General features: G+C 40.4%; 5 protein-coding genes and 1 long non-coding RNA gene across 10 annotated transcripts; 2 read left to right on the top strand and 4 right to left on the bottom strand.

Moving 5' to 3' along the window:
• The first annotated feature begins 25,574 nt into the window (after window positions 1–25,574).
• LOC100561431 (F-box only protein 36) lies at window positions 25,575–59,442 on the top strand. 2 transcript variants are annotated; one of them, XM_008107042.2, is made up of 6 exons: window positions 25,575–25,633; window positions 33,069–33,203; window positions 45,043–45,171; window positions 45,481–45,589; window positions 58,784–58,956; window positions 59,041–59,442. In XM_008107042.2, the coding sequence occupies exons 3-6, from the start codon at window positions 45,076–45,078 to the stop codon at window positions 59,197–59,199; spliced, it is 537 nt and encodes a 178-aa protein (XP_008105249.2). In that variant the 5' UTR covers window positions 25,575–25,633; window positions 33,069–33,203; window positions 45,043–45,075; the 3' UTR covers window positions 59,200–59,442. The 2 variants fall into 2 exon arrangements, with proteins under 2 accessions (XP_008105249.2, XP_008105245.2); XM_008107038.3 differs by lacking the exons at window positions 25,575–25,633; window positions 33,069–33,203 and adding an exon at window positions 43,069–43,226.
• champ1 (chromosome alignment maintaining phosphoprotein 1) lies at window positions 28,772–37,012 on the bottom strand. Its single transcript, XM_003218759.4, has 2 exons — window positions 36,895–37,012; window positions 28,772–32,760 (listed from the first exon to the last, which is right to left on the bottom strand). Exon 2 carries the CDS (start codon window positions 32,731–32,733, stop codon window positions 29,557–29,559), a length of 3,177 nt encoding a protein of 1,058 aa, XP_003218807.2. The 5' UTR covers window positions 32,734–32,760; window positions 36,895–37,012; the 3' UTR covers window positions 28,772–29,556.
• An 878-nt stretch (window positions 59,443–60,320) lies between the features above and the next one.
• On the bottom strand, window positions 60,321–83,971 carry upf3a (UPF3A regulator of nonsense mediated mRNA decay). 2 transcript variants are annotated; one of them, XM_062975439.1, is made up of 10 exons: window positions 83,557–83,971; window positions 78,612–78,718; window positions 77,484–77,590; window positions 75,653–75,751; window positions 75,427–75,537; window positions 73,025–73,080; window positions 72,773–72,931; window positions 69,963–70,120; window positions 63,248–63,542; window positions 60,321–62,358 (listed from the first exon to the last, which is right to left on the bottom strand). In XM_062975439.1, the coding sequence occupies exons 1-10, from the start codon at window positions 83,749–83,751 to the stop codon at window positions 62,185–62,187; spliced, it is 1,461 nt and encodes a 486-aa protein (XP_062831509.1). In that variant the 5' UTR covers window positions 83,752–83,971; the 3' UTR covers window positions 60,321–62,184. The 2 variants fall into 2 exon arrangements, with proteins under 2 accessions (XP_062831509.1, XP_062831508.1); XM_062975438.1 differs by having other exon boundaries at window positions 63,304–63,542; window positions 83,557–83,804.
• On the top strand, window positions 83,884–88,298 carry LOC134297558 (uncharacterized). 2 transcript variants are annotated; one of them, XR_010004348.1, is made up of 2 exons: window positions 83,884–85,619; window positions 85,744–88,298. It is a non-coding gene; the product is annotated as an uncharacterized LOC134297558 (long non-coding RNA). The 2 variants fall into 2 exon arrangements; XR_010004349.1 differs by having other exon boundaries at window positions 83,884–85,061.
• cdc16 (cell division cycle 16) lies at window positions 86,826–104,435 on the bottom strand. 2 transcript variants are annotated; one of them, XM_062975437.1, is made up of 18 exons: window positions 104,262–104,435; window positions 102,264–102,318; window positions 100,928–101,022; window positions 99,933–99,971; window positions 99,284–99,424; window positions 98,771–98,930; window positions 98,431–98,525; window positions 96,597–96,730; window positions 95,486–95,565; window positions 94,703–94,752; window positions 93,280–93,353; window positions 92,770–92,895; window positions 92,277–92,429; window positions 91,697–91,760; window positions 90,675–90,736; window positions 90,006–90,141; window positions 89,280–89,370; window positions 86,826–87,336 (listed from the first exon to the last, which is right to left on the bottom strand). In XM_062975437.1, exons 1-18 carry the CDS (start codon window positions 104,418–104,420, stop codon window positions 87,071–87,073), a joined length of 1,980 nt encoding a protein of 659 aa, XP_062831507.1. In that variant the 5' UTR covers window positions 104,421–104,435; the 3' UTR covers window positions 86,826–87,070. The 2 variants fall into 2 exon arrangements, with proteins under 2 accessions (XP_062831507.1, XP_062831506.1); XM_062975436.1 differs by having other exon boundaries at window positions 100,928–101,025; window positions 104,262–104,434.
• A 2,858-nt stretch (window positions 104,436–107,293) lies between these two features.
• Window positions 107,294–120,684, bottom strand: cfap97d2 (CFAP97 domain containing 2). Its single transcript, XM_003218755.3, has 5 exons — window positions 120,479–120,684; window positions 119,331–119,411; window positions 114,947–115,065; window positions 112,834–113,026; window positions 107,294–108,346 (listed from the first exon to the last, which is right to left on the bottom strand). Exons 1-5 carry the CDS (start codon window positions 120,569–120,571, stop codon window positions 108,200–108,202), a joined length of 633 nt encoding a protein of 210 aa, XP_003218803.2. The 5' UTR covers window positions 120,572–120,684; the 3' UTR covers window positions 107,294–108,199.
• Window positions 120,685–121,896: the final 1,212 nt, after the last annotated feature.

Consider the following 121,896-nt stretch of genomic DNA (forward strand, 5'->3'; position numbering starts at 1 on the left):
CTATATTGAAGTCAATAAGTAATCAGTTAGAATTTTACAGTTTAAGAAATCAGTGATTTATATTTTTCACAGTAGGCACAACTCACGTAAGCATGAATGTCAGCTCACCACAGCCGCTCCTGAATGAACACACAAGACTCTCTGTGATATCACCAGAAACTTTTACTGTAGGAAACATGAACATCAGAAAAGCCAAGAATGGGAGGCTCCGGCCAACCCTCCTTTATATACCCTCCCCCTCATTTGAACAGTCTCTTCCCGCTCAGTAAAACCCCGCGCAAATTCCCCGCCAAGTCCATCAGCCGTTTCTCCTCCGAGTCCTGGGACGCAGGTGTCTTATCAATGTCAGTGACCCTGAAACTCAGAGCCACATCCAGGCTCTAGTAGCAGGGTTCTGACATGGCGTCCTCCTCCCCTTCGTCCTGGAAGGAAAAGATTAAACACAACTATTGTTCTCCGCTGTCCAGAGTTCCTTTATACTTTTTTAACAGGCTGCAATGGAATACCGGGTGTACCTTTCCTAGGTCCTTTGGTAGCCTCAGCTCATAGGTCACTTCGTTTATTCTTTTTGCTACCCTGAATGGCCCTATATAGCGTGGAGCCAATTTCTTGGATGGGAACCCCAATTTCAGGTTTTTTGTGCTCAGCCAAACCAGATCTCCTTCGCCCAATTTGTCCCCCTCTCGGCGCCTACGATCCGCAAAGAGCTTGTACTTCTTTTGTGTTTCCCGCAATGCCTCTACCACGGTTTGCCACCCTTGCTTGATTTTGGCCGGCCATTCCTCGTCGGTCTGGCCCTCCCCTTCCTTCCACTCGGGTAGCCTGGGGAAAGGTGCCACCTCCTGTCCGTATACTATTTCGAATGGGGCACGACCTGTGGCCGAATGTACGGCCCCGTTAAAAGCCATCTCAGCAAACGGAAGAAGGTCCGCCCAATCATCCTGTCTATAATTGGTGTACATCCTTAAGAATTGGCACAGTGTCTGTTGGGTACGTTCGACCCCCCCGTTGGTCGCGGGATGAAAGGCCGAGCTCAGGTTCCTTTCTGCTCCTAACAGCTGTAAGAATTTTCCCCAAAATTTTGCAGTAAATTGGACTCCCCGGTCACTAATTATCTTGTCGGGACACCCATGTAGGCGATATACGTGCTTCACATACAAATCAGCAAGTTTTTCAGCTGAAGGGAGTTTTGGCAGAGCCACAAAGTGTGCCTGTTTTGAGAATAAGTCCAATATTGTCCAAATGTATCTGTGGCCTCTGCTGGGGGGTAGTTCGCCTACAAAATCCATGGCTACGCATTCCCATGGCCTCATGGGCTCCACCACCTTCTGCAATAGCCCCTGGGGCTTCCCCGGTGGTGTTTTTCCCTCTGCGCATAATTCACACTGCGTGACGTACCCCCTGGCGTCTTTCCTCATTCCGGGCCACCAGCATTGTTTGGCCAACAGTTTAATAGTCCTGGTGGGGCCTAGATGACCCGCACCCTTGTTATCATGGTACTTCCTTAACATTTCTCGTCTTAAACATTCAGGAATATACAATTTCTTATTTACAAACACCAAATCCCCACACAATTCTCCCTTTTCTTTGTTTGTTTGTAACCATTTGTCCATTCCATACGCTCGCTTCAACTCTTCCTCCCATATTTCTCCTCCCCCCGTGGAAATGGCAGTACGTTTGTTTTCTTTGGCCGCTTGTGCTCGAGTTAGTACTGCCAGGCCCCATTGCTTATCAAGAAAAATACTCCCTTCAGATTCCTGAATTCCTCCCCCGTGCTGAGGCATCCGAGAGAGAGCGTCAGCGAGTATATTATGTTTCCCCTGGAAGAATCTGAGTCTGAAATCAAAACGGCTGAAATATTGGGCCCATCTAATTTGCTTCGCTGATAGTTTACGAGGGGATCTTAGATACTGTAAATTTCTATGGTCAGTCCACACCTCAAACGGTGTTCCACTTCCTTCCAGGAAGTGTCTCCAGCACTCTAGTGCTTTTAGAATCGCTAAGGCTTCTCTCTCCCAAATCGGCCAGTTTTTTTCTGTATCGCTAAACTTTTTTGACAGATAGCCACATGGCTTCAGGTTCCCCCCCTCGTCTTTCTGTAGCAGAACTGCCCCATATGCCCGGTCTGACGCATCGCAATGTAATACAAAGGCTTTAGACATATCAGGGTGCTGTAGGACAGGCTCCTCCGTAAAACGCTTTTTAAGGGCTTCGAAAGCTTCCTGGCATTCTATTGTCCAGGTCAGTTTGGCCCCTGGGGCCTTCACTTTGGCTGTTTCTCCCCTACCTTTAGTCTTTAACAAATCCGTTAATGGCAAAGTGAGGCGCGCAAAGTCCTTGATAAATGTTCTATAGAAGTTTGCGAACCCTAGGAAGGATTGCAGCTGCTTCCGTGTTTTGGGGGCTTCCCACCCCCTCACGTCTTCTACCTTCGCAGGGTCCATCGCCACTCCCTGGGAGGAAATCCTATACCCCAGAAAGTCTATCTGGTCTTTATTGAACTCGCACTTGGCAAGCTTCGCATACAGTTTTGCTTCTCTCAACTTTTGCAGGACTTCCCTGACTAGTTCTATGTGTTGCTCCTTAGTCCGAGATACTAACAATATGTCATCTAAAAAAACAAAGACTCCCTTGTACAACAATGGATGCAACACTTCGTTGATTAATTGCATGAACGCGGCGCCTCCGCCGCACAAACCGAAAGGGAGCACACGATAATTGAATAATCCGAATGCACAGGAGAAGGCCGTCTTCCACCTGTCCTCTGGTTTAATCTGCAATTTATGGTATGCTTCAATTAAGTCCAATTTAGTGAATATCTGTCCCTCCGATAACTGGGCGATCAAGTCCTTCACTAAAGGTAGGGGGTATTTATTTCCAGAACTGATTGCATTCAGGCCCCTGTAGTCAATGCAGAGCCTCAGCGTTTGGTCCTTTTTGCGCCTGAACAACACAGGCGCCCCTAGAGGGGAATTTGAAGGCTCTATGAAACCCCTCGCTAGGTTTTTATCAATGTATTTTCTCAGTTCCTCCTTTTCCCTAGCCGACATTGGGTATATTTTTGCCTTAGGAAGCTCTGCTCCTGGGACTAGCTCTATCTTCACTTCAACTCTCCGCTTCGGTGGGAAACTGTCTGCTTCCTTCTCATCAAATACGTCCACAAAATCCCGATACTCTGGGGGTAATTTATCTGCCAGTTCTGCTATCCTGATAGAGTCTTCCTCCCCCCTTTTCCCCGGCTCCCTTTCCACTTCCTGGCTCCCTCCTTCCAACTTCATCCTGAAGATCATGCTCTTATCCTCCCAGTTGATTTGCGGGTTGGCCTGCCCCAGCCATGGCATGCCTAGTATAACATTATAGCTGGCTATTTGTGATATCACAAATGACACCTTTCCTTCCCAACTCCCTATCTTACACTTTACATCTTCGGCACTGTACTTAGCTAATGATCCCGATGCTGTGGATCCGTCCAACTGCGAAAAAGCTATTGGGGATTCTAGGTTCGTTCTTTCGCATCCCAATCCCTCGGCTAATTCAGGGGAGATGATGTTCCTGGAACATCCACAATCCACAAATGCTTTGCAGGTTGCTTGTTTGCTGCCACTTTCCAGCTGAATGGGGACCACTATCATGGCTTTGTCCTGACTTACCAACCCCCCCGAGTGGTGCCTCATCGGTGGTTCTTCCTCGGCGCGTTTCCCTGCCACGGCTCTTGGTTTGGGCGGGCCTCCGCCTTCCCCTTTTCTCTGCCAGCACTCGGCAGCCCTGTGGCCCAAACGGCCGCACACGAAGCAGCCCCTCCTGCTGGTGCTCACGTTCCCTGTCGGCTCCATTCTCCTCCCGGCTGGGGTTGATCCCTCCTTCCGGCTCCCCTCTTTCATCTGCGGCCGCTGCTGTAGCCCTCCTCGGTGCCTCCTCGCCTGGGCCAGCGATGTCTCGATGCGCCCCGCCAGCTGAATCCATCCGCGCAGTGTGTCAGGCTCATCACGATGCACCGCCCAGGAGAGGATCTCCCGCCTGAGACCCTCTTTGAAGAGTTCTATCTTTGTTACTGCAGACCATTCCGGCACCTTTTCAGCGAGGCATTGGAACTCCTCCGCATACTCAGATACCGACCTCTGCCCCTGGGAGACGGTCTTCAACTCCTCCCTCGCCCGGATCTGCTCCAGTGGATCTCGGAAACGGGTCTCCAGGGCCCCCATAAAGCGTCGGAGTGACCCCAGACATGGGTCGCGCCGCGCGTGTAGTTGAACGTACCAGCTGGCCGCTCCCCTCTTCAACACTGCACCAATGGCCCGTACCCGGCTGGATTCCGTTCTAAAAGTGTGGGCATTGTCCTCCATATAGCCCCTCACCGTGGTCAGGAAAAAATCCAGTTCAGAGGACTCTCCCCCAAACTCGATCCTTAGTTCCTCTCGTCTCGGTAGGGGTCCCTGTGGTGGCAATCCCCAATCCTCCGCCCGTCGCAAGCCCCCTCGCGGGCCAGTGGGCCCCGCTGCTGCTTCCCTTTGTCCTGTGCCACGCCCGGCATTCGCCAGGGGCACCAGGGTCTCAGTTGGGAGCGTAGCCGGGATTCTCGGAGGCTTTTCCCCTTCGTCGTCACTCTCCTCCACCCGCGTCAGGCTCGTTTGGATCTTGGGCCGGGCACCGGGCTCCTTTCGCATTTCCCTTCCCTTCGGTGCTGGGAGGTCTGCAAAGCCCTGGCTGCTTCCCATGCTCACGTCCCACATTGAGCTAGCCCGGAGTTCCCTTCCTCGCTCCGGCTCCGCCAAAACCGCCAGGCGCTCCATCGCCCTCGACATCACTGCCAGGGTGGTCTCCATCGCGGACATCCTCTCCTCCAGAAACACCATCTTTTGCGGGCCTGGGGAAGGTGAACCTTCCTCTCCTCCGGTGCTATCTCCCCGCACCACTCCGCGCCTCTGGGTTACCCCATTTGGCTGGGCATAAGCGGTGGATGACGCCAGGGCCGCCAGCTGGTGGAACTCAGCGTCCGTCTCGGGAGTGGCCCTTTCCGACCTTCCTCCTCCGGCGCCCAAGAGCTCTTCATCCTCCACTTGCATGTTACACCTCACCGCTACAGCGGGATGGTGTCCGTATTCTTGGCTTAGTGTCAGCTCACCACAGCCGCTCCTGAATGAACACACAAGACTCTCTGTGATATCACCAGAAACTTTTACTGTAGGAAACATGAACATCAGAAAAGCCAAGAATGGGAGGCTCCGGCCAACCCTCCTTTATATACCCTCCCCCTCATTTGAACAGTCTCTTCCCGCTCAGTAAAACCCCGCGCAAATTCCCCGCCAAGTCCATCAGCCGTTTCTCCTCCGAGTCCTGGGACGCAGGTGTCTTATCAATGTCAGTGACCCTGAAACTCAGAGCCACATCCAGGCTCTAGTAGCAGGGTTCTGACACATGAATACTTCTAAGTCCTACTCATTTCTACAGAGGAAATTTGAACACATGATTAATAAGTATTAACTTGGGCTGAATCATGCCCATGCTTGTCAGTTTAATAGGAAAAGTGTAGGTGAAGCCACCTTTTTAATACTTTGAAAGGGTGGTTTTAGTTCTCAGTTGAAAAGAAGAACTATGTTATCATATTTTTCAAAAATCATGTTGTATTTTCAGAGCACTCAGGGCCCTTCCACACAACCCTATAACCAAGAATATCAAGGCAGAAAATCCTACAATATCTGCTTTAAACTGGGTTATCTAAGTTCACACTGCCATATATTCCAGTTCAAAGCAGAAAATGTGGGATTTTATTTAACTGTGTGCAAGGGGCCTTACTGTGTATTAGATTATCCCAGAAAGGGTTTTTGTTCCAGTACGTCTATTTTGGATCTTCCATAGGAGATGGTAAACCATACCTCAGACATGATTTATATTTCTCTTTCAGGTGAATATGCAATCTGCATGGCATGTCAAGCTGTTTTTTACATTTGCAAATTATTCTTAAATTATGTACTGTTAAAAAAAATTATAAAGAAAAAAAACTAGTCAGCACAACACACCTACAGTTTCCCGTTATTGCATGTGTTTACTTTAGGTTAAGTGCCTGATTAAAATGATTACCTGGAATCATATAATTTTATATCTCTCAAAACTGAAGCAGATGAAAGGTGATTTTCCTGTCCTATTTTCTTTATGAATTGTTATCATCCTTTCCATTTGGCCTTTCTATCAAAGAGCTCAGAGAGCAGGCAGGAAATTTTCTTGTGTCAAGAGTGTCAGGACATCTATTCAGCATTCATGATGGCATGGTCCAGTAGGGTCAAGCATGGCTTCATCTTGTAATTTAAAGATGTAAGAGGAGAGAGCAGGGAAGAGCTTTGATAGATATGGCCCCAAATCTTTTGACCATAATTCTGGACTTTTCATCCAATGACTTCATTCAAATGTTTAACAAAAGCAGAAGTAAAAAATGAATGCTATGTTAAACTGCCAGATGACAGCAAATGAATAGAAGGGGATTATTATCTGAATAGGAATTGGCAGTCTTGCCAGTATAAATACATATGGCTCTCGCCTTCCTCCAGCTTGTCACTGTTGGGGATTAAGGGCTGAAATTTAACTTGAAATGCCTGTCTTAAGGCCGAGCTACTGGCACTAAGACCGTGAAGCTACAATACAGTGAGAATTGGGTGGGTTCCCCATGCTTGTTGTCTTTGGCCCTGCCCACTACTACAATGTGGCCCCAGAGAACTTATCTGAAGTTTAAACCTGACCCCTCATGCTACAAGAAGTCTCTCCACCCCATTTTACACAGCTAAACAGATCCGCACATCTCTCTCTTGGCTGTCTGAAGCTGAGCAGCAAATGCTACACCAGGCTATTATTGAAGTCAAGTTGTACAGTACTTAATGCAAGTCAAGTTATTGTAACACATGAGGCAAAAAATCCCACTCTGGTGTTGCGTACAAGCAGTCACCAAGTTATGAACAAGGTAAGTTCTGTAGGTTTGTTCTTAAGTTGAATTTTATGTAAGTTGAAACAGATACTTTTTATAGTGTAACTCCAGCCAAAAATATATTGTTTTTAGCTTTGGATAGCATTTATTTATTTATTATTTACAGTATTTATATTCTGTCCTTCTCACCCCAAAGGGGACTCAGGGTGGATCACAATGCACATATACATGGCAAACATTCAATGCCATTAGACATACAACATATATAGACAGACACAGAGGCAATTTAACATTCCAGCTTCTGGCTTCATGAGGGTATGCTTGATTCCAGCCACAGGGGGAGTTGCCACTTCATGTCCACTTGTGACACTGAGTCCTTGATGGAGTACTTCTTCATTCTTCTGTCATAAATTAGTTAAATTAGCCTCCCCATATAAAGTGGTACTTAAATTTCCTACTCAACAGATGCAACTATCTTTCGGGCTACATAGGTCAACAGCAAGCTAGATTATTAATGGTCGGGAGCTCACTCTGACCCAGTCTGGCTTCAAACTCATGACCTCTCAGTCAGTAGTGATTTGTTGCAGCTGACTTTATCAAAGCAATTTCCTCGCTTGAATCAAGAACCAAGTCTGCTCTCCTGTATTATCTTGTAGCCTGGATGTATTCTCATTTCTGGGACTTTGGCTTCTTTTGAAAGGACCTTGTTTCATGCCTAATGTTTCCATGGATTTGTTCTTACAGCCTTGTTTTTGTAACTATCTTTTGGAACTGAACTTTTGCCTTTTATGAACTATCTTTTCCCTATTTCCTAATAAACTACAAAAGACTACATTCTGTGTGCAGCCTGGTGTCTTTAGCAAGGTGAAGCTAACCTGAGGTGTGACACAGCCTAGTCCTTGGGAAACATCTTTGTGGTGTTTGTTTTGCTGTTTGTGCCCCTGTTCAGAAGATTTCACCTGAGTTTCTGTCCCTGTGATAATTGGATTTAGAAAAATTGGGCTGGTTATTCAAACTGTTGCACCCCTAGGCTGCGTAGGCACCTTAAACTCACACTGAAGCCTCAGAATACAGCAAGCAAGCTGTTTATTGAGGATTATATGCAAGCAATTGCAAAAGACATGTCCAGTCATAACCAACTACAGGTTAAGCATTTCTCATCCAGATTTTTGAAATCTGAAATATTCCAAAATTGTCCACATGAGTGGCTAAGATAGAGAAAAATTTCTTTCTGGTTGATGCATGTATACAAACTTGTTTTGTTTATTGCACAAAATTATTTAAACTATTATTATGTCTATAAAATTACTTTCAGGCTATGTGTATAAGAGGTACATAAAACATAAATGAAATCTGTGCTTAGATGTAGGTCCCATCTCTAAGATAACTCATTATGTATATGTAGGTATTCCAAAATTTCAGATAAGGAATCTTTAACTTGTAATCACATGTTGCTGTTTTTGATTGTTGCCTAAGGCTTTGAACTACTGGGTGTTGTTTTGGCCCATGGTTCTTTCAGTCTTAGATTGGTGGAGATCTGAATTTCCCCTATGGCTCAGTCTTAGCAGAGATGTAAGAGCTGGTGGCATAAATCTCCCTTGCAGTTTTAATTCCTTATGAGAGATATACAGTGACCTCATGAATTTCATACGGTTTTCTTAGACCAGAAATACTCAAAGGTGGTTTTACCTGTTCATTCCTCTGAAACGTAGTCTACAGTACATGACATTAATTGGCAATCTCCCACCCATCTCCCTGCTTAGATTCAAAGGCACTATCTACACTGCCATATAAAGGCAGTCCCGAGTTACAAATGTAACTTGACGACTGCCTGTAAATACAGTTTCATAATGCAGTTTAACTGCATTGAACTACATTATATGGCAGTGTAGACCCATGTAATGCAGTCAAACTGCATTATGAAACTGCATTTTATAGCAGTGTAGATGGGGCCTAAGATCAGATGGGATCTGGTGGAAATCCCATATTGGTTGGATGGAAATCGAGAACGTTGACCTGCTCTACCAGTCTCAAACAATACAGAAACCAACAAGAAGAAATTAAGGTTGCAATCATATATGGCCTTATCCCAAGGCAGAGCCCATTGATTAACTTCTGTGCAACTTGCCTAAGATTGGATTAGAAGTGGTGTGGTGTACATGCCTAAATCATCATGACGATAAGTGTTGATTAACTTCAGCTCTTGTGCATGTCAGGCTGTCAGAACTAACAAATGATAATCCAATTAAAGATGTCTGCTATTTTTACTGTCCTTGCAAAATTCCAATGGAAAAATTGGCAATTTGTATTTGTTTTTTTTAAAAAAAAATCTTTAACTCGGATTTTTACAATTTTACTATTTTTTATTATCACTCATTTGTCAGCCTGGAAAGCATCTGCCTTAATCCTGAGTCAGGGCCCCACCTAAGAAAGCAAGGCTGTGCTTGTTTTGCATAGCAGATGGAAGCTGTCATGCTAGAAATTCCATTATGGCAGGATTTATTGAAAACGAAACTCACAACAACTGGCTGCTATGCCAGCAAATAAATACAATGACACATCCATGTTCTGTATTAGCTATAAATAAAATAACAAATAAAGAAGGTACTTACATAAAGCACGTCCAATGTTTGACATCAAATCTTTTAAAATGAACATTTTATTCCCTTGGGATAGTTCCACTTAATTTTGCATCTCTGCCCCACAGTTTCCCTAGACTGCAGCAACTCATCTGCTCTGGGCAAAGCTTTTTGTTTAAATATCCTTCCTCCCTTAAATATCCTCTCATTTTTAGCATCTTGGGCTGAGTCAACACAAAGGCTATATCCCAGCTCCAGCGCATAGTGTCCCCATTTGTCACCATGAATATCACACTCACTTGTTTTAATTACAAATCAAAATGGTCTTGAAATCCACATAGTTATCTTACTTTGAAGTCACCTTGGTACAAAAGGGCATTCCTTCCTACTACATTCACGTATCCACTGTATCAGATTATTTTAGGCCACACAACTGCAGCAGCTGTGAGTTTTTTCCTTCTGGCATGCATGTGAATGTATATCTGCATATCCATATTAATTAACAGCCTCTTGTTTTTCTTTCATTTTTACTGTCCTCCTGCATTCCAATTAGCTCACTTGTATATAGCTCGCTCACCAGGGTTCATTGCTCTGCTCTCCTCTTTTCCCTCTGCAATTCCATTAAATAGAATCTCATCACAAAGATCAATGGCTTTGTATTCTGGCAAATTCACTAGGTCCTGGTCAGTGCATGGTGAATCTGTGAATCTGTCGAACCCATGTCGAGCGACTTACCAGGGACTCCATTAAATGGGTGAAGTATTGCTGCCCAGCTTACCCGCATTGTCCTGAACGCAACATGGGAAGGTTCCCATGTTGCTGCGGTGGCGGCTTGCTCTCCCCTTTTCTGATGGAGCCCGGCCAGAAGTACACATGCTTTGTCTAATAGGCTCCGTCGGGAAAGAGGAGAACAAGTGGCATACAACGAGGAATGGAGTCTGTCTGAGGAGGTAGTATGTCGCTATGTCCAAGTGTATATGTTTGTGTCTGTTGAGAGAATTAAAAACTCCTAATTCAGTTTAGGCCACCATATTAAGATGATCTTCCCTCAATATTAACAGGATTTTCAAAAAAAATCCAACATAATTGAGTATTTAATTTGTCATCCTTTTGGTCCCAATCTGGCAAAAACTACAGCCCAGTTCAAAACTATTTTAAACCGTGCATATGTGCTGATTTTTACAAAATAATGAGGCTTCAAAGACTTTAATAAAACCTGTTTTTAAAAAAGTAGCACAGGAATGACACCAACATTAGAGCCAGTTGGGCTTCTAAGGAGAGGATATTCCATAACCAAGGTGCCACAGCAGAGAAAGTGCTCTCCAATGTCCTCCCATACTATATTGCACAGACTAATGGGATACAAGGGAAAGTCCCTCCAGCAGCCCTCAGACTTCGGGAAGCCTTCAAGTATTCCCATACCATTTAGTGCTTTGGATGTCATTGCAGTACCTTAAATTTACACCAGAACTGTATTGGCAACCAGTGCAACTGGTTTTAAACTGGTGCCTTGCAGTTTCTATGCAATATTCTGGTCAACAGTCTATGGTCTGTGTTTTGCACTCCTTTCAGCTTCCAAGTTGCAAGTCATCTTCCATGTACTGAGCAAAGGAGTCTACAAGTTTTGGAAATCATAATACATAGGAAGACCCTTGCTGATTTGTTATTCATGCCCTTCTGCATCCCCTGTCTATACCAGCACTGTGTTTCTCATAGTGACCAAACAGATAATTTATGGAAAATATTGCAGCCACTTGTTTTTGTCCATCCCAAAGAAATGCATAATTTTAAAAAGAGGATAAATAAAGGGCCCATATTTACACTCAGTCTGCATTTACTAATTTATATATAGAGAATTAACTTTGGAAATAACCACTGGAAATTCAACAGAAATAACAGTTCACTGAAATGAATAAATTGAATATTCAGACTTTGATCTGAAGCCAGTTACGTTTATTCTGAATTTTCCATAGTGCTATTCCACTAAATTAAACTAGAGCTGTTCTGACTAATTATTCTTAGCTCAGTTGCTATGGAACAAAGTCTGGCTAAATCCTTGTGTTGAATTAAATGCAAGCTCTCTTTCTAATCCTGTTGCCATATTCTTTTATCAAACTGCTGAACCAGCACTTACACATACTATGGTAGGCACAAGATTCCCAGAGAACTGTCATTTCAGTATTGTTGTTCTTATTTCCTATATCTGAATGAGTATATCACAGTGTGATAATAATTTTGAACAAAGCATTGTAACATGTTACCCAGTCAACCACTACTGTTTTTTCTTTAAAAAAAATCTAAACCTTGAAAAATATGTCACTCTCTAAGGCCTCATATAAACTGACCACTGTGTGATTAAATCAGTCACATGACAGCTGAACACCGCACAAGGCTGATTCACGTGAACCCAGGACAAAGCCATTGAACACTGCTTTACCCCAGGTTAAACTAAATTGAGGTGGGTTGGGCTGCTGAATTCTGAAGCAAGATTCAGGTTCTTGCCTGAGTTAGGGAAGGTCCTAAGAATAACTGGCTGCACCTATCTCAACAGCCATCCTATACTTCCCATGCACAGGCGGCCCAGGCATTTGGGATGTCTGCCCCACTCATTCCCTCTCTTTATCTCTTGGCGGTTCAGCAGTTTTCTAATTCCACAACCCTGTCTCCTTTGCAAGTCACAGGACCAGCCAGAAGGCTTGTGGACCCCTGAGAGTAAGGTTAGTGTCCATATCACTACTATAGCTAGCAACAGCACAGGGGAAGCGGGGGTGGGCAGGTAGAGCACCTGCCAAGTAGGGCAGGTGAACCAGCACTTACACATACTTGGATACTGGTCAAGCCCGCTTTTAGTGTGTATGTAGAACTGCCCTAAGTTTTCTGGTGTCTTGTAGGATAGAAACAAGTACAGTACAACCCATTATCTGCATGGTTTCACATACCCAGGCTCCAAAAAACTATTCCTTCCCAGAAGTGTCTTTGGGCCTCTCTAGATCCTCCAGGACAATTGTATGGGAAGCACCTAGCCCATGTTCAGTCGAAATACAGGATTCATTATTATCCATGGTTTCACATATACACAAGGGATCTTGTAATGCATCCCTAGCAGAAGTTAAAACTACAGTTAAACATCATTTATTGTTATCCGCCTTCAAGCTTACTTCAATATAGGAATTTTTTTTGCAAGAATTGGTCATATGAAGTTGCCTTCCTTTGATGCTGATAGAGTGTGCCTTGCCCAAGGTCACTCAGGGCCCATCTACATGAATGGACCCAGGGATTAATAGACTCCTTGGCACCCACACAATGCATAGGGTCCATTTGCTTTAATGTGGCCTTCTCCCACTTAAAAAAATGTCATGAGATACTTTGGAGCTTTCCTAATGCTCTGCAGCTTGTCTGTGTTTTGACCAGTATAAATTGTGTTTTGGCCACTTCCAATTCAAAAGCAATTGCAACTGTTCACGCAGTCATCCTGCTTTTCCCAGGCTTGGGCAATTGCAGAATCACTTAATCACTCTAGCTATTGTCACTATTGGTGCCGAGTTGTGATAGTTGCCATTTTCATACCTAGTGGTTGCCACTAGGGCCAGAATGATGTAGTATGTGGCAGTCCAACATCAGCAAACTGATCCCATTGCCTGCTGGGCTATTTTCATGCCACTGGGATGACTTGGGGGTGTGCAGTGCAGACACTTGTCAACCCCCGAGCCAGCTCGGCATCAAGCCATGTGGACCATAGCAACAGAAATCTGGAGTTCCCCACTCTGGATCAGTCACCATTTGTGGCACATGTGGATGTCCCCCAAGTGGACTTCCATTACTTAATGGACTGAAGCCCTGTTCTCCAGCAGTTGATTCACCCCTGGGGCACTCCTGGGTCCATCTACATCCAGGGCCGGCCCCACTCATGCGGCAGCTGACGCCGCCGCCTCGGGCGCAGGCCCGGGGGGGCGCCGTCAGGCTGGGCGGGAGGCGGGGCACCGCCCTGACGGTGCCCCGCCTCCCGCCCAGTGCGCCCTGGCCCGTCTGGCCTGCTAGAAAAGGCCAGACGGGCGAGCGGGAGTAGCGTGGGAGGCGGGGCCAGCTCTGACGCCGCTCCCCCCCCCCGCCCAGCGTGCCTTGGCCCTGCCTCCCACGCAGCGTGGGAGGCGGGGCCAAGGCACGCTGGGCGGGGGGGGGAGCGGCGTCAGAGCTGGCCCCGCCTCCCACGTTACCCCCGCTCGCCCGTCTGGCCTTTTGTAGCAGGCCAGACTCAGCGGAGGTTCCTCCAGGCCGCAATCGCGGCCTGGAGAAACCTCCGCTGAGTCTGGCCTGCTACAAAAGGCCAGACGGGCGAGCGGGGGTAGCGTGGGAGGCGGGGCCAACTCTGGCCCCGCCCCCCCGCCCAGCGTGCCCTGGCCCCGCCTCCCACGCTGCGTGGGAGGCGGGGCCAGGGCACGGGGGGCGGGGCCAACTCTGGCCCCGCCCCTTCACTATCCGCCCTGGCCCCGCCTCCCACGCAGCGTGGGAGGCGGGGCCAGGGCACGCTGGGCGGGGCCAGGGCGCCGGTGGCGGGGGCGCTTTTCAGCACCCCCGCTTTACATCAAAAAATATCTCCGGCCGGCCCTGTCTACATCACCTGTGTAGATGGATCCTAGAGCTTAATAGTCAAACCAACAAGCCACACTAGCTCAGTTAAAAACTAAACTAAGATATAAATTGGATCCAAATTTATTTTTCAGGAACAAAAGGTTCCTACCATCTACACAAATGATTCCACTGTTGGAGGGAAGTGGATACAGCCCTTCTGTCTAGTTGCAGATCCCTATTCACCCTACTAAATAGACTCCCAACCTCATGAAACGTGTATTTGGAAGGTGGAAAGGGGAAATTGACAGGATATTGCTCAGTGTCTGAATTCAAGCCAATAAAATTCAGATAAGATCAAAACAAATCAGAACAAACATCTAATTATATGAGGATTTTGGACTAAAGCAATAATTATAATAACTAGGCCAATTTAAGACTGTGAATCAAAGGAAACTATGCTCATTTTTCCTCCCAGCCTACTTTGGTTCTATTTTGCTGGTATGTATTCCAGGTATTATAACTTTCATTTAGTCTTCATTTGGATTTTCAAACTACATTTCCTATCAAGATTTTGGCAACAAAAATGTAAATGTATTTTTAAAAAGCATTATTTTGTCAGTAAAACTTGTTTTTCTTATATAGAAAATGTTTAATTATGTCCAGTACAATAAAAACAGAGAAAATATACAAAAAAAAACAGTGAAGGAAGAAAAAAAGAACAGGAAAGGGCAGAAAGAAAGGAATTTACATTTAATGTCAAACTTTCCTAATGATGTAAAATGATTTCTCCAACTAGAATTTATATCCATATACTTCTTCAGCTTAATCAAACCTTTTAATTATCAAAACTTATTGTTGGCACATTATTATCTCCCCCCCCCCCCACACAAAAAGACAATCAAAGGTGCCCAGTCTTTTTAAAATGACCTTTCTCTAATCAAAGTTAATATTTGTCCATTTAAGCTAGGTCAATCCGTTTCAACAGCCAGCCCTCATTCATCTTTTTTTCATTTTGGGGCATACAGTAATCTTTCTGCTGTAGTCAGAGTAATTTCCCATGATTTTTCTCCATTTGATCATTCATCAAATCCTAGTAAAACCAATTCTGGTTTCAAATGAATAGTAACATTCAAAATCTTCTGTATCAAATTATGCATTTGACTCCAAAATTTCTTAACCCTCTACATATAACAAAATGTCCAAATTGCTACTTACGTTTCTAATATATACAGTATTAGAAACCCCTTTATGCATGTTGGCCATTTTCTTTGGAGTCAAATACCAAGGATATTAAACATAAACATAATAATAATAAGGATATATCATTTTGTAGAAATTCTTCTTAAGATCATAATGTAATGTATATTTCAATCCTTTTGACCACATTTCCCCATTTTTAAAATCGTGTCAGAAGCAAATTGAGAATATACTGCAAGTTGCTTCTGGCGTGAGAGAATCGGCTGTCTACAGAGACGTTACCCAGGTGACGCCCGAATGTGTTACCATCCGATGGGAAGCTTCTCTCATGTCCCTGTATGGAAGCTGGAGCTGACAAATGGGAACTCTATACAATACATTCAGATTTCTGAGCCCACTTTTTTGTATGTAGTATTTGACTTGTTTCTGTATCAACTCCATATTAACAAAAAATTATTCATTTTGCTAGTGAAAGTTCAAATTCAGATTTTCTCTTTTCTAAACCATGCTTTTAAAACACTTTTAAATTTTGCAAATATTTGTCTATAAAAGTGACATTGAAAACTACTATCTTCTAACAATAATTCTTCTCTTGACTTAATTGTATAATGCTCATGGTCAAATTACAAAATATTGTGGTAATTGGGTTGTTGTGTTTTTTGGGCTGTATAGCCATGTTCCAGAAGCATTCTCTCCTGATGTTTCGCCCACATCTATGGCAGGCATCCTCAGATGTTGGGAGGTATATTGTGGTAATTAATGCTCTTCTCTTTTGCTGCTATTTCCTTCCTATACAAGGCACCTTGTGTTGGATCCATAAGGACATCTTGGAGCATAACATCAATTTTCTTAATTGCTTCAATTATCTGTCTTATAGGAACATTCAGCATGTTTCCAAGGGTCTGAAATCACAGGTGAATTTCAGTAAAATAGCCACAAATCTATCCAACCAGCTGAAAAAAAGTCAGAGTTCACAGTGTAGTGAAAAATGAGTGGAACAGATAGAAGAGTCTTCAGAAATCACTAAAAGTTGCACATATCCATACTTTTGCCATACTGTCAAGACCTACTCCTAGAAACAAAGCAATTCATTTAGGCAAAAAACCTATTATGAAGAATCAGAATTGGATGTGCACATGGATGATGCATCTACTGTGGTGTATGCCTTCAGTGTCCAGTGTCATTTCCAAAAGGATATCTTCCCCAGTGAAGAGGACCTGTTCCTTTGCTTGTTCCTAATAAATAGAAAGGAAGCTGTGATTTGTGGGTGCTTCTGTCACGCTTCAATTCAAAGGTCTCTTTTAGACCAAAATGACCACATAAACAAAAGAAACAGACTGTTAGTTACTATAAGACTAGGAGATGGTAAAAGTTGGGACCAGTGACAATGGTGAATATACTCATAATATTCTCAACAATGAGGTGAATAGAAGAAGATATTGAAATGGGAAATCTTCAAGACTGTATGTTGAGAAATGTTATCAATTTCACATAAAATCAGAGCTATGGGAATTTCAATGTCTGGATGAAAATATGGCAGATCAAAAGGAAGGGGTCTGATTTGTTAAGCACTAGGAAACATCTGGGGAGAAGCAAAGCCTGAACAAAGTGATGGGCTTGGACTACAAATGCTGGTGCATGATTACATAAAGGTAAAGGTTTCCCCTGACATTAAGTCCAGTCATGTCTGACTCTGGGGGTTGGTGCTCACCTGCATTTCTAAGCCAAAGAGCCGGCGTTGTCCGTAGACACCTCCAAGGTCATGTGGCCGGCATGACTGCATGGAGCGCCGTTACCTTCCCGCCGAAGCGGCACCTATTGATCTACTCACATTGGCATGTTTTCGAATTGTTAGGTTGGCAGGAGCTGGAGTTAACAGTGGCCGCTCACGCTGCTCCCGGGGTTTGAACCTGGGACCTTTTGGTCTCCAGTTCAGTGCTTTAACGCACTTCGCCACCGGGGCTCCTCATGATAACATACATTTCAACATTTCACAAATATAAAGCAAGAGGCATGTGGCCAGCCAATTTCAGAGTGTGGTCAAGATGGCAGCATTTATCAGCAAGAAAGTTCAATTCAGCCAGGAAAGGCTGCAGCAGCTGGCTTTTGCCTGAGCCTAATGGAAAGGGCAAAATCCCTTACCTTCTCTCCTCTCCTTCTCCTACCTTCTGAACAAATTGTGTGTGAATTACATTTGCACTTTGAACTTTCATCTGCAGCCGGGCGGAGTGCATCAACTCCTGCCGTCCCTCCTGAAGATCTTCATTCTGTTCTAACTTACTTCCCCCCTCAGAGACCGGCTCCTGCAAAGCAGTATCCTTATTAGACAGGTTCAACTGTTCCTCCCTCATAGTCTCTTCTTCACCTCCTCCTGACCCATGGCCCTAACCATATCAGAAATGTGAATGAATGGAGAAAATTTGAGAGGTTTGATTATACCTCAGGGAAAAAACTAGGGGAAGGATGAAGGACAGAATGTTTGGCTTGGTGTTGCTGTACAATGTTCAAGAAGAAATGAAGACCAAGCATGATAAATTACTATAATATTGAATAGATAATAACAAAGCCAACTCAAATGAGGTTGATCTCACCCTGACTAGTATATAGAAAAAGATGTAAGACATTTAGGACTTCATCCCATGAGCAGTGGGAAAGTGGAGGGAGCCGTCTCACTCTGTCCCCTCCCACTGAGGAGCATCTTCGGCGATGGCCAATCCATCCAATGTCCTTTCCCCTTTGAGGTCTGTCTTTCCCCCGCTTTCTCTCCTCGAAAGGCATTTTGGGCTCTGTTTCTCTATGCTGCAGAAACTGAGTCCCATAGAGTCCTACTGGAAGTGGCATTGTGTCATGTGATGACCTTCATGGGATTCTGTTTCGAAAGCGCAGAGAAACAGATTGAAGAAAATATTGCATCTGATTAGGTTTTTAGGCAATGTACACTCACAACCTCTGAGGATGCTTGCCATAGATGTGGGTGAAATGTCAGGAGAGAATGCTTCTGGAACATGGCCATACAGCAAACTCACAGCAACCCAATGTAACACTCCTTCTTGGAGAATATACAGAACAGAGAGTCAAAGAACTGCAGCCCTGTTAACTTAAGTACCATCCCAAGAAAATACGTGCCAAGCTTTATTGAAGCAACAATGATTAAACATACAAAAAACTAAGCTTGCTGAAGGGAGATCACAGAATCTACATATCTGAAATACATCTACATCAAATAATAATTAAGGCAGGTTTTTCATTTACAGAGGAAAATTCTATTTTGCCCAGCTTTTTGAATTGTTTGACTGTTTCAGCAAAACTGTGAAAACTGCAACCTCATTTGTCAACCTACAGTTGTGTTTCTTAAGAAGGCTTTATCACCAAGGGTTTCAGAGTAAAAATAGTGGTCACATGCTGAGAGAATAGATCATCTTATGCATTCATAATAGATTCAAAGGGAGCCAGTGTATGTGTGTGCATGTGCCCGTGTGTAGAATGAGCTAGAAAGCAGAAAAATAGGATGGTTCCAGCAGAGAGAAAAAAGCTGTAAAAAACCCTCACCCCACCCAGAGGTGTCCCACATTGTATTTACAGAAACTTACTAAACTGCTGCAATGATTCTTATTCAACTACGAGTGAAAACTCACAAGCATCATTTGAGCAATACAGTAGGAGCAGATTTCACTTCCATATCCACATATATGATATACAAACCCATTGCTTGTCTTTGTCATTGCCATACAAATAATATATCTCATTCAATTAATGAATTAATTTGGAGGAAAATGAAAGGATATAGACAAGTACAGTGGAATCTCTACTTAAGAGCATACCAACCTAAGAGCATTTTGAGTTAAGAGCTGTTGCTTGGCCCAGGTGTCACTTTGACATAAGAACACCATTTTGAGATAAGAGTTAGCGCCAGAGAGAGTGCTAACATACAGGGCTTTAGGGCTTCAAGGGAGCAGCTCCGTGCCTTGTGTCTCTGTGCCTCATAATCTTGTTTGTTTTGGCAGATTACTGTCTGCTTTGCTCTTGTCCACTTTGGGAGACTGCTTGTCCGCTTTGCTCTTGTTCGCTTTATGGAACCTTGGTTAGTTGATTTTGTATGGTTTTTGTTTTGCTTCATGAAAGGGGGGGGGAGAGTAAGAGAGGGAGGGAGGCTGGAATGAGTACAGTATGAAGAAAATTATGATGATGATGATGATAACAACTACTTTATTTGTAGACCGCTGTAACGGATTTGTCTTGCCTAAGGAAAAGTTAGTTTGTGGCCTACCTTGAGGGGTTGGTTTGCGAGCAGCCATTCTGCAAAAAAAAAAAAGAACTAGGCAGACATTTTGTGTGACTCCTTTCTAACAGAAGCCAGGGGGAGGAGCTAGATTGCAGCTATTTGCATGAAGTGGTCTGATTGGCCAGATGCAAATAAGCAGGTGCTAAGGCCCAAGAGAAGGGCGGAGCTGAAACGTCAGTTAGAGCAGTTATTCCTGGACATTCTAGTCAGTTGAGAGGCGGGAGTTGAGTTGGGAACAGTGAAAAAGTCAGCTGGTTCCCTGGAGTTCAAATATTGTGATAACTGATAAAATTTATTGGTGGTAGCTGTTTAGCTAAGAGCTCAGGAAGGACAGAGTGTCCTAGTTTAAGTTTAAAAGTCAGTCAGAGAGTTAGCTGAGATAGCTAACAGATAGTCCTAGTTTAGGTTTGAAAAAGCAGTTTAGTCAGGACTTAGTTGAGTTCAAGTTTTAAAAGTCAGTTTTGAAAGTATTTGTATTAAAGCCTTTTAGGAAGGAAAGGTCAAGGAATTTCATAGAAGGAAAGTCACACAGAAACAGTTGAAGTGATAACCTCTTTGGAAAGCATCCAAAAGCCATTTGTAATACAAGCATTTTGTGCCCTATTCATGTTCCTGAAACTGTCAAGCATATGTGCCTCAAAAGAGTCAACTAAATAGTTCTTGTTTTATCATATAACAAATCTCATTCTCTTCTCTAAACCTCAAAGTAATAAAGCGAAGTTCCTCAAAAAGGGTTACAGCAGAAAAAAAAATCTCCCTTCAGTGTATCTTCACATCGCCTGCGCGTGCACTCGCATAAGTGTCCATGGAATACATGGGATACAGATCGCCCCCTGCCTTATGGATAAGTTCACAGGTGCCTAGTGTGCTACATATATAATGGTGGCAGAGGAAGGGTATTGAAATTCCCTCCCTGTCAGAAAGGTTTTGTGCCTCTTGCCTGATCATGAAGTGCATGCGTGTTCCAACTACTCTATCTCCCCTGAGGGACAATGATGCTTTTGCCTCTTCAATTTGTGCTTCCTTGCCACAACTTTGTGCCTCTACCATTTTAAAGTTGATCTTTCTTTTTATTGTTCCCTGTGAATGTGCATATATACATTATTTGTTATTAATAAAGTACACTTTCTTATTTAAAAACACATAACAAAGAAATGGGGGGGGGGGGGGCGGGAATGCTGCGGGCCGAAATGGATTAATAGCATTTCAATGAGAAATTTGCTTTAAGACAATAATGTTTTGAGTTAAGAGCTCAGTCATGGAACAAATTAAACAAACTCATAAGTCAAGGTATCATTGTATATTGTTGGTTTTGGGAACAAACTAGCGTCTTGCTCCTGGTGATCTAAATCTATGTAAAGTTTCATCCACATCTCCTGATCACAAACAGAACATGACGGAATGCTAGGGAGTGGATTTGTTGTCTTTAGATCATTCAGAGAAAAGTTGTATTTTCTCCATTAACACTCTTAAATCTTTCATTACAAACTATATCTGTGCTGAAAATGTAAGCTGTTGCATTAACATTTTAGGTCCTGCTTGGTAACAAGAAACCAAAATATTCCAACAGGCTCATTGTTTTAAAAATGTTTATTGGACCACAAAAATGAAATGAGCTTGTTTGGAAAAGACTAAAAAAACTGTGACTCCTTTAGATAAGAGCTCTAGAAATACAGAAGAGCTCCTAGTGACCGGAGCAGCAGCCAAGCATTTTTAAGTGCTCTGGCCCTGTCTGCGCAGAAATTCCTTTGCAGCAAATCCCCACATTCTGGCAGAAAGCTCACTTATTTTGGACTTTAGTATGCAGGGGTGGAAATGCTAATGTTTAAATGGCAACAAAAGAGGAATTTTTTGTGTTTATAATGAATAGTTCTGAGACTGTTATCTTATTAAATCAACTAGATAGTGCCTGAGAATTCAAAGACTTCCCATTGTAATCTGTGATAAAACCTTTGCAGTCTTTTAACACAGGGAGATTATTACACACTTAAATATTTGGTTGCAAATCCTAGGTTGTTAAGATCCATTACTTGTAGTTGTAAAAGGATGCCTGCCTGCCGTTATCACAGCTCTGTTCCCTAAACTGTGCTAATACATGGATGCATTTTGAAAAGAAAACAGATATGATACTACAGTAATCCCAAAATTCACAGGATTTGACATTTATGAAACGAACATTGAAAATTAAACCTATTTTTAGATACACATGTGCCTCATGAGATCATATACGAGCTGAGATGAGACTCAAGTCCAAACATGAAATAGAATGATGGATGTTTTGTGTGCATTTTTCCACTTAACCTAAAGATAATTTTAAATACAGTATTTTAATACTTTTGTGCATGAAACAATTATTATGTCACTATTTCAGACAACCATGTGGACAATTGCGGATTTTGGAGTATTTCAGATTTGGGAATTCTGGATGCTCACCATGTATTTGTTTGGGTGTTTAAAGTAGCTGGAAAGTCATAGTTCTACTTCCCTAAAACAAACCTGCAAAAATAAAGCAGCAATAAAGAGGCATGAGCAAGATGTATTGACAGATGCATGCCAAGCAAGATTGCATGCTTTTAAATCAAATATTGAAACGCCACCATTAGCAGAACTATGAAAAATGTCTGAGGTCTAATGTGGTATTAGCAGAACTATGATTTTTGTCATATCTAAGGTCTAATATGGCAAAGTATAAGCTAAATGGCCCAAAGACTAGCTTATATGTTGAATGGTAGAGAATATCACCATTAGATGTGATTGTTTTGTCTGTGTCAAAGAAATCTCACAGATAACTTTGATACATTTTCTATCACTTTAAATATCTGATTGGAGCCTGGCTAGCAGATAAGCACGGCCAGACATAGAAATATAATATTTTGTCTTTTTCTAGTAACAATGTATAAATGTTCCTATTAATTATATGGAAAATATGAGGATGCAGCTCAGTGCAGATCAACTGCTAAATAACACTGCCATCTAGCAGAGTGAAGTAACTATCATGCTGGAATCCAGCATGCTTTTTCACTGTGACTCGGACCAAAATGAATGGATTCTAATTACAGGAAGAGGTGCTGACTAAACATAAAGGAATAATTTGCTGGGGTTGATGGAGATTTGAGAGTTGAACAAAATATCTTGGAAGCTGATAGACTCTTGCTGGAGGGTTTGAAACAGGAATTTCAATGACAATCCATTTGAAATGCTGTGGATTTCCTGCACTGGAAGAGAGGTGGACAACACAGTTTGAGATAAATTCCAGTTCTATGGTTCCATAAGTCATTCCTAGCATATCAGTAGTTTAAGGAAAAAGCTATGTAAATCATATCTAGGAGGGGATATTATCAGTAAGAGAGAAGACCTAAAAACCTATATACAAGGGAATTCTATATCTATTTACTGAGCATTGCCACTGAATTAATGAAACGTTAATACTTTTATATATGGTTTTCCAGATGTTGTTGTACTCTACTTCCTACTAGATAGACCCTGCCAGCTGGCAGATGCGGAAAGATGGTGGAAGCAACATTATGCTTAAAATGCAAACACTAACCTAATACCCCCAAACTTATGTAATCTGATCTACCATATTTACTCAAATATAATGCACATCTTTTTTGGCTGCACTGCTTAGCCAAAATGGAGATGCTAATTACATTTGATGGTGCATTACAATCACATGCCTAAACCTTGCCTATGCTCTCTATCAGGTTGAGTCGTGAACTCACCAGCCTGGGGGAGTAGTGGCTTCCCAACTGGCCTCATTCAGGCCATGAAGGAGGCCAGTTGGGAAGGTGCGCCCTTCCACCAAGATGAGGCTGGTGACTTCCTCCCAGCCAGCTTTCCCTTCCATGCTAGTTTCTCCTTCACCTCTCAGCTGGCCAACGGCCTCCCTTCCCAGTTGGTTTCTCCCTCCTTTCTCAGCTAAGAGGCAACCCCCCCCGCCCCCGCACACACAAAGCGAGGCTTCAAGTGGAAGGACATAGCTTCTGCTTGCACCCAGCTGAAGGGTGCAAAATGGATGGCAAATTCATTTTTGGTAATGTGCACACTAGACTCGAGTAAATACTGTAGTTACATGTTCATTGTTGGCTTTTGGTTTTTAAGAATGGACCCACTACAAAATGCATAAAAATATAGGTAAACTACATCTGTCATTGTTCCAACCCCACCCGTATTCAAAGTTGGCCATGTTGGGTCTGTGTGCCAGCATTAATTGGATGGGAGTGAACTATAACTTCCTAAATTCAAGGTAAGTTCCCCCTAAACCCACCAGAATTTAAAGCTGGCCATAATGTATATGAGTGCCAAGTGTGAGCCAAATCCGTCATTAGTGGTGTTCAGAATGCTCTCTTGATGCCAGATGAACTACAACTCCCACCATTGTGGGTCAGTCCTCTCAAACCCCTCCAGTGGTTTCTGTTGGCCCAGGTCCATCGTCAGTGGGGGTCACAGTGGTCTCTGGAAGTGGGAGCCAGTAGGAAATCAGATACATACATACATACTTACATACATATGTTCACTTTTATTATCTGGACTAGATAGATATAGATGGGTGGTCCTTTTATGTTCATGTTATTTGAAACACATGACAATCTGATCATAGGGATTTCTTCACAAGATCTGTTCAGAGAGGAATTGCCATTGCTGTCAACTCAGGTTAAAAGAATGTGACTTGCCCAAGGGCACCTTCTGTGTTTTTGTGGCTAAGTGGGTATTTGAACTCCAGGTCCAAGTCCAGTATTCAAACCATTATACAACATTAAGTAATTAAAGATAAAGGTAAAGGTTTTCCCCTGACATTAAGTCTAGTCGTGTCTGACTGTGGGAGTCAGTGCTCATCTCCATTTCTAAGCTGAAGAGCTGGTGTTGTCCGTGGATACCTCCAAGGTCATGTGGCCAGCATGACTGCATGGAGTGCTGTTACTTTCCCGCCAAAGTGGTACCTATTGATCTACTCAGATTGTATGTTTTCCAATTGCTAGGTTGGCAGAAGTTGGGGCTAACAGCAGAAGTTCATCCCCTCCCCAGATTTGAACCGCTGACCTTTCAGTCAGCAGGTTGTGCAGCTCAGCAATTTAACCTGCTATGCCACTGTGAGCTCCATATTAAGTAATTATGAATGCTTAAAAGAAAAACACAATACTGATAGGGCATAAATGCCAAAATGAATGCTTATGTGCACACCATTTCGTGTTCTCTGTCTACACAATCTCCTTCTGCCTCACAGTACTGTAAATATACTTTTAATTTACTAACACCTCCCCAAGGACAAATGTCTGTAATCTAACTAATCTACAAAGAAAACAAAACAGAGATCAGCTGCTATTCTTATACATATAAGAGATCACTGTGTCCCCTCTAAGAAATTTTTGTCCCCAAACAGTAGCTCCTTTCTTTTGCTTAAGTAAATTTTGGGTCCAGTTTAATTCTTCTGTCTCTTGACTAGAGTGTAAGCTGATATGACTTTCTCCGTGCAAAGGGATATTGTAGTACCTTAGAGAGACTGAGAGAAAGCAGTTGGTGACACATGCTTTTATCTGGTGATTTTGAATTTAAAACACATACAAGCTTTATGCAAGTAACATTTTAGCAATGTTCCAAGAGCAGCTAAAACTTTCTTTTCAGATGCAAGTGAAACATTCACCTCTGATTGTATAGTCCTGGCGAAAATGCAATTACTGAAGCTGTAATTTAAGCAGATAGCTTGTCATCTCTTCAGCAGTGCTAAGTAGCTATAATGATTGCTTTTCGTATTAAACCAGTCTCCCACTATGCACACACAGTATGGGCTCTCAACATATTCGGGATTGGGTAAGAGTGACCCACAACTCACAGGGCTTGAACTCAAGCCACCAATGATTCACTCCACGAAATACACACACACACACACACACACACACACACACACACACACAGTTTTGTAACCCCTGAAAAAAAATCTATGGCATTACAATTGGATGGAACCAAAAATTACAATTTCAATGAACTTTGGACCTTTGCTCTTCTGCAAACATGTACAAGTTTACCCAGTACAATAAAAGGTAGCTTCTGTAACAGTTGTCTTGCCCTCCTTGTCCAAGGGATTGTGCCAGCAGGGTAAGTACCTTTGGATTGTTACTTTTCACACACTGCTGCAATGTGAAGGGTCTGCCTGTGCTCTGGGCGCCATTTTGGCTGAGGGAGTTGCTAGGATCCGAAGGGGGCAGGGCCTAAAGGCAGCCGGGGGGGGGGGGGGGAGAGGGAGGCAGCAGAGCCTACCTTTCTAACTGAATTCAAGTCCCCAGGGCCAGATCATCTACATCCAAGAGTATTGAAGGAACTAGCAAAAGTTATTTCGGAACCACTGGCAAACATCTTTGAGAGTTCTTGGAGAACGGGGCAAGTCCCAGCAGACTGGAGGAGGGCAAATGCGGTCCCTATCTTCGAGTGTATGGGGATACCAAGTCACCTTGTCTGTCTCCGGAGAAATCATGCGACATGCGGGTCTTGAGGAATCCAAGGCCGGAGTTAAAATTACTGGAAGAAACATTAACAACCTTAGGTATGCAGGTGATACCACTCTGATGGCCGAAAGTGAGGAAGAGCTGAGGAGCCTTATCACCAAGGTGAAAGAAGAAAGTGCAAAAGCTGGGTTGCAGTTAAACGTCAAGAAAACCGAGATCATGGCAACTACACCTATTGATAACTGGGAAATAGAAGGAGAAAACGTGGAGGCAGTGACAGACTTTATATTTCTAGGTGCGAAGATCACTGCAGATGCAGACTGCAGCCAGGAAATCAGAAGACGTTTACTTCTTGGGAGGAGAGCAATGGCCAACCTTGACAAAATAGTGAAGAGCAGAGACATCACACTGGCAACGAAGGTCCGCATAGTCAAAGCAATGGTATTCCCCATAGTAACCTATGGATGTGAAAGCTGGACCATAAGGGAGGCTGAGCGAAGGAAGATAGACGCTTTTGAACTCTGGTGCTGGAGGAAAATCTTGAGAGTGCCTTGGACTGCAAGAAGATCCAACCAGTCCATCCTCCAGGAAATAATGCCCGGCTGCTCACTGGAGGGAAGGATATCAGAGGCAAAGCTGAAGTATTTTGGCCACATCATGAGGAGATAGGAAAGCTTGGAAAAGATCACGATTCTGGGGAAAATGGAAGGAAAAAGGAAGAGAGGCCGACCAAGGGCAAGATGGATGGACGGTATCCTTGAAGTGATTGGCTTGACCTTGAAGGAACTGAGGGTGGTGACGGTCAACAGGGAGCTCTGGCGTGGACTGGTCCATGAGGTTACGAAGAGTCGGCGATGACTAAACGACTGAGCAGCAGCATCTTCAAGAAGGGAAAAAAGGACGACTCATACAATTACCATCCGGTCAGCCTCATGTCCAGGCAAAATTCTGGAAAAAAAATCAAGCAAGTAGCCTGCAAACACTTATAAAGGAATGCGGTCATTGCTAATAGTCAACACAGATTTATCAAAAACAAGTCATGCCAACTAGTCAAATGTGGGCTAGGCAAAATGAAGGTTAGATGGATCTGTAACTGGCTAAATGAACAAACCCAAAGGAGCTCACCAATGCTTCCGCTTCATCCTGGAAAGAAGTGAAAAGTGGAGTGCCACAGGGTTCCGTCCTGGGCCCGTTTCTGTTCAACATTTTTAATAACTTAGATGAAGGGTTAGAAGGCATGGTCAAGTTTACAGACGACACCAAATTGGGAGGGATAGCTAATACTCCAGAAGACAGGAGCGGAATTCAAAACAATCTTAACAGTTTAGAGATGGTCCAAAACTAACAAAATGAACTTCAACAGGGATAAATGCAAAATACTCCACTTAGGCTGAAGAAATGAAAAGAAAAAAATACAGAATGGGGGACTGGCTTGACAGCAGTACGTGTGAAAATATTGGAGTCCTCGTGGACAACAAGTTAAACATGAGCCTACAATGCGATGCGGTGGCAAAAAAAGACAATGGCATTTTGGCCCACATAAATTGGAGTATAATGTCTAGAAATCCAGGGAAGTCATGCTGCCTCTCTATTCTGTCTTGGTCAGAAACCTGGAATACTGTATCCAATTCTGGGCAACACAATTTAAGGGAGATGTTGACAAGCTGGAATGTGTCCAGAAGAGGGCGACTAAAATGATCAAGGATCTGGAGAACAAGCCCTATGAGGAGCAGCTGAAAGAGCTGGGCATGTTTAGCTGCAGAAGAGAAGGCTGAGAGGAGACATGATGGCCATGTATAAATATGTGAGGGGAAGTAATAGGGAGGAAGGAGCAAACTTGTTTTCTGTTGCCCTGGAGACTAGGACACGAAACAACTACTTCAAACTACAGGAGATTCTACCTGAACATTAGGAAGAACTTCCTCACTGTGTGAAAGAGCTGTTCAGCAGTGGAATTCTCTGCCCCGGACTGGGGTGGAGCCTCCTTCTTTGGACACTTTTAAGCAGAAGCTGGATGGCCATCTGTCAGGGGTGCTTTGAATGCAATTTTCCTGCTTCTTGGCAGAAGGTTGGACTGGATGGCCCATGAGGTCTCTTCCAACTCTATGATTCTATGAAGTGATCATGGAAACAACTTATCTGCACCTGGTTCTTTGTCCTTGTTTCTCTAAAATAATTTGAAACACCCTACTCTGTCCAAAAAAGTACGTGTGGGTTCTGGCCAAGAAACTGATTTTGGATCTAATTCAAATATTGGTGGGGGTCAGAGATCCCACGTATCCCAAGATCAGCCTCACTCCTACTGTGCTAGTTTTCCTGGTCTATTGCAGATTATGTCCTGTTGATATAATCACTTGTTCAGGAAAGAAAGCTTTTTTGATGGTTTGGCTGAGAATTGGCATACTGTGTACCCTTTTGCTCCATTTCAGAATGGATTTCTTCATTTCGAAAACCTGTCAGAAAAAGTTTCTTTTCCACCCAAGAGCAATAGGCAATTTCTCAGGATGGCTTGAAAACGTAAAATATGCTGTTCCACTCAAACACGGACAGCCAGGAAACACAAAATGAAATGACAATGAAATAAACTTAGATAAAAGACTACTTCTATGGGGGACTTTCTCTTTCAAATTCATTTCAATATTCTCTCAAGGGTAAAAGAAAATGTTCCCCTAAATGGAATTCTTCTACTGTATGATGCTTGTTTCACTACATCACACTTATGACATTTTGTCCCAATCTATTAGACTAAAAGGCATAAATGTATATGGAAATGACACATACAATTTAAGAATTTCCAAATACATTATTTTTATTGTGAGAAGAATATAAAAGAATAATTAAAATCAATTTTTAAATATAAAGAACAATTATACAAGGCAGGACAATGCATTTCCAATACATTTGTCATTGTACTGGCTGTTTCTCACACATGCTTCATATATGGTACAAAAGAAGTACATTTACATGAATAACGTAAGCAAGAAATTCACTTATGTGGGAACTGTAGCCTAAATTCAATGGCTATTGTTAGCTAGAGCAGACCCACTAAAATAATGAGATTTACACATTTCGTATTTCATTCAATGATTTTACACCAGATGAGATTAGCAACTGGATTTAAGATGTTAATTTCTTTTCCCAATACATATAAAAAGGATCACAACTTACAGTTACAAACAGTTATACCACTACATGCATGGTTTAACACAATTTGTATTTACTGATAGTCCTACCATTAGACACATCTTCAAATATGAAATTGGACGTCTTCAGTTAAACTGTTGTTAGAATTCTGATGTTTTAAATTCTGCTAAAACAATCTTGTGTTTAAAAATGACACCTTTAACATCTTCATTACTTTGGCAGTTATGTATTACTACTTCTTCAAACTAATCAGAATGACCACAAAATAACAATGTTAAGCATACTGATAGATCAACAACTTGAGTGTACGTAATTCTGCATTGGATTTATGGTCAAAATTTACTGTGACATGCTAATACAAAGATATAGATATAGAACTTTACTTCACTGACCACAGCACTATTAAATTTTATAGAGAACTTCCAAAAAAAATCACTGAACTTGTGGTTCAGCAAGTGATTCATTTGGTGGTTCAGTGCCTTCCACTGAAGGCACTGAACCTTCCACCTTAACAGCCTCTTCACTTGGTTGGCTCTCACTCTGTGGCTCAGTACTGGTGTCCAATTGTTTCTTGTTGGTTTCATCATTACGACGGTTCTGACAATGAGTTAAATGTTTCTTAAAGCCTCTAGGAAAGTTTGTCTCAAAACTGCAATGTGGACATCTAAGAATAGTTTGACCATGAGCAACAACATGGTTTTTAAGGTGAGATTCCAAAAGGAAAGCCTTTCCACACACGTCACATTTGTATGGACTATGGACATTATGCTTGTTAACCAAATGATGCAATACAGCACCTTTTTTCATAGCCCGGCAGCAACAAATTTTGCAGTAGTATTTGCCTTTGCCACGCTTCATATATTTTGCAATCTCTTCCTCTGGTATGAAAGCCTCTTTCTCTTCTGTAAACTGTAATGCACATTTAGTCTTAGTAGGAGTAGCTGCTTCGGTTTTGGTATCTTTATTGTGATCTGGAGATTCTGTGTCAAACTGCTCTTGATCACTACTGGAATCCTGTTCCTTTACCTCTGATGTCTCCATTTCAGTATTTCCACTTTCACTGATATTTGGATCTGTACAAGAAATCTCCTGCTTTTTCTTCCTAGGCTTCTTCTTTGGGCAAGGATATACTTCTTCTGAAGTTTCTTTGACTTGTGTAGGCTGTTCCTTTGGAGCTAGTAGACTCCCAAACGGATTCTCAATTTCTGGATGTTCAGTAAAGTAATCTTTATTGCCAGATTCAGTACATGTCTGCAAGTCTGACAAAACAGATGCAGCCGGCTGGTTGAAGTCAGAAAAAGTAGTTTTGTGGTCTTCCATGCCCACTGTTTCTATTGGTTTATGGGCATCAGAACCAAAGATCTGCTTCTGTTCAGAAAATGGTTTTTGAAGTTCAGGCAAAAGAGAATGCTTTGAAGGCTCAGAAAAGAAACTCTGCCTTTGTTTCTCAGGAGAACCAGGAGATGACTTCTGAAATTCTGCAAAGGATGCTGGTTTCTGTATTTCAGGAGAAACTGGAGGAGACTTCATCACTTCATGAGAAACAACAGGTGACCTCTGAGGCTCTGAAAACGGAACATGGTCCTGAACTTCAGAAGAAACAAGAACATGCTTCTGGGGCTCTTGAAAGAAAGAATGCTTTGGAGTTTCAGAAGAGACAGGCAGAGGTCTGTGAGAGTCAGAGAACAAGGCATGTTTTGGGATTTCAGGAAAAGTCATGGGGGCTTCATGGAAGAATGAACGTTTCTGCAACTCAGCAGGAATAGATTTTTTAGATTCAGGAAACAGAGCCCGTTTTCGGCTTTCAGAAAATAATGCACGCTTTTGGAGTTCAGATGAAACAAAAGGAGTAGGCTTCTGTGTCTCAGAAAAGAAAGGAGACTTTCGGGAATCAGAAGGAAATTTCCAAGGATCAGGAGATACAGGAGGAGTGGGCTTGCGCTGCTCAGGAAAGAAGGAAGGTTTCCAAAGATCTGGAGACATTGGAGAGCAAGGCTTTCGAAGTTCTGCCTGCATAGGTGGAACAGGTGGTGGAACTGATGGTGATGGCCTCCACGTATCAGGAGACAACACTGGTTTCCAGCCTTCAGGATAAACAGAAGAAATGGGCTTCCAGGGCTCCGAGGAAGCAAAACTAGACTTATGTGATTCAGGCAATGGAGTAGATTTCCAGGGCTCTGACACAAACCTCTGAGATTCTGGGGACATCAAATGGCCTGGCCTTCTTGGTTCTGAGGCAGGTCTTCTGGGTTCTATAGGCATAGATTGCGGAGGTTTAGGGGACCAAGGTGAAACAGTGATAGATTTTTGTTGCTCATGAGAAATACTAGGAGCAGACCTCCAAGACTCTGGAGCAATATTGGGACAGGTCCTCCAAGGATCCGGGGAGAGTGGTGGCTCAGGTTTGCGTGGCTCAGGGGAAAGTGCTGATGTAGGCCGCCGCATCTGAGGAATATGCCTACGAGGTTCTGAAGACAGAGCACCAGGAGGAAATTTCTTTAATTCGGGAGATACAGCCGGTGAATGCCTGCGGGGCTCGGGAGACACTGCGGGAGAGTGCCTGCGGGGCTCAGGAGATATTGCTGGAGAGTGCCTGCGAAGTTCAGGAGACACTGCTGGAGAGTGCCTGCGGGGCTCAGGAGATACTGCAGGAGAGTGCCTACGGGGCTCAGGAGACACTCTTGGAGTAAATTTCTGTGGTTCAGATGTAGATGCAGGTGGTGACACAGGCCGAATAATCTTTTGAGGCTCTGGGGATGCAGGTGGCATGAGTTTCTGTGGCTCCAGAGGCACAAGTGGAGCAGGTTTTTCTGGTTCTGGGACTGACACAAACAGTTCTGGATGTACAATAGGGAGAGGTTTCTGTGGCTCGATATATGTGGCTGCAGTAGGTTTCTGTGATTCAGGCAAAAGTGCCAAGATAGGCTTTGGTAGTTCTGGGGACTCTACTGAGACAGGCTTCATTGGTTCTGGAGTCACAGAAGGGATTGGTTTCAGTGGCTCTGACAATACTGTTGTAATAGGCTTTGGAAGTTCTGGTGTGACACAGAGAGGTTTCTGTGGCTCTGGACAAGCAAGTGGAGCAATCTTGGGTTGTTCCGCCAGTGTAACTGTGGTGGACTTTTGTGTCTTGGAGAACAGACCGACATCAGATTTCAGGGGTTCTGAAGCAACAGGTTTCTGACACTCCAAAGATATAGAAGTTTTCTGAGATTCAGGAGACAGAGGTTTTTGAGTTTCTACCAAATAAGGTTTCTCTATGGGTTGTGTCTCTGTGTCTAATAAATCTTTCTGTTCTTCATTCCATTTGTCAGACACTGCATGGTGAGCAGTAATGTGGTAATAAACATTACAAAATATCTTGCTGGTAAAAAAACATTTGTGGCAGTGGAACAACTTTGCACTTTTCTGGTAAAATATAAGTTTCCCCAATCCCGCAGTGTCCATTTCATCACAAAATTCAGGGTGGATTGTACCCATGTGAATCTGTATGTTTTCATAGTCAGAGCCCCTAAAATTACAGTGATCACACTCTAATCGCTCTGTTGTTTTATGCAGGATGTTCAAACTGCCAATTCTTCTGCTGTCAGGTGGTAAAACACTACACATGTTTGCAAACTGTATGTTCCAGTATTCCTGAAATAAAGATTTAAAAATTAGGACTAAAATACATAAAATGTTGTTAAAATAAAATCCTAAAATCAAGTTAGCAAATAAATGATAGCTCGGTCAATTAAGTATGAGATATATGCATTAAGAAAAATGGAATAATTTTATTATTTTAGAACACTCTACAGATATTAAGCTGCATGTATCATCTGCTGCTTTGAGAGACTATGTTACAAATTCACTGCACAAAGGATTCTTGAATATAGATTATTTCATTGTATACAAAACCATCAGCTGAGTCTGCAAAGGCAATTTATGCTGTTTACCTGTTACAGATGCTTTTATTGTTGCTGAAAACCCAACAAAATAAACAATCTGCAGAGAGTATCCAACCACTGCCTATACTGGCCAACAGGATTATAACCAAGACATTATGAGGAGCCTGAACTACTAACTCCACAGAAGTGAAAGTGGGTTTAATGGGTGAATTATGATATAGGTTTAAAATGGACACTTCTCTATTTTGTACTGAAAGTATGTTTTTTTCTATCCTTGTTCAAAAGTGGAATGCCATTACATCATAACTTATAATGTGTCTTGCACTCTAAAGTTTGTTTAAATAAGTTTTGAAGCTGAGCAATACTGAAAGACTCAAAACAAAAGCCTAGCTGGCTAATGCATAACAAACTTGAGTTTGCACTCTTTGTATTATTCAGAATAACTCAGCATGCTTTGTTATGATACAGCTACAGTTTTGGCAACTTTGATCTTACTTTTGGCAACTTTAATCTTACTTAAAGTGCAAAACGTTCTCTGTCTAGTAATTAAGGATCTATAAATCAAATTGATTCTCTCTGTAACTCCCTAACCCAAATCTCTTCTGGAACTGGCGAATTCTCTAGAAAACTGATGAAGGGACACTGATGACTGCTGGCCAGGAGAGATGGGGGAAGAGGTAGGAAGGGAAAGGTCCACAGCATGAACTGAAATTCAGCTACAAAATATCACATATGATGGGGTTTATCAGTTCAAAAAAGGGCTACATCAAATGTTAATCACAATTAATGTAAATTAATGAAATTAATGGAAAGCCAAAATTGCTTTATGGATTATTTAAATAATTCCGGGGAAATGACATTACACACAATGTAATGTGTGTAATTAGGATTAATTATAGGCAGTCCTTGACATCCAACTTAATGTACATGCAACTCCTAGTTACAAATGGGGGTGAGACAACAGAAAGTGAGAGAAATGTACCCTAGGAAGGGAAATTCACTTCTGTGAGAGTTATCATGAAGAAAAGGTGTCTCCGCTGAAGCTTTATCACCAATCCTAATTTCTACAACAATGTTTTCAAAAATCCAATTGTCATAAGAAAAGAAAGTGAGGTGAAAACTTCTGAACAGGGGCACAGACAACAAAAGAAAGGCAGAACTTTTCCCTGTGCTCTTCAATTTTTTAATTACTGGATTTACACTTTACAAATGTACCTATTCTAACTTACATACAAATTCAACTTAAGAACATAATTCAACATAACCCATCTTGTTTGTAACCCAAGAAATATTTGTATTTTAAAATATAAAATACTCTTTCTTTGACACCAAAAATGAGTCTATTCTTCCATATTAGGTTATAATACTGCCCCTGATGTAATTTTCTGTATGAGAACTGCTGTGTGCTAGTTCTGTGGCTAAGATGCCATCATTTCATAATACATAAAATCCAGCGACATGGCAGCAGACAGTTCCTCCACCTGCATACCCACACTAAAGGAAGGAGATAAGGACTGTGCATAACCCTAAGGAGCTTATGATAACTCTATGAATGAGAGCTAGCCAAGTCATCCTATCATCAACAGCCCTGCTCAAATCTTGCAGACCCAGGACTTTTATTCCTTGATTGTCTTTTAAATCATGTCATGTCATAGTATCTCCAAAGTACAACAGTCTCAGTTTAATCAACTTGGCTTCAGAGAATACTTGAGCTTTACTTCGCTCTCAGGTCCATTTATTTGTCTTAGGACTCCAGCGTATCTGTAGAACTCTTCTACAGCACATCACAGATTAATGTCTTCTTTCTTCAATCTTTCACAACCATACACAGAAATGAAAAATACAATGGCATGAACATTGGACAATCCTAACTTTTGTATTCAAGGATACATTTTGACACTTCATGATCTGTCTTCTTCTGGTTTCTTGACTACAGTCTCCATTCTGATTAAAAACCGAGTCAAATTATGGAAATTTTTGGACTATTTAAATGTTTGTGTTATCTATTTTAAATTATGCATTATTTTTGTTTTCTGCCTTTGAACTTTCTTCCTTGACATTCTTCACTAATAGCTCAACCTTTGTTGTATTCTGCTAGCAGTATGCTGTCATCTGTATATTGCTAATAGCTGATGTTCCTTCCTTCAGTTTTCACAATGCCTTCCATGACCAGTCTTGCTTTATGTATAATACATTAAACAAGCAAGTTAAAACAGATAGGTTGATAAAATGCAGCCTTGCATGACCCTGTTGCCAACTGGAAACCATTCTGCATTTCTGTATTCTGTATAATAACCTATTTTCCCAAGTACAGGTTATGCCCCAGGAAAATAAAAATTATAAAAGACTGTTGCTATATATGGAGAGAGAAATGCTTGCTCCCCAAGCTGTTTTCAGGAAAGCTAGGCAGTAGGGACCATACTGCAAACTTAAATAATGGAACACACAAAATTCAGAAGAAAATAAGCCTATGCATTATAGATCATACTGAAGCTTTCATTATGTATGTGATGAAAATCTATGGATCACTGTTAAAGAATGACTCAGTGACAGTTTAGAATGTTTCGTTTTAAAAGAAATGACAGGAGTCAGTTGAGCCTTGAGTCAGCTTGAGTGCAGAAGTCTGTTAGAGTGCAGAAGGCAGTGTTAGAAGCTAGTGAACTGTTGAGACATGTGTTTTCTTTGAAAGTAAACTATTATTAAAGATAGCTGCATAAAACAATATAGTTTATGAAGAAGTGATTAAATTTTAAGATACAAACTCTCAAAACGTTTTAAAGTGCTTACCCTTGAAAAGAAATGTGCCTGTATAATTAAATACATGAAGTTATAAGTAAACAAACATTGTTACTCTTTAAAAAAGTTCTGCTTGAATCTTTACCTGCTAAAAGCATCAAGTACCAAACAAAATATCTACGTGTCCAGTGATCATGCAGCCACACAGCCTGACACTAGTCATGCCAAACCAGTTTCACTGAATTAACTGTCACTTGCAAACCAGAGTGCATCTGAAGACTGAGGGAATGCAGCCCACTCTATACAGTTATGACTGTAATTAAAAACCAAATTAATAATGGGTATATGCCTTGAAGATCATATGGAAAAGTTACACTAGAAATTCAGAAAGGAGGGTTGCATCCTATGTATCTAGTCGGGCGCAAACCCCAATAATGGACAAAACTACAAATCTTCAGTTTGCCTGGTTGCGCTAACAACAGAAAACCAGAATCTGCCACACACACTCTCAAAATAGCAGATGTTAACGTTTATTAATGTTTAGATCACTAGCTATTCACGTATTTTAAAAAATGAAACATAATATTAAAGTAGTATAATAAAAAGTACTACTGTACATAATACAAATGACACAAACTCTTGGATATTAAAAAATTCAGGACAATGTTCTTAATATATTAACTATCAAGTCATTATGGGCAATCAATGAGACTGAGGCTGTATCCACACAGCACCATTACAGCAGTTTGATCCCATTTTAAGAGCCATGGCTGCATCCTACGAAATCTTGAGATGTGAAGTTTGGTAAAAGATTTGCCATTCCCGTGTCACACTATAGTTTGCAATGAATTTTGAGTGTTTAATCTTCAAGGCCTCTCTTTCAGAGTATCTTTTAAATCGCGCACTAAATTAGCAAATCTCAAAAGATTCCATAGAAGGAACCTGAAGGAATGCGCATCACGCATGCGCAGAAAGGCCCCTCGGAGGGAGAGGGAACAACATAAGCAGAAAATGGAGGCGGGGGCCGAGTGGGGGAGGGACTTCACGCAGAAAGGGGAAAAAAGAACCGCCTCCTCCTCCTGTCTCCTTTGTTTATTAATGAAGTACGCGGCACGATTAGGGAGAAGTAGTAAAAAAAAATACGTACCGGGAGAAAAACAACGACCACAGCGCCGCCCTTTTGAGCGCTTCCCTGTGATGGCGGCGGACTCCACAAAAGAGGGTCGAGCGGAACGGCGAGCGGGGAGGGGGGACAAGAGAGGGGGCTCGCGCGCCCAGCAAGGCGCCTTTCTATTGGCTGGCGGGCGCCCAAGGGCTGCTCACGACCTGCCCCGCCTCCCTGGTAGGCTTTGGCGCAAGCGCCGTGGAGCTTGCTGGACGGCGCTTTCTACAGGAGGCGGGGACGGCTGTTGGAAGAGCCTTGACACCCCTCCCTCCTCTGCGTGTTGGTCTGTATAAAAGGAGGGCGAGAAGACGTTGACTGTTAGTTGGAAGGAGAGGTGGTTTGTGGTGGTGTTGTTATGGCTGGGCCTTACTTCTCAACTATTAAAGAGAAGTTTAGCCCTGTAGTAGTTGTCAAATAATGATGGTTATTATATTATTTATGTCCTACTCTTTCTTCTGAAAGCTCAAGGCAGATTGGTATGGCTCTACACCAGGCATGGCGAATTTGGGGCCTCCAGGTGTTTTGGACTTTGACTCCCAGCCTTCCTAACAGCCTCAGGCCCTTTCTTTTCCCCCTCAGCCACTTAAGGCTGTTAGGAATGGTGGGAGTCAAAGTCCAAAACACTTGGAGGCCCCTAGTTTGTCCATGCCTGCTCTACTCTGGAATAAATGCAGCTAAAAGCTTTGAAGTGGGGTCAAACAGTGTTAATTCTACAGTGTAGATGCATCCTTGGATGGCAGCTAGCAGAATCCTCTTTGATGATGAGACTCGCAATGGCCCATGGGTCAATACAGATGGCACAATTTTTGGTAATTGGTCTCAAGTGGCCTTTTTGGGATTTGGGCTTACACATTGGGAAAACCACCGCAAACAACTTGGGAAGCCCTGCACTGAAAGAGTCAGGAAGCTAACCAAAAAGAAAATTGCATAGGGAAGCTGATAAACACAACCTACAAACTTATCTACAGACCTATTAAAAATCCAACAAATGCTACATTCAGCAAAGGACAAGAGGGATCCTCTCACCTCTGCAGGAGTCTACCGTATACCGCGGAGACATAGGGACCAACTAATGTAACATTGCCCAAACACAAATCATGGAATAGGAAAGGCACTGCAGACTAATTCAACCAGAGAAGTCAGCCATAGCAGAGCAACTGATGAACCAACCTGGACACAGCATATTATTGGAGAATACAAAAATACAGGACCACTTTCACAACCACCATGTAAGACTACACAGAGAAGCCATTGAAATCTACAAGCATGTGGACCATTTCAACATAAATGAGAAACCATGAAAATGAACAAAATACCAGTATTAAAAACCTCTAAAATCAGGACAGTAAATAAAGAACTACATTCAGAAGACAGGGGAGATCCAGACAAGAAACAATCAGGGCTAGCTAATCACCTCCCAACAAAAGGATTTCCCCAGGCAGGAAACTGCCAGGCTTTGAAGTTGCAGGGCTATTTAAGGTGATCAGTTGCAAAATTCACACTTGCCTCAAACAGACAGGCGTTCATTCTCCTACCCAGCAGATTGCACAGATATATAAACCCCACTTGCCTAGTTTCCAAGGATCCTCACAACCTCTGAGGGTGCCTGGCATAGATGTAGGTGAAATGTTAGGAGAGAATGCTTCTGTAACATGGCCATACAGCCTAGAAAACTCACAGCAACCAAAAAGAACTAATTTCAACTTATTTAGTTTTATTGTATGCCACCTCTTTCCCACAACAGAACCCAAGGGGCCTTCCAACCATCACAAATTCAAAACATTCACAGGAACAATTACAATCAATTCACAAACATTTTAAAATCTGTTCAACACATACATGGTTTTAGTTAGTTTGCTTTCAGAGTTCTACAATATCTTTTCAAATTAATTAATCAAAGCTTATTTTATTTTATTGCAATCCCCGATGACAATCTCCATGAAAACGATCTTATTTTTTTATTGTGTCAGAAGTGACTATACTGCAAGTCGCTTCTGGTGTGAGAGAATTGGCCGTCTACAGAGATGTTGCCAGGGGACGCTCGGATGTCTTACCATCCTACTGGGAGGCTTCTCTCATATCCCTGCAAGTTAGAGCGGACAGACGGGAGCTGACCTCATCTCTCACATTCGAACTGGCAACCTTCAGGTCAGCAGTTCAGACGGTAGGTAAAGGTTTCCCCTGACGTTAAGTCCAGTCATGTCTGACTCTGGGGGTTGGTGCTCATCTCCATTTCTAAGCCGAAGAGCCAGTGTTGTCTGTAGACACCTCCAAGGTCATGTGGCCGGCATGACTGCATGGAGCGCCGTTACCTTCCCACCGGAGCGGTACCTATTGATCTACTCACACTGGCATGTTTTCAAACTGCTAGGTTGGCAGAAGCTGGAGCAACAGCGGACACTCACTCAGCTCCCAGGATTTGAACCTGGGACCTTTTGGTCTGCAAGTTCAGCAGCTCAGTGCTTTAACACATTTCGCCACCGGGGCTCCTTTTTAGTTCAGACGGTACAAGAGTTTAATTGTGCCACCGCAGCTGCACATAGTAAATTTGCTGATTACTACAAATTTACTGTATTTTAAATATACTATATTACTGCACATAATAAATTTGCAGATTGAGATGATAAAAATGGTTGAATACTTCTTCAAATATGTATGTTTTGAAAAATAATTTTGGATTTATTTTTTAAAGTTATCTTTTATCTTCCCTCTGAAGATATTTTTGGAGATGCCTAATTGTTTTGAAGTGAAGACAAATAATGCCATGATCTTTGAGAGCAAGCAAAGCAGTTTTCTAATTCAAAGATGAATATGCTTGTGTGCTCTTTGACCAATGATATAAATATACCAAACACAGAAATTTGCAGATATTGGAATGCTGTCCTGAATGGCCTCTTCGCATTTGGACTTGTGTGAGATAGCTTGAATTTCAAAATTTCCCTGGCCCCATAAATTGCTTTTCTTTCATGCATCTCATAAACTTAATGCGTGAACTCCTGTATCACAATAAACCTCTCAATCTTTAAGATACCTCAAGTCTTGTTCGTTAACTAAAAGTTCTTAAATTGGCTCTCTGAAGTCTTATGTTTGCAGACCTCTAGTGGTTGATGATTTTAAAACACTAGCAGCACAAGTCACGTGGCACCTTTAAGGCTTTAGTGCATCAGCACTCATTCAGTAGTCAGATTGTTATTATTTAAGGCATTTTTAAAGAGTTATTTAAAGTAAGTCTTTAACTTAATTTTGCTGCACTAGACTCTCACGGCTCCCACTTTGGAAATGGTATGATGATAGAAGGTTTGTGTAGTTCAGTATTTCATTAAACAATCAAAGTCTGTAGATTATGCTTCTTTGGGGGGGGGGGATATACCTGAAATTCTGTTCTTAGGTGAAACATATTTATTTATTTATTTATTTATTAGACTTGTATACTGCTACTCCCAGTTTGGCTCGGAGCGGTTTACAGAAATAGATTAAAACAATACACTTAGCTTTAAAATAACAATAAAAACAATAAAAACAACAATAAAAACAGACATAGCCCCGAGTTTTGGAAATTCTTTTTATATCTTGCTAAGGAGAGGGATAAGAGACCCATACCCCAAAGTCTTTGATCCAATACATTCAGTGTTCTCAAAGAAAGCATTTACATTGTAGAATTAATGGCGAGAGATATTGAGAAGCTGGAATGTTTCCAGAGGTGGGCATCTAAAATGGTCAAAAGTCTGGAGACCATGAATCTCTTTGAGGAATGTCTTAAAGAGCTGGGGATGTTTAGCCTGCAGAAGGGAAGGTTGAGAGGAGACATGGTAGCCATTTAAATATCTGAAAGGATGTCATAAGGAAGAATAATAGAGTTGGAAGAGAACACTTGGGCCATCTAGTCCAACCCCCTGCCATGCAGGAAAGAGAGAGCAGGCTTGCTTTCTGTGGCCCTAGAGACTAGGACTCGGAGCAATGGGTTCAGATGACAGGAAAGGAGGTTCCACCTGAACATGAGGAAGAACTTTCTGACCATAGGAGCTGTTCAACAGTGGAACTCTCTCCCTACATGGTAGGTTGGAATGAATGGCCTTTTTGGTATATTCTATTCCAACTCTGTGATTCTACAGTGTATAGATGCCCTCCATGGAGGCCTGGGTAGCTTGTTGTCTTCCAGATTTTATTCAGAGTATAACTGCCATAAGTTGTCACTATTGGTTCTCATGGCTATTTCTGATGAGGAGTTGTATCCCAACAACATCCATAGCGTTTAGGTTAAAAAAGCAGTTACATTAAAAGTATGTCTGTGTTACAAAAGGTGTGTGTGTTCATAAACTAGCATGCAGTTGCTTAAACACAAGAAGGATTATCTTGTTCTACTGCTGTTACTTGTTTCTTCACATACTTTGATGTATTTTTCAAAATCTCAAGTGACTATTCTGTATACAATGCCTTGCAGAATTATTCATCTCCCTTTAACTTTTCCACATTTTTGCATGGCAGCCTGCAATTAAAATTGATTCAGTTGGTGTTGATCTCTCCATTTCTCAGCAGTGATACCATATTTTAAAATGATGTGTTTATTCTGCCAGAAAAGGGGGAAACAATCCCACTGGAGGAATGTATTCTGTTGAGATTGTTTGGTACTAACTATCTTACTTTATAGATCCTAACCACATGCGTATACTAGAAATCTTGCTAAATATAAGGATGTTGCATGTCATTCTCACTTTTAAAACACTTGTACAGTTGTCAGTTTATGGAAAAATAATAATTGGTGAATATGGAAGATCTGAAGTGATTATGATTGATAATATCAATGTTTTTCTTGAAAGGCCTAATTGAAGACAAAGAGAGGGAGGGAGATGGAGGGAGAGACTGAAGTAAGGTTTTATCAAGTTGCATATAATATACATATTGCTAAGTCATAATTGACACTGTCAGAAAAGGCTAACCAGAACTAGTTCTTTATCTTTAGACCAATTTTGTTCAAATGTGTACATCAGCAAGAAAAGCTTTTAAACATATGGAAGGAAATGTCAGCTTCTATTATGTTTGCAGATCAAAATCTATTTTTAAAAAGTTGGGAGACATACTAATTTCCAGAACTTACAAAATGAAATATTTGATGAGCATAACTCCCAACCTACATAGTTGGAGCTAGAGCAAGGCCAAAGGAATGTTTGAAAACAGTTTGATTCTAAATTATTTTGACATTTTTTATTAATCCTTTCTTAAAATACTCCAATGTCAAGAGAAACACCCAGTGCAGAGAGAACAAAGCATTGCCTTTCTTCAAGTTTAGTTGAATGTGCTTCCCGCACTAAAAATACTAGTGAGAGTAATCATAATGCTAAAACATTTCCAGTGGCAATGCAACATCTGGGGAACTGGTGTGCTCAGAAATTAGGTGTTAAACAGTGTTTCCTCAGTAACTTGAATTGTACCATATTCATTTTATTTCTAATAAATTTCTAAGGCCCCTTCCACACAGCTGAATAAAATCTCACACTATCTGCGTTGAACTGGAATATATGGCAGTGTAAACTCAGAAAACCCAGTTCAAAGTACAGTAGAGTCTCACTTATCCAAGCTAAACGGGCCGGCAGAAGCTTGGATAAGCAAATATCTTGGATAATAAGAAGGGATTAAAGAAAAGCCTATTAAACATCAAATTAGGTTATGATTTTACAAATTAAGCACCAAAACATCATGTTATACAACAAATTTGACAGAAAATGTAGTTCAATACACAGTAATGTTATGTTGTAATTACTGTATTTATGAATTTAGCACCAAAATATCACGATATATTGAAAACATTGACTACAAAAATGGCTTGGATTATCCAGAGGCTTGGATAAGCGAGACTTGGATTAGTGAGACTCTACTGTAGATATTGTGGGATTTTCTGCCTTGATATTCTGGGTTATATGGCTGTGTGGAAGGTTCCTGAGCTATAACTGCTATATTTTAGCCTAATATTGAACAAGAGCTGTTTCTTAGTATCAGAATTGAACAATCAGATCTGTTTATTTTTAGTCACTGTAAAAATATAGAATATTGCTAAGTGCAGTGTGGTGGAGTCGGATCAATATTCTGAAATAAGTTCCACAAACAATCATAAATACTGTCAATTACTCATTTCCATTCTCAGTCTCACTCAGCTTGCAACTTGTATGTGTCTTCGTGAAGCCAAGATTACTCAACTGAGACTTTAATTTTGGAGGTGTGAGAATATATGACTTACTGGAAAAGACAATAATGTTTAATAAGGTAGAAGACAGCAAGAAAAGAGGAAGACCACATCATGGATGGATAGACTCAGACAAGTAAGCCATGTTCCTGAATTTGCGAGACCTGATCAGGGCTGTCTATAACAGGGTAACTTGGAGATCACCCACTTGTAGGGCCACCATAAATCAAAGTCAACATGATGTTAGTTAACAACATAGTGCTATCATTATTCAGTGTGAAGGGCCTCAGAGATTGTGTTGCGTGTTTTAAAACTTGAACAATGGGGAAGCCAATAATCTGCATTGAATGGGTCTGCATGGTGTCTTATCCTGATACAACAGGGTAACACCCAGGCCCCTTCTACAATACCATATAAAATCCAGGTTGTCTGCTTTGGATTAAATTATATAGCAACGTAGACTCGTATAATCCAGTTCAAAGCAGATAATGTAGATTATCTGATTTGATAATCTGGATTACCGTATATACTCGAGTATAAGACAGCCCGAACATAAGACAAGGCACCTAATTTTACCACAAAAAACTGGGAAAACTTACTGACTCGAGTATAAGCCGAGGGTGGGAAATGCAGCAGCTATTGGTAAATTTCAAAAATAAAATCAGAAACCAATAAAATTACATTAATTGAGGCATTAGTGGGTTAAATGTTTTGAATATTTGCTGTATTTCAAAGAAAAATAGTAAACTAACTCTTTAAGTGGAAAAGCAACAATAACTTTATAATAATAATCATCATCAACAGCTTCATTTGTACCCTGCTCTATCTATCTCCCCCTGGGGACTCAGGCCAGCTTCCAACATAGTAACAGGCAAACATATAATGCCTACATAAACAATGCAGAGCTAGATATAGATCTATCATTATATATACTAATTTCACATGTGTATTTCCCCCTGAAACCTTTGCAAATCCTCTCTCTATGTGCATTTTCCTCCTGCAATATTCCCCTAAAAACAACTTTGTCCTCTTTTCTCCTGCCCTTTCCCACCTCTTTTCTTTCTCTCTTTTTCAAACTCTAAAAGTAGCCAGAAAAGGCTTTTTAAAACTTCTCTCCCCTCTAAAAAAAAACCCACCTCATTTTTGTTTCCTTAGGAATAAAAAGAAATACACACCTTCTGTTGCTCTTTTTCCCTCCTTCCCTCCCTTTGGACTCAAATGTTCTTGCAATAGTAGTAGTAGTAGTAGTAGTAGTAGTAGTAGTAGTAATTGTAATGAATCGTGCAAATTTGCAAGAATATCTTTTTTTCTTCCCCTTCTGCCCATGCAGTCTGGCTTGCAAGGATTTCTCTCACACGCTCCTTTCACTTTTGAAAACATTCGCTTCTTGTCTCTGTCTCTCTTTCTCTCTCAAAAAAATAAGATAACCAGCCTGGGAGGAGAAGCGGAGAAGGGAGGTTTTGGAAAAGAAAACATACTATGGCCTCCAGGCTCCGCTGCTGGCTTGACCTTGACCCAATATAAGCCAGGGGAGGCTTTTTTCAGCTCATAAGTAAGGGCTGAAAAACTCGGCTTATCTTCGAGTATATATGGTATATGGCAGTGTAGAAGGGGCCCCAGTTTGGGATTACAAGATAATGGTGTTCACTTTAAGGCACAGTATATTGTTTGGTGAAATGGGCTATGTGAAACAGGCTACTTAAAATTCAGCAACACCAAAACAAAACCATTCAAAGATGTTTGTGTTCTGTTTAATGATTTTGTTATTGCGTTTACCAACCAATGATTGTAAACACTGTATACCTGAACTCTCCCTGGGTAAAGAAGAAGCTGACCTCAGGAATGCAAACATTCACCTGCTATGTATTTATAGAGCACCTGGATTGGGCCAAGCTAAAGTTTTCCTTACAGTGCCCATGGAAACAGGCTTAGTTCCTTGATTCTAATTCCAGACTTCAAACAAGTGACCAGACATCTCCATCAAAATGACCTCTCTCCTGCAAGAGACACTGTGTGAAGTTCACACCCAGGCACCTCCTCCCAGCAAGGACTTCCACCACTTGACTGTCACAAAAAGTGAGGTAAAAAGAAAAAGGTATAGATCTGTATTATCAATGAGCTGGAGGATTTTATTGAATGCTTGCTGAAGAGAGGGCACACCTGTTGACTATCTAAGAGCCACCAAAGGTTGTTCTAGCTCTCAGTGGGAGATTTCCCTACCTCTTGCTCCATCTAAAAAACCTGCAGGAAAATAGTCTGCTTATGTCTTTGTAAGCAAATCAATTGATTCCTGCACATATCATGGTTGTGAGTGAAGTCTTGGTTTTTCAATGTTGCTGAAAGAAACAGAAATTAGTGTCCTGACATTCTTTTAAACTCTGATGCTGTAGGTTCTCTGGAAAATATGGAGAATTACATTTCGACCTAATCAAGAAAAAATCCTCCCATGGGCAGTGAAGAAACTCCATAAAGATTTTCTCCTGGATGAACAATTACAAAGCAAGTATTGAGTGGGCAAAGAAATAATTCAGTGTTGACCTCCAAGAATCATAATTTTGCCAAGCTGTTCTGTTTTAATTATCATTGCTACATTTTGATCTTGATTCTTTGCATATTTACTCTATGTTCATTGAGACTTATGCCACCTAATGTTGAAGAGTTCTTACTCTAAGTCAGTAGTTCCCAACCTTTTTTTTGGCCATGCATCACCTGAGCATCTCTAAAATCCTGATGCCCCTCTCCCCGCAGTGATATATAATTCTTATTATTCAAAAAGTGAATTCCTGTTGACGTGGAGGAAGTATAAAAGGTCATTTACTTAGACTAAACAAGCTTCCGAAAGACATGGTAGCTATGAAAGAAAAATAAAATAATGAATTGATTTGAGTAATCTGCATCAAATATAGAATAACTTAAGTGTCCAACTTCATTATGTGCATTTGGTGAGAATTTGCAAAAATATCCTGTCAACTGACTAATTGTCTTGTAATTGATAATCTTTTTAAAAAAAATTATGCAAAAATATTGACTTATCTGTGAAAGTAATAATTGTGCTTTGGATTTTTTTCACAGATGTCTTGCTACATTCATACACAGAACAAAAAGATATGTTTATATATTTTGTATAGCTTGCAATGTTTAAAGAATGAGGAGTGGGTGTGTTTGGAATGAAAGTTGCCTCCCTTTTCTGTGCTCATGCACTCTCTAGTTCACTCTGTGCTCTCATCACTCCTCTCTATAAGCGAGCTTTCCCGCTCTCAATTGTCACCAGCTGACCGCAGTTTACATTCTGATTTTAATTTTTAAAATGTGTATGTCACAATATATATTTATATACTGTATATGAAACCCCTAGAACCATAAGAAATAAAAAATCACTTTTAATAACTCATTCTCAAATTGTTCTCCTTTAAAATCTAATTGCCCTCCTGTGGGACATATGACCCATGTTGAGAAACAGGACTTTAAATGTTAATTTCATTGCAGCATTGAAATAATATTTGGGCTAAAGTTTTTGTGTGCTTCCTGTTGATATTGCATAAGAATCAAAATGTTCAGGAATAGGCTTCCTTCCTTTCCTTCAAATCTGCAACTTCAGATTAGACTTGCTGTAAATAGTTCGGAGGAGGGCTGAGATGGATAAAGTATATTTCATCAGCTTCTTTCTGCACATATTTCTGTGGATCCAGTGTGGAACAGGGCATAAATAGATTCCAAGACCTACAGTGTATTATAGAAGAATAGAAAACCCAAGAGTTTTTACATATACTGTATATTTTTATGTGGAGGGGGGGATTAGTGACATTTGGGACTCTTAAAGATATAGGAAAATTATAAGAGAAACTGTGTTAATTATAATACAGAATAATAGAATTGCCTAATAAGCTGGTTTTGTAGTGATTTGAGCACTTGTCTCCAGGAAACCAAGGTTTGAATCCCTGCTCAGCCATGGAAAACCGTTGGGTGGCCTTGGGCAGGTAGACTCTCTCAGCCTCAGAGGAAGTTTTTGTCAAACACTCTTTGAACAAGTCTTGCCAAGAAAACCACATCATAGGGTTAGCTTAGAGCCCTTTCACACAGGCCCAAATCTCACGACACCTCAGATAATGACACCCCAGGTAATGACACCTCAGGTAAACACAGGGTGCATCCAGACAGCCCCTTTGGAGGTCAAAATCCACCAAACAGTTTTGTGGATTAAGCTCACAGAGGGGAAATATGATTTTGTTTGGCCTGGAATGCAGACACAAATAAACTGCAGCTCACATAATCTTTATTGCAGTCAACGGACCATTAGGCCACACATTAAATATTAAAATGTAATTATAAAAAATCATCTTAAATATAAATACTATTAGAACAATTTAAAAGAACATAAAAAGCTGTATCTTATTTCTGATACCACCCTTTGTTATGGAGTCACAGACCACTAACATGCCAATTCAATATAATTTAAAAGTATTATTTATAATATATAAAAACAGCATGCAAGATTGGTTGCATTTTAAGCCATAGGGCAAATACAAATATTATTGTGATGTGTCTAGAATAATCCTATGAGTTTTAGCAGCAGAAAAAAGCACATTATACTTTTTTCAATGTCTTTTAGCAAGTATGCAAGGTACCAATTACACCTTATTTAAGAGAGGTTCTATTAATTTAAATCTCTAAACTTTGTAAAAGACACAAGAAAAGAGGACTCTGCCCAAACTCTCCTGCAAGTGCAAACACAATTGTTATAGGTGATTTCCTGAAATTGGCCCTCTAAAGCACAGTGGGTTACATTAACTGGCTTTGGTGATTTTGTCTGGTTTGAAATGCAGAAACAAATAAACAAAAATGACTGCTGCAAACAATATTTGGTAGAGGAAAGCAATAGCAAAATCATTTCTGTTGGACAGTATAATTCCCATCATCCCAAGCCAGGATGGTTAGTGCTGAAGTTTATGGAGCTGTAGCCATACTGACTGGAGGTGATGGGAATTATCTTGATAAACATCAGGTTTGAGAAAGCTACTGTTCTACAAAGAGATAAGCAGAGGAATGGTAGCAGCTCAATGTCTCTTTTGAAGTCTACTTTGGCTCCAAATAGTGAGGTGGTCCTGGGAACCTCTTAGTGAATAAGGACTATGACATCATCTGCCACATCTTGAATTTCCTTCTGACTTGAGCAGCAGCTCTATTGTTACAAGATAGCCCTGTCATTATCTATGTATTGTTATGAGCAATCCCTTTTGCATTCCAAAGTATTTGGGAGTGTCTTGAATGTAAGGGCGCTCCATGCAGTCATCACTTCTCACAATAAAAAGGGGGCTGTCTAGATGACATCCGTGAAAAATACAAATTAATTCTCCACAAATCAAGAAAACCCTGGAAAACCCTGGTTTGTGGCGAATTAATTTGATAGTGGGTTTATTCCGCGCATTCTTGGAAGGCGCAGAATAAACACACTACTTCCACTGTTTGGACTGCAGTCCAGACAGCAGTTCCATGATTTTTTGGGCTAAATTAGCCCAGAAAACTGTGAGGACAACAACCCCCTCCCCAAAAGCCCCCCAAATCCCTTTGAAAAGTAAAATAACTTACCGAGCCTCCATTAGAGTGGTCCTGCAGCTCTCCTGGCAAGTAGGAGTGACATGCCAGGAGAGCGGGGGGGGGGGGGGGGGGGACGGACTGCAGCACCACTGTAATGGAGGCCCGGTAATTTATTTTACTTTTTAAAGGGGTTTGGGGAGCTTTGGGGGAGGGGGTTACAGTGTCCGGGTGTTTACCCGGAAAGTTCCGGGAGAACATCTGGACATCTACCCCAGAAAGCACAGTGTGTGGATAGGCACTTGGGAACATTAAAACGTGAATATTTCTGGGATAAATGCCTGTCTGGAAGCACCCACAGATTAATTCGAAGTAAACTGGGTTTTTTGCTGAGTGGCCTGAGCATGCAGCCAGGCCCCTCAGGTAAGTTCTGAGGGAAAATGGGGGGCTGGATGTTGTCTGGATGCCCTCCCAGGCACCCATTTTGATAATCTATGGTATCACACTGCACAAAGTAGGGTTAAGATGTGTACTGGGACCCTTAGCTATCTCCAGTATATGAGGTCTCATAGTGTTATCCTAAACATATACACAGTATTTTGAGATTTCTCATAAAGGACACAAACTGTAAGATACTTGGCATGTGCATAAATCAAGCACTGGCCTATGACCCTAGATTGTATGGGTAAGGTGTGAACTACCCATTAAAAATGGATATAATACCAGCTTTCTCAATACACATTTGCTAGTGGAATTTACCGACATTACCATAAGCATCTTGGTCCCTATGAGTTGTTAGAAAGAACTTCAGCACCATCTTTATATTCTGTTTATATCCTGTCACTTATCTATCAAGTGCCCATTATGGTCCTTTTATGTAACCTGAGCCATAACTTTTACCTTTGCTAGCTACCCATGGAGAAACAAAGAGCAAACACATTCTGTATATATGCAAGTCTAATTTCCACGACGAAAGTACTATTGTAATGCCAAACAAACAGTAAATTCACCACACATGGTTGGTTTGATTTCTTTCTGTCCAGCTTGTCTTTAAAGCATTCATTCATTTCATCCTTCTTTAGAATTAGCTGTTTGTTCAGGCTGTGTACTTATGAATAATGCTAGACCATGTGATCCAGTCACTATGGAGAAAGCTATTCAGTATTTCAAATACTTGAACTAAACACAGCAAGTCCTTGTGTCTTTTTGGTAGGTATTATAATTATTAAAACACCAGTGTCATTTATATTTGAAAACTAAAAAGCTCTCAGACTGAAAGGCTGCCGTGCATATTTGAAGAAGAGAAACCTTTTAAGATAAGTGGCCAATCAAAATAGTGTACCTTTCATATGACATGTCTGGGCAATGCTGTATGAGTATAAATAATTTTGATGAGGACTTGCTTTTTACTTTAAACTGAAATCATCTTCTCTATAATTCATTGCTGCAGTTTAAATGTTTTGAATATATGGATATTCAAAGGAGGAGGAACAGCAGCAACAACAGACAATAGCAAGCTTTTATACAAAGAATTCACATTAATCTTTTTGCAGCGATTAATTTGATGGTTTTATAACTAAACTTTACAATGAGCCATCTGGTGGCAGTCACTGAATTCTGCATTGATGTCCATTGCAAAAGCAGCGTTGGACTCGTATTTTACTCCTAGCGTATGTTGTTAGGTCTATGCAGTTTTACTGGTGGGCAGAATGTGCCTTAGAAGTACCCTCAAGCAATGATACTGTTCTTCCAACTTCAGGGATCCAGAGGATAAGCAAGATAGAAATGATGTGTCTGTGATTAATGCTGTTAATAGGACGGCTAGATAAAGTTGATCTACTACCCAGAAAAGCAGCAATGATGGGCATCATAAGGTGAAATGGGAAGAAATTAAGAGACCAGACAAGGAATATGAGCAGGAGAAGTGCCTAAGAAGTAAATATACATAAGGCAGTTATAAAAGTCAGGAGTGATCATAAACCACATGCTGTCCTAGCAACATTGCTATATTTTTGCTTTCCTCCATTTTGCCATCCCCTTTCCACTGCCACCCTCCCCTGCAATCCGTAGCTATTTTTTTTTTAATCGTTGGAGGCAACAACACTGAAATTACCACTGGAATTAAGAAGGCAGACTGAGGATGTGAAGAATCCAGGATAAGTGGGAGACCCCCATAATTATGTCACTAGACAGGAGAGTATACATTCCCACTGAGAACATGAGAGAGATTATACTGCTGGGGGGAAAAACAAATAAGAATGACAGAAACAAAACATCCCCACATGTTTGTTGTTGGAAGAGTGAGGTTTGGGATCAGTAAGCACTGAATAAAATGCTTTGGACCAAGAAAGAAGTATGGATCCCTAAAAGCATCTCAGGGTCCTGCATATAACTTAACCCCACAGACCACAGCAAAACATTCAACCTGGTATTTCCTAGATAGCTTTCTTTTCCCTTAGAAATGGTAGCTTTGGACAGGTGAATGGAACTAAAGATTCAGAGGCTAGTAAAGAGAAGGAATGGGAACATGCATAATTCATTGTGTGAAGATGGTTATAGGAAACAGCAGAAAGTGCCTAGTATCTAAAAATATGTCTTTGATGTTTTTTCTTCGTGTACTCTGTGAATGCACACTAATGGAGAAGGCTGCGCCTGCACAGGCTCCAACGGATACTCTTCCAAGCTAAAGTTTGAAATTTGGCGGTAACCCCGCCCCTCTTCCCGGAGGGTATAAAGGGCGCCCTCCGCGCCCGCTCTCCAGTTCCTTTTTTTCCGCCGCAAAGCTCACTTCGGACTCTTCGTTCTTATGTCAACCACGCGTTTTAAACGGTGCACTCAGTGTGCCGCTAAGATTCCAGATTCCGACGGCCACGCTAAGTGCCTTTTCTGCCTTGGCGAAAGCCACGTCGTCGGTACCTGCCGTTTTTGCCTGGCCTTTACAGCTCAGGCCAGAAGAAATAGAGCTGCGAGACTCCGTGCAGCTCTTTACGAAAAAACTCTTGCTCCTGAGGCTTCCACTTCCACCTCAGCCTCGATGGCGTCCAGGCCTGCTCCGTCGGTATCATCTAAAACCTCGAAAACCTCGAGACCGCGACCGACCAAACCGCCCTGCACGGTGACCACCGCTACGGTATCCACCCGGTCGGGCAAGATGGGCCCTTCATCAACTTCGAGTTCGGTGGCTTCGGCCATTTCCACTCGATCCCGCCTTCTTCTGCCATGAAGATTGCCTTCAAGAGGGCTCAGGAGGAATCCAGACGGGCTCAATCTGACTCGGCAGCTGTGTGCCCGATTCCCCCGACGCCGGGAAAATCGCTGAGGGTCGCGTCGAAACAACCCCCAGCAAAGAAACGAATGATCCAGAGGTCGTCCTCCTCAGCGTCTTCGAAGAAGGATGTCCCCTCCTCTGGGCCTTCCTCTAGGAGATCCTCTCCTATCCAACCAGCACAACGCCTCCGCTCCTCTTCCTCTCCTCATGGTCAGTCCTCGGATGTGGACGCTCAAGCCTCCCCCGACCGGTCGGTCAGGACAGTTATTAAGGCTCCCCAGCCGGCACCATCTCGTCTTCCGGCTCGACAAGAGCTCTTTCCCCCGGCTCAAACACCTGAGAGGGGTAGACAGATGACGCGCTTAGCCCACGCCGCCCAGGCCTCCGCGTCCAAGGGCGTTCTTCCACAGCCGACTCTCCCTGCTCCTGAGGTTATACCTCATCAGGACTCTGTGCTTGTTTCTCCTCCCCGGTCCCCTCAAGGGCCCGAGGAGGATGACCCCGATATCGAACGCCCCGAGTCGATACTCTCCGCCTCCGTTGTTTCTCTCGGTCTCGACCTCTCCCCGCCTCACGACGCCTACGAGGTCGACCCACCTTCCCCGACGGATAATATTCAGGCTTTCTCCGACCAGATGGTCAGAATGGCAGACGCTCTGGGGATGGAAATTAAACAAACTTCAAAGGCTGTTACCGACCCCGTTTTCAAGAGGGTTCAAGCCCAAGCCCCGCCAGCCACCTTGCTGCCTTTTCTTCCATACCTCCTGGACGTCATCCAGGCATCTTGGAAGACTCCATCTTCGATACCTCCAACCTCTAAGAAAATAGAGGCCTGGTACCGAACCAATGACGAAGCCTTGGAATGGCTCAAGCATCACCCTGACCCAAACTCCATGGTGGTAAAGGCCTCCCAATCGTCGGGTCGACACTCCAACTCCCCTGCCGACAGAGAGGGCAAACGCTTCGATGCGGTAGGCCGCAAGCTGTACTCCGGTGCTCTCCTCCTTTGCCGTATGGCAAACTACGGGGCCTGCATGGGCGCTTATCAACAGATCCTCTGGGAGAAAGCCCAACCTTTCTTCGCCAAGCTTTCTGACGAAGACCGGTCAGTCCTTTCGACCCTCCAACAGGAGGCGGACTCTCTCGCACACCACCAAATTCAAATGGCTAACCGCTGGAAAAATGATTGCCCACGCGGTCGCGATCAGACGGCATGCATGGCTTCGGTCCTTAGGACTCTCTTCTTCCTCTCGACAAGTGATCGAAGACCTTCCTTTCGACACCCAAGGCCTTTTCAATTCTGGCACTGATGACAAACTTAAGTCCAATCACGACTTCAAGATTCTCGCAACAAAGTGCGGGACCGATCAACCTCAGGCTCAGCGGACCCGATGGTTCCCGCAACGGTACCGTCGCTACCCTCAGCCTTTTCGTCACCAGCCGTTTCGACGCTCGTCGAGCTCGAGTCACCACAGTCATCAGCAACAACCGCGCCGCCAGCACCAGGTCCCGAAAGGTCGGGGCAAAGGTCCTGCAGCTATGCCACAACCCCAACGTTGGGCCTGACGCCCACTCTCTCGGGGATCTTTCTATCTCCACTACTACTGCCACTACCATGCCGTTCCTAGGCCCCGACCAGATCCTTCCTCTCTGTTCTTTTCTCGACCGCCTAGCTCCTTTCTACCGCGAATGGGAGTCTATCACCTCAGATGCCTGGGTTCTTCGCATTGTCAGAGACGGCTATGCCTTGGAATTCGAAACCTTGCCACCCACGGGTCACATCCTCCACACCGACCCTTCACCGGAAATATGCGCCGAGGTCGACTCCCTTCTGGCGAAGGGCGCAATCCAGCCTTCTCCTTCCGAGCAGGACACTCGAGGTTTCTTCTCGAGATACTTTACGGTTCCCAAGCGGGGCGGAGGTCTTCGGCCTATCCTCGACCTACGGGCTCTAAACCTCTTCATTCTGCCTTCAAAATTTCGAATGGTTTCAGTAGCCTCCATCCTCCCGATGCTCCGACATGGAGACTACTTCGCCTCTATAGACTTACGCGACGCGTATTTCCACGTCTCGGTGCGTCGATCCCACAGACGCTTCCTTTCCTTCAAGCTCCTGGGACACTCTTACCAGTTCACAGTTCTCCCTTTCGGCCTTGTCACGGCCCCAAGGGTCTTTACAAAGGTGGTCGCCGTGGTGGCAGAGCACCTCAGGAAACAGGGCATTATGGTCTTTCCTTATCTGGACGATTGGATGATTGTCGCGTCCGACCCCTCATCCCTTCAAAATCATGTCTCACAGACTCTTTCTCTCCTGCAACGGCTGGGCCTTCAGTTGAATGTCTCAAAGTCTCAACTCCTCCCAACCACAGAGATCCGTTTCATTGGAGCTCTCTTCAACTCCATCACGGAAACCGCCTCCCTACCGAAGGACAGGTTCCTAGCCCTTCAACAGCACCTTTCTCTCCTCCTCCGCAACCGCAGGATCCGAGCCCACGCGGTCCAAGTTCTTCTGGGTCACATGGCATCCACGGTCATGGTTACCCCTTTCGCCAGATTACGTCTCAGACCTCTCCAAAGATGGTTTATAGACTCTTTCAAACCCCATCGGCATCCGAGCTCGATGTTTCTCACGATACCGAACCACGTTCGCCTCTCCCTTCGTTGGTGGCAGGACCCAGCGAACGTTTGTGTGGGACTTCCCTTCCATCCCTCCCTACCGTCAGTCACCATCACGACCGACGCCTCCAATTTTGCGTGGGGAGCCCACATGTCGTACCTCACCATCAGGGACCTGTGGTCCACCCAAGAAAGGTCTCACCACATAAACTTTCTAGAACTATTATCAATCTTCAAAGCCCTCCGGGCGTTTGCTCGCTTTCTTCCCCACAAGTCTGTTCTAATCCAAACGGACAACGTAGTAGCCATGTACTACATCAACAAACAAGGGGGTACGGGCTCGAGAAAACTCATGGCTCTCTCGATGGACATTTGGCTATGGTGCATAGCGAGACACATAACTCTGTCGGCAGTTCACCTTCCGGGGGCTCAAAACACTCTAGCAGGCTCTCTAAGCAGAATAACGACCTCCCCCCACGAGTGGCGTCTCGATCCCGAGATCCTGAAATCCGTCTTCGACGATTGGGGCTGGCCAGCTCTGGACCTTTTTGCCTCCCCCTCGAACGCTCAACTTCCTCGCTTCGGAGCGAGACTACCTCCAGACTCGACTCCGGGCTGTCTCGGAGACGCGTTTCTCCTCGACTGGACTCTCGAACCCGTCTATCTTTTTCCTCCCTTCCCTCTCATCTCGAGAGTGATAGAGAGACTCTATCTAACACCGACATCGGCCATCCTGATCGCCCCTGCATGGCCACGCCAGCCGTGGTATCCCACGCTACTCCGGATGTGTGCGGATCCTCCCCGCACTCTCCCAACTCTCCCTCATCTACTATCTTCACAGAAGGGACAGGTCCTCCACCCCGACGTCCCGTCCCTACACCTGACTGCCTGGAGGATACTTCCTTAAATTCTCTCCACCCAGACCTGCAGGCGATCCTTCGCGCCGCTCACAAACCGGCCACATCGAAGGCCTATGCTTACAAGCTGGCAAAATTCCAAACTTTCCTTCGGGACCGACGCGTCGATCCCGCCTCTACTTCGATCCCGCTGGTCATGGACTTTCTACTTTCCCTTGCGGATCGTCAACTTTCTCTGGCCTCGATAAAATCCTATCTCGCTGCTCTCTCCTGGCATTTCCAACGTCAGGGACAACCCTCTCTCTTTTCTAACAACCTCATTAAGACCTTCCTTCGAGGTTACAACAACTTGCATCCTCCAGTTCAACCTCCGACTCCCGGATGGAGCCTCGAACTCGTCCTTTCTCAACTAGCTTCAGCTCCCTTCGAACCTATGGCCTCTGCAGACCTTCACCTTCTCTCTTGGAAGACTGCCTTCCTCATCGCTATCACCTCTGCGCGCAGGCCTTCGGAACTGGCTGCTCTCCGGGTGGACGAACCCTATCTCCGTTTCCACCACAACAGGGCTGTCCTTCGCCCGGACATCACCTTCCTACCTAAGGTGGTCTCTGCTTTTCACCTGAACCAGGACATAATACTTCCTGCTTTCTTCCCTAATCCTTCTTCTTCTCTAGAACGGAAACTCCATCTCCTCGATGTCAGGAGAGCCCTCCTTTTCTACAAGGACAGGACTAAGGACATACGTAAGTCACCTAGACTGTTTGTGGCTTACGCTACCCATAAACTGGGCGAACCACTTTCTTCCCAAAGACTCTCACACTGGATTGCTCAGACCATCGAGCTCGCTTATCAGCTGGCCAAACGCCAACCCCCCTCTTCGATCCGCCCTAGATCTACGAGGGGCCTTTCCACCTCTACGGCCTTCCTGAGGGGCGTCCCTCTCGACTCCATCTGTCGAGCGGCTATCTGGTCCACCCCATCCACCTTTGTTTCACACTACAGGATGGACTCAAAGAACCTCAAGGACTCGGCTTTTGCCAGGTCCGTCCTTTCCTCCTGCCTTACCTAATGTTGTTGCCTTACTCAAACCCAGTTTTCGGGTTTATCCTTCTTACAGGCTGACCGTTGTCATCCACCCCGTTTGTAATCGATGTGCTCAGGGTTTATTTAACATAGTGCTTGTGTACTATACTTACCCACTGCACTGAAATGTATTTTTTTTTTGAATACTTCTCCCTCTGTTTTCAGAGAATGAGTTTATGCCTACCTCTGTATTTTCTTACAGACTATTGCCCACTTACAATGTTATGATTGTGTTCTGGATCCTAACAACAAGGATCGATTTTTTTTTTTGCACTATATGCTATTGCATCGCTTCTTTGACCGTTGCATTTGCCTGTTTTTGCACCTTGTGCTCAATAAATGTGTTGTTTGGACACTAGACTGGTTATCGGGTTTGCTATCCCACCTACCTACACCTCAGCTTGCTAGTCTCCATTAGTGTGCATTCACAGAGTACACGAAGAAAAAGGACAGGTTGCTTACCTGTAACCGTGTTTCTTCGAGTGTACTCTGTGAATTCACACAATCCCGCCCTTCCTTCCCCACATGCAAACCTCTCCCTTTCTCGCTGCCTTTGCGGCGTAGGAACTGGAGAGCGGGCGCGGAGGGCGCCCTTTATACCCTCCGGGAAGAGGGGCGGGGTTACCGCCAAATTTCAAACTTTAGCTTGGAAGAGTATCCGTTGGAGCCTGCGCAGGCGCAGCCTTCTCCATTAGTGTGAATTCACAGAGTACACTCGAAGAAACACGGTTACAGGTAAGCAACCTGTCCTGCTATGTGCTTTCATGTCAACTCTTGATGTAGGTTACCCTATGCTAGGTTTTCTTGGTAAAATTTATTCAGAGGAGGCTTGTTATTGCTTTTCTTTTGAGGCTGAGAGAACATGACAATATCGCCTAGTTCATTTCATGGCTGAACAGAAATTCTGACCCTAGTCTCCCAAAGTCCTGGTCCAACACTCAGTCCTTTACTGACTTTCCATTTTAAAGAGTCAATAACAGTGGGAAATCATTCGGTACATCTAATCCATGAACCCGTTAATTTTGTTAATGCATCGAAATGTTTCTTCCATGAATACAGGCAGTCTCCAAGTTACGAACAAGATAAGCTCTGTAGGTTTGTTATTAAAGTCAATTTGTTGTAAGTCGGAACAGGTACATTTTTAAGTGTAACTCCAGCCAAATATATTGGGTAGCAGCATAGAGAAGGGTTAAGACCCCTGTGGTGTTTCTTTTGCTGTCTTTGCCCCTGTTCAGAAGTTTTCATCTCACTTTGTGTTCCTGTGAGAATTGGATTTTGAAAAAATTGGCTTGTTATGGAAACAAGAATTGATGAGAGAGCTTCAGGGGAGACACATTTTCCCCATGATAATTCTTTCTTTTCCTTCCAAGGGATAGATTTTTCTCACTTCCCGTTGTCTCCTGTTGCATGCTGGCAGTGGGCCTAGCCAGAATCAGCCCTGGGAGAGGCTGACGGTCTCCTGATAAAGAAAAACATGTCTAGTTACTCCAACTCTCTCTTACTGTCCCTGCTCAGAGAAGAATGTAAATTTTGTGCTCTCTGTGAGAGCCCAAAGAGATAGAGCATGTTCCCCCCCCTGTAAGAAGCCATAGGCGTCTGTTCTATACAGTGCTACTGGCCATTGCTATCTATTTAGCCAAAATTGTGAGATTATCCATCAGCATGCAACTGTCCAGTGGGTGGCATCTTGGCAGTAGGTCTAGCAAGAGCCAGTTGGGTGCAAAACTCCTTCCTCTCTCTAGGAGAAAAAGGTTTTCGTTGTTCAGGTAGGATAAAGGGTCTTAAGAGAAGAGGCCCAGAGGGGTGCATCTTCCATATCTCATAGCCCTCTATTGTATTGCACTGCTACTGGCCACTGCTATATGTGGAGTCAATATCTTTGTTCTAGTAGTGCAAGAACAGATCCCTTTTGTATTCCATTTTTGTTAAGAGTGGGTTCAGTGGTTAGACATCTTGATTTAAGGACAAAACATGCCATTGGCTTGTAGAAAGAAATTAAGCTTTACTGTAGGAACTCCATTCTAAGATGGGAACACTATTTAGGTTTCTAATGTAACCTGGATACATCTTGGAAGATTCCAAATGCCTTCTAACTAATATGGATTTACACACAGAGACAAGACGTTATCCCTGGAGTTTGTGAACAAGCTAGTACCTCCCAGTTGAACTCAAGGAGTTGTTATGATTGATGCCATCATTTAGCAATTGTGACAAACATGTTGTAAATTAGAAATAATAGGCTTTCAGATTACTTATAATTCATATTCATCATACATTTTTTCCTTTTTGCAGCATTGTGTTCATAATATTTTCTGTGTATTTACTGTTTTAACTCAGAGGAAATGCAAAGTATTTTTGGAAAGCCGATGCTGGACTATGTTATCAACTTGTGCCAAGAACACTATGATTTCCTCATCCGAATGCCCGACAGCTTGATTGTACACATCCTGTCATTTCTTAATACAGAGGATATTAGGCAATTGTCCAAAACATGTAAAAGGTTCTGGAAGGTAATAATTCTTACAATTATTTTAAAGCAGGTACTAATATCCTAAGGAACTTTGGAAATTCTAAAGCACTGGTTTATCTTTCAGTTGTGTAACACTGAAGAATTTTGGGAAAGAATACAAAAGCTGCAAGACAAATATACATTAGATGCACAGACAAACAGGTTGCCAGCTTACAAGAAGCCACTTAAAGTCAACCAAAGATCTGGTAATCTGATGCAGAGAAGGCAGACCACATTCTTCTGAATTTGATGACAAATGGGTGATCGTCAGTACACATTCCTGTATTCCAAACTAGTCAAGTGTGTACAAAATCTGTGTATTTGTGCAAGGACAGTCTTGTTATTGTAAAAATGCACCAAGCTGGAACACAGGAGCGGAAAGCCTATATCTAGTGCTGGGTGTTAGAGAAGTAGCCAAACTACAGATACTAAGTAGCTCTTGGTCATGCTGTTGTATATGTGTGTCTGCAATAAATATATCACACTATCCATGAGTTTGGACTCTTGAATATTCATGAATATTGCAGAGGCATTTGACACTTAGAGGCAGGATAGTGTTCAGGTTTGAAATTAGACTGTCTCGGGAAAGCAATGGATCAATCCCCATTCGACCATGAAAACCCATTGGGTGATCCTGGGCAAGTTGAACTTTCTCATATCTATCTTCATCTGTATTTGGCTGCACACATAGAAGCCTAACTCTGTACATGAGTGGGATTAAAGCCAAGTTCTGCATCTGCCAGGAAGCAAAGAACAAGCTGGAATGTGTTCAGAGGATGGCAACTAAAATGATAAAGGGTCTGGAGAACAAGTCCTATGGGGAGCAGCTTAAACAGCTGGGCATGCAGAAGAGAAGGCTGAGAGGAGACATGATAGCCATGTATAAATATGTGAGGGGAAATTATAGAGGAGAGGGCAGGCTTGTTTTCTGCTGCCCTGGAGACTAGGGCACGGAACAATGGCTTCAAACTACAGGAAAGGAGATTCCACCTGAATATCAGGATGAACTCCCTCACTGCAAGAGCTGTTCGGCAGTGGAACTCTCTGCCCCAGACTGTGGTGGAGGCTCCTTCTTTGGAGGCTTTTAAGCAGAAGCTGGATGGCCATCTGTCAGGGATGCTTTGAATGTGATTTTCCTGCTTCTTGGCAGGGGGTTGGCCTGGATGGCCCACGAATTCTCAACTCTATGATTCTACGAATAACAAAGGAAACTGAAGATGTCATCTGGAAATGTGAGACTGTGTAGGAAGTTGAATACATGTATACAAATACACACACACGTCAAATCAGCACTGCACTTTTGAAGCAGTTATTTTGAATTGTTAGTCATTATATTTTACAACCATTTAGGTATAGCACATCAAGCATTTTTCAGATGATCATGTTTTATTTTATTCTTCCACTGGCTGAAATTCCAGAAGATCACCTTTATTTACATTAGAACAATTGGATGCTGACAATATGATTAAGTAATAAAAGGTCAAGACAAGATGTAAAAAAGTAGTAAAATAAGTTATGTGTTTAGACAAACAATATGTCAGCATTATCAAAGTTATGCTCTTCCGTTGCCTATTAAAGACACTAGAAAAACACAAATGTGTATAAAAGAAGTACTTTCAGCTATGAGCTGCCACTGTTTGTTCTCCCTCAGACATACTTTGTTTCATTGCTCACTTACATATCAGTATTTCCATATCCACTGGTGACATGTGAGAACATATTTTATAAGATATTAGCATATAAAACATTGCTAAAATTACATATTAAAAAGTGACAAAAACATTTTAAAATGCTATTTCATGAAAGGCAGATGTAGCAATTTTAGACTTTTTCTAGTTTAAACATGGGGCATCCTGTATAGGCAGAGTCAGTTCAGAAACCAAAATAAAATGAAATGAACAAAATAAATGTATTGCGATTTACCTGATGGATTAGCAAACTGAAAAATAAATTATAGTGACAGGTCCATGGTAGGCTAGGCATAGGTGACATTTGAATTCCTAATAAAGTAATGGTGACCATTGCCCACACTTCTCCCCCCCCCCCTGAAAATATCTATCTACTACAAGTAACTGGAGTAGGACTGATCAATCTGACTAGGAGAAAAACTTGCTACAAATAGAAAGGGTCAGGAACACCTCTTCTATGTGCACATGCTGTGTTTATATGAGGAGTGGGGAAAGACTGGCCCATGGGCTGCATACCTCCCACAAAAGTGCAGTCCTCCAAGGAATTACAGGGTAATTATTGAAAAGATAAATTACAGTACTGAAATGTGTGACAGTGGATACAGATGTGCAAATTATAAACCTCATTCTACAAAGTATCATTTAACCACCCATGATGCTGCCATAAGTTGAGTAGGGCTCTTCCATAATAATTGAAGTATATGTACCTAACCAAAAGTATGTGAATCAGTTCAATAAAAAGGTGGGCTCAGTTGCTATAGCTTGTTATATAGCATTGCATTTATTAACTTACTTGAACCTAAACTATGAACTTCTTATTCTATCAAGGAAAATATTCCTGGTGTACAGTATGTGTCCCCTTTCCTCCCTCTTCAAAGATATAAAAACAGTTATACATTTTATAAGGCTTCATTTCTTCTTTACTTACCAGGATGGGGCCTCTGTAGTTAATGCAGTTTATTGAACACGATCAAATGCCTCAAATCTGATGGACACAGACTTTAAAATGTTCTGCCAATTTAACTGAATGGAAGTGCTGTAACATTTTCTGGAACCTTTTTATACAAAATGCAAACTTTAAAACACGCTAAGAGCTATCAGAAATCAAATTGTACATTCTGTTCACTTGGTTGTATTATTCATACCCTTTCGGCATCTCAAACCTATGAATATGATCATAAAACCACAATTTCAGCTATTTGATTGTGTAGTATATCAATGATAATGCTGATAAAACTCACCCTGGTTGATAATAGTTTAGTGATTGTTATCATAATATACAATCAAATATGCACCCCTTTGCAGTATGGAAATGTAAATTCTTTCCATGTGCACAGAGAATACCTGCAGCTGAAAAGAGAACAAATGTACTCATTTTGCATAACACCTAACAAATCCTTTCCCTAACACATACACTACATTTGGGCATGGAGCCCAAATTACTGCTAGAAACTATAATAATAACACTAGTCCAGTTCTAAACACATAGAATTTGGAGACAGATACTAAATCTTAATATTGAAGTTTCTGTCCATGTTGTTTTATTCTACATCTTCACTCTTCTCGGAGCCACCTCCTGGTGAATTGTCTGCCTCATACTTTCTGTCGTAAGCCTCTTCAGGATATTTCTCAGCACAGTCATAGGACCTATTTGAACACCCCGTAGGTGTTCGAATGCGAACTCCTGGCTGATACAGCTGCATTGCTGGTCGATCCTGTGCGATGGGGGAAAACAAAGAAACGATCAAGACTTTCAGGAAAATAAACATTTATCCACATAACAAGATCTCAAAAGTCTTCACTGAGTGGTATAGAAACTTTTGACAAGCAGCTTTTACAAAGAAATAGGAAAAAAATCTAGATTATGATCTGACATTTAGTTCACTTTTGGCTCCCGAAAGCCAAGTACTTGAAGCAAATTGAGGGGGTTCTGCCTAAATGAATAAAAAACAGCAGAACAATGTATTTTGCCAGTGAGGTAAGGTCTATTACTTTATGGCATGGACAATATCCATATATAGGCAAGAGGCAACACTTAGATGCAGTTCTAATAAACTATGCTAGCCAAAGGGTATAGTTGCAAATATGGAAAACACCAATCAGCTGGTCTATATTTATATTGCTAACAGCAAAATTCTTAACAAATTGTCTTTTGGAAGTCTTCAAAATCACTTTAAAAATACAACTTGCTTTAGTACTGAGGTGTTAGCCTGTGTTTTTGGTCTATTATCTGGCCAACATCAATGCTACTCTTTTGGCTAGTGTTTCATACTGTATTAATGTACTAGGACATAAAATCTGAATTGTTTTGGGCAGATTGGATAAAGGTAAGATGCTTATGGACAGTTCAGATATACTCTTATGTATTTATTAAACTTGTTAAGCATTTAAAAAACAGAATTAAAGGTGCTTCACAAAAGCAAAGTGCTTTAAATATGCAAACAGGTTCAAGTCATTGTTAACTGCTTCAACTGTGTAAGGTATGGAGATTTTCATACCACTGAAAATCAAACTCTCTTTAAAAAATCATGCTGTTAAAGCAAAGCCTATGTGATGCTGAAGTAATTTTACTAATGAAAGATTATCCTAAATGAATAAAAGAACCTTATTTCTTATGCGCTCCTTTTTGGATGCCATGTCATCACACTTGTCCTCTTTACCCAGTTTGTCTACTGTGTCCACAGTGAAGCTGTAGTTGTAGTTCACTTTCTTCCCTCGATCTTGGTTGTATCCTTTCCCCCACTTCACCTCATCATCATTCCTTCTCACAAACTTGTCAAATTCATAGTGAGTTCTGTGCTTTCGGCCGTCTTCCAACCGATACCTTTGTCTCTCAGGTTCTTTGTCGCGAAATCTTCTATCTGAATCTCGTTGCTCTTTATCACTATCATTTTGTGACCTGTGTTTATAACATTAACAGTTCAAATTCAGGAAAAAAATCATTCAGTGACAAAGAACATAAAGGGGTATTGGAGTATATTTACAACTATGTACACAGGACAATCCCATTCAAGTGCAACCCCAGACGCCTTATTCCTTGGTAAGAGGAGCAAGCTTTCATACTTATAACTAGTAGTTATAGTGTTGTGTTGTAATTTTTCTTGATTTTACAGTTAACAACATGAAAAGAAACACTTTTTATTAATGTAAAGACCTATTGCACATTCAGGTAAGGGGGGGGGGGGGGGAGAATGAGATTTACAGAGTAAAATTTCACATCCAGAATCTTATCATCTGGCTATAGAAGATTTTATTTCCAAACCTTGATTAATACATTCCCAAATATTTAATTTTATGAATAAAAACGTAAGTAGGCAAAAAGCAAAACAAAATTCCCAGCTAAAAACAGGGGAATTCCAGACATGAAACAATCAGGGCCAGCTAACACCTTCCAACAAAGGATTCCCTCAGGCAGGAAGCAGCCAGTCTTTGAATCTACGAGGCCATTAAATGCCAATCAAGATGATCAATTGCTACATTCACACTCTCCTCAAATGGGCAAGAGCTCTTTCTCCCAACCTGGACATTCCACCGATATATAACCCCACTTGCCTAGTTTCCAACAGACCTCACAGCTCTGAGGATGCCTGCCATAGATGTGGGCAAAACGTCAGGAGAGAATGCTTCTGGAGCATGGCCATACAGCCCGGAAAACTCACAGCAACCCAAAAATAAAATATGTTGATCTATAAAGATGATTCCAATGGTCAGGCAATATATTTATTATGACCAACCAGAACATTATAAGAGTAGTAAGCATGCCTTCACTTCAACCAGCCTGATAAATATAGTAAGTAAGTAAGTAAGTAAGTAAGTAAAAGTTTATTTGTCCCGAAAGGGACTCAGGGCGGTTTCCAATATAAAATCAGCATAAAACATTGTACAATAAAACACTGAAAACACTATAAAACGCTATAAGAATTAGAAACAAAAACAAAACATAACAATTGACTAAAACAATCACATAAGCAGAAGGAATATAATCACTCAAATAACATGAATCTGCAAAGAAAGAGGGGAAAAAAGACCACTGGGATGGAGGAGAGGATGGCCTGGAGGGACCACTAGAACTAAAATACAATGTTATATTCTAAGATGATTTCGGGCAGAGGAATATAGTGCAATGTTTCAAGTCAAAGAGATGGCCTGTGCAACTGCTATAGCTACGGGCTCGGTTATCCAAAGGCGCAGCGGAAGAGCCATGTTTTAAGCAGCCTTTTTAAGGAAGCCAGGGTGGGTGCTTGCCGGATCTCCTCCGGAAGGGAATTCCAGATCCGGGGAGCAACAATAGAAAAGGCCTGCTCCCTCGTCCCCGCCAACCGAGCCTGGGATGGTGGTGGGAGCGAAAGAAGTGCCCTACCGGATGAACGAAGAGGACGAGTGGGTTCATAGCAGGAGATGCAGTCACAAAGGTAGGCGGGTCCCAAATAAATAAATATAGAGAACCTAAAGGGCTCTTCACTATTTTGCCTCATCCATCCTTTATGATATGAGTGGAAACTGAAGCTTCACTGCCTTATTGATGGGAACAAGTCTGATGGATACATCCCAAAACATTTCTCATAGGTCTGGCATAAAGTGAAGGTTCTCCAAAGAGAGTCTGTATAGTTTGGCTCAGGCACAGGGGAAAACATGGCAAGAAGACGAAGTCCTGAGACAGTGAAACTATAGCTCAGCCAGCACTAATCAAGTTTCATACATCTGGAGAACACTGTATGTTAGTTTAAGAACCTTGCATGTTCTAGAGCTGAGGAGGGCAACATTTTTCGGTTACTGGGTGAGGTTGCCTCTTGGGAGTAGTCCTCACTAGAATCATCAGTGAGCAAGTTGTTTGACAGGAGCACCCACAGAATATCATATAATGACAAATAACATATAAAGGTACTGGAGTAAGGGCAACTATATTCATAGTACAATCTTATTCAAATGCAACTTTGTTTACTCCAGGGACCTTATTCCTTTGTAAGAGGTACAAGCTTTCATACTTTCAACTGGGAATTACAATTGCAGTACAGCTTCTATTTTACATCTACATTGGAAGCTAGAGAAGTTTTAAAAATAGCAGTGATGGTGGATGGCTATGGCACCTTTTGCTTGAAGAGAAATACACACGCGATATGTGGATTGAGGCTGGAAAGTTACTTTTAAGGAATATCCAATAATCATGTACTTCTGCTCAGTTATTGATGGCTCCAGTCTGTCATTACGTTCAGTTTTCTCATGAGTAACTTTTCAGTTCTGGCCGTGAGGTGTAAATTGTGATAAAACAATCAAACAAACTAGCATTGTTTAACATAGATTCATCTATATATATAAAAATATAATGTGCATTTTTCCCATGGAGTAAACAACAAAACCACTGGATCAAATCACACCAAATTTGGCCACAAATACATAGTCAGCCAATCTATGTCTTTCAATTAAATAAACCTAGAAAAATAAAGACCAAATAACAAAATCACCAACCCCCCAATTGCTACCACACATGTGCAGAGCCCCCCCCCCAAGAACTGAAACAACGACATTACCCAGAAGACCTTGCAGCTGCTTGCAGATGCTAACCCCACTTTCTCAAAACATTGCAGTGGTGGGCAGAGCTTGCAACTGGCAACCCTTGACAGCCACTCCTTCCCTTTCCTCACTCCCTTTCCCCCTCAGAAGAGAGAGCATGCGGGGTGAGAGAAAAGCAGCTGTACTATTGCTGTGAGGGACTGTTCTCAGGAGGGAGAGCAGCGGACAGTATTTATACATGGCCCTCACATCTCCTTTCAACCTTCTCTTCTGCAGGTAAAGAGACCCAGGGATTATTCATCCTTTTAGTTGTGCTCTTTCTCTGGACACCTTCCACCTCAGAGTCATTATTATTACTATTCTTCTTCTCATTATTATCCAGAGAGAAATCAGCCAGGCTTTGAAACTACAAGGCCATTCAATGCTAATTGCCCTCTTTCTCTGCACACACCCCACCTCAGAGTTATCATTCTTCTTCCTCCTCCTCCTCTTCTTCTTCTTCTTGAGCCGCCCCGAGTCCCCTCGGGGAGATGGGGCGGGATATAAGAATAAATTTATTATTATTATTATTATTATTATTATTATTATTATTATTATTATTCAGTTGCTGTGAACCATGAAAATGAATAAAACCAGGTGCCCAGTATTACATAGCTCTACCACCAGAACAGAAAATAAAGAACAACACTCCAAAAACAGGAGAATTCCAGACAGGAAACAATCAGGGCCAGCTAACACCTCCCAACAAAGGATTCCCCCAGGGAGGAATCAGCCAGGCTTTGAAACTACAAGGCTATTCAATGCTCATTGCCCTCTTTCTCTGCATACCCTCCACCTCGGAGTCATCATTATCACTCTTCTTCTTCTTCTTCTTCTTCTACTTCTTCTTCTTCTTCTTCTTCTACTTCTTCTTCTTCTTCTTCTTCTTCTTCGGTTGCTGTGAACCATGAAAATGAACAAAACCAGGCACCCTGCATTACAAAACTCTACAACTAGGACAGTAAATAAAGAATAACACTCAGAAAACAACATCTCCCAACAAAGAGGAGGAAACAACCAGGCTTTGAAGCTGCAAAGCCATTCAATGCTAATCAAGGTGACTTGCTTGATTACTTGCTTCCACAAACAAAAACCCCCTTAGGACTATGCCACAGCAACGCGTGGCTGGGCACAGCTAGTATATGTATACCAGCTGTGCCCAGCCACACGTTGCTGTGGCTTATGGGAATCATTTGTTGACCAGATGGAATAGCAGTGAATAGCCTTGCAGCCTCAAAGGATGGCTGTTTTCTTATGTGAATCCTTGTTTGGTGAGCTGGAATACAATGGAATAGGTTTTCTGCTTGGCAGGCTAGGTACTTGCGTTCTGGGGGAATGGTTTTTTTGCCAGGTTGAATTGCTCTGAATAGCCTTGCTGCTTCAAAGCCTGGCCACTTTCTATATAGGGGCATCCTTCCTTGGCCAGGTTGAATGGGACGGAGTAGCTTTGTGGATTCAAAACCTGAGGATTTTCTATCTAGGGGAAATCTTGGTAGGCTGTTAGGAATGGTGGGAGTTGAAGTCCAAAACACCTGGAGTGCCCAAGTTTACCCATGCCTGCCTTAAATGTTGGATCATGGTCTTAAGGTTCTGAATTGATGTCCCTAACAGGTTAAGTATGCATTTTCAGAGGCTTTCATGACTGGAAACACTGGGTTGCTGTGAGTTTTTTGGGGTGTTCCAGTAGCATTCTCTCCTGACGTTTTGCCTGCATCCGTGGCAGGCATCCTCAGAGGTTTGTTCAGAATTATTGGAAACAGTGTGTACATAAAATTACCTTCATGCTATGTGAATAGTAAAGGTAAAGGTTTTCCCCTGACGTTAAGTCTAGTTGTGTCCAATTCTGGGGGTCAGTGCTCACCTCCATTTCTAAGCTGAAGAGCCGGCGTTGTCCGTAGGCACCTCCAAGGTAATGTGGCCTGCATGACTACATGGAGCGCTGTTACTTTCCCACCAGAGCGGTACCTATTGATCTATTCACATTTGCATGTTTTCAATCTGCTAGGTTGGCAGAAGCTGGGGCTGACAGCGGGAGCTCACTCTGCTCACCGGATTCAAACTGTTGACTTTTTGGTCAACAAGTTCAGCAGCTCAGCGGTTTAATCTGCTGTGCCACCTGGGGCTATGTTAATATATGGTGTATATGAAACATATCGTAAACCTCTGAACAAACCTCTGAGGATGCCATTTGCCACAGGTGCAGGCAAAACGTCCGGAGATAATGCTACTGGAACATGGCCGTACAGCCCGAAAATCTCACAGCAACCCAGGTTGAGTATGCCTTATTTGAAATGCTATGATTTCTAGCATTTAAATTTGAATTGCACTGAATAGCCTCGCTGCTTCAAAGCCTGGCCGCTTTCTATATAGGGGCATCCTTTCTTGGGCAGGTTGAATGGGACGGAGTAGCCTCCTGGCTTCAAAACCTGAGGTTTTTCTATCTAGGGGAAATCTTGGTTGGCCAGGTTGAACAGCACTGAATAGCCTTGCTGCTTCAAAGCCTGGCCACTCTCTACCTTCTTGGTTAGCCAGGTGGAATAGCAATTAATAGTCTCGGTGCAGCAAGTGTGAATGTTGCAGTTAGCCACCTTGATTAATATTAATGGCCTTGTAGCTGCAAAGCCTGGCTGCTTCCTGCCTGGGGGAATCCTTTGTTGGGAGGTGTTAGCTGGCCCTGGTTGTTTCCTTTCTGGAATTTCCCTGTTTTCAGAGTGTTACTCTTTATTTACTGTCCTGATTTTAGAGATTATATTGTTCTGTATTATTATACCACAGTAATTATTATATATTATATTTATAATCTTATATTATCTGCTTAGAACTGGATTATATGAGGCCCCTTTTACACAGCTGTATAAAATACACACTGAACTGGATTATATGGCAGTGTGGACTCAAGATAATCCAGTTCAAATCAAATACTGTGAATTATCCTGCCTTGGCATTCTGGGTTATATAGGTGTGGCAGGGCCTTGAGTTTACACTGCCATATAATCCAGTTCAAATCAGATAATCTGTATTTTATAGGCAGTGTGCAAGAGGCCTGAATGAACAGGCCCTAGGCGCCATTTCTGGCTGAGTGGGTTGCTAGGAGACAAAGTGGGCGGAGCCTACCCTTCTAACTGGCAGCAAGGGGAAAAACAGTTCTTTCTCGTCCTCTAATGTGGGCTTAATTTTTCTAGGGTTTTTATTTGTTTGAAAGACGTATTTTGGATGACTATGTCTTTTCTGGCCAAATTTGGTGTGATTTGGTTCAGTGGTTTTGTTGTTTACTCCCTAGTAAAATAAACATTACATTTAGATAGATAGATAGATAGATAGATAGATAGATAGATAGATAGATAGATAGATAGATAGATAAGAGTCTCAGTGCCATGTGGGGGAATTTATGCATGAACTTTACAGATCGAATGTCACAAAGCTTTTATATGACTTCAAGTATATTTTCTGTGGATTCAATTCTCAATCTGAGATACATGCTAGCAAATATTCAATAACCAAATAATGAGATACAATGATACATAATTCCTACAATCTATGTAATTCAAATAAAAATAAGATCAGAACTGCTTCAGCATTGCAAATTCTAGAACTCCAGTTCCAGACATAGTAATATGTGTAGGAGTTGATTCCTCAGTGTAATAATAATAATAATAAAGAAATATCAGGAAATCATCTTCTAATTTGGTGAAAAATAAGGCAAAGTGATTATTTGATTTAAAGTGTCTTAAAGATGCAACTCAAGGCATCACAATGAGGTACGACTTACTTTTCTTTAACTTCCTTTAGTGAACCTTCCAGTGGCTTGGATTTTATACTCCCATGTCCTGGTGACTTCTCCCATTTGCTGTCGTCAATGTCAGCTTTTTCTTTTTCTCTGTGCTTTTCTGAGGTTTGCTCATCTCCTTTCTCTGGCTTCTTAAGAAGCTAAGAAATATTTGATTTTGTCTATTAAAATATCAGTTGCTCTTCACTGAACAGATACCATGATAGTGAACAAAGTATAATCTGAAATATTTGTTCAATCACAAAATACAATTAAGTTAGCTAACATATAATAACAAAATCAACTCTAGCACATTAGTAAATGCATAGTAAATCAGCTCCTTGACCTAAAATGCCTAGGTAAACAGAAGTTTTAAGCTGATTTTAAAAAGTTTTCAAAGTCAGCACATTTTTTTTCATGTCAGGAGCGACTTGAGAAACTGCAAGTTGCTTCTAGTGTGAGAGAATTGGCTGTCTGCAAGGATGAACATTGCCCAGGGGATGCCCGGATTTTTACTATCCTATGAGAGGCTTCTCTCATGTCCCCATATGGGAAATTGGAGCTGACGGGTGGGAGCTCACCCCACTCTCCAGATTTGAACTGCCGACCTTTCGGTCAGCTGTCCTGCTGACACAAGGGTTTAAATAAGACTCTTCCTAAAGTATCTGCTGAATACTGTGTGATAGATATGGAGAGAGATATCCCATTCCCTCTCTCCATATTTACAACACAGTATTCAGCAGATTATTTGAGAAAAGTCTTATTTGCTGATTCTAAGACACAAGAAGATTTATATAGGAAAAAAGCAGTTTTCCAGGTATTTTGCCTCAAGATACTCAAGACTTTGAAAAAGGAGCCTTGAATCAGTCACCAGAATTAATGTACTAGAGTTCACAAAAAACTGATTGGGGACCACATCAGTCTGCTTTGAAATATAGATTGATGGCAGTGATGATCAGTACTCCAGAACAATGATCTGTCTCTCTAGCTCAAACTCAAGATTAAAAGCTGCCTAGTCAGAATGATTCCTTCTATATGGCAACAAACCATTTCCATTCCTCCAGGCTTCAATGGTGTCCAGTTCAACAACATTTGTACAGGCCAGCATCACCCAGTCCAGTCACCTGTTGATCCATACAGGTGTCTGTGACAGCTATCAGGCCACCCTTTACCCACAATTCACAATAGCAGGTGACCCTTTGCTGTCATTAAAAAGCCACACCACTTAGACAAAGGGAAGGTTTACAAGACAACCCGGCCCCCAATCCAACAAAACTAATTGGAAAGAAGACTGGATAAACTGATAAATTGGAGGTGCCTTTTTGCTCTTTCCTTTAACTGACTAGCTCAGACACCATTTCCATACTTCTCTCTGGACTCCAATGCATGGACACCTAAATCCAGGGTGGGTCTGAAGTATTGTTGCTTTGGACTGGCCCCATATTCTGCTGGAGTGCTTACAACCGCAGTAGCAGGAACAGAGTCCTGATTGTTCAGTTGGGCTGAACCCAGTTTGGCCTGCTGGATGGTCACCCTTACACTTTGTATCATTTGTCACTGCTTCTGAAAGCTTCTGGCCATCACCAGATGCTTTTACTGCTGTTAGCAAAGGCGCCTTTACAATTTGAATAAAGCAGGGGGGAAAGGAAGGGGTGACCCCTTTCCTTTTTCCAGGCCAGAATTGCCCTGGAGCTCTGTCGCTGCAGCAACAAACAAAATGAATAGTAAGTGCCATCCTTTTTTCTGCAGGGAAAATGACATCACTGTCCTGTGTGAACAGTGCCACCTGTTCTGTAACAGAACAAGTCCAGCTTTCCACACAAACCCCGAAGTCCTGGGCTGCTGCAGAGACTTCTACTAATAATAAACAGGTTTTACCTTACATTGGAGATTAGAAGTCCCTGGACATTATTTGGATGCCTAGGAGCAACTTTTAGCAAGACTCAGACTTGGTGGTCCATATAGAAGGGTCCTCTGCCTAGGGTTATTGCACTTTCCCCCACAACTTTCCACATTACTCACAGTGCTCAGTCTACTTTGAATCAACTTAAGATATAGAACTTTAAATATAGCTCAAACTAAAATAGGCCATTATCCACCTACACACACTTCATGAAAGCCAAAACTGATGAGCTAGGATCACTATTACATGTCATAAAATCAGACTCATGTCAAGAAGTGTTCAGATAGACTTAGACATCAATGAAAAAGCAAACGTGAATTAAATAAGAATATTAAGCAACACAATTTGTACACTAGGGGATTCAAATGCTGTGTTACATTTTGTATATTTAACTATCTCTATTCTCAATACTTAACCACTTATCTGACAGCCAGCTTCAGATAAATAAATGTGACTTCTTCCATACATATGCATTTAAGTTGAAGATACATAGGTAAAGGTAAAGGTTTTCCCCTGACATTAAGTCTAGTCATGTCCAACTCTGGGGGTTGGTGCTCATTTCCATTTTTAAGCCAAAGAGCCAGCGTTGTCCGTAGACGCCTCCAAGGTCATGTGATCAGCATGACTGCATGCAGTGCCTTTACCTTCCCACCAGAGCGGTACCTATTGATCTACTCACATTTACATGTTTTTGAACTGCTAGGTTGGCAGAAGCTGGGGCTAATAGCGAAAGCTCACCCCGTTCCCTGGATTTGAACCGCTGACCTTTCAGTCAGCAAGTTCAACAGCACAGCGATTTAAACCTCTGCACCACTGTGATTACAGATACATATTAAACTAAAATGTTGAAACTCAGTACAATTGCAAGATCAGTGACAGTTTATTAAAAAGTTTTCTATTTCACCATTACCTTTATTCTTATTTCTTTTTCAGCAATTTTCTTTTGCTTTTCAGCTTCTTTTCTTTTACGTCTTTCTTCCTCTCTGCGCTTCCGTTTTTCATCCTCTCTTAGCCGTTTCTTCTCTGATTCCCTTCTTCTTCGTTCTTCTCTTTTCTCTTCTCGGATTCTCTAAAATGTTGGAAATGTTCAATGTAGATTTATACAAAGATTAAAAAAGAACTTAAAACACAACATTTAAACTGGAGTCCAAAACAAACATACCTGTTTTTCTAATTTTCTATTTTTAATATATTCCAAAAGTGGTGTTGTTCTTCTAGCTAAAACACAAAAAATGTGATATATAGTGCTCCATTCCTAATATAAATATATTTTGTATTTGCTTTTTATCATTAAGATTTAACATTGTAATTACATTGTAAGCAATAATGAACACTGTTTCATATGGGTTTTATGTAATAAAGCATTTTCACATCTCTGTTATAGACAGGTCATTTGTTCTTTTTTAGTCCATAAATCACTAATGATAAACCCATTTTTGAGATTATTTTACATATCTATCTATTCACATTTAATGCACACAATGAATACAATGTATTTCACTGCTTCTTAAGCTATCTAACATGGAGAACCAGCAGGGGGTTCTCCCCAGTGTGCCAGGGATCAGCGCCACATTTGTGAACATTGACTGGAACTGTCTATGGACTGGCATCAGGTCACAGATGCCTACTTTGAAAAACAGTGATATATAAAATAAAAATACTATACTGTTTCCATAAATATTGCTCTACAGTTTTCAAAACTTTGCAAAAGAAAAAGGTTGTTCTGCAAAGTATGTTTGCTTCACCTTTCCCCTGACTGGTGGTTTCATTGCATTTATCTTTTAGCTTGGCCCTGAAATGTCAATTATTGTATATGATCAAAATTTTGTTGTACAGTTCTGAAAAAAAAATCATGGTGCTAATTAGTACACAAGTATGTAATATCACCTTGTGTAAACCCTCATCATTTAATAGAAATTGGGGAGAGGGGAAGAGCTAGGTTACAGGATTAATGAGGAAAAAATAGATTTTCGCCAACTCAATAACTATATGATGGAATTAGTAATTTCAATGCATTTATCATTATAGTTCAAGCTTTTAATGGGAATTTTTCTTGCTTTTTAGTGCTTCATTTTCAAATCTGCACTGAGCTATAATTAGCTATTAGCATAGGAAATAAATTTAACTTAAATTAATAATTTACTAGTAACTTGATCCTTCTTCTTAATTTTACTTAATTTACTGTGTTAAATTATTGTTCAAAGTAATAGATATTTTAAAATGCCTTCCTAATTTCTAGGAAGATTTTTTTTACATACATTACTAGAGCACCACAGACACAAGTGTTACGTAGTCTAATCACTTAGGTCAACTGGTTGAATGATGTGGCTTCTTCTCATGCAAATAAACATATTAATCTGTAGTGTCTGTTGAGGTCATAATAGGAACCATCCACATAACTGAATAAATCATATGAGTCTAAATTAAATTGCTAATTGAATTTAAGAACAATTGATCAAATGGTTACTTGGTTGCCTTGTGTTTGCTCCATAGATTAAATGGTTCTACTATAGTTGGAATTAATAAATGGTTTTATCTTTTTGTTTCTTTATCAAAGATATTATGGAAGTATCACATGATTAAGGCTAAAAGTCTTCAGTGTCAAAACTTTAGTTCACAGGCCTAACCTCTTATATGTACATAGATTAGAAATCAATTGTCTCTTCAAACTATGATTCTATGAATCAGAAACTACTTTTCATGTGTTTGAGTTGTGTTTAATTTATTCCTGCTTAGAACTGCACATTATTACTGTAATTATCTTATAGTCATAGTTATCTGAATTTCTTCCTCAATTTTGATAAAAAGATGTATAGTATCACATGTTGCTGTTGTGTGCCTTCAAGTAATTCCAATGTATGGCAAACCTATCATGGGATTTTCTTGACAAGACCCATTCAGAGGAGAGTTGCCTTTACCTTTTTGTTAGACTGAGAGGGTGTGACTTGCCCAAGGCCACACAGTGGGTATGAATGGCTGACCAGACCTTGGCCTCCTGAGTTCTAGTCCAACATTCAAACTACTCTACCACACTGACTATACATAAAACAGAAATTGCACTTTTAAACAAAATATTTCATTTGCTGGAATCCTTTGCTGGAATGATGCAAGTCCTGAAATAATCCCCTATAGCAGTGGTTCTCAACCTGTGGGTCCCCAGATGTTTTGGCCTTCAACTCCCAGAAATCCTAACAGCTGGTAAACTGGCTGGGATTTCTGGGAGTTGTAGGCCAAAACATCTGGGGACCCACAGGTTGAAAACCACTGCCCCATACAGATTCACAGTGGTGCTTTATAATCCCCTACAGAGGTCCACAGAAATATTTGACCATCACTAAGTAAGTATCTGACCAACCTTACAGATACATATTTATCTGACTGTATGTTCTGAGAGCACTAGTTAATGTTAAACAATGAAGAAGGGCCGGTCTCCTTATCAGAAACTCCTGCAATGACACCAGGCATAGTCTTCATTTAGTACCCATTAATTCAACAACAACAAAACTAATACAAGGGCAAATAAAATATAATTTGTTATGGGATGGAAAAATAATCTTAACAGACCAATGAGTTCCCTTGTTTTTGCTTCAATTTCTCCCAGCAAGGTCTCAGGGTTGGCACTTATTTTTTCTTCTTCAGCACAATAACTTTCTAAAAATTTTCTATATTCTGGATCTGTAAACAAAAGATATTGGAAAGAAAATGAAGCACAGCATGCCATATACAGTATTTCATCAGATACCACTCAACGGCAAACTGTCAAGAAATGTTTGTATACAAATAAATTTACCGTCTTCTATGCTTCCAGCTTTAGCATCTTTCTTTTTTAGCTTCTTTTTAGAAATCTTTTGGAATGGTGCAAACTCAACCACAGCAGGATATTCTAAACCTTGGAGAGATTACAAAGGAGATGAATAATTAAAGGTAAAAGGACATAGATTTTAAGACTGAAGGAACCTTGGTTACTTCCTTCTTGATTTGTACTCCTTCCAGGTAAAATGATCAAAATTTCTGTTCCTTAATTTGATCAAAAACTTCCTTTTGAGGAAGGGGAAATATGCACACACAGATACAATCATAGCTTTCTCAACCCACAGCTCTGCCTTGGGATAGCTCTTAATTGGGGTGCAAATTCACATAAGTGGACTTCAGTGTTATTTATAAATAGAGTTGGATCAGAACCAGTGTAACACAAGTGCATCAACATCTCTTTCATTTCTATTTATTTAAATTTGGCAGAAATACACTTCTCAACAAATATATTAGCAAATATTCTATAGCCAGGCTATCAAACAACAATTATTTGCTAATGTCTTGTATACATATATAGGCAGTCCCCAGGTTACAAACATCTGACTTACAAACTACTCATAGTTAACAGCAGTGGTAAGACAACAAAAAGTGAGATAAATCTACCCCTTAGAAGGGAAATTCACTCCTGGAAGAGTTATCATGGGCAAAAGGTGTCTCCAATGAAGCTTTACCACCAATCCTTGTTTCCATAACAAGCCACATTTTTTAAAATCCAGTTATCACAGGGACAGAAAGTGAGGTGAAATCTTCTGAACAGGGACACAGACAGCAAAACAGACACCACAGGGGTGTTAACCCTTCTCTATGATAGCCAAAAGTTAAGTGTGTGTGTGTGTGTCCACACACACACACACACACACACACACATACACACTTTAAAATGTACCGTCTCTGATGTACATACAAATTCACCTTAAGAATAAACCTATAGAACCTATTTTGTTCGTAACTTGGAGATTGCCTATACTTCATTTTAAAGTGATTTATTAATCATGTTAGAATATCACTTTCAGTGCAAAATGTCGATGTCCCTAATTTTGTCTTCTAGTTTCACTAGGTTACAAGTTTGAAAATGTTGTTTTTATTTTTTTCTACAACACAGCCTATTCAAGGCAATTTCTCAGCCATTTCTCAGGGGATCCAATTGTGGAAATGAATATGTGTGAATCGTTAACAAAGATATCTTTAAACAGACAGTTGTAAAAGTAAACTACACATTCATCCTTGTCTATGTCTACTCAAATCTATGAATGTAATATAAGCTATGTTATATTTCAGAGGTTGCAAACACAAAACCCAACCCCATGTATATTTTTTGGACTTTTGACTGCAAACACATGTGTATGCACACATATAAATTGATATACAAAATTATGGGGAACCTTTACTAAGACTTAATTATAACTAGAACTTTTAACCTTTTTTTCAAATTTATCATATGGCAAAGTTTTGGGGGTTTTTTTGTTTCAGGAGCGACTTGAGAAACTGCAAGTCACTTCTGGTATGAGAAAATTGGCCATCTGCAAGGACATTGCCTAGGGGACGCCCAGATGTTTGATGTTTTACCATCCTGTGGGAGGCTTCTCTCATGTCCTCACATGGGGAACTAGAGCCGACAGACAGGAGCTCAGCCCGCTCTCCGGATTTGAACCACCGACCTTTCGGTCAACAGTCCTGTTGGCACAAGAGTTTAACCCATTGCATCACCAAGATTAGCTGTTTACCAAAAATGAACCCAACAACCTTTGGGGTTCATGGAAATCACCATACAATTCTGTAGTTCCTCAAGCGCGCAGACAATACATTACCTTTACTGTCAATGAAGACAAATCCATCAAAGCGATCTCTAAAGAGAAGGATGTCATCAGGATTTCTAAAATTGATATACGCTCTTGAGTAGAGATGAGGATAAAGACTGCAACAACAATTAATATTTTCTGTTATTTATATTCCAAATGGAAGAATGGGTGGAAGTATGTGTCATCTCAAATAAATTATAAATCAAATGAAATGATTACAAAACAGATATTTCTTAGACAATGACAGGGATGTAATATCTATGACTATTAAGTGGACTTATATGTATGGGAAAAAGGACTGAACAGACTCAGAAAAAGACTGCAAGTTTTAGAAGGATGATGTGTTAAGCCATAGAAAAATTAATTCTGAAAGGAAGGCAACCTTTATGACACTCAAACCACCAGCCTCTAGGAAGACCACTGCAAGACTAACTAAAGCTGTAACAATTATTTCCCTTTTTCCCAGGGTTTTTTTTAATGACATATGCCATGATAAAAAGACTAGATAAGGAACAACTACAGGCTTTAGACCTCATATTGTCAACCTGTAATGAATTATTATAATAATATATGATCTAAAAGACTTCTTCATTTTCTATATAAACAGCTTTCAGATTAGAAAAAAGTATGTAACTATTTTTTTTAAATTAAATAGCATTCTTGAGGTTTAAAACTGATTTCACTGCTACTCTTTTTTTACTCCATTATAGACAAGAGTGGCTGGGGATATCTTTTATAGCTTGTTAAATCTAAAACACAGATAGAGAAACATCTGTACAAGTGTTCAGAAACCTTTAATGAAAGGCTTGAGTTAATTAGCCCTAATGTATATAAATAGAGGGCAAAGAGTGGGTCTAATAATCACAACATGGAAAAAAGTTTAGATCTGCATATTGAGATAAATAGTCAATGTATTACTCCCAGATAAAGATGAAAAAATGAATGCCTATCATAAACACAACAGAACAACATGATACAAAACTGGTTTAGTTTTATATTTTTCATTGTTGCACAACAAAGCACGTTTATTATTTTGTCTGTATTAGAAATGGACGATCCTAAAATTTAGGTGATGACATGTAATCTCACATCAAATGCCATTTTCATTCACAGAGAGTGTAAGTAAATTTGCCTCACCTGGGATCCGAAGTACAAAATTCAAAGTAATCATGAGCAGGAAGAGGGTGGAGTTGTTCTTCCAGTTGCTCCTTGGTAAAACTAGGAGGCAGCCGGCGTATAACTACCTGCAAATATCATATGAAAAACTGAGTAGAATCTTTTCCAATGTATGCAATGCCACCAAAATGAACATGTTATTTGCATTTCATGTCTGGAAAAATGTATTCCTTTCATTACTAGAGGGCTGAGCACCTTGTGAACCTCTACATACTGTTGGATTTCAACTGATGGGAGATAGAGTCCAAAAACATTGAGAGTCTCAAACTGTGCATCCCTGCTTTATTTCTACAAGTTAACATGATGTTCCATTTTTCTGCCACTCACTAATATCTAGCCTCAAGATCAATCCTTTGCACTGCTTTTCCTCAGCACAATCCTGTTCAATTTGAAATGGACAACACTGTGTCTAATCTACACTTGGATATTTTTCTCCTGCTTTGGTTTCCAATGTAATGGGGTATGGGGTGGAGAAACATTACACCCAGCCAGGCATTCCTACCAGGATTTCTTCCCACCCTGGAAAGTAAAATTAAATCAGCAACAACATAAATAAACCAGGCAGAGTTAACATAGTGTAGTGGTTTGAGTGCTGGACTAGGACTCTGGGAAACTAAGGTATGAATCTCCACTTGGCTATGCTTGATGACTTTGGACAAATCAGATTTTTTCAGCCTCAGAGGAAGGAATGATCACCCACCTCTGCACAAATAATGTCAAGAAAACCTCACAACAAGTTCATCGTAAACCAGAAAGGATTTACAGACAAACAAATGTTAAAGGTCTAAATTCCAACTAGAGCAGTGGTTCTCAACCTGTGGGCCCCCAGGTGTTTTTGCCTACAACTTCCAGAAATCCCAGCCATTTTACCAGCTGATAGGATTTCTGGAAGTTGAAGGCCAAAACATCTGGTGACCCACAGGTTGAGAAGCACTGAACTAGAGCATACAGTGGAACTAGCATATGCATCCAGTTACATGGATCCAACAAGACTAACAATCCTCTGAACCCCCTGGGTGACTTTGAGCAAGTTATCATCTCTCAGCCTCAAAGGAAGGCTAAGGGACCCCCCTTCTGAACAAATCAACAATGGCTTCCAACTACAGGAAAGGAGATTCCACCTGAACATCAGGAAGAACTTCCTCACTGTGAGGGCTGTTCGGCAGTGGAACTCTCTCCCCCGGACGGTGGTGGAGGCTCCTACTTTGGAGGCTTTTAAGCAGAGGCTGGATGGCCATCTGTCGAGGGTGCTTTGAATGCGATTTCCTGCTTCTTGGCAGGGGGTTGGACTGGATGGCCCATGAGGTCTCTTCCAACTCTACTATTCTATGATTCTATGATTCTATGAAATCTTGTGTTCAGAAGTTACCATGAATCAGATATAACTTGAAGGCGCACCACCACAACAACAACAACAATAACACCAAAACATCAGCAATCCTCTGACTTGGCGGGGGGGGGGGGGCAGTCTTGCAGTGAATAAGGATGAGATTGGGACTATATCGGCTCCTTCCTTCAACAGGTGCTCAGGATCTAAATAAAGCATCCTGACTAGCCCTAGGCTACTACACTGTTTGTGCCTCTGGCCAGGGTCCTGAACCCAGCCAACAGCAGCATCCACACTTTTTTTTCCTTGCATATTATTACATTATGTCCCCCCACTTTTATACATCCGTAACAGTTTATAACTACCGTGTTTCCCTGAAAATAAGACAGTGTCTTATATTAATTTTTTCTCCCAAAGATGCTCTAGGTCTTATTTTCAAGGGATGTCTTATTTTTCCATGAAGAAGAATTCACATTTATTATATACGGTACAGTAGTTGTCATCACAAACCAGCGTAACCAGACAAACTGTGAATCCTATCAAAAATTTCTTGTTACTACCACTATTTCCATGTACAACTATCTATGGTACATACATTTACCAATCCTACATGGTTTGGTGTTCTGTTCGGCGGGCATGCTTCCAAACAAAAACTTTGCTAGGTCTTACTTTCGGGGGAGGCCTTATATTTAGCAATTCATCAAAACCTCTACTAGGTCTTATTTACTGGGGATGTCTTATTTTAGGGGAAACAGGGTATGTGTATGCATACAAACACACATACATATACATATACACACACACACATTTCCCCCCAAATATATACACTCTTAAAAAGATTTATGAGCAAAATAACAAGAGAAACTTTATGTGGGGTTTGCAGCTCTTTGCTTCAACAACGAGAGCAGCATGTTGCTGTGCAGAAATGGCCATTTGAACACAATAAATTATAATTTGAAATAGAAGTTGTAACTCTGATTAAATCACTATTATAACATTCATTCTTCCATAGTAACATATGTGCCTACAAATAATCACCATAGTTAAAACAAACTTTGCTTTTGTCATTTTATACCAGGGACACTATTTTAGTACCCTATTGTATACAATGGGACTTGAGCACCCAAGTATTTTGGTATCCACTGGGAGGCCTAGAAACAAACCCTATTGAATACCAAGGGCTCACTATACGCATGTCCTGGTGTGTGTGTGCCTTCATGCCCCTTGTCATCTCATAGAAATTTAATTAATTCTCCATAGACTTTTCTTAGGAAAGAATACTCAAAAGGTGGTTTTGCATCAGGTCTCCCTTCCAGGTTTTAACCAAGGTTGACCCTACTTAGCTTCCAAGACCAACTTCTGAGGATACCATGCAGGTTCCAATAAAAGATCCCCCCAGGCAGAAAGAAGCCAAGTTTTGAAGCTGAAAGGTCATTCAATACTAATCAAGTTTTTTTGTGTCAGGAGCAACCCGAGAAACTGCAAGTCGTCCCTGGTGTAAGAGAATTGGCTGTCTGCAAGGATGTTGGCCAGGGCAGGCCCAGATGTTTTGATGTTTTTACCCTCCTTGTAAGAGGCTTCCCTCATATCCCTGCATGGGGAGCTGAAACTGACAGAGGGAGCTCATCCGCACTCTCCCAGGGTTAGATTCGAACTGGCAACCTTCAGGTCAGCAACCCACCTTCAAGTCAATCAAGCTGGCCAATTGCAACATTCACACTTGCCTCAAACAGACAAGAGTTCTTTGTCCCACCCTGGACCTTCCAAAGATATACGGGGTGTTTGAAAAAGAACTCCCTATTCACCATTTAAATTAAATGGTGAATAGGGAGTTCTTTTTCAAACACCCTGTATAAACCCCACTTGCCTAGTTTCCAACAGACCTCACAACCTCTGAGGATGCCTGCCATAGATGCAGGTGAAACGTCAGGAAAGAATGCTTCTGGAACATGGCCATACAGCCTGCAAAACTCACAGCAACCCATGTTGGGTATTATTATTATTATATATTATTATATTGTACTATGTGATTATACTACAGTACATGTAATATACCACCAGTATGTTATACTATTAGTATTATATATTATATTGTATTATATCATAAGTTGTAGTATATATAATATATAATTTTCCCTTTCCCCTCTTCTCTCCTTCCTTCTCTGTTTCTCTCCTGCCTCCCTTCCCTCCCTTTTCCCCTTCCCTTCCCTTCCTTCTCTCTTTTTCATGCCTTTCCTCCTTCTTTCCCTTCTTTTTCCCTTCACTCCTTCCTCCCTTCCTCCCCTCCTTCCTTCCTTCTTTGCTTTTCTCCTACTTTCCCAATATTAACAGATTAGAGAGATGGGTTAATATTACCAAAATGAAGTACAGCAGATACAAATGCAAAATATTCCACTTAGGTCAGTGGTTCTCAACTTGTGGGTCCTCAGATGTTTTGGCCTTCAATTCCCAGAAATCCTAACAGCTGGTAAACTGGCTGGGATTTCTGGGAGTTGTAGGCCAAAACACCTGGGGACCCACAGGTTGAGAACCACTGAATTAGGCAGAAAAAATGAAATGCAGAGATACAGAATGAGGGACACCTGGCTCAACAGCAGTATGAGTGAAAATACTGGAGTCCTCTTGGACAGCAAGTCATGCAGTGAGTATAAAAGCCAATGGGATTTTGGCCTGCATAAATAGGAGTCTAGTGTCCAGATGCAGGGAAGTTATGCAACCCCTCTATTCTACTTTGGTCAGACCACACCTGGAATCACACTGTGTCCAATGCTGGGCACCACAACGTAAGGGAGACATTGACAAGCTGGAAAGTGTGCAGAGGAGGGTGACTAAAAGGATCAAGGGTCTGGAGAACAAGCCCTATGAGGAGCGGCTTAAAGAGCTGGGCATGTTTAGTCTGCAGAAGAGAAGGCTGAGAGGAGACATGATGAGGGCCATGGATAAATATGTGAGGGGAAGTCATGGGGAGGAGGGAGCAGGCTTGTTTTCTGCTGCCCTGGAGAATAGGACGTGGAATAAGGGCTTCAAACTACAGGAAAGGAGATTCCACCTGAACATTAGGAAGAACTTCCTCACTGTGTGAGAGAGCTGTTCAACAGTGGGAGTCTCTCTCTGCCCCGGAGCGTGGTGGCGGCTCCTTCTTTGGAGGCTTTTAAACAGATTCTGGATGGCCATCTGTCGGGGTGTTTTGAATGCGATTTTCCTGCTTCTTGGCAGGGGGTTGGACTGGATGGCCCATGAGGTCTCTTCCAACTGTAGGATTCTGATTCCCTCTCTCCGCTTTCCCTCCTTCACGCCTCTTTTCCCGCACCCTCCCTCCTGCTTCCCCTTCCCCTTCCCTTCTCTCCTTCCTTCTCTCCTTCCTTCTCTCCTTCCTTCCTTCCTTCCTTCCTTCCTTCCTTCCTTCCTTCCTTCCTTCCTTCCTTCCTTCCTTCCTTCCTTCCTTCCTTCCTTCCTTCCTTCCTTCCTTCCTTCCTTCCTTCCCTGCCTCCCTCCTCCTCCTCCTCCTCCTCCTGCGCGGCGCTGTCCCTGGTGCTGAAAGGAAACCTCCCTCCTCCCCTCCCAGCCTCCCCTCCTCACTTTACTCAGCGCCGCTCTTTTCTCCTCCCGCTGCGGCTGTTTCCCCGCGTTGGAAGGCGGCGGCGGCGGAGGCGCAGGCGGCGGCGGCAGGAGCGGCGGGGGCGACGGCGGGGGCTGCGGAGGAGGCCCCGGGGGCGGCGGAGGGGGGCTGCCCGGCACCCGGCGCGGAGACTCCCGCACCAGCGGCGCCTCCATCCCTCTCTCCGGAGCGCGACGACCAGCAGCGCCTCCCGCGGGGGGCGACACCACTGTCAGCCAACAGGAAGCATCGCGAGAACGGCGGCTCCTTCCTGAGAGGGTCTCGCGAGAAGGGAAGGGTCCACGACGCTTCAAGGGACCCACAGGGATGTTGCTCAAGCAGCTCCTATTGGCTGCAGCGCGCTCCAAGGATGAGGCCGCGCAACATTGCTGTTTCTCCTAACAGCTTCTTAAGCTTTATATGGATCTCTGTTGTCGAAGACTTTCATAATCAGAATCACTGGATTGCTATGAGTTTTCCGGGATATATGGCCATGTTCCAGAAGCATTCTCTCCTGACGTTTCGACCATATGGCAGGCATCCTCAGAGGTTCTGAGATCTGTTGGAAACTAGACAAGGGAGGTTTATATATTTGTGGAAGGTCCAGCGTGGGAGAAAGAACTCTGTTTGAGGAAAATGGGAATGTTGCAATTGATCATCTTGATTAGCATTTAATGGCCTTACAGATTGAAAGCCGGAGGGAACCTTTTGTTTGGAGGTGTTAGCTTTTTTTTTCATGTCAGGAGCAGGGCCATCTGCAAGGACGTTACCCAGGGGACGCCTGGATGTCTTTACCATCCCTGTGGGAGGCTTCTCTCATGTCCGCTTCTCTCATGGCGCTGGAGCTGATAGAGGGAGCTCATCCGCGCTCTTCCCAGGTGGGATTCGAACCTGGCAGCCTTCAGGTCAGCAAACCAACCTTCAAGTCACAAGGCCTTTATCCCCTAGGCCATCAGGGGCTCCTGGAGGTGTTAGCTGATCCTGATTGTTTCATTCCTGGAATTCCCGTTTTCATGGCGTTGGTCTTTATTTACTGTCCTGATTTTAGAGTGTTTTAATACTAGTAGCCACATTGTGTATTTCCATGGTTTCCTCCCTTCTTTTCTGTTGAAATGCTTGTGAACCATTTGATGAACCAACCTGGACACAGTGTATTATTTGAGAAGACAGAAATGCTGGACCACTCTTAACAACGACCATGTTGGACTACACAGAGAAGCCACTGAAATCCACAAGCAAGTCTCCTGCATGTAGAAAGGGTCATTTTTAACACTGATGCAATTAGCATATGGGATTAACAGCAAAATGTTGCTGCAGCACCACCCGTTCTCCCTGATCTTCCCCATCCCATGCCTTTATGGGACTGTCTTTACAATATTACAATTCTAAAAACTGCAGCTCCTAGAGAGTTGCATAAAAGCTCAATAGATTAGTATTACATAGACAGAAAATGAAATAATTTGCTGAATAACACTCTGGCATGCAGGTAAATTAACCTTTACCTCTATTTCTCCAATTAACGTGTTTGTCCCTCACCACTAACTTACAGTTTTTCTATGAAGTCTCTTTAGACTTCCTTGTTCTTTTATTGATTCTCCTTCAAGGAAGTCTTACTGACATTTTAACATAATGGTCAGTATCTAACCATGACATTTTTCTAATGCAAATACCACATTCCTATGGGAAACCTAGCTGAAGACTAAGAGTGGACTGTGGCCAAAAAATGTTTAAAGACTACATGTACTGCAACACATTTAAAAAGGTGATAATGGACAGCTGGAAGCTTCTACGAGAACAGTTTCTTTTGTTAGTAAGGGCTTCTTTGGGGCTCAGAATCTCATAATTTCCATTTGTTCTAGACCAGGGGTACCCAAACTAAGGCCTGTGGGCCAAATGCCTTCCTCCAAGCTTATTTACTCACCCTAAACTTTAGACTTAGAGTTGCCCGAAGTCTGAAACAACTTGAAGGCACACAGCAACAATCCTAATTAACCTGTCTATCTCATCAGCCAAAAGAAGGCCCACACTTCCCATTGAAATACTGGTTAAGTTTATGTTGGTTAAATTTGTTTTTCATTTTAAATATTGTAATGTTCTTTCATTATTTTTGCACTACAAATAAGATATGTGCATAGGAATTAATTCATGTTTTTTTTCCCAAACTATAGTCCTGGCCCTCAGCAGTCTACGGAACCGTGAACCTGCCCTCAGCTTAAAAAGTTTGAGGACCATTGTTCTATACCATGGGTAAACAGGACTCCAACAAAATGCACATTCAGCATTGGGATATTTCTTTCTAAACCATTTATGCACAGGAATTCTCTTACTGGCACAGAAATTGTGGTTCCTACAAACAGGTAAAAAGGTTTGTATTGCACTATGGTTACACAGCTGGAAAATCCGGAAGAATTCTGCCATTGTATTGAGGCATAGTTCACATGTTTCGAATGATCTCTGTTGCCATCCCTATTTCAATCTTTTCACCTCTTACAAACTTTTTAAAGTTTTAAACTTGAGAAATCAAAGTGCATCCCCCAAGGGTAATAAAATATAAACATTGATTGCCCTCAAGTGCTTTCTGGGGGTTGTGTGGGCACATTGGCACTACTTGCCCCCTCCCTCCGGTACAATTTAGACTCAGGAGGACCCTTTTAAAACCAGTTCCATTCTTCTGCAAGACTAGACTGGTCCAAGAGCCCCAAAACATGCTAAAATGCCCTCACATTTCCTAGAGAACGTTTCCTAGAGACATTTGGAGAGCAACATTCTTTTTCTCCCTCTTTTCTTACAGATAGGACACTTTAAAGACATTCTAACAAGTTACTTTATAGCAGTTCCCAGCCTTGTAGTTATCATGCTATTTCAAACTTGTATAGCACAGTACCAGCTGACTTTGAGTTTAATCACTAATTTGAACTTGAGAAATTACTACAATAATATCTCATGAGAAAACTATGAAGAAATAGCCATGAAGTTAAAATAAGTGACATATATAGGACAGACAACACATTTACTACTGCACTTAAAAAGACTTGGCAACAGTTCAATAGCACATCAAATTCAACTACTAAAAATATTTTTCACAATTACATGAAAGGTTTTTTCACACTTAATTCAAAGTTAAATGACAAAATACACCGTATCAAAATCCTAAATTTTGTAGGTAGTCTTGATGACAAATATTTAATATGGGAATATAGAAAAATAGAAAACCAAAGAAGTAACCAGATCAGCTCTGATGTAAATCAAATACTTTTTTAAACATTCACAGTCTTTTAATAGCATTCACAGGTGCAATGAACAATTAAAATACATATGTTTATTCTGCAGAATAAAATTGATATAAAGAAATATGCTGTCACCACCTTGGACAGTTCTCTGATATCAATACTCCCAAGCATGTAGTCATAAAAAACAGCAGAATCCAAAAGGCATGAGGTGACAAAATTGCTTAGAGATCTTGCAGAGTTATGAACTCACACCAGCATTTTAGGGTCATGTGCTATGATCTGACATTGATGTTTCTAACATCATATCACTTTCATTCATTTCAATCTCAAAAGTTTCATCCAACGGATGAGGTGCTTCTGTAGATTTCCTCTGATGTGATGATTCCAGGGCCATGACGTTACTTTCTTCCAGAGTTTGCCTTTCTATATCTAACTCCAAGACATCCCATGCAGGTGAAATTATGTTCTTTAAAGTCTTCATAGTATGCACATCAAAGTCATAGCAGCGTAATTTATCCTTAATGGCGGTTCCTAAAAGAAACTTTCTAGATTAATTTTCCAATGAAATGAGTAATTTCTGCCACAGAATGGTTCTCTAAGAACAACTGCAAGAACAACTTTCTGTCCAGTCCTCTGGATATTTAGAGACAATGACCGCAATTTCCTATAGCAATCTATGTAGTTTAACTTTACTTATACTTAGTAATGTAGCAGATCTGCTAAGAAAATCTGTTAGGGAATTGTGGAGATGTATAATATATTGGGACATCAACAAGAGTCCTTGATGCACATTAATGCTCAATGGACCTTGATCATCAGCCCAATTACACATTGGCCTCAATGCATATTGGCCCAGGTGTACATCGGTCTCTGCTGGCTTCCCAGAGTAACGTTACAGCAGTCCTTTAATGAATACAGATATTGAGAAATTGCTCAATTCTATTTCCCATAGATGTTAAGTCCACTTATGTAGATGTAAGTTCCCAAATGAATCCCAGCTAGTATTTATTGTCTAGTTCACTGCTTTTTAAACTGTGGGTCCCGATCTCAAATGGGTCCTCCTCAGCTCAATGTTGCGATTGCAAAAGATTTGGCAACAGTGAAAGGTTTCTGAATGCCACCCATTTATACAACTCTGTTAGTGTTTACAACAGTGGACTCTGCAGAAATGCTTCGGAGCTGTACTTCATAAAAAAGAAAATCATCCTGTCTTGCAAATGCTGGTTTATTATCAGCATATGTTTGATTTTCATAACTATTTTACATACCTATATACCTTGGGTCATGCAAAAAAATTATCAGGCGGAAAGGGGACGTGAGTAGAAAACGTTCAAAAAGCCCTGGTCTAGTTCACTACTATAAGCCAGTAGTGAACCCCATACTGCAAAACTGCTTTACTTCTAAAGTACAGTATTACATTGTTCAACAGTCTGCAGCTCTAACATCACCTCTAAGCACCATCTCTTCTGAGCAATAAAGATAATGTAATACTCTCCACAGTCATTGTACATTTATTTTAAGTTTGCTGTTCACAGCTAATTCTTACTTTTTGCCCTCTCCCTAGACAACTAGGCTGTTTCTTTGAAAATCCAGGAGGCAGGAGGAATGAGAAAAGCCCTCTGACATTGTCTGCCAGACCATTTTGTACAAGATAATCCTCCAGATGGGCTTGGAGTGCTCTAGCCCTTCTGCTTCCTGTCTGTGGCTACAAGCACTGCTATAGGTGCTACTATGAGAGCGACTCTTTTTTTAAGGAAAGATTCGTGAACTTGTGGATGAGCAAATGAGGCACTGGAAGGATATAACCTTCAAATAAAGTTTTTACATGAAAAGAAAATGAAAAGGGAATATGAAGGAAATCATGTAGGCATAACTATATTATGGTGAGGAAAATTAAGGGCTTACTAAGATAATGGAAAATTAATGGCTGACATCCTGTTCAGCAATTATGCTGCCTTAAGTTTAGCTTATTTACTTTTATGGTCATTACATTTGCAATGCCCCAAATGTAATGGCCACTTATTCAAAATCCATTCCACTCAATTGGTCGCACAGTTTTCCCCAACATAACCATTCCTGAATTGCAAAGCAGCAAGATGAACAGTGATGCAACCCGCTCTCTTTCTGTAGCTGAATACTTGTATATCTATGTCTCCCAGTATAGGATCTCAGCACACATATGTGGCTTCTGCCACCCTCAATGATATTTGATGCAGCTCTGAGGACCTAAAGTTCACGCATTTTGGCTGTGATGTTAATCTGCTTAATAATGTACACAATATCCCTACATTCCTATTTATATGTTTTCTTCTTATTTATCAGCATCATTACTAAATTTTGAGAGTAACTCTCAATGGCAATATAGCTGCACAGAATGCATACAACATTCAGTGTAATTACAGATCTGTACACTCAAGCCACAAGTGTGGGAAGATTTCAGTAGCAAACTGAAAAGATAATAAATGTCAACATACCAATGTAGGCTTCAGAATCACCTATGTACATTTCGATGCAATGTCCAAGCATAGTAACAGAGAATGTATCATCTCTTCTAAGACCAAGGGCCTGTTAAAACATGGAAAAAAAATCAGGAAAGGAGAACATGCATGAATATGAATATTTTAGGTGTTTGTACTTGTATAGACCAAACTATCGTTGTACAAAAAGGAAACATCAACATACTTGAAAAATTCCTGACAGTTGCAGAAAGAAAAAAACCTGACTGCAGAAGTCTTTTAGAAAAACCTCTAAGGTGGAGGAACACTCCTCAAAACAACCAGAGGACTTAGGATGCAATGCAATGCCACCTTTACTGTGGTTGGTGTAGAATTATAGAGTTGGAAGAGACCCCAAGGGCCATCCAGTTCAACCCCCTGCCATGCAGAAAAGCACAATCAAAGCATTCCCAACCAGCCTCTTCTTAAAACCTCCAGAGAAGGAGACTCCACCACCCTGTAAGGCAGCATAATCCACTTGCCAAAAGGCTCTTACTGTCAGGAAGGTCTTCCTAATGTTTAAATTGGAAACTGAATGCTGGGAATTCAACCTGAATGAGTGGCCTCAACCATGCAACCATTTGTTGAAGGCCTCACTTTTAAACTACAAGTTTTAAGTAACAAAAGTGGGGCCTGAAAAAATTGTTGTAATGTGGAGACCTGACTTCAAAGAATGTTGATTTAAAACAATATATGCAAACATACTGTGTGAAAGTAATCAATTGCACTTTCGAAGTTTCCCATCAGACTGTGTATGTATCCAATAGCAGAATAAGTAGAAGCATTCTGAGGTATTAGCACTAGAGCTTGACGATGATATTCAAGAGCCTCTTCATACTTCCTATTAAGATAAATAAGAATAAATTAAAATTGCCTTTGATGCATAACTACAACAAAATAGCTCAGGTTATGCTATTAAAATTGGTCACATTTATTATAACATATTATTTCATATTTTTAACATGCAATATTCTATAATTTTGTGGAAACAAAAAGAGAACCATGTTGATGGCAAATAAAGATCTAAGCTGAAGAAGTATCTTTAATGCCAAAGTATTCTACAATTCATAAATGTCTGAATACCAAAGAGGCACAGCATCTCCAAATAATCTGTTTCTCTCTCTTTGACTTTTCACTGAAAACTGTTAGCCAAATAAGCAAGGAGCTTGCTATTAAAAATTTCATACTTGAGATTTTCAGGATGGCACATTCTATATCACATTCCATATATCTAATAGACTGATATACACATCAAACAAAATGAACAATTAATTGCAAATATTATTACAAAACTAGGATCCTATGTAATTAAAGATAAATCTATAATGTAAGCATTGGCTAAAAATCAGCATTCTCTCACTCTCTCTCACTTACTTGAGTTTTCTGCACACATGTCCCAAATTATTCAATAAAGGTTCCCATTTGTCAACGGTCACCTGTAAGATAATCAGTGCCATATCTAAAGAAAACTTCTTAATGCTGTGCAAATGGAAAGTCCAGTCTAAAATGTACCAGGTAAACCATCATGCCCGATTAATTTTTCATTTATATATTCAATTCATATCCCCCTTTCTTCCTATATGGGATTCTAAAAATTACAAATATATTTCATACAATATATGATCGCTCAGCCCCATTTACACTGCATTATAATGTTGTTTGAACTGGATTATATTATATGGCCAGTGTAAACTTATTATTTCACATTGCTCTGGGTGTTCCAGAAGTGAGAAGTGGTATTCAAACAAGTTCAGTAAACCAGAAATGTGGAGGGACGACTGTACTTGAAGAAATGGATAAGGCTTCTGAAGGCGAGGGAGGGACAAGCCAGTCTTTGATTTTGCTTGAACCAGAACGTTAATGCTTTTTCAAGTCATGGATATTCAGTCTATAAAATCATGAATTAACCTGAATACTATATGTGTAATGAATTCTTGTCATATTGTATGATAGTGATGGCTCAATAATCTGCAGAACTCAGTATCCAATTCACTTTTAAAGAGCACTTTGATTCGCATTGCAGTTTATGTCTTCTACTCCATATTGTATTTTTCCTTTAATGTTTGGATTAATAATAAATATTGTTTTGATAAAAATAAACAAAAAAATTGTTTTGTATGTGACAACACAGAAAAGAAATATAACTCCCCACCCAAACAAAACACTTCAGTTCAGCAATGGCAAAAGCAAAACAGAAATTTGACTGGTTTACTGTGGTTTAGATACGAAGTATGGGTGGTGGTCTAAATAATATATCATGGAAAGCTGGACAGTTTCTAGGCAGAATGCTTGGTGTAAATAGTATATTGGCATCCTGCTCCTAAAATACTATGGGAAGGGGTATGGTTGTGACTAATTAATTGTAACCAACTGATAACCATGCATAATTCAAATACCTCATTTCCAATGGCTTTGATCTTCTCTAGTGCATCAAGAAACCACTTTTCTGCAGTTTTCCAGCTGGAAGAGAAAAGGTCACTAAGCTAAAGTACAGTTATTGATCTATATTTGACTGATCAATTCCTTCAGATTAGCAATCAGTAGGAAAAAGGTCTTGCAGGCACAGAATGTCTTTAATGTGCCTACAATATTAAAAGTGCCTATAGTAACTTCTTTTTAGATATGTGATTTTCTAAAACGTTTCTTTAAAATGCTTGCTGTTTCAATGTTAGGACTCCCACAAGATACAAAAACCGCAAGAAAGACTTAACGGTTTTTAAAATTATGTACTTTCCAACCACAGCAATATGTCGCTAATAATAAATAGCAGTAACATTAGAATAAGAGTAATTCTGCACAACTAAACAGTCTATTCTGCAAATAAAAAAAAGAACATGATCACCACTACCAAAATACTTTCTGTCAGTGAGTAGAGAATAGTTTCAAAATTTTGGATAAATTAGGAAGAGAAATTGGATATAGAAATTTTCTATCCACATAAATATTTCAGAGTACAACAAGAAGGGAAACACTTACTCTCCATTTTGAAATGCTACCACGCCAACTTCATGCATGACAAAAGGGTCTTCAGGGGCAATGCTTAAAGCCTGACTGAAAAAGCGTTCTGCTAATTTTGAGTTGTTTGTCAATCCATATTCCAGCCCAATATATAGCATTGGCAAATGGCATCTGCAGATAATTTAAAAAAAATTAGAGCATTTTTAAATTTAAGAAGCAGACATTCATTTTATGAGAGGGATTAAAGTAGGGTCTTGTTTTGATAAAAAGATGATGAACTGATATTACACAAAAATGAAAATGCTGAGGTAACACATCCTTGTAGATTAACATATCTCAGTAGCAAATACATTTCTATGACAACCTTCAGTTTCATTGCAAGCACCAAATACATGTCTCAGGATAAATGCTTTATTTTCAATTATATATTACTTCAGTCTGAAATTTCTTTCCTTAATATGCTTTTGTTGAGCTGCTTTCATTATCTCCTTGAAAAATGACTCTGGCATACCCTTTCATCAGCTGGGCTGCTGTGAAGTAAGCAGCCATTGCTTGGTCATGCTCACTTTCAACTGCGAACGAATGCCCATATGCTATCCATGCTGGCCCATATGTTCTCTCAAGTGTAGTGGCTTTGCTGAAATACAAAAAAATAGACTCATAAAATAAAGACCAAACAAGATATGTAGTAGTAAAGAAGATAGCAAGAATTGATTCAACTTCACAATATGTCAGTATTTTACCCTGAATGCATATGGAGGGCTGCACAATTCAAATCCTAGCCTTGTTATATGCTTTTAGATCAGATCCAACTCACAGTGACCCTAGGATAAAGTCTATTTGGCAACATTTTTTTCAGATGAAGTTTGCCATTGTCTTCCTTAAGGCAAAAAGAGTGTCACTTGCCCTAGGTCATCTAGTTATGTCCATGACTATCTCGTTTCCTGCAATACACTCAAACCACTACACCACACTGGTTTTCACTTCTACAAATGACTAAACAAGATAAGGTAAAACTTACCTAAGGTATCTTCTAGCATGCTCATTTTTATGGCCAACCATGAGATAATAACATCCTACGGCAAACCAAGATACCTAAACATCAAGTAAAAACTTAAATCACAAAGGCATTAACAATTCACCAATCAAAGTCATAACATGCACATTCACAGAAACATCTGCACAGATGCACTTTAGAATTCTAAAAAACTTGATGCTTATAGATATTTTCTTTGGGATGCAAACAGATGTTTTTAAGGTGTATTCAAGAAGTTTGTGTTCATCCAACAAGACTGCCTGCTTTTTTTTCAACAAGCAAAACCTCTTGTAGTAAAATATTCAAAATCACATCACTGCATACCATAGGGAGCAGTTAAACCCTACCTCAGCAGGTAGAAGTAATTGTATGGCTACTTTATTTGTGGCTAACATCAACATTTTGTTTTGAAATCTACAAATGCTTGTGCTGAACATTTTATTAACATGCTATGTCTTTTCCTTGACTCGTTGCTACATTTCATGAAAAAGTGTTCATGACAGAAAGTCAGTTATTATTATTATACAAAAACTATATAAAAATAAAACATATAGTTTTAGTTTGAAGATTGTCATTTGAATAAAATAGTAATTATACAGTATGAGTTAGTTTATATAAATGTGTCTATTTTTACTGGATAATTTTAAAGAGATAAAATAAAAAATGCAAAAATTATGTATTTGATTCCCAGCAAACATAATCTGTGACTGTTAGGAATGCTGTTGTGTGATGAACAACTTGAGGATCGTGCTTTGATGTCAGCAGTCAGCAGTGATAACTAATACAAATCACTCAAACTTCTTTTCTGCTGAGCCTACTGTCTTTTTTGTTATTTAAGTTCAAGTCATTCATCTATCCATGTGCAAAATCTTTTCCACATGCTCATGAATGCACACATAACACAAACAAAATTCTTACCTATCTAGTTATTTTCCCACACAGTAGGCAATGCATTAAATAATGGCTGTCAGGCATGCAAAGTACAGCTCAATTATTCTATCTAATCAAAAATAAAAATGACCTCTCATTTCCATAGTTTCCTTGTCAGATTGGTTTAAATATTTTGCTCTTTAAATATCTTAAAAATATAGAGGTACTGAAAGAGCTGACAACTTGAAAATTATATAACTATAATCACTGACAGAGGATATGAACTTGTTCTCTACCTTTATCACTGAAAAGCATTCCACACTGTGTGAGACCCTATTCTGGCCCTGCTTACTAGAATCCCTCACAGCCCACTGGGATACTGGGAAAAGTGGATGGTAGCTTTTCCCAGTATGTGGCTTGTGACACTAAAGCATAGCTACCTTTATGACCATGTGCTTTACATGTTGGCTAACTTTAAACTTTTGTCAATGACATTCATGCCATACTTATTAAAAAAATGAACAAAAGTGCAACTTACAGGATTGTTTGGGTATAAATCCACTAATTTGTGAGAAAGATAGAAAAGTTCTAGGAGTAGAAAAGGGAGGGGGAAAAGTTAGTGCACTGAAATAACAACTGTGTCTAACAAAAACTTGATAGAGAATGGTTTTACATTAGAACTGTTTATTCCAACTCCCTTTATATTTCAATATGATCTTAATAAAGTGTTCAAGTGTAAAGATCAAATAGTAATGTAATGATCATTAAGTGTCCATTTCAAAATGCCTTTAAAGAGGGAAATGTGAAAGATTTGAATGCAGAATCAGAAGAAATGTACAGCTGTAACGAATCCACCCTGCAAGAATTAAATGCAAGAATGAGTTCTACAAAGAAAAACCAGAGGTTGATATTTTTAATTTAGATTCAATCCATTACATATAGGGAATTCCATATTTACTCCACCTTACTTCATCGATGTAACGATCTAATAGTATTCCCCAATAAAATCTATTTCTAATATTTATATCCTACCCTTTTTTAAAATAGTGTACATTGCCTTCTGTTCCCCATTTTATCCTCACAACCAAACTGTGAAGTAGGTTAGACTGGGAAGTTGTAACTGGCTGAAGTCACCCAGTGGGCGTCATGGCTAGTAAAGATTTGAATTCAGATTTCATGACTCCAAGGTCAGAACTACATCAGCTTCCTACATTTTAAACAAAATCAGAATGAAAAAGCCTGGTCTAGAGTCTTAGAAAGATACATGGGGTAAAAGAGGAGACATCAAGAGGGTTTAAAGAGTATGTATTCATTTTCTCACCATTTGCTTTATTCAGCTCCACAAGTGTCCCAATGTGAACAGGTAAACAACTGGCATGGAATGGATCCTTTTCCATTACTCTAAAAGTAAGTCCACATAGAACCCACAAACGTAAGTCCACATAAAACCCACAAATGTTTGAGTTAGTTCAGTCACAATAAAATATTACTACTGTAATGTACTACAGAAGTGTTTTGTATTTTATCCTTCCTGCAAGAATTTAGAAAGATATTACATTCACTTATGTATATTGTTTTATTAAGGTATCTAGCCTTAAGACATTTGTGATGGTCCAGAGAAATGTCGCCAAACTTTTATCTAGGGCTGGTTACAGGGGGCAGATGACTCCTTTTTTGGCAATATTTCCACCAGTCTGTTTCTAGACAAAATTCTGGTGAGGACTTATGAAGCTCTGTATCATTTGCCTCCATAGGATCACAGAGTCATAGAGTTGGAAGAGATCGCATTGGCCATCTTGTCCAACCCCCTGCCATGCAGGAAAAGCACAAGTGCTCCTGACAGATGGCTCTAAAATTACCTGAAAGAAAATACTCTCCCATATGTACTTGACTTGGCTCTCAGTTCCAGTATCCTTACAGGTAAGACTGGTGACAACATGACGAAGCCCTTTTTGGTGGCTGTTCCCATGCTTTGGTATGCCCTTCTTTGGGAGCTAGACTGGACCCTGCCTTGATATAGTAAATTATCCGACTTATATTGACATGCTTTTCAGAAATATTGTCCTATACTGTTTTATATTTTTTCTTAATTCCACAGATAGTTAAATCATATTTTAACAATAACATTTTTTCATTTTATAGATATATTTTACACATATATTTTATTTACATTGTTTTAATTTGGTAAGCTGCACTAAACTTTCCCCAGTTCTGGGGAAAAGGGCTGATATATATAAGCAATAATTGGGTGAATAAACCTAGAATGTACTATGTCTAAGATAAAACAGATAATTATCAAATGATAATTTATCTCTCTTAAGCCATTCAGTATATGAAACATATAATTAACAAAGTACTCATCAATTTAGTTAGCTCTCTAAGAGTGTCACCAAATAAATATCATTTTATAACAATACTGTTTCTTTACTTACACAGAAGTAAGCTTGTAGCACATTTTGAAATCGCAGTTATAGTAATGCCTTTCTGCCAGGGACACTACTACATCCAGATTGTCTTGTAGACCATCGACCGATTCAGGAATCACCGTTTCACTAGGTTTGTTATACTGAAAGATGGAAGAAATGTTGACAGAGGATCAAGTAGCATCTTAGATTAATATGAAGATTGCCGTAGCACACTGGTTTGCTTTCTTTTCAAAGCCACATATTGACAAGTTTCTATTTTGTTTTGAAAACTTGGCTGCCAAGTTATAACCAGGACAAAATTAATTTGCAAATTCCTGCTGACATCCTCAATTGAATTGGAGAAGGAAGTACTCCACTCTATACTCTGGCCTGGGATCTCCTGAAATCACATAAGTTTAATTTCAATCTTCTTGTAACACACCCATGTTTTCTTTTATCAACTGGCTATCGAGAGCTTTGAAATGTTGAATATGCATTGTAAAATGCACCTCATGTCAGGAGTGTACGCGTATCTGCTAAGCAGAAAAAGGCAATAGTCTTAAGATTTATTCAGTTCCAAAACCACAGCACTCTTCCATCCAACAGTGTGTCTGCACTACCTTCCCAATAAAAGCATAGTGAATGCCAAGGAATGTCTGAAACCATAGCCCAACAACATCCAGCGAGCTGCAATTTACCCAACCCTGAGCTGGCAAATATACTTTGTTCAAAGTAAGACATTAAGTGCCTCTTCCTACATGTTATATACCCACTGGGGCCATATTGGCTGAGCCAATGGGAGCTGATTTCAACACATCTGGAGGGCACCAGGTTGGCAAAAGTTGCACTAGTGCAAAGCTATTGTGGGATACAGCTCTAAGTGCATCAGTGAGTTTTCTAAACTCAGTGAGTTTTCCAAAAATGATTTCCAAGTCTATCCTGCCTAAATCAATTTTGGAACACTTCAACTTATATTTAATTCCTAAAGTTCTCCTGTTCATGTTGTTTGATTCTATATTTCAAAAAACGTGATCATTCCTGGACCAGCTCAGCTAGACTGACAACTGCCTTTAGATTCAGCCAGAATCTAAAAATAATATCCTGCCTCCATGGACTCCCATAAAGTCATCTCTCTTTATATAATCCACCTACTAGTCGTCTATCACTCTTCATTCTGATTGTTTACTTGCTCTCTTATATCCTCTTACATTTCAAAGCATGAAACTTGTTTAAAGAGTAGGAGGGGAAATATTTTTTTCCAGCCACAGTGTAACTTTTTTAATTTACAAAGGATACTAAACAGCTATGTAACTCATACAGGACAAACACACGATGTTATTTCATGCAATTTTAGCAATCTGCATTATACTATTTCAATCTGTCCATATAAATATCCTTCTGTATCATGTATTAATTTGACGATGTGCAATTTATTCGATCCAAGTTATTTAATAAATTAAAATCTGAAGCATAGTTCAAGGTTGCTGCATATTTTTAACCATGGTTTCTCAAATTATCACATGATTTGTCTTTCATGCACAAAATAAAAATAGGAGTGAAGGGAACTGTGAGTCAAAGGCTCAGTTTTTAAGTTACTTTGTGAACTTAACCTTAATATACTATTTTGACAACTCTTATTCTGCATTTTTAGCATCTCAATTCATGCATGAATTCTGCTAACTAAATTGAAAGCCTCTGAGGAGTAAATTTTCTTTGATTAACACTATGTATTGATAAACACAAGATTAACCAGATCATAAAATCTATTATGCAAAGTGCAGGTTATTACTTATATTAAAGTCTTTATTACAACATCTATGAAGTTCAGATATTGCTTCTCCTACTTTGAGAAAACCATTACCTTTTTTAGTTTATTCTCAAACAAAAAACGTAGTAATACTTGTTCTTCTTCTGTACACCGCTTTCCAAGACATAGATTTGCAAGAAGTTCTTTTTCTGAAAACGTGAGAAAACAAATGAGAATTCCAGTAAACGGACAGAGTTTAAACAAAGATTATTAAAATATGCAAGTGTTTTCAGTTCTCTAGATAGATGTAGAGCATACAAATGTACAATTTAATTTACAATCAGAGATTACTCAGGAAGCACATATTAACATCTATTTATGTTTTATGAATACATTTTGAATAAAAACTGATCTTTTAAAAAACACTGAGGAAGAATAAAACATCAGTCCAAACCTTCTTCTGCTGTCAGCATGTGGTGTGAAGTTAAAAGGTCAAATGCCTCAAAGCAGTAGACATCAATTTTCAAGGCATCTTTATAGCTGGCTGTTGCCAGAGTTCTATTATCTAGAGCATCATAGATCTTCCCTCGCAAAAGGCAAATAGAGCTCCTCATCTGGTGGAGAAAGATGGCAATCAGAACCTGGAACAGTATTTGCTCTTTGGTTTTGGACAGAAATCAAACCTGAGAAAAACATTTCATGTAAAATGGATACTGCCAATCACACTACTGGTATAATTTATGAATGCACCACTATATTAACATTAAAGGTATCATTGCGGCATAAGGTGTGGACATACAATCCAGGATACTCTGTGTACATACTTTGTGGAGACTCTTGTAAAATGCAGATATTCTTACTTTTACCTAATTCATATTTGAACACTTATTGCAGATGATTATCACAAACTGACTTCACCACAAACTATTTCTCACACAACCATTAAAGTATTACATTTTTAACTCACAGAAGATTGAGAAACTTCCCAGTCACTAGAACAGTCTTTCAGCTCACTCTCAGTCTTCAAAAATTTTTCAAACAGTTTTCTGTTGATTGGTTCTTCCATATCAAGAATGTCAAGAGCCTGCTGATATTCCTTTGCAGCATACTACAAAGAGAAAGTGCAAATGTAAAGAAGAAAATTTCTTTGCCAGTAACTATTACCAAACTTCATGCCTCAACAAATGAGGAATGTCAACTAAGCAGAAACACACACTAACCTCTGCCCCATTTCTGGTACAGCTATGTTAGATGCAAAGCTTGTCTTCTCAATGTCTTAATCAACAAAGTTTCTTTCTCTTCCAGTCTCACTTAATTTTTCTCATTTTCCACCTAACCCTTTGTTCCTACTCTTTACCCTGTTACTACCATTGTGTTCTATTTAGAAATGGGTTTTCAGAGTAGGAAACAGTGTTTTAATATTTATTAAATAATTGTTTACATTCCTGAGCTTTATCAGTCCCAGATTTAAAATAATAATTTGACTTTAGGACCATTTCAATGACTGCCATGAATTACCATAAAGTTCAAATTTCACATGTCAGGTTTAACTGTTTTCTACCATATGTCTATCACCAACCAGTGAAGAAAGGGTGGTATAAAAATAACATACTCACATGACATCTAGCTGCAAGGTATCGACATGCTTCAAATAACTAAAAGAGAAGTAAAAGTTGTTGAAATTTTGCACTTTGCAACAACTGGCGGTTTTTTATGTAGACTTCTGTAATGTTTCAAGTCACCATGAATCCCACAGTGGGAGAAAGACATGATACAGATTACATAAATAAAATTAACTGAATAAATAACTCTGTGGCTCCACTAAGTCATATTCTTAATTTGTTGTTGTTTATTCATTCAGTCGCTTCCGACTCTTCATGACCTCATGGACCAGCCCATGCCAAAGCTCCCTGTCGGCCGTTGCTGCCCCCAGCTCCTTCAAAGTCAAGCCAGTCACTCCAAGGATACCATCCATCCATCCTGCCCTTGGTCGGCCCCTCTTCCTTTTTCCTTCTATTTTCCCCAGCATCATTATCTTCTACAAGCTTTCCTGTTTTCTCATTATGTGGTCAAAGTACTTCATCTTTGTCTCTAATATCCTTCCCTCCAGTGAGCAGTCGGGCATTATTTCCTGGAGTATGGACTGGTTGGATCTTTTTGTGGTCCAAGGCATTCTCAGAATTCAGAACTCTTTGTTTTGTTAAACATTTTTATTTAGCTTTGTTTAAGCTGCCTGAATCTGACACTGTTCTGGGAGGCTGCTGTGATTAAAATTGTCTGCTGTTCTGCATAAGAGTCCTAATCCAGTTTGGACTAGACCTTGGCACCTGTAATTTGGACAAGAAAAAACTCCAACTGAAGTGAATGGGAGGCTTTCTTCCAAAGTTAGTAGGATGTGAATATGTGTATGTACTTGTGTAAATAAGTAGGAATGAATGGATGGATGCAGAAATACGTGTGCATGCATGAAAATGGGGATAGCCTTAAACAATGTTGTTTCTCATCTTATTGCCATTGGAATACATCCAGGACAACAAAACCAAAGGAATATAAAATCCTGCTTACTGTAAAGCACAATTTTAAGTAACAAGAACTGTGTACACTTCCTTACCTTATCTAGTTTTCTTGACCTAAGAGCATGTGCTGCCCTGTGGTACTGAGCTGTGAGGTAAAGACATTGGGCCAGCCAATAGATATCTTGCGGATCTTCTAGAAATAACAACACATCTTTATTAAATATGATTGAAATTATACAAAATTCATGAATTTCATCTTGCTTGAAGGAACATATAAAACATACATAGTATTGTTTGAATGAAATACATAGACCAAAGTACTTTAACACCAATTTCATTTCTTATGCAAAATAAATATTTTATATATAATAAGCAATAATAAAAACCCATCAAAATTTCCACAGCAGTTTCCACAGTAGCTTATCACTGTAAATATAAATAGTAAATACACTGTTATATTTTGGAACATGAACCGAACACAAGTATTGCAAACATTTGTTTGTAGAACAGATACATTATACTGTATTGGAAATTTAGAATCAACAACTTTTCAAAACCCCAGGGACCAAATCAGGGCTACTCAGTGGCTAAAGTTGGAAACCTAGACAACCAGTACCATTCTGAACACTACAATCTCATGTAAGTTCAGGAGTCACAATTTACAATTGAGGCAAAGCACATGGACCATGTGCCTCTTGTTGCTGTTGGCTATAATTACTTTTATATCACCTTTTTCTCAGGCCAAGATTCAAAATGAGTTATAAAAGTCAAAACCATTAGGCTTCTGTGACATCATAAGCAAAATACATATGCCCTTTTAAAAGACAAATTATGTTTATTAGTTGTGATGCTGCAACTTCATTACATTTTAGTAGCAGGTGGTAATTAGGGTTTTCAAAATCTGCAAATATACAGCCCCCATCTTGCACACCACTGCTGAAAATACCCCCAAATTATCATCTGTGGCTTTCAAACTGATCAAATTATGGATGAGAGTACAGTAGAGTCTCACTTATCCAACATTCGCTTATCCAACGTTCTGGATTATCCAACACATTTTTGTAGTCAATGTTTTCAATATATCATGATATTTTGGTGAGAAATTCGTAAATACAGTAATTACTACATAGCATTACTGCATATTGAACTACTTTTTCTGCCAAATTTGTTGTATAACATGATGTTTTGGTGCTTAATTTGTAAAATCATAACCTAAATTGATGTTTAATAGGCTTCTCCTTAATCTCTCCTTATTATCCAACATATTTGCTTATCCAACGTTCTGCCGGCCCGTTTATGTTGGATAAGTGAGACTCTACTGTATATTGAAAAATAAACATTAGAGAAAATAAAAGTTAATTAAAAGGAGACTTCTTGATGTCAGTTTCGAAAAAGAAGTACTATTATGAAAGATAAAAAAATCCATCTTACCATGAGATAATGATGCCACTTTATCTGCCCAAAATAAAGCACTTTGATACTGTTGCTGTTTTAGAGAAAAAAGAGGAGGATAAAGAAGTTTTACAATATGCCTACAGGAAACAAGTATATAAATTTATTACAGCTATATCCCACATTGAGCAACACACAGCTGCTACTTGTTTCATCTTCACAAAAGGACTATGTGGTAAAGATTATGAAGCTGAAAAAAATTGAAGATCATGCAGTGGAACTTGAGTGGGACCTTACCTCAGTTATCTTATATTTAACCTGGTGCTAATCATACCATAATAAGAACATCCTGTGCTTCTTTTATTGCCATCTGAGTTCGTAGTTGGACTAATCTCTTTTGTACAGCCTTGAAACTTTACTGAGAAAGAGCCTCTTCTCAAAAGTACACAGCCTTGGAATATGTTTCATATGTTACAATTCTGATACAAAACATAACATCTGGCCATCTCTTTTCTAGATACTTCCTCCACTTGTGATTAAAATTTCCTGGTACATTAACTGTCAATAATGTAACATGATTAATTTAAATTACAGGAATTATGGCAAAGCATAAGTTTACACTTTTGCATCTAGCAGCACACTGCTATTTATTGTATTGCAAAAATGATGGTAAAATGGAGTACAATCACAGGAGCACTGTGTGTCTTAGCTCTCAAACAAATGACAGAAATCTAAACCAGGGAAAAACATAGTTCTTTCTACCTGTTTACATCTTATCTAAAGGATTCTGCAGCAGAGCACATATCAGGATTCCCTTTGTTTCATACATTTATATTATTCTATTCATCTACACTTTTTGTAAAAAACATGTGAGTCAAAAAACAAATGATCAAAAAACAATTACTGCAAGGCAGTTCCAGTACAGAGTATACAGCCTCCTCTGAGGATCAATACTATGATCACTGACCTGGCTCTCTAAGGGTGCAGGAATGCTGCCATATAATCCACTTCCTGAATGTAGTGTAGACTCATATAATCCAGTGTAAAGCAGATTATCTGCATTCCAAAACTGGATTATATGGACAGTGCAGATGGAGTCTCAGGATAAACTATCACCACCATTTTAATGTTATGGAACCATGGGAGTTGGTAGTTTCACAAGCTTCTTCGCCTTGTGTCGAAGGCTTTCAAGGTCAGAATCACTGGGTTGCTGTGAGTTTTCCGGTTGTATGGCTATGTTCCAGAATGTCTCCTGACGTTTTTCCCACATCTATTGCAGGTGTCTTCAAGAGGTTGTAAGGTCTGTTGGAAACTAGGCAAATGGGCATTATACATCTCTGGAATGTTCAGGGTGGGAGAAAGAACTCTTGTCTGCCTTAGGAGTTAGCTGGCCCTGATTGTTTCATATCTGGAATTTCCCTGTCTTCTGAGTGTTGCTCTTTATTTACTGTCCTGATTTTAGAGTGCTTTTAAGATTGGTAGCCAGATTTTGTTCATTTTCATGGTTTCCTTTCTGTTGAAATTGTCCACCTGCTTGTGGATGTCACTGGCTTCTCTGTGTAGTCTGATATGGAGGTTGTGAGAGTGGTCCAGCATTTCTGTGTTCTCAAATAATATGCTCTGTCCAGCTTGGTTCATAAAGAGCTCACCAAGCGACAAAGCCCAGGATTGCTTAGCATTGAGCCATGGCAGGTGAAGTGGGGTCAAACTGTATGAATTCTATAAAGTGGCTAGCTTAGGCACGGGCAAACATCAGCCCTCCAGGTGTTTTGGACTACAACTCCCACAACTCCTAAGAGTCGATAGGCACTGTAGTTCAAAACACCTGGAGGGCCGAAGTTTGCCCATGCCTGGGCTAACTGCATCTTCAGGCGAAAGGGCGTTTCCTCCTCCACCCGCCGAGCCTTTAAGCTGGAGGCGCCCGTGAAGTGGCTGCTCTGTTCCGCGGCCCTTTGCCTGGGCCACCGCCCCTTCCCTTGTCACGGAGCGGGCCCAGGCCCAAGAGGCGAAGGGGGGCGGCGGGCTCGCTTGCCTTACCTGGTCGATATACTGCCGCACCCGCTTCCTGAGGCGCTCCAAATTCATGCCTTTCGCTCCCTCGCCAGGTCTCTCCTCCGAGGCTCCCTCTACTCCTCTCGCTCTGGAGCCACAGAGCCCTATAGGTCCGTCGCCGAATACACTCCTCCCCCGCAACATCGCCCTGGGTGGTGCAACGCACTCTGCCCTCCGCCGGAAACACAAGCCCTGCGCACGGCGACCCGGGAGACGAAAAGGCTGCTCCGTGTGCTCGGAATGAATGCCGCTCGACACCGCTTTTTACTGCCAGGGCTCAACGCTGTGAAATCGTGAGAGTTGTAGCTTGACAAGGACTTGATCTGGGTTGCTGTACGGCCATGTTCCAGAAGCAATCTCTCCTGACGTTTCGCCTGCTTTTGTGGCAGGCATTCTCAGAGGTTGTGAGGTCTGTTGGAAACTAGGCAGCTGGGGTTTATATATCTGTGGAAGGTCCAGGGAGAGAGAAAGAACTCTTGTCTGTTGGAGGCAGGTGTGACTGTTGCAATTAGCATTGAAAAGCCTTTCAGCTTCAAAGCCTGGCTGCTTCTTGCTTGAGGGTATCCTTTGCTGGGAGGTGTTAGCAGGCTCTGATGGATTTATGCCTGGAATCCCAACAAAGGGTTCCCCCAGGCACTAAGCAACTAGACCTTGAAGCTGAAGGCTTTCCAATACTAATCAATTGCAACATTCACACTTTCCTCCAACCAACAAGAGTTCTATCCCCCACCCTAGGCTGTTTCTGTTTGGCACAGAAAGCTAAAGACCTTGTAAAATGGCAACTCCCATGATTCCATAGCATTCAGCCATGGCAGTTAAAGTAATGTCAAAACACATTAATTTTGCAGTACAGATGCACCTGGACGTATGAAAAGACATGACTCACTAGAATAATAATGCTTTGTAAGGTAAAAAGAAACAGGAGAAAAAGAGGAAGGCTGCATTGGAAATGGGTCCAAAGGAACATTTTAAAAGGATAGTTATGGAGGCCATGGATGGCTCTGCAAGACCTGAGCAAGGCTGTCGATGGAAAGGTGACCTGGAAGTCTCTCATTCATGGGGTGACCATTGGTTGAAGTCAACTTGGTGGTAATTCATGGTAATATTCTTAAATATATTTTCTTGACTTTATTTGGATTCACTCCCAGACAGATGTGTAGTGTACAGAATTTGTGGCCTTATTCACCTTTCTGTGTACAATAACTAGCAATGGAAATGAACCAAAGAGCACAAGATATATTGTAAGAAAAAACATTCATAAAATACCAATCGAATGTGTCTGAATAATTTTAAAGTTTTCGGATAGCAATTTCCCCAGAAGCTTCAAAGTGGGTGTTGCTGGTTAAAAGTGGATACTACTTGAACTGGTGAGGAAAGAAAAATTAAAATCAGAGGATGTCCTTTTCTCCCTTCTTCCCTCTGTTGGTGCTCATCTAATGTCAGTACTGAAATTAGCCAGAGGACAGGTGGCATTTCTCCTTGAACAGTTTGCTTGTTGGTGTCTCCACTTTTTGTATTTTTTTCAACCTCAGCCCCCTCACCTTTTTTTTTTTTTTTACACGAATGAGAGCAAAATCCACAAATAATAACACAGCTCAATGAAAAAAATGTCTTTGTTTATAGGCCTGTTCCTGGGCTATTGGGAGTGCTGATGCAAAAAATTGCATTGAATAGACCATATCAGTTCTAGATGATTAAATATAGTTTTCTGTTGCCAAGCAGAGGGTGACTAATGGATGAAATATGTTCTGTATCAGAAATTAGAGCTGTTTGGGTCTATCCAATTAAATTTCTGAATCAGCACCCCAAATAACCAAACCGAATCTAAAGTTGACCAACAACTGATTTGTAATCCTTTTTGGTATTAATGTTGGAGAGTGGTGCCAAGTCAAAATGGTCCCTGGTTGGGAACTACTGCTTTAAGCAATACATTGGGAGAAGATTGAATGTAGAAAATACAGCAATAATTCACCGATAACAGACTTCTTTATATTGGTGAGGTGATTTGTACGAATACTTACATGATAATAACTGTTCATTTGTATAGTCCTATGAAATTCATTGTTGTAAGGAAACAGACCAAACACAGCCAGTTCTCTGGAAACTATTAAATGTATCCTTTTTTTCTTTTTTATTTGAGATAGAAATAGGGGTATATTTGATATTTTTCTGCCAGTTTTTTCCTATGAAAGTCGGTTTAGGAAATAAATTTCATGAATAAATATATCGACTCTCCTGCTACGAATGATGGAATTAGAAGTGTGTAACTGTTTTTAATGAAAAATGCAGACTTCCGTTAATGAGAGTCAATTGATATAATAAAACTGAACAAACAGAATAATGGAGTCTTATCCACTTACTTCGTTAATGGCCGATGCAAGCAAGAAAATTACTGTTGGAACATAATTGAAAACTTCTTGATGCTTTAAAAACACTTAAAATTATAACTGTACATAATGGACCGATGAAGAACCAACCCACTTCAATAACGGTAACCAATAAACATTGTGGCCTATCTTTTCCAGCCTTATAATTCAGCAAAGTGATTCTTGCCTTGAGCACACAAGGTTTTGCATGGAATTGATTTTATTAGTATGGAATGAAAAAGAAGTTACAATGAACACTTGAAATGAGCAAATCAAAATTTACAACCAAAGGAAAAATAATATGAAGAAAAACCAAACATTTTTGCATCCAGTTCGTGGACAGTATAAAGCCCATCTATGGAACCTTGGATCTTAGCATAACAAACCATGCACTAGAGGCTGGCCCCAGTCATAACTAGAGCACACACAGTAAACTCAATGGCTGTACCCTAAATATTATCAAGTCTGGATTTAACGCTATGTCCAGGCAATGATTTTTTTAAAAAACAGTCTTAATAGTTATTTGAAAGTAAGTAATTTAACACAGTAGAACGTTTGTCCATAATATTGTATTGCCAGAGGAACAGATGAATGCCTAATTCTTGGATCCTGAAGCTGATTAAACTTCTGGAATCAGGCCCATAGCCAGGATTTTGATTTTTTTTGGGGGGGGGGGCTGAGTCTGCGTGAGAGAGGATCTACCCTAGCAAACCTTTTGTATAGTTATGCCAGTGCCCCCATGCATATGGGATATATTGAGCATGGTGCTCAGATCATGATATGAATAAACATAACAGTTTAAATAACTTTTCGTGGACCACCCAGATAATTTGGGGGGGGGGGGGCTGAAGCCCCTCAAGCCCCCCCCTCCCCCGGCTACATGTCTGTCTGGAAGGATACTGACTATGGCCCCATCCACACTGCTATACAGTGTATATGATGGGACTGCTACATTTCACAATGTAGTCTCATATAATCTAGTTCAAAGCAGAAAATCTGGATTCAGAAACTAGATTATATGGGAGTGTAGATATAGCCTATATCTTCATCTACAGATCAATCTGTGTAGATAACCAAAAGTAGATATAATTGGAGCATGAAAGCCATGAAGTTGACTTGAATTATGAAAGAAAGATGTTCTAATTGATACTGAATGTAGTTAATACCAAGAGATTACTCCTATGAATGTTTTTAAAGTTCATTTAAAATCTTTTGGTATCCTTTTTCTTTCAACATTATGATTAATACTGTGATTTTTGCTACTGCTGAACCACCTAACCCCTGATAATCTTCATATAAACACTTAACAGCCTTAACCTGTTTTCTTCCAAGTATTCTTCAGTCATTTCAATTGTATTTACTTTTTAATTATTCTAACAATTGTTGCTTTGCTTCTTTATGTGTCATATCTATTAACTAGAATGAACATTTTAAAATTTATTTATTTATTTACAGTATTTATATTTTAAAAAGATGGCATTGTCTAGTATCGAGTCTTGGCCTAAGATTTGCTATCTGCTGTCAGTATTGCCTCTATAAGAAATAAAATTACAGCTTTTATATTGAATTAGCTCTTTGATGATCCTTGCTTGGCTCGATGTTGTGTTCAGTTAGTTCTTTTTTTCCTGCTTTGTCTTTCAAACATTCATTTTTCAGATGTTTCTCTTTCTGTCTCCTTTTTTCTATTTTGTTGAGTTTTTGATCCTACGCAGGGATAAATAAATTCATGTGATTGTAAATATATGTATTCTTAAAATTAATCATTTTATCATTGCAAAAAAGTAAAAAAGTAATTTAGCTAATACAGTAATACTTTGACTTAAGAGTTTAATTCATCCCACGACTGAACTCTTAGCTCAAATTGCTCTTATCTCAAAGTGAATTTTCCCATTGAAATACTATTAGTCCATTTCTCCTCCCCCTAAAAACCTCCAAATTTTGTTACATGTTTTTAATAAGAAAATGTACTTTATAAATAACATACATACATACATACATACATACATACATACATACATATATATATATATATATATATATATATATATATATATATATGTTCATTTTACTATGGAGTCAACAACAAAACCACTGAACCAAATCACACCAAATTTGGCCACAAAAGACATGGTCATCCAAAATATGTCTTTCAATTAAAAAAAAAACCCTAGAAAAATAGTCCAAATTACAGAGGATGAGGAAGAGCCTTTCTTCCCCTAACTGCCAGTTAGAAAGGTAGACTCTGCTGCCTTTAGCCCGCCCGCCCCCCCACTGCCTTTAGGCCCCACCCCCTTCGTATCCTAGCAATTCCCTCAGCAAAAATGGTGCCCAGGCACAGGAAGAGTGCACTTAGGCCTAATCCACACTGCCTATAAAATACAGATTATCTGATTTTAATTGGATTATATGGCAGTGTAGACTCAAGGTCCTTCCGCACAGCTATATTACCCATTTATAATCTTATATTATCTGCTTTGAACTGGATTATCTTGAGTCCACACTGCCATATAATCCACTTCAGTGTGGATTTTATACAGCTAAGTAGAAGAGGCCTCATATAATCCACTTCTAAGCAGGTAATATAAGATTATAAATATAATATGAAATAATTACTGTGGTATAATAATACAGAACAATATAATCTCTAAAACCAGGACAGTAAATAAAGACCAACACTCTGAAAGCAGGGAAATTGGGAATTCCAGAGGAAACAATCAGGGCCAGGTAACACTTCCCAACAAAGGATTCCCCCAGGCAGGAAGCAGCCAGGCTTTGAAGCTACAGGGCCATTAAATGCTAATAAGGGTGCCTAATTTCAACATTCATACCTGCCACACCGAAACTATTAATTGCTATTCAAACTGGCCAACCAAGGATTCCGCAAAGTAGAAAGCGGCCAGGATTGCAAGCAGCAAGGCTATTCAGTGCTTTTCAACCTGGCAAACCAAGATTTCCCCTAGGTGAAAAATCCCCAGGCTTTGAAGCCACAAGGCTACTCCGTCCCATTCAACCTGGCCTAGTAAGGATGCCCTATGTAAAAAGCGGCCAGGCTTTTAAGCTGCAAGACTATTCAGTGCAATTCAAGCTGCCCAAACAATGATTCCCCTACAAAGGAAGTAGCCAGGCTTCAAAGTGGCTCTTTGATTGAGGGTGCTACTCCAGCTACTCCAGAAAACGGCCAGGTTTTGAGACTGCAAGACTATTCACTGTTATTTCACCTGGCCAACAAATCATTCCCATAAGCCACAGCAATGCATGGCTGGGCAAAGCATGTATAAATGCACATTCATATGGAACAATAAAAAAAAGAAAGATCAGCTTTAAAATGGTAACACAAAGTTGTGACAAGGAAGCACAAAGCGCAAAGTGAAGAGGCTGGAGCATCATTTTCTTTACACTGTACTCATTCCAGCCTCTCTCCTTCTCTTGCTCTCTCCCCCTCTCTCTATTCTTGAAGCCAAACATACCAGGAATAAAAACCACACAAAATCAAATAACCCAAAGTTTCTCAAAGTGGACAAGAACAAAGTGGACCACATCACCCAAAGCAGACAAGAACATGAGGTACAGAAGCATGAGGCATGGAGGCTGCTCCCTTGAAGTCCTGAAGCCCTGTAATCTCATGCTAGTGCTCCCTCTGGCGCTAGCTCTTAACTCAAAATACTGCTCTTAAATCAAAGCATAACCTGGACCAAACGACAGTTGTTAACTCAAAACGCTGTTAAGTAGAGGTTCCACTGTAGTTCTTTTTAACTCTTTTTAACACAGAGAATTTAATGGGACTTTAATTGTAATTATGGTAGTCCTATTCATTTTAATGGAATTACTCTAGCAAAAACTAACATTGAATTAAGCCATATCTATACATACACCTAAATAGCATTATTCACAATTCTAATAATAACAATAAATCCCAAGATATTAAAATAACCAGTATAATTTGTTTCCAATTTGTCTCGGATTTCATTTTTTACGCTGTACCCTTCTTTGATATTTTTTAAAAACTTTTTTTTTCAGAACAGTCTCAGGGCTCTTCCAGACAGGCATTTAATCCAGAGTAAAAAGGTGGGATTAAAACCCCCGGTATTTTAAGGAGAGTTCTCTCATGGATCCATCTGTCTGGGTAATGGTCTCGTGGCATCCAGAAATATTTTGATAATGCGGATTGAAGGGAACTGCAAAAGGTATGGGACATCCGCTGGAAGTTTTCTTTTAATTTTTTTTTCTTATTGACCCTCCGAGATGCACTGCACCACATGTGTGCTGATGCAGATAGAACAAAGTGCACACAAGCAGATTTCCTGTCATCACCTCTCCTCACCTTCCTGGTTCCTTTAAGCTTGCCCCCTTGAACCTCAGTTCCCTTTGGAGTCACTTGCCTGCCATGCTGGTACCCACTGTGTAAATTTAAGCTCTGTTTCATTTCAGAAATAGGAAAACAAAGGAATGGTTGGAGACAATTCTCATGGGAATCGCTTTCCTCTCGTGCTTCCATTTGTCTCCATCTGTTTTCATTCCTCATCAGCTGTTTCGGGACTATCAAATGAGGATAAGTGCTGGAGCAATCTACACCAGCGTATCACAAGGAACTCTTGTGATTTTTTGTGCAGGAATATGTTCTGCAGTAGCACATTTTTCACCCGATCGTGGGTTTTAAGTGAACCTTTTTATCATGTGTTTTTCATGCCATACCATGATCCAGCATGCATTTTGGTGTGCATCATCTAGCCACCTCCTCCATCCTACTTTCTTTCGGAATTTAAGGCCTGTGTAGAACAGGCCTCAGCACACATGCCATTGCAATCTAATCTTGAAACGAATTGTATTTACACCTAAGGTGTGGGGATTACCGTTTTAGCTTCCTTATAAAAGAAGTGATCCTGTTCAGGAATTTTGCCTTCAGGAATGCTTTGAGATTTGTGATAACTGTAAGATAGATAGCAGCTTTACCACTTGAAATTTATTCTTTAGGAGACACTTTTAAGTCTCTCTTGGCTGCATGAAGATAATGGGCTTACAATCCTTAAGGGAAAGTGCCTTTCCTTTTCTCCAACCTTTGCCTGATCTTTTGAAACAACACAGGACTTGAAAAGATTTGTTGAGAACATAAAAACTGACATTAAAGAAGTGAGAGAGGTAATGTGAGAGGATTCTTGAAAAGAAGGACCGAGGAAGGCATGCAGTGGCTAAGAGCCCTCTGGAGCACTCTCGGCCATCTCCTGTCTCACCCTCCTTGCAGCATAATGCCTGGCCATCCTCTCTTCCAGCCCGGCCCGGCCCTCTGAGCCAGGCCCACAATGTGGCCCCAAGACAAAAAAGTTTGCCCATGCCCCATCATCCCTCCAATCCACCACTTTGCAGGTGTCCTTCCGCCCCTCTCTCCTTTTTTCCTTTCCTGTGAAGTTTGTTTCTTGCTGTTTACATTTTGCAATGCTCTGGTGGATTAAAACTCAAGCATTAAATGACCCTTCTGGAAATGAGATACAGTGGCAAAATAAGAAGGCAAAACAGTGGCAAAACAGGAGAGCATATTTGCTAGATTCCTGAATCCACAGTTCAGAGGGCCCTTCTACACAGCCCAAAACCTGCGACCCATCACAGATTAACCTGCGGTGTCAAGAATCCAAACACATTTAATCCTTAGATATGTGTGGGTTAGAACCATAAAGCATGGATTCTGTTGGATTTATTCTTTGTAAGCCTTAAAAACCATTTTACTGGTGTATCAGGATCTGGCACTGAATCTTGAAACAATAGTAACATTGATAACAGCAAGAGAAACCTATTATTTAAAATAATGTTTAGTTTTATCCTTAACAGCTGTCTATCACTTATATTATCTCAATAGGATAGCATATATGACTTAGCTGATAAATGTTTTATGCACACATTGGCCAGTTATTTACCAGTTGCATTCTACTTATCGAAATTAGGCTGTGCAGATCCTGCTTATTTTCCCCAGTTGTTAAAGCTAGCTGATATAAATTATGAGAAATCGAATACAAGATAGATTAGTTCTGTCAAGCTTTTAAGCCCCTCATCTTTACTGAAACTTCTTGGAGCACCTAGAAAATTTTCCAGCTTTACACTGATAAAGACCAAAAAAGGTGGTTTTCACTAAACTGTAGGATTAAAGTTTAAAAAAACAAAACAAAAAAAACAAAAAAGAAATTTTAAACAACTGAGGATACCTTTTGATCTGGCAACATGGGCAGTCCACGAGGGTATCTTGTGATATTGTTCATGTAGTATTCAGTCTTTTGCCAGTCTTCATTCCACTTCTGAACCTTGTATTGAGGCTGACACTTTGTAATCCTTTCCAGAATGACACGATTCTCTCGGCTTATTCTTAGTAATTCTTGCTCTCGTATTTTTCTGTTTAAGCTAAAGGACAAGATATATCTATATATCTGGGGGGGAAACTTTTTGAATTCTTATCTCTAGTTAGCTTAGCTAACATTCTCTCTTATGGTGTTTCATATATTTAGACAGTTATTTGTTTTATATATAATAATTGTTATTTTATCTAATGAATACATTTCACACTACATTTCTGTTTCATCTTCTTCATCTGACTTTTTGGTACTTTTTCCCTTTTCAAAGGTTATTGTATTTTTACTGGTTTAAATTTTCTTTCAGTGGCTTTGAATTGTGCATAAACACAAAAGTAGGAGCTGTATATATTGTCATTAATAGGAAAGGGTGAATGTAAATAAGTAAATAAGTAAAAGGACAGCTATGACTATATTAATAATTATTATTTCTTTTATTTTTAACCTGCTTTTCTCCCCATATAGGGTCTCAAGGTGGCCAGTTGAGTTTTTCATTTTTGTGTGCTAGACACAAGGAACATTAGAAACAGAAAACAGTCAGATCTGTTTGTAAATTTCAACACAGTAATATATGGAAGCACTAGATCACCAATCATACCTGCAACTTTCGCTAGCAAATATTTCCAGTTAAGTATTTTATTTTGCAAAACTGATTAGGCTAAATTCTAATTATGTAATAATAATCATCCATGATCATTTTTCTGTGTTCTTCTCCAGAAAGGAAATTACATCAGAAAAACAAATCTCAGTTATCCAACAGGGAAAGAGCTGCTTCACTTAGGCTGCAAGTACTTTATTTTATTTATTTATTTATTTACAACATTTATATCCCGCCCTTCTCACCCTAAGGGACTCAGGGCGGCGTACAAATTGGCAACAATTCAATGCCTACACATAATTAAAACAGCAATGAAAATCCAATAAAACAATTTAAACAATATAAAAATATAAAACATATGATTAAAATCCATAAATTTGGCATAAATCAAATACTTTTAGTAGGCATATCTTTTGAACAGAGTTTCATAGGAAACTCAGTATGTTGGTTTTTGAAACAATATTTATATGGAAAACTGATAGGAAATTCTTCTTGCTGCTCTGTGCTGGGCATTATCTACACTGTTGTGTTGACTCATATAATCCAGTTCAAAGCAGATAATCTGGATTATCCACATTGATAATCTGAATTATATTGCAGTGTAGATCCAGCCTATGAATTATGTTAATCTCAAACTACTGGCTTCACACTGTAATTCAGCCTAAATACTACTGCTTGAATTTTAGAAGTTAGCATGAGTCTGGCAATCAGTTGTCCTAAACATGTATTGAGTACTTATAACATATCTAGTCACAATTGATTTTTCCCATGACTCGTAAAGGTAAAGGTTTCTCTTTGACATTAAGTCTAGTCGTGTCCAGCTCTGGAGGTTGGTGCACATCTCCATTTCTAAGCCGAAAAACTGGCGTTGTTCTTAGATGCCTCCAAGGTCATGTGGCTGGCATGACTGCCTGAAGCACTGGTACCTTCTTGCTGGAATGGTACCTACTGATCTACTCATATTTGCATGTTTTGAAACTTCTAGGTTGGCTGAAGCTAGGGCTAACAGCGGCAGCTCACTCCTGCTCCTTGGATTCAAACTGTTGACCTTTTGGTCAGCAAGTTCAGCAGCTCTGCGGTTTAACCCACTGTGCCACCAGGGCATGGCTCATAGATATTCAGATATATCAAAAGCACTGCTTGCAAAATGTTGAGGGAGTAGCTTTATTAGTCTTTTGCAGAAATAATAGAGACTTGTGGAACCTGAACTATGGACTGGAGTTGTTGATAGAAAATATACTGGTTTTTACTTCAGTTATTTACAACTTCCTACCATTTTCTTTTTCTATTGTCATCCTGCATTGTCATGAGATTTTGTACATTTGAGAAATATGTAACTGGAAAACTTTCTCTCATTCCGATTGTAAGCCTTACCTTTTGGCCTCGTATTCATTTTTGTTATCAACTCTTCCCGTAGTTCTCATAATATGAGATATCTTCCTGAGTAGCAGATAGTTGTCTCTCTCAATGATTGACAAACGTTCCTTTTCCAGCTTAAAATATTTTAAAAGACAGAAGAATTATTTTGCAAATCATTTATTCCTTACATCCCTCCCTCCAGTAACAAATGACTATCATCACAGCCAGTTTTGCTTTGGGACATGAGTGAAGGACAGGGATAGGTAATATGTGACTCTCCAATCAAATTGCAATTCCCATCACCCATCACGTCTGGCTTTGCTGGATACAGCTGAAAGGAATTGCAGTCCAGCAATATCTGGAAGACCCCATGTTCCCCATCCTTATTTTAGGCACTTTTCTTTTAGAATAGAACTAGCTGTGCCCGGCCACGCATTGCTGTTGTGAAGTATGGTGGTATGGGAAATAAAGTATTGAGGAATTGGTGGTAGTTAAGGTAAAGGGTAAAGGTTTTCCCCAGACATTAAGTCCAGTCGTGTCTTACTCTGGAGGTTGGTGCTCATCTCCATTTCTAAGCCGAAGAGCCGGCGTTGTCTGTAGACTCCTCCAAGGTCATGTGGGATGACTACATGGAGCGGCGTTACCTTCCCGCCGGAGCAGTACCTATTGATGCACTCACATTTGCATGTTTTCGAACTTCTGGGTTGGCAGAAGCTGGGGCTAACAGTGGGGGCTCTCTCCGCTCCCCCAATTCAAACCTGTGGCCTTTTGGTCCAGAAGTTCAGCAGCTCAGCGCTTTAACACGCTGCGCCATCAGGGGATATTATTTCCTAAAGGTTGTGAATATACAATATTTCTGATTGGTTTTTTTTGTTTGTTGGAGGCAAGTATGAATGCTGCAATTAGGAAAAATGATTAGGATGTAATGGCCTTGCCGCTTTAAAGCCTGGCTGTTTCCTCCCTGAGTGAATTTTTTGTTGGGAGGTGTTAGCTGGCCCTGATTGTTTCCTGTCTGGAATTCCCTTGTTTTCAGAGTGGTGTTGTTTGCGATATTCTACTGTCTGTGGCCCTGAGAAAACAGAGGATTTGCCAGACTTTGATGATGGGAATACTTTTTTGGGAGGTGTTAGCTGGCCCTGATTGTTTCCTGTGTGGAATTCCCCTGTTTATTTATTGTCCTGGTTTTAGAGATTATATTGTTCTGCATTATTCTATCCCAGTAATTATTTCATATTAAAGAAGAATCTCACTTATCCAACATTCGCTTATACAATGCTCTGGATTATCCAACGCATTCTGCCTTTTCATAATCAATGTTTTTGTAGTCAGTGTTTTAAATTCATTGTGATATTTTAGTGGTAAATTTGTAAATACAGTACAGTAGAGTCTCACTTATCCAACATAAACGGGCCGGCAGAACGTTGGATAAGCGAATATGTTGGATAATGAGGAATTAAGGATAACCCTATTAAACATCAAATTAAGTTATGATTTTACAAATTAAGCACCAAAACATCATGTTAGACAACAAATTTGTCAGAAAAAGTAGTTCAATACACAGTAATGCTATATACTAATTACTGTATTTATGAATTTAGCACCAAAATATCACGATATATTGAAAGCATTGACTACAAAAATGCGTTGGATAATCCAGAACGTTGGATAAGCAAGTGTTGGATAAGTGAGACTCTACTGTAAATACTACATAGCATTACTGCGCATGGAACTACTTTTTCTGTCAAATTTGTTGTATAATATGATGTTTGGTGCTTAATTTGTATAACGATTACCTAATTTGATGTTTAATTGGCTTTTTCTGAATCCCTTCTTATTATCCAACATATTCACTTATCCTGCCGGCCTGTTTACGTTGGATAAGTGAGACTCTACTGTATATTTCTAATCTTATATTATCTGCTCAGAACTGGATTATATGAGGCTCCACAGCTGTATAAAATGCACACTGAAGTGGATTATATGGCAGTGTGGACTCAAGATAATCCAGTGCAAAGCAGATAATATAAGATTATAAATGGGTTATATAGCTGTGTTGAAGGGCCTTGAGTCTACACTGCCATATAATCCAGTGCAAATTAGATAATCTGTGGAAGAAGTCTAAGTGAGGCCTAAATCTGCCTGTCCCCTAACTGAAACCTGGCTGTCCCTTGGTTGCTAGGCAACCAAGTGGGCAGAGATTAGCCCTCTAAACTGGCAGCAATTGGATAAAAAAAATTATTGCTCTCCCTCTAGTTAGGACTTTATTTTTCTTTTCTTTTTGTTGTATCAACCTTGAGGCGTGGATGATGGGTTGTGTTGTCAAATTTTGAGGTTGGGGGGCCTGTACTTTTGTTGTTTTGTGAATCGCCGTGATGCCATCACTCTTTTATATATATAGATTCACAATAAATGTTTTAAGAGTAGGAGATTTTGCCATCATTTAGAACATAGTAAAATTGCATTTTAAGATATGCAGAATGTTCCCAATCATTCAAGTTAATGAGAAACAGGAGGAGACCATTGCAACATCATACCAGAGGTCTGAATAAAATTCCTACTTGGATCAGTGAGAATCCAGTTATTATAGGGAAATCAAAAGGCACAGCTTTAAAGCAACATATTTCTCCCCAAATATTATTTCCCAACAGCTGCAATAGTTTCTCTTTTTTTCTACCAACTCCAGGTCATCTAGTTCAAAGCAGATACTGTGGGATTTTCTACCCTGATATTATGGGTTATATGGCTGAGTGGAAGGGCCCATAGGATGGAGCTACACTGCCCTATATCCCAGGATCTGATCTGAAATTATCTGCTTTGAACTGGATTATATGAGACTACACTGCCAGATAATCTGGGATAAAAAGATGATCTGGTATCAGATCCTTGGATATAAAGCAGTGTAGATCCAGCCTGAGAATTACAGCAACCCTCATTTATCAAAGGCAAGTACCTCTGATTTTAATTGTACTCAATTTATTTATGTACCATATTTTCCGCAATGCATTTTAAAATGCTTCACCAAAAAAATTGAGAATTATAATGCACCATAACACGACTGTATTAAGAGTATCTTAAAACATTTCATAAATTAAAATAAGAACACCTATCAGTTGGTCAGATTACAGTATTAAATACTGATAATATCAACTTTATACTTGCATCACACAATTAAGTGAATGATTCACATTAAGAGCATTACAAAATAGACATTCACATCGAAGACACAGACTTCTGATCTATGGTATGTTTATGCTGACACCTGAACTTGGCAACAATTAGCACTGTATTTTGTTCTCTTTAAATAGGATATCGCTTTACTCCATGTTTTTCTTCTCCGCTATTTTATAGCACTGGCTGCTACCAGTTGATGTTACAGTAAATCAATGGACCATATCGGTCAATATTTCACAGATGAAAACTGGGACAAGTGTGGCCAAGCCACATTAGACTGTAATCCAGATAGGAAAAGTTATTTATGAGGAGGAACAGGCAAACTGCAGCAGTCTGCGTTTGCATAAGCCATCCTCTTTCCTTTGCTGAGTTAATTCAGTCCAAACTATTTTTGCACTCTGAACCCATCAGTTTGCATCCACTAAAGTAATTTGAGGGTAAAGAAGGAAACTGGGAGGAGGAGAGAGAAACCACACTTTTTTAAAAGCAGGTAGAGAGAGCATTAATTGGGACTATCTCTACCAAATGAGGACTTTTGTTGGGTATGATAGCTCAATGATCATTGCATTTGTGCGTGACTGAGGATGCTGCTTGCCCTCAGTAAGCCATAAGTCCCGTGGTTCTCTGGTTTGTATGATGTTTGAAAGTGACCAATGTAACTTGTCTACCTAAAGGTTCACACCTGTACACACCTGTACTAACTAAGTGACCTAGGAAAGACTCGATGGAATTCAATCACATTTTCAGCATAGAAAGATCTAAGACAGAGATGGGCAGCTGCGGTTAGTGGGCCTTATGACCCCATGAGAATGCAGGACATCCTCATCTTCAATTTGTATGGTTGGGTGTTTTAAATCAAAATGCTTCATGTGCTATCTAGGGAGATAATTTTTCCACCACCATCCCCTCCCATTACACTACTTGAGGGAGTATCTTCTCCCTTAAATTTGAAAACATTTCTATCAACATCCAAGTTAGGAGAAAGGCTCGATAAGTCTCATATTATTACAAAATTGTCCTCTTGCATCCTAAGCTGGATCTACACTGGCCTATGTTTCAGGATCTGATCCCAGATTATCTGGCAATGTAGACTCATATAATCCAGTTCAAAGCAGATCAGATCCTGGACTATAGGGCAGTGTAGATTCAGACCTAGAGGGCACACGGTGGCTCTTTTAAAATAAAACATTTTTTAAAAAAACCCACCAAATTATAAGCAGCAATGTACCTTGAGTTTTCTTAACTTCAAATGAAGATGCCCATATGTTGGAGGAGGAGAGGTATCTACCACAGGTTTGGCTGTCTGGAGCTGGAGCAGAAAAAAACCACCTATTTTTGGAGAGACTTATCTTTTCCATTAGGATGAAAGCAAATATCTGTATTATTGCATTTTGAACACTTCCAGCAGTATGTATACTCTACATATATCAATATGTTCAGTGGGACTTTCTCTTAGGTAAGACACAAAAGCTCAGCAGTAAGAAAGAATGTCTCTACAAGGAGAGCAAAAGAGAGTATTGCCCCTGAAAGTTTCCTTTCATCTCCAAATTTATAGCATTTGAGTCATTTAAAACTTTAATTGAGTATTTAGAAGTTCAGCCTAGTCTACTTTGTCTGGGTTACAACACATAAGGCCATTATAGAGCAAATTCTCTTCCCAATCTGAGCATATATTTCCTTCTGTCTTTTAAAACCTAACTTATAGTTTTAGTTTAATTTTAGGTGTTCTATAAATATGTTTTTTAATTCTTCATTTATTAAATTGTAAAACATAGCACCAAAATTAATAACCCCCTTATAAGTGTGTTTTAGAAACAATAATGAGGATACAAACTAACAGCAAACATTTAGAAAAACTCTAAGCAGGCCTAGAAAGCTGAGATTTCTATTGGAAGATCTGTATTATTATATTCCAACATAAATCAACATTTCTTCCACGAAATCTGCAACAAAGAGTTATTTATACAGAATAGTGGTGTGAATATTTATGCCTGTGTGTAGGGTGTTCCTCACTTATTTCACTGTGGTAGGGCGAAAACTCACTCATTAATAACTGTCACTGCTAAATGCATGTGTGACTTCTTACTGGAAAAATGGATGCCCATAACAGGAAAAAATAAGGCACCTATGGCAATTGACACCGTTTTTATTTAGAGGGAAAAAAATCAGTTTCTCTGTACTGTGGTCATGAAATTTTACTTTGATTTTAAATGTGGGGTCAAGAAGAAGTCATATTCAGTGAACACGGAAACAACAAGTTAAGCAATAGCTAATTGTTTATTATATCTTTGGCAGAAACGCAAAGGCATTTCCTTTCAACAAGTTTGGCATGGCACAAGCAGCCCGTTCTGCCTGTCAAGACTGAGGTATGCTTACCCGTTTCATGTGTTCTTCATACGTCACTTTGTCCCACTTTTGCTGAAGGTATTTATTGCCACACGGCAAAATTGGCTGGTAAGCGCGATGCATCTTAAAACAATGAAATATCTCCAAATCTAAACTCTTTCAAAGTGGATGAGTCATTCCCAACCAGGACCTTCTTGAACTAAGCTCTTAACAACAACGGTGTGTTTGGAGCAGAGTCATGTGGCAGTTGTCATGGTATCATTGAAGCAAAAAGTGAATAGCTGGTGGGAACATTTTAAACAATATGTTCGAGAAATGACAAACAAGTATGTAGGCTCTAAAACAAAGCTACCATTTTCCGGTACATTTATCGCTTTTTAAAAAAAAAAACATTTCTATGATCTTGCTGAATGTTTTAACAATGAAAAAAGTGGCTCAGCTAGTAATACTGTTTACAGCACTGCAGACAAAGGTGTGCTTGCACAAATATAATATTTATCTTATAAAGCACTAGTTGTTGTGCGCCAGTACTCAAACAACTACACTGGCTTCCATAAAGGATTAGATACATTATGTAGTTTATCTTTTGTCACTTATTTAAAATGCTTCCCTCCTAAAGGCTTCCTTGTGCATTTCAAAATGTGGTAAATGGCCTCAGCTGGACATCGTAAATAGAATCATTTAGATCACTCTGTGTGAGGACCACATATGAAATATTTCTTGCGTATATGCAAGTCCTTCTGACTTAAAGCAACCCTAACTCAAACCTATCGTGGAGGTTTTTGAGAGTAAAGAGTGTCACCCAGTGGGTTTTCCTTACAAGTTTGGTTTTCCTTACAAGTTTGGCCTAGTGGGAATTCAAACCCTGTTTTCAGACTCCTACTCCAATGCTCAAATCTAATGATACTCAAATTGTGAATTTTAGCTTTAGTAAACATCTCATGTCCCCAATCTGCAAGTTCATTTTATTATTTATACTAAAATATTCATCCAAATATTCATCCCAAAATCTCTGTGAATATTTATGCACATGTCTAGTTCCCATCTCACTCATACAGTGTACTTGTTTTTCTGTTCATCTGTAGTTCTGACCCCACACAGATGAATGGTCTCCCCAGCCGCATATCTTGCATATATTTAATGAATCTGCCTGGTGGGGGAAAACACTTTGTAGGAAGGAGAAAAAGATTAAATGGCTGTCAAGATTGTTAAGCCTGGTGATTTCTCTCCCTTGGTGTTTCTATTTCTTTAATTTCTCAGAACATTAAGGCAGTGTTTGATGTGGGAAACTGCTGCGCAATGTGATATAACGCAGCCCATTTACAGTAATATTTCATACTAGAGCTTTCCTGCTTCTGTTAATGGCATTCCACAGTTGAAAGTCTGGATTCCCGTACAAGTTTTCAAACACTTGTCTAAACTAGTTCTTCCTCCTGCTAAATTGGAAT

This window comes from Anolis carolinensis, chromosome 3 (genome assembly GCF_035594765.1).
Source record: "Anolis carolinensis isolate JA03-04 chromosome 3, rAnoCar3.1.pri, whole genome shotgun sequence".
Classification (NCBI taxonomy): Eukaryota; Metazoa; Chordata; class Lepidosauria; order Squamata; family Dactyloidae; genus Anolis; species Anolis carolinensis.

Bases quoted from the DNA above. Each gene is read 5' to 3' on its own strand.
- cfap97d2 (XM_003218755.3), bottom strand. From the start codon at position 120,571: ATGCATCGCGCTTACCAGCCAATTTTGCCGTGTGGCAATAAATACCTT. The intron at 119,412-120,478 runs GTAAGCATACCT...TTTCTGCTCCAG, and splicing joins ATGAAGAACACATGAAACGG to CTCCAGACAGCCAAACCTGT. The intron at 113,027-114,946 runs GTAAGGCTTACA...CTTGTCCTTTAG, and splicing joins AATGAATACGAGGCCAAAAG to CTTAAACAGAAAAATACGAG.
- LOC100561431 (XM_008107042.2), top strand. From the start codon at position 45,076: ATGACCTCTCTCCTGCAAGAGACACTGTGTGAAGTTCACACCCAGGCA. The intron at 45,172-45,480 runs GTAAAAAGAAAA...CTGATGCTGTAG, and splicing joins TGACTGTCACAAAAAGTGAG to GTTCTCTGGAAAATATGGAG. The intron at 45,590-58,783 runs GCAAGTATTGAG...GTTTTAACTCAG, and splicing joins CCTGGATGAACAATTACAAA to AGGAAATGCAAAGTATTTTT.
- champ1 (XM_003218759.4), bottom strand. From the start codon at position 32,733: ATGTGTAGTGTTTTACCACCTGACAGCAGAAGAATTGGCAGTTTGAAC.
- upf3a (XM_062975439.1), bottom strand. From the start codon at position 83,751: ATGGAGGCGCCGCTGGTGCGGGAGTCTCCGCGCCGGGTGCCGGGCAGC. The intron at 75,752-77,483 runs GTAATGTATTGT...AATCTCTCCAAG, and splicing joins TGTCTTCATTGACAGTAAAG to GTTTAGAATATCCTGCTGTG. The intron at 73,081-75,426 runs GTCTGTTAAGAT...TTTGTGTTTTAG, and splicing joins AAAAACAAGGGAACTCATTG to CTAGAAGAACAACACCACTT.
- cdc16 (XM_062975436.1), bottom strand. From the start codon at position 104,420: ATGTTGCGGGGGAGGAGTGTATTCGGCGACGGACCTATAGGGCTCTGT. The intron at 101,026-102,263 runs GTAAGATGGATT...TGTTATTTCTAG, and splicing joins AGTGGCATCATTATCTCATG to AAGATCCGCAAGATATCTAT. The intron at 90,142-90,674 runs GTAAGTGAGAGA...TTATCTTAATAG, and splicing joins CATGTGTGCAGAAAACTCAA to GAAGTATGAAGAGGCTCTTG.